This window comes from Chironomus tepperi, unplaced genomic scaffold (assembly GCF_022539635.2).
Source record: "Chironomus tepperi strain 1889 unplaced genomic scaffold, CSIRO-AGI_Ctep_v1 contig_364, whole genome shotgun sequence".
Classification (NCBI taxonomy): Eukaryota; Metazoa; Arthropoda; class Insecta; order Diptera; family Chironomidae; genus Chironomus; species Chironomus tepperi.
The window spans coordinates 2,909,141-3,031,036 of record NW_027226486.1 but is presented as its reverse complement, the minus strand read 5'-3'; the positions used below and the strand labels follow the sequence as shown (position 1 = coordinate 3,031,036).

Sequence of the window (121,896 nt, the reverse complement as noted above, 5' to 3'; positions counted from 1 at the left end):
TTTTCCATATGATAATACAAAAAATGAAGACACGATTGTGGATTCTATTTTTGTTATTTTTTTTTATATTCACATTTATCTCCAGTTTCGCTTGATTAGAGTCTGAGTTGAATGAAATGTTTACATTCTGATTTTTTTTATGTATAAGAATTTGGTTGCGGCATGCTTAAAAAATTTGCACACATGGCATTCATTTCAGCACAAATATCTGTTTATTTATGGAGAATTGACACAAAAGTGTAAATGCACTGCTGTTATTTATGAATCAAAACAGCGAAGCTTATTCACCAAATCTTGAATATTTTTGCAGCACACCCAGAGAGCACAGTTTGTCCATGCAAATATTATTAGTGACGATTTCAATTCTAAGACATTGAAGCTTAATACAGTCAGTCAAACATTGACATTCATTTATTGCGATGTTTCCAAAATATCAAATACAAATAAATCCAAATTTTTATTTTTTTGTTGCGTATATACTCAAATATTTATGGACGATTGGCATGTACATGATATCAGTTTGCATGTGATTTACTTATTGATAAGATAAATTTAATAAAAATCTGCAACAAATGATTAATTGTTTTTTGAAAAAGGTTGTTGGGGATTTCCAGGTGAATTGGAGATTGACAGATGACACATGCTTGCTGATTGTTTTTAATTAATGGGGTTAGGGCTAATTAGACTCAACACAGTGCTTGTTGATGGTCTGTAATTAATCGGCTTAAGCCTAACCTGAGTCAACTCACCCACACCTCATCTTAGCCAACCTCTCATCTTTCAACCTCACTTTTTGGATGAATTCTTCAATTTGCTTGGGGTTTGGACTTGCATGTCATACAACTAACCCTCAAGCGAGAGTTGAACTGTGTTAGTATCGACCCAAAATTGATGGGTTTATTGTATTTTTGCATCAAAAAATCCACGAAAAATGAACAAATTGTTCCAAAATATCTAATTTTATCAAAATTTTCAAATCAACGACAACCTCAACCAACAAAAAGGATGCATAAGCAGCCATATGACATTCTACAGAATTTATAAATAACTGCCACGTGGAGCTTTGAGTCACACGAGACCGAATGGAAAAGTTGACGAAAATTTACTCAAATTTCCTCAATTTGACTCATATGCTTCCTTACTTACTTCCTTAACTGAGGCGCACGTAGACCTATTGCCTCGCGGAGAAAACGTTTAAAAAAAACAATCAAAATCATTCTGATTCACTCCCAGGGCTTCTATCGAGTTCCAATCAATAAACATTTATTGCCAAATGATAAGCAACCACAAAGGTTGAATTGTTTATCTCAAAAAGTTTATATCTAGAAAGCTTTTAAAATCTTTAAGTAGATTCTCATTGTTATCTTAATCGCTACAATCAATGACGCACAGTATATTTGATAATATTGAGGCTTCAGAGTTGTTAATTATTGATTGTTATTTGCACAGCTGGTAAAACATTATTACACAAGGTTCAATAAACTTTCAATTGTAAGTACTTGAAGTAGTTGTTGCAGAATGTTATAAGCTATAAGGAACACTCATGAACTACGAATTGTGTGTTGTTTCCAAAGGTCGAGGTTGAATCAAATTTTGAGTGTTTAAGGGTCGAATTTTGCATATACAAGTGGATTTTGAGCTCTGATTGCTTCCAAAGTCCCATATGAAGCCTTCTCTTATCAAGTCTTGTCTCGAGTAGGTTCTGCTTCAGATCCTTTAGTTCCCTATCACGGATACATTCATTAAACCTAATTGGATGTCATCTACATTTGTCAGCGATATGGCTTTCTCACGAAAGCGGCTTACATTTGTTAAAATTAAATGCATCCTTGCCGGAGACTTAAACGCGCCGTGGTGGAACCTTCTTCACTTTTGTTGCTCGGGTTTGATACCCAAATGACATCAATATTGACGCATCAAGCTGGAATTTCCATCAAATTTTGTTCAATTCTGCTTATTGCACCTGTTATATAGATAGAGAAACTGCACGCATCTCTCAATTCGCAGATTGAATCTTTAAAAGCTACTTAATCACAAAACATTACAAAATTTCTAAGACAATTGATAAAATTAAGAACTAAAAATCCCAAAAAAATAGAAAATAAATTTTTATCAATCAATTGATTTACAGCCTTACTTACTTACCACTTTTGATAAGTGGCATAATATGGATTTGATTGAAAATTGTCGGCGGTATAAAAGCAATTTTATACCCAAAAGTCCCTTAGTACATCTTGACGTACCCGCGAGAAAGTATGAAGACGTTAGTAGTTTTTTCACTATTATTCTGTGCTGCATTTGCCTACAGCAGCAACTGGGCTAGCATTGAACCAGCAATTGTTGGTGGTACAGAAGCCCCTGCACATGCCTATCCATTTATGGCATCAATTCACTGGGTCTTGAATTGGCCATCACCATCAAGCTCACACACATGCGGTGGTGCTCTTATTAGCCGCAGATGGGTATTGACAGCTGGTAAGTTTTGTTTGGTGATTTTGGAGGATTTGGCAAGCAATTGCTTGTGTGCATTTTAAATGCGCAGGTCTGCAGTTTTTGGCTGTAGCTTATAGTACGTCAGAGGCTGTAGTCCAGCAATTTTGGATGAATTCAAATATTTTGTAGCTTATGTAGTGATAATTTGTGGATTAAGCATGGAAATAATTAAAATTCTAACCTCAATCTAGCTCACTGCTTGACCGAATCACCAAGTCTTGGACGTCTTGATGTACTTCTTGGCAACCATGATCACCGCTTTATTGAACCTGGTTTAACCAGAGTTGAAGTTGACCGCAGTGTATCCATCCTTCATCCAGATTGGGTAAGGATTTTATGACAATTTTTTACATCTTGACTAGCTTAACATCACTAATTCTGACCTCCCTGGGATGAATTTTGTGACTTCTTATTCTTCATATCCAAAAATAAACTAAGTTTTTCTCTCTTTTTGTTGTTTTTTTCTACAGGTACCAGGTAAGCTGACTTCTTCTAATCTATTCCACGTGCTGACAACGAAGATGTGAAAAATTCTTGAATAACTTCCTTGAATTGAAATCTGTCACCACATGTTTGTGGGTCATAAAAAATAAATTTGTGAAAAACATCATCAACAATTTTGTGGGGATGCCGTGCCTTAATTTATGTATTTTATTGATATTTTGTTTAGGTGGTGGAGTTGGACCTGAAGATATGGCACTTCTTTACATGTTTGATCAAGTCACATATTCACCAACAGTTCAAGCCATTTCATTGCCACCAAGAGAACATATTCCAACTGGAGTCGGTTAGTGACTGAATGTATTTCACAATATTCGGAAATATTAACAAATTTGTTATTTTATTAGGTATCGCTGCTGGATGGGGTTCAACTGGACCATTGGGATTGACTCTCCCAAATACTCTCCAACATGCTGAATTGCAATTCATTGACATCCCAACATGCCGCGCTCAATTCGATGCTGCCAATCTTAATGGAAGTTTAGTCGATTACACAAATGTATGCACTGGTGGTAGACCCGGTGGTGGATTAGCTGTCTGCTCAGGAGACTCTGGCGGACCATTGTTCCAAAGACAAGGTTCAGGTTTCGTCATTCAAGGTGTTGTCAGCTGGGGTGTAGTTCCATGCGGTAAATATTTGAATTTTTTGTTTTGTCATCAAATTCTTGACATTTTATTCCTTAATAGGTTCCAACAACATGCCATCTGGTGTCTTCAAACGTGTCTCAGCCTACACTGACTGGATTGGTGATCACACTGGATTATGGCCTTAAATTCCACTGACATTTGATAACACTTGATTATGATGACGCAATAGAATAGTTTCAATAAAATAAAATCAATGAAAATTTGTGTTGACTTCCTTGCTATAATTTTATATTTCAATGTCTAACGTCTATAAATAGTTATTTACTATAAACATATGGATGACTGCCTTATCAGCTTTGTTATTATTAATTAATTATTCTGACCGGAATATGTAGCTGTGATTTTGCTAAATTTACACCAATGTTTATTGATAAGACAATTATCAGTACAGCGATGCATTTAAACGACTGCAAAAAATGCTCCAATTGCGCGTCATTTAAAGACTTTTAAATTAAAATTTCCCACATGTGCTGAATTTTATGAATAAATTTTTGTATTTAGGTGATGTGGCAAAGGCAATGAAAATCAATTTTTTTGTCAATCTTCTTTTTGCACACTTCGTAAAGCGTGATGTCACTAAAGTCGATCGCGTCGTTTAATTGGCACAGTGCCGTTCATGCTGTATAATCTTCTACGTGCTAAAAATCATCTAATTTTACTGCAAATTAATATTATTTTTTTCTATGTGAGTTGTTATGAGGATTTTAATGCAACTTTTCACACTTGGATGTTCTCAAAAGCAAGCTTGTGTTCATTAATTAGTCTGCAGAGGTGTAGTTTGGGATTTTTTGTAAGAGGGCTGATTTATCGGTGCTGGTATGATAGAGAACAGAACTCGAAGTCGACTCGAATTTTATTCGATACTTGAGTCGACTTTGCAATATAAAATCACAGTCGACTTTGAGCTCTGCTAGGACATATCCAAAAATATAACATTGCTATGCTTAGTGAATCATAGCAGTGGTTCCGCACTACCCAGAATACCCTACGCTCTATAAACAAGCACACTAATAGTTCAACGCTTAACAATTAGGACCTTAGTTGGACATGCAGCTAGTAGGGGAGGGAGAGGGTAAAATGATCCAGTAGCGGAAATACAGAGAAAAAGCACTCAATAGCTTAGTAGCTAGTTCGAGTAAGCATCCTCCAGGATCATTCAAACCTCCTACCCCAACTTATTGAGCAACCATTTTCAACTTTCGTGAGCCAGGTTTGTAAAACTGCAAGCCTGATAATTATTAGGTACAGCAGGGTATTGAGCAGAATTGCATCTAAAACGCAAGTCTACGGTTCATGGTCGAACCCAAGCTTCTCTTTACAAAAGTATCAAAATGCCTAGCAAGTTCCCTTTTTATGCCATTGATCTATAACATTTGATCCTAAAATAGAACTCTAGAAGGACATTTCAATCAATTTATGGATGTATTCGCCTTTAATGTCTTGAATCTCAAACAGCCACCCCTAATTCCACCCCTGAAACTCAATAAAAATTATTCTTTCCGCCATAAACTTTTATGTGAGCTAATAAAATTAGAAATGCAGACAATTTAGCGACAAGTGATGATTCCTATCTTACTTTACATATTGAATGACTTTAAATAATATTTTGACCTAATTTATTGAGCATAAACACAAGTATTTTTCGCATAAATAACAGAATTAAGGCATTTAAATATTCCATCGCGATTTAAATTTTTAATTAATTAAATCAGAAGAGTTAGCGCCATAAAAAATTAATAATCATAACAATAGCTAGCTATTTCCATGTAAAGAAAAGTTGTAAAACTAAACAGTGAGTGGTTACGTGCTAATGTTCACTTATAGTAGCTTGCTATCATAATTTTTCTATGGAAATTTCACCGTAATAAATGTGTATAAGAAGTTAATTAACAAATCATCGTAGCTTATGATGCTCACGAGTTGGCATTTTATAGGCTTATAAAGTGAAAATATTTAAAGACAATTCATCTATCCGTGAGACATAAGCTTTATTAGTCTTTTGTTCTTTTTCTTCTTTATTGATGTACAACATGTTGCGCATACTTACTTCTTTTGTAATAGCATGAAAATACATAATTTTTTTGATGGACTTAATAAATTTTAATCTTGGCGCAGCAAATTGAGTCTGTTTTGACATTTAATTGACCAATAAATGTTTTAATATGTAAGGCAAGTGCTAACTTTTTGGTGATAATTTATTGTTGCTAATAATCTTGTGTTAATCGTTCATGTGAAGCATCTGGTGTAAACAGATGGAATGATTTATATTTATAGGGATGAGTTGGTCTCTTTGTGGTACAGAAATGGACTGGATTTAACGATCAAAATCTAAGCCAGATTCAAAAATCCATGATTCTACCAGATGCGCAACCATGGAAGAGCCTTAGGGAGCTTGCCCTCTCTTCTACGTCTCCAAGAATTAAGGCTTAATGCTTATTTCGTTGACGAAAGTGCACGAAGACCCATTGCCGCATTTAGAGTTCGTCGGAAGCTGTATCTGTCTATAGATTTTCTGCACTTTTTTATAGAGCCAGCCTAGAATTGGGACCACATAATAAAATTGTCTGGATACACCCTTGGTTCCTTTTATTGCTATTTTGCCGGTATAATCAAATCTAACACTCATTATTCTTCATACATACGGTTGCCTAGCTTGAGGGGTGTAGAAGGAAGTTTTTGACGCTGTAGAGGGTTAAGTCCCCCTAGTTCTACGCCCAACTTCTCTTCTCCACCTGAATACGCCTCTGTCTAACTCAAACTCAACGTTAATCACTCAAATAAACTACATTTACCGATTCCAATCTCCATAACTTCCTGAATATTCATATCTCAAGCAAAATTCTCGGCATCATGAATGGACATCTAAAAATAGAAAAGCTTTTTAAAATTCCGATCAGTTATTTGATTTATAAACATAAACTAAAACCACATCTGCACACATTGTCGCCATATTTTGCAATAAATTTTAATCCCGCTGAGATTTTTATTGCTAATTAAAAGCTCCGATAGAAGACTACGTGCCGACTTAGTATTTATCACGTATGGTTAAACAAATCACAAATTGATCAAATCTAGTTTGTCATGTAGCGCAAAAAATAAAATTGAGGTCTTCTTGCTGAGATCTCGCGGAGATAGTGAAAGTCAAAAAATGGATAACAATTGCAACTGTCAATTAAGGTAAATGTTGAGTTAGACACGATTTATCGATTAAACATTGAATTTTGGCATTTAGATGATTTGAAGTGTGGAGTGTGGAGCTGTATAATTAGTTGGAGTTTGGTAATAAGTTTGATGAGTTGTGTGATCAGCTGTATTGGTTCCCATTTAGATAGCATTTGTATTGAATAATGGCAAACGTCAGATAGTAATAGAGCTTATTTTAGTTAGCATCTATAGGAAGCTGGAGCTATGGCACCAGACCAGAGTGATTCTGATTGGATCCGAGATCAAGTCAGTCATTTCAGCCTCTGGTCGGATTTGTGGTAGAATAACCGTCAAAATGAACGAAAATCCATCGAAAGACGAGCATGACTATAGCCTGAAGCCGAATTGCATCAAATCTGGGCCGTATCAAGAGTCACGCTGGTCTGGAACTGAATTTTCCATTTCTTGAGATGCATTATCCCTCTTCCTTTCATTCTCCTTCTGCATCTTCCAATCTCCATCCCATCAAGTAAACCAAAATTCAGCCATACCTAATCAAATCTATTAACTTCCAATCCATTTTGTCAACAATACTTAACAAATTAATACTAAATTAATCGCATTTAAAAACAAAAGTCCGATTTAATCACAAAAACATTTTTCCGGGCACAAGATTAAGACATAAATCGATGGAAATTCCATTACGTAGTGGATATGCACGATTAATTTCTTGTTTCTTTCTACATATGAATTTTCGTCTCTTATGCAACATAACCATTTCTCAATTCTCATTATGCACTGCTGCTGATACTCTCTTTTAAGCTTCATAGAGCTTTTTTCACTCTCAATATTGTTCCACATTCCAAAATGCTTCAGAATCTGAACTACAGCACAGTGTGTACACAATATTCATTTCATCATAACGTTAGTTCTTCACAAGACTTTGTTTGAATAAGTACGGAATTTTTATGTATTTATCGCATTTGTTGATATTGAATTTGAAACGAGGTATTTGACGAATAAACACTAAAAAAGACTTTAACGCGTATCAAGAACAGAAGATTTTTTGAGGAATAAAACATAAAATTTTGTGAAATAAAAAAAGTTTGAAGTTCCAAATGGTGTAAAAAATAAAAGGAAATAAAAAAAGTGACAATAAAATTTGTTCTCAACGACTATAAAGTTTATTAGCTGTGCTGTGCCTGATATATGGTGTGTTTTTATGTCATTAATATTATTATGTATAGGGTAGTTGGGGTTTATTTACTTTGTTTACTCCGCTGACTGTATTGATACTGTTCAATTGTGATAAATGTCATCCTAAATGGATTAGGATGTTATGTCTGATAATTAGGGTCTGCTTCCTTAATTTTAGAATTTATCTGATATTTAAGATGTAAAATAATCTAAAATTGAGTGAAATTTTGACCAATTTTTATGATCTGTGTTGAAACTGCCAGTCGACTGGCCGCCATCCTTAAGTAAATATTAATAGAATCAATAAGAGAAGTAATTGTTTGTTTAGAACTGGATATTAGATCACATTTGATCTGTATGGCCAACCAATGACAAGATATTGAGACTACGCAATATTTAAAATCTGTCAACTTTGAAAACTGGTCAAAAACAGCATTCATGACTCCATCGATAATCCCTAGATGGATTTGACATTTTGGCATCAACACGACAGTTTAGCAGTGCTCTAGAGACTGTGTTGCATTGCTTGGGGTAGAAAATCAATTTTTAAAAAGGCCTTTAAATTAAGTCTTAAAATTCTTAGTTTCGGGAGATTACCAGAGCTGGAAGTCGACTCGAATTTCATATAGAATCAACTCTAGTCAACTTTTCCATACAAAATACATTTCCATACACCCTATTTCAAGCTCTGTGTGCTACAAAAGATAAGTGTTTCAAAATGGACCGTATTGCATGTTATCGGAATTGCAACATTTGACATTTTAATTTAAATTATGCATAAAAAAGGAAACAGTCATACTAAAAAAGGTATTTTTAAAGATGCATGATCCAAATTCGGTAACTCTGAACTGCTTTGATGGAAATAATCACACAAAAAGCACTTGGAGTGTAAATAGCCAAAAATCCGGCCCTAGGTCAATTTGACTCTGGCCTGAGGTTGTAGTTCATCTTGAAATTTAGTCTGTAGATTGAGTCATGCTGACTAAAACCCCATTTTTGACCATTTCTTCAATGTATGCCTTCCGAGTCAATCACATTATTAGTAATTTTGAGAATTTTCGATCATTTTTGACCAACTCCTTACTCATCCCTTCACTGATTGCTCATCATTCGAGAACGACACCCAAAATTCGGAATTTCTTCATTTTATTGCCCAATAATATCTCGATCCTTGATAAGAACCCTACAGATACATTTCATAAGCAGCAATATAAAAGCTATTATTAAATTAAAAATTATGTCACGGTTCTGGTTTCCTTTTATGACCAGAATAAGAGAGAAGTAAAAAAGAATCTCGACACTCGTTTTACTGCTCGCAATTCCACCATCTGCTTGCTGATTCTCTTTGCAAATTCCATATAGGAATTAAAGCATGTGGATGTCAGATGAAAAACCTACTCGATATTAATTCCTACACATGATGTTAAATTGAAAAATCGTGTGTTTTTAATTTTTGAATGTTATTCATCATCTGATTTGATTCGGTAGTGCTGAAAAATTTGTTACTTCTCTTCCTTTTCATCTCCGTCTTTATTATTGTTATTTCTCTTCTTTGCTGATCGTCTGCTTCTTGAGAAAAATTAGTACTGGTTGTGTCAGGGGATTTTTAAACACTTGAATTAAAATTGCTCATCTTCTTCTTCTTGCTGACCATCCGAAAAATGATTAAAGTGTGACTAACATCATCAAAAGACGCAGATTTCTTCAAAAAAACAGAATTGCTGCTTTTGAAGAAAAATTCAGCATTTTTTTGAATTATCATCGAGAGCTTAATTATGGTCTTAATTCAAGAAGTGAAATCAAAAGGTGATTAATTGCGGCGAGGAAATTTCACATCATCATTTTTTGGCTGAGAGTTTTTAACACTTTCAAATATTCTGATCAAGGTCATGTCTCTTGTGTCTATTTTTCATATCTACTAAAACTTGATTTTTTCTGTGTAAAAATGAAAAAGAATTTATGATTGCAAATCATATAGAAAAAAATATACTAATTTAAAATTCAAAGTGTACGGGATATTGTGAATGGTCGTGCCGAGAAGCATATGATGTTTTCTGGCTTTTGGCTGCATTTTGTGTTTGGAAATTGATTAAATTTCATAATATTTTGAAAATTTTTCAATTTTTCTTACATAGTGCGCCTTAATGGAAAATTCTCCAAAAATCAACTCAAATTGCCATTTTATTAGATTCGTATTGACATTAGGTCAGCCTAGATTATAAAAATATAGACCATCAGCCATTAAACCCCAGTCTCTGCCCTATTTCTCCAGGATACCCTCATAAACCTCCCCAAGACATACTCACTCCTCGACTTCATATCCACAAATTTATGTCAACTCCATCTTAACAAACAAAAACCTCATAAAGTTCAATTAGTAATTCCATCAACTCTTATTTCCCATCTTTTGGCGGCAACAATGTCACTATTGCTAATTGTTTTAAAACACATCACACATTGACCACTAAGTTTAAAAAATCCAAAATAAAACATGAAATTATGTGTTTACTTAAGGTTATCTCGGTGATTTTTTGGCGTCTTCATGGTGTCTGGAAGGTAAATTATCATTGAGCTTTGTGAGTCACATTCTGAAAGAATTTAGGAAAGTTCCTTCATTGAGTTGGGTTAGTTAAGCTTTAAGATTTCTTGAAATTAAAATTGATTGACAAACTCTCATATGACAGTCACTTGGACGCCATATGACAGTCACTTGGACGCCATATGACAGTCACTTGGACGTCAAAAGACAGTCGCCTGGACGCCATATGACAGTCGCTTGGACGTCTTATGACAGTCGCTTGGACGTCATTAGACAGTCACTTGAACGCTATATGACAGTTGCTTAGACGTCATGTGACAGTTGCTTCGATGCCGCATGGCAATTACTTGGACGTCACATGGCAGTCACTTGGATACAACATGCTAATCACTTGACTGCCATGAATAACTTGTGCCGATCAGGTAAGCCATTTCCTCCTAAATAAAACAAGAAGGTAGGCAAGAGAACCGAGACATCAACTCAATAGTGCTTCAACCGCTACTCGGGACTCATTTAGAACAAGTTTCCATGAATATTTTAAATGCAATAAAATCTTACAACTTCCAATTATTTACGATTCAAGATAAAAAAATTTGCAATTTAATTTAGCGACTCCATCAAAACGTCTATAAGTCTAAATTACCGCAAAACATTAATTTGCATATTTCATTTCGCATTCTTTAACTCGTAAAAATAATAATCTTGATATTGTGTGTGACATAAAGAGCAATGACATCATCAAAGCATTGACATCAGCACAATGTAAATATTTTTGCGAGGCATGATGATGACGGAGACAATTACTTATGGTTTCTACTTCCTTTCAATATAATCGCATTAAGAAGCCTACCTTCATGATGTTCTGGTCATAAATCTACAGACTTTTGTGGTAGAAGTCAAATTACTATGATCAATCATAAAGTGTGAAAAAAAAGAGAAACCAAACAAAAGGGAAATTTACGGATAATTTAGCTAACCTTGAATTAATGCAAATATAGTGAAGATGAGTGTCAAAAATTTTATGGCTGGATTGAATTTACGACTGATTTTGAAGATACTAAATTGGACATGAATCATGAAATATGTTGATTTTGCAATTAATGTGTACAAAAGTTGACATTTGAATGTTTAGAGCAGTTGTGTGAGCGACACATGTGTGACATTTTTGGTGAGCACCTGTGTGCTGCGACATTGTGTGCCACATTTGTGAACCTGAGCAACACTGTGCAACATTTGTGGTGGGCAACACCGACAGATGCCACATTTGTGGTGAGCAACCTGTGTGCCGCACATACTAGTGTGGTTTGTGAGAGCAAACAATGTGTCGCAACACACTAGTTTGCAACATTTGTGGTGGGCAACATGTGTGCCGCGACACACTAGTGTACCACATTGGTCATCGAAGCTTACCACAATGCAAATGTTGCCCACAACTGTCTTAGTCCGTCTAATTTATGGATGAACCTATAATCTTTTGTGGATTTTGTGTCAAGAGCGGTTTTGCAGTCATGACTTAAAATTAGCGATGATGTCAATAGCTTTTAATGTCAACTGAATGAAACGGTAAAATGAAAAAAAAAAAAGTGTTAAAGGATGATGCGGCTGCAGGATGTATTCAAGTCTGCAAAGAATATAATCAATATTTCATGTCTTTTTATCCATAAATTGACAGTCTAAATATATTTAGATGCTGTTTTATAGCCAGCAAAAAATGATTCAGAATCTGTTAAGTTAAGACCACGTGACTGTTCAAATTCTCAATTCCATAAAAGTTCTATACTAAAAATGTTAAACAGCATGATTTTGACATGACCTCTCACATAAATATGCACAGTTTTGAAATGGTAAAAAATAAAAACAATTAATAAGTACAAGAATTTATAGAACCTCCCTCTCACTTTGCTACAAGGCGTGGGTATTCTGAAAATATTATGTGGAATACAGGAGTGTAGACATTAGTTAGAACAATATTGAATGATATTTTGTAGTTATGAGAAAATTGTGGATATTTTGAAGATGAGGAACACAAAATTTGTGCAAGAACTAAGATTATGACGTTGGTAGGAGATGTTAATAGGGCATTGGGGATTCCCGATGTCTTGAGTGTAACAAAGTCTCGAAATAGAAATGAGACAGGGATTGAGTAAACTCTGGGATCAAGACAATTTCAAATTATTCCAATTCCATCAATTAAGGAACCAATTTATCGAGATCAAGGAGAAATCAAGACAATCCTGAGATAGTAGTCCCGTCTTGAGAACTAATACCAGGGACTAGCCTGTATCGTATTATATTATAAGCACTAAAATCTTTTGACACGAGATTGAATTGGAGATACATGATCAATATTCAGGAGTCGTACCCAAATTGGATATCAGACTCGTCAAAACTGAAATCAGCTTCAACAGCTGCCTGAGATATAGACATATTCGGATGATAACAAGATTTGGGTCACAAACCTCCTCTAATGTTGACTCCTTACTTGACCTAAGTTTTGAGACTTTAAGCTTCAATGTCTTATAAATCTGCATTCCCAAAAAAGTGTCCCCACCTTGACATAGTCCATATTTCAATTAAATTCCACCAGTTTATACTGCAAATAAAAAACAAAACCCGAACAATTAGTAAGCCGCTAATTTTTTTTAATTGATTATCAGCTTCATTATTTTTTTCATTTGAATTTTTTTTTTACCTAAAACAAATCGAGATAATTACTTTTAATAAATAGATTTATTGCGTGAATAATACGTAATCTGGTTTTTTAAGAAAAAATTGTGTCATATATTTTTTGTGTTAAATGGATTTCGTCGATTTGCCTATAAATGGGATTGTACATAATGTTGTTTATTTGAAAAATTAATTTCAACATTTACAGTTTAAATCTGGGGTGGACAATCTGTTTTGTGGCAATAGAGAGCTTGGTGGTTGGCCGCGATTGGAATGGCACGTGACAAAAATCAAGCAGGGCAATTTTGGTGACACACTAGTGCAGTAAGGAGCAATCTGTGTGCCGCGACACATTTGTGTGATCTTAAAATTTTGGGAAATGCCATGAATCTTAAGCCATATTCCAATATTCCTATGTGCGCGGCATACTAGTGTTGCACTAGTGTTGCACCTTATACTAAACGTATAAGGCATTTGAGTAAATGAAAAGATCCATCACTGCACTTGTTTGCACCGCGTCACACAGGTTGCCCACCACTGCCTTAAATAGCCAGATTGTTAATTAAATTTTCAAAAAATGCTCAATTTAAATTTTGAAAATTTATATTATGTAGGTTTAAAATGCAAACTATAAACATGTGTATTTCCTAGGTGCTTGAATGATAATAACGTAGAATGTTTACAAAATAAGATAGAAAAAGGCCACTAATGTATGCACGCTAATTGACGACTTAATGTCTTATGATTGTTAACCCAAAGGGGGGATTTATAGCGATCATGTATAATAATTTGAGAAATATGAAAATTTTTTTATTTTACAAAGAAATTATCGTAAATGTCAAATGAGGAGTCATTAACAGAACTTTAATTAGGAATTATGATCACAATATGGCAATATTTAATCTTATTAAGAGCTTCACAATCAGAATTATGGTTACGATTATTGAATTCCCTTGTTGAAGTTATCGGCGTCGTAAAATAAGCAGTGATTCTCCTGACTTTCATGATCGACTGGATCTATCAAAGAATTATGGACAACATTTATCACTTTCATTATCGCACATCATGCAAATGACGAATATAAAACCTGGCTATTATTGCAATTTTTTTATTTATGCAAAATAGTCAATCTTATTGATTAATGAAGATTGATGCGGCATTTTTTTATATGCTGTAATGAATTAGGAATTATATTACCGACCCTAGACGATTTTTTATGCTATTTATTCAAAGTCGTTAATAGCATTTAGGTTAGTACTAATTGATTATTTATGAGCGGTAAAATTAATTCATACATAAAAGTTAATTTAATTAATATGGAAATCTTTAAGTATTATGAAAGAAGCTTAACAGAAATTTTGAGGCTTGAGGCAATGCCAATGAAGATTTTTATGTGATTTTTGCTGAATCTTTGTGAAATTTTTGTAAAATATCTGTGAAATTTTAGTAAAATACCTTAACTGTCCAAGTAAATGTCGGGAAAAGATTGGAACTAAGTGTTCCGAGACTAGCACTAATCGAATTTGAGCAAGGCACGTCAATCTGAAGAAACTTTTTTGACATCTATTTATCAGTAATATCATGCATATTGCTCATCAGAGCTCTAAGTTGACAACAATTTTATATGGAATCGAGCCTCAAAAGAACAATGTAATTATCAGGTAATGCTGCTACGTCACCAAATTGTCAGTGTGTACATTCGGATACATAATGACTTATTTTGGTCTTTTTTTATTACGATGAAAAATGGGATTTGATGCATCGTGCTGTTCAGCGAATCGACTCTAGTTGACTCTTCTATACAAAATCTTAGTCGACTTAAAATCTTACTCTCTGCTCTCAGTCAATTGACTACAATTTCTCATTTAAAATTTCAACATTAACTTTCATCTTTAATCCAAAGGTTACAAAACTTAAAAGTGATGGCGCTTCCATTGTAGTCCGGAATCCAAAAATGTGAATCCTGTGAAAGAGCTCTTTTGAACTTTTTCAGTCCGAACTACCAAAGTCCTACCAAATCTGCTTTGGTCCATTTCTTCCTATTTTGGTGTATCTAATGAGCAAACCTAGCCTTATATATCAAGCTTAACTGTATCTAAAGCTCAGACAGTCATCTAAAAACTGTGCAGTTCTTACTACTTTCATATCAAGGTCTAAAGTTCTCTTAAAGCAAATAACACCTCAAAATTCACACCAAAGTGGCACAAAAGCTAGTCATACTCAATTTTATGACAGCAAAATTATGACAAAAATCTCAATTTATTACAAAAATTCCACCTTCATTAAAATTTCTCAGAAAAAATTTCCAGCAATTTTTCCTGCGCAAAAAAAACAAAAAGTCACACTTAATCTCACAGAAATCATAATTTTTCCCATCGACACACCCGACTATAAAATCCATTAGCACTCACTGCCCAGAAAAAAAAAATTACAAAATGTCATGCAGAATGAAAAATTAATTCTACTTACGTTATGAAACACATTAATGACTGTATATATTCGTAAATCTTCATTATGCACCTCATAAGCATCTTTAAATAATGAGAAAATTTTTTTTGCAATTATCGGGTAATAAATAAGCACCTTAGAACAGTTTTCAATTAAAAAGCTCATAAAAATCATCTTCGCTATTTTTTTGCGGTTCTTTTAATAAGTAATTTTCGTTCTTTTATCTATTTTCATTCAAAATAAGCCTGACTAACCATCTGGAAATGAGATTTTTGTTGTTGTTGTTCAACACTTGAGTAAATCCAAAAAGTTCAATAATCCATAAATACATAATTGCTCAATATTTAGCTAAATTACACAACAATGTATTTTTGTGCAGAACAGATAACTCGGGTCAATAGTTTTTTAAAATGTATATTTCAGTGGTTGGCAAACTGTAACTTTGGAATGGCATGAACCATATGACATGTGTGATTTTAGTTGTTCATTGCCTGCTAGGAATGCCCCGACTGAATCCACACATGACATACGGTTCAAGACAGTCGGGGCTTCCCTAGCAGGGGGAGGCAGCTCTGAATAGCAGCTTAAGCTGAAAGCACGCTTGTTAGCATGCTCAACTTACTTACTTACTTGCGTACTGAGTCCATGCTCTGACTCGGAGCGTAGGTTGCTAAAAAAGGCTTTCCATTTGACTGCATTGCTGGCCGAACCAGAAAGCTTGTACAAATTCTTAATTTTAGCATCTAACCGGCATTCCTTCATAACCGTCCTACGTCATGTTGTTTTTGGAGCTTCAAGACGCCTTTTTCCGTCAAGATTCCATTCAAAAGCGTTATAACAAGCTAGAGTCTCTCCCCCAGCTACAACATTATTCCGTTTTCGAAGTAGCCATTGGTGCCTTCGATGACAATATGCTCAACTAGTACATTTAACTCGAGCTAGCTCTTGAGAGCATACTCATTGCCTATTATTCCCTATCAGATTAAGAGACCGATTTTAGATACCGAATTGATATTTCTGTACCATTAAAGCATACTCTTTGTCTATTAAGAAGTGATTACCACTAAGGTTGCCCACCACTGATCTATTTCCCAACAACAACAACCTAAAAGAAGATTATGCATCTGTCAGTGATTAAAAAAAGCTTAAAATGTTGCCATTCATTCACAACACAGAACAAAAATTTTGCAAACAGATTTATGGCTTATGATGGCTAATGACATCTGGCTTAATTTTTCTTTATGCTGAGTGAATGCTTTCATTGTTACAGATTTGTATTTTAATAAATATTGCTATTCATGTTGAGATTAGTCTCATAAATGAAGGCTGCTTTTTGGAAGCTGCTGGGGATTTGGAGGAGATTATTTGATTGTGAAATGTTTTCAAGGTAAATGGAGATGAGAGATGAGTTGGAGATGGACAGTGTTTATGAGTGCTGAGAGTTTAAGCCGTTGAAGCTTGTAGACTTTCTGGTCTATAATACTATGACAAACTCTAGTGACAAGTCACAAACGAATACTCACACGACATGTGGTTCAAGACATTTTAGCGGCACAATAGGGTGCCGCAGGGTCCAGTTTGGACACCATGGTCTTGTTGATGTTTGGTTCTAACGAAATTTTGTTCACTTGAGACTGACTAGACACTGTTCCAGCCTCAGTGTTATCTAAACTAACTCAGTGTTCATTACAATACATTGACAAACTTATATAAAGTTTCAATCCACATAACTTCTAATGACCTTATTCAATTCAAAATCTAAATCACCCAATCAATTCGAAAAATACCCATATAATTCAGAAGTAATAGATCCAGTTACCAACAAAACCAAAAGTATCGATCACTTCTGTCACAATATTATAGCCATAAATTGATAAAATCTGACCATATTTCAAAATACCGCAAGATTTAATCTAAATTGCCTTCTGGTCAAGTCAAATGACAGTTTAGTCGGCAATTAATATTTGGCATTTAAACTTAGGTATGGCAGTGACTATTTATACCTCATATCATCTCCAATCTCGTTAAATTGAGGCTTCTTAATTGGTACGCAAAGCACATCAAATAGCAATTTCAAGGAAAGCGAAGAAGTTTTGAGGACATAAAAAATAGCGAAGCTTCAAAGTCATAAAAAAACCAAATAAATCAGACTATCAAGACCAGAGGTCAATTACGCTACCACTTAGCATTCTATCGCCATTTAAATCTCACACTACTGCCATACATTATGGACGTTTTTGGAATATTTTTCGCGTACACAAAAAGAATCATTTTACCTTGTAATTCCGTTTTGTTGATTTTATTTCGGCTATTGTAGACTTTGGTGGTTTAGCCTTGGTGCTAGAAATGCAAAACTTTGAATGCGGATTCTTTGTTATTTCCGAATTCATTGATGGATGCAAATTCAAAAATTCTTTTGATGATTTGCCGCTTGCTGAGGTTAAATTTGTTTTATAAAGCGTAAACTGAATCATATTAAACCCGAGTAGCACAGGTGAAGAAGGCATGAAAAAGTCATTTTGGACAGCCAAATCCCTAGCACGCAGAGAACGTTGTTTGGTACTGCAGTGGTCTTTGCGAACGATAAAAGTATGCAGCTTGCCTCTTAGGGTATGACAGGGCTTGGAGTCTAAAGGTATGTTGTGCAATACATGCAGCCAGTTGCAATGGCTGTTTTGGTTTCAAGGTTTTCATGATCGATTCCGTTAACCGGTTTAACTGTAGCAAATGAAGAAAACTTTACAGACATGTTTGGATGTCTTAGCTGGCAAACCCATCTCTTGGTAACTCTGGAAACTAACTCCGATCCAGATTCTTCTTCATTTTGTGACGCTCGGGCAACCAGTCTCGTGACGGAGCCTTCTTTGTTTGTATTACTCGGGTATCCAGCTCTGTGGCAGAGTCATTTGTTTCAACCGTGCAACCAGCTCCGTGGCTGAACGTTCTTCTGTTGTGTTGCTCGGGCAGCCATCCTCGTGACGGAGCCTTCTTCGTTTGTGTCGTTCGGGTAGCTAGCTCCGTGGCAGATCCATCCTCATTTGTGTTGCTCAGATAGCCAATTCCGTACCGGACTCTTCTTCATTTATGCTACTCGGGCAATAACAATCTTAATGTATTTAAAAATTCCCATTTTCATGAGAATCGTAAACACAGACGAGAAGAAGTAACTTTTATTGTTATACAAGAAGCCAAAAAAACTTATATTTTGCTGCTGTGAGCATCATCAAGTGCTTACCAATGAGTATATGTATTTTTCTTTAAAGCAATTCCATAAATAGACAGCAACGAACAATGAATAATTTTGGTCAGTATGCTGTTTATTTCATTCACAATAAAAAATCTAAATGAGGTGCTAAGCAGCTACTTTGTGATTTTTTTGCATTGAAATTGCTTCCCATCCTTCAAAAAATAATTAAAAATTTTACAATTTTGTTGTATTTCTCATCTTGTTACAAAGGTTATTAAGATTGGGATTATTACGAAATTGCAGCGCCAATCAAACAGAATAGAAATGAAGACAAGACAATTGAATGACCACGTTTTGGCCTAGAAGTAAACAATTCAGTTCAAAAAATGCGAGATAGATATAGACGTAGAATTTCATCATTATATTTATGACCTTTCCTACTGAATAATGAATGGATAGGAGCATTTATAGTATAATTTAGTGCACTGATTAGTTTGTTTTGAAGATATAGGGCTGATGTGAAAGGGAATTAAGAGTTGAAAGATGTATTTTAGTGAGTCATGGATTGTTGTTTGAAGATATTGCAGATGATTGAGGCTATTACTTAGTAATTGGAGTATTTACTTCTTTAACATTGAAATGCAGTGAATAAATATGAATAATTGGCAATGAAACTATGATGAATATTCCGAGCGACTCAAATAGAGTTGGTGGGACTCCATTGTTGAGGTGCATCAAGTTAAGTTTAGATTCCGTAGGGACTCATAGTTCTAATGCGAATTAATGGGCTTAAATGTCGGATTCTCAAGAACTTGCTCACTGCTGGTTCTATCGCTGGCTTTTAACTTCCAATTACCAATATCAAGTACAATTCTGTTTCTATCAATGTCCTCCTTCCAATAGTTCTTTAGTCGTCCTCGTGAACTTTATCCATTTTCAAGTCGAATTTAAATCCAAGTCAGTTCGATGGTCTTCGATATCGAAGCCTGTTAACTAAGACCAGTCCTATAATATCATCCTGCATGAATTAGGACTCCAAATTGATTTAATTTGCATTCATTTGCTTGCTTTTTGTCACATGATATAGGAACTCACTTTAGATTTACTAACTTATTTCCTTGGCTTGGGAAACTTACCATATAAATGCTGGAAATAATAAAAATGATGTTTAAAACTATAAAATGCTGATTAATTTAGTCCAATTTTAGAAACCAGATCGTCAATAAAATCTATGTTGATTTCCAAATCCAGAGCTACCTCAGACTAAATTGTCATCATAATATATCTTAAAAATCACTCAAAAATGTCAATGACACTCAAAATACCTTTTATCCATCTCAAAGTCCCCAACATCACGAGATTAACTAAAAATTAATCGTAAATCTGTAAATGGTCAGTATAATCAGAATTAATTTATACAAAAAAAGCCAATAAGTCCAATTAAGTCGACTATAAAAAAATCATCGTCGGATGTCTCGGATGCACTTAAGCATGTCTTTTTTGTTACGTGTGTTATCTGACTTCCTACTTTAGAGACATTCATAGACTACTGAATAAGTAAGATGAAATACCAGTGAAATGTATACATCCATACATCATTATAACAAATCACATATTCTCATCATCATCAACATTTCGAGAAGTAATAACAACAATAGTTAAAGCTGAAAAAAGCAATCAAATAAACAGTCAGGCAGAAAGTCAAACTATCTAATCAAAGTGCATCGGTAGATAGAAAAAAGTGAACTAATGGAGTTTGAAAATTAACGATAATGAACTACTGTCGGTAGTTGGATAGAAAAGATGCATGTTCATCATGAGAATATGACCCTTACACGATACAAACGTGAAAGTTGTGAAATTCTTCATTAAACTAATTGTGACTTGACTTAGGGGACTATAAGTAAATGATGTCAATTGACTTGATTGAATGTGAGGTTTGAGTGACTTTGCCTTTTTGCAAGGTAATTAGAATAGTCGATAGAGTTGCAGCTCAGTGACTTATCGAGTCCCGAGTTGACAAAAATACGTTAAAACTCCAATTGATGACTAACAGTAATTTTGTCCACTAAGCTGTAGAATAGGTTGTGATCAGTTGAACTTAGGTCTTGAACTGACTTGACATAAGGAAGGCACACGGCAAATTAAAGGCTGAAAACTCGATCCTAGGTCACCATGACTCTAGCTCCAGACCTGATTCAATGAAATCCGACTCTAGGCCAGAGTCATGCTGACCTTGAGCTGAATTTTCAGCTTCTTCTTCGCTGTATGCTTTCCGGCTCATTTGTAGAATTTACCATAAAATGTCAAGTTTATAACTAAACACTCGGTTGCCTTTTTGCAGCTTGTTCCACTTGGGCTGACCCTATTTACTGTAACATTATCCAAATCGGCACTTTATAGTAACTAAGGAGTTAATGCTTCATTTTATTGACGACAAAACGTCAATACTAAGGTAAAAAGAACCTAACAGTCCATTATGAGTGCAATAAAATGAGATTTTGCTGATTCACGTCGTTGGAGTGTACCTTTCTTCCTATTTGAGTCTCTGTGAGCCAATTTGTGACCCTTTGAACCCTTTTGAACCACTTTTTGTCCCTTTGAGTCTCTTTTAACCTCTTTGAGTCTCTTTGAGCACCTTTGTTTCTCTTTGAGCACCATTGGGTCTCTTCAAATACCTTTAAGCCCCTATGAGCATCTATGAGCCCCTTTAAGTTAAATAACAGTCCAACATACAATACAAAACTCTCAATTTTCAATTTACATCGTTTATTAACATCCCCACAGAGAAATGAATGAGCTTTTAGCACCATAACAGTTTGAGCGCATTCTATAAACGTTTACAAAAAATCCATAAAACTTTAATCATCTCTTGACTGATTTTTTGTAATTTATTTTATTTGTTCCTTTCACAAAACTCATTTTTACCTGAATAACCCCGAAAAAATGAATTTTTGGAGTTAAATTAATCGATGATTTTTATCAACTTTTTATGTTCAATATGTTATTTTCTCATGCGTGATTTCCATTAGCACAGTTTCATTGTTGATAGTTTGTTTATGTATTTATCATGAAGCTTATTAAGAGTTTTGTGTCTGTAAAAATGACAAAAGGTTCATTAATCATGATGTATGAAGAGGTGAAACAAATTGTGTAGTTTGAGATTTTTTGATTGATTTTTTTTGTGATTGTAGGGTTTTAAAATTGGAAAGGATGCAATGGAGTTATGATTGAATTTTGTTGGATCTCAATGTATTTTCTACAGTATTGCCTTAAATCCAGACCATATTTTAAATATTTGTGTCCTGAATAGCACAAATCGGTTAATCAGTTCCGATACCAGTTGGACATGATTCTGAGTTAGTTTCGGATTTGCATCATGCTAGTTTCGGATGCCAGAATCACAGGCCTGTTTATCTTATGCTTTCTTTGTTCATATTGATTTCTGGAATGGTCTTTTGTAAGCCTTACCATCTCTAGTCTTGTGGAGCTGCTCACAAGACTTCGGCTTCCCCAATTCCCAATGCCAGAATCACACTGCTCAGGAAAAATGGATTAATGGATCCAAAACCCGGTCCCAGGACATTCTGAGTTAGTATCGGTTTCAGATCGGATTCCAAAGTCATGGTCGGTTAAGATATCAAAAATCCGGTCCCATGACGACATGGTTCTGTTTTGGTATAGAATTTGGTTTAAATCAGGCATCATGACAGATCTAGTCAGTCTAGAGCTGGATTTTGAATCGAGTAATCGTCTTGTACCATTCGAGAATATCATTTACTTATGTATATCCTCATGAATCTATAAAATCTAATTATTATCGCTGGATATCACAGATTTTCCAATTAAAAATCCCAAACATTTTCTCATCCACATCTCTTAAGCCTTCCCAAAAAATAAGATATCCAAGTTCAAATGTAACTGTTGTCAATTAAATAAAAATAAATAATCTTTTTTCTATTCTCACGGGATTGCAATACAAAATTAATTCATTGGTGAAGCTGTAAAGCAATAGGTCGATCTAATAAATAACTCATTCAACAACATATGGACGATGAAGAAATGAAAATTGTAATAAAATCGATAAAAGGGGAGAAAATATATAATGTAATATAAAAATTAATAGAGACTTCATTTGCGTGTTCTAAGAGGTGTTAAAAATATTTTATAACTAAATTAAATTAATTTCATAACATGAAAATATCCATGAGTGAATATAAATCAACGGTTGTGGATAAAAAAAAGGGAAGTGAGAGAAAATAAGAAATTATAAAAGGAATCGACCTTATCGAGTTACTTCAGCGCATTATTTAGTCACAGCAATAAGAAATGGGAAAATAAAAACAAATTAATTTGAAATCCAGCCAACAAGCCAGTCACCCACTCAGCCTGTTTACCTACTTGCCAGCCAGCCAGCCAATCAGGCAGCAACCCAGTCAACTAACTTGTCAGCCAGCCAATCAGACAGCCTGCTGCACCGCTAGCCAGTTAGCCAGCCACCAAACCAGCAGCCAATCTGCGAGACAGCTAGTCAGCCAGCGAGTCAATCAACCAACTATCGAACCAGCCTGTCACTAAGCCACCCAGCAACCTAGCCACATAGCCACCCAGCAACCTGGCCACCTAGCCACCCAGTTAATCAACCAGTCAGTCTGTTAGCCAATCAGTCAGTCAGTCAGTCAGTTAGTCAGCCAGTCTGCCAGTCAGAAAGTTAGTCAATAAGTCACCTAGCCATCCAATCTCTTAGCCACCCAATAACCCAGCCACCAATTCACCCAACCACCAAGTCACCTAGCCAGTTAGCCATCTAATCACCAATCAAGTCAGTCAGCCTAAGAAATTATATTATCAAGCTTTGTTTTTCTCAAATATCTGCTAAAAAGAGAAAATATTTCTCTATAGATTTGATTTAAATGCTCATTGCCTCATGATACAAAAAGTATAAATCTTGAATCGGTTCTTTTGAAATTAACTTACTGCAGTAATTAAAGAGAGAGAAAAAAGAGATCGAGGAGATATTTTAATGATTGTCATTGCTTATATAATATACACATCTTATCAATTCATTGATCGCAATCCATTTATCTACACGAAAACAATTTAAAAATGATTATTAACTTCCACCATCGGACGTAAATTTATTGAATTTCTTATAATTTCAACATTATTGTCGACAATCGACAAGACATTACAACCCACTTCTTTCATAAGACACAACATTCTATTTCCTTCTGTCGTGCGTACGCACAATTTACAATGAATACAGTTAAATGGACATTAGAATTGGTTGTGACAGCCATGTGCATGCTTTAACATTAAATTTCTGTCGTTAGTTTACTTTTATTTTAAGAATTAGTGCAACACGAACATTCAATATATTGTATGCAATCGTACGTGATGTATACATTTGATGTAATACATAAAAGAGAATTTTCATTCGCATTGAAATACTTCAACCAGCAATAACCACGATAGTAATTTTACAATAAATTTAAGACCGAACTGTGCATGGAGTATGTATGAGAGAGTTATGAGGGAATTATTGGGGACTGATGCTATCCCAAATGGCGATCAGTACCAAAATGACAGCTTGATGTTGGCTTGAATAGCACAAATCGGTTAATCGATCCTAAATGCAGCACCAGACCGGTATGACTATGGAGCATCAAATCGGTATCTGGAAAGAGACATTGTGCCATTCGGTAGGTTCCATACATAATCTGACCAACTTCCTCACTTACTTGCTTCATTGACCGTGCAAATCAATTGTGATCCTCACAATTTATGCTAGTTGTGCTTCCAATTTTGAGACTGAACTGGACCCAGGCTGAGAAACTCCGCGGTAGTATCGCGGTATCCATACAAATACCGCCAAATACCGCGATATTTCATATAAAAACCACCGATACCGCCTAGTTTCTCAGCCTGGAACTGAACCCGAGTGGGCAAATTGACAGAATGTCTCATGGTTGACTAATGACCAGTTTTATGGAACTTTCCGGAGAAAATGTCATTGGCCGAACGTAGCTCTAATTAGTAATTAGAAATTATGTCATGTTGACCAATCGGGGCTTATAATACCAAGCTTAATTCAGGAAATCAGTACATTTTCATCTAATGATTGAAAACCTTATCAGTAGGATATGTGCAGATTAAGGTGTAGTTCAGAATATAGTAGAAGATGCATCTTTAGCTTAGAATTGAGGTCAATGCATCACCCAATGTCATAGCAACAGACTGCGACTGATGCAACGTACTTACTTACTTCTTACTTCGCTGGTCGTACAGATCAGTTGTGATCCATGACTTCGCACAGGAGTCGCCTGAAGTTGGCTCTATCTCTGGCTACCAGTTGCTGATGCAACCTATTAAAGTTAAACATTCAAAAAACTCCAAACCCAAAGTCCTATACTACTCGGTCTTTTAATAAAAATAATATTGAGTAAGCCCGTTAACATGGCGATGTTCACATAAGATCCACATAAAGAAGCAACGAAAAAATAAATAAATTATGCAATTGCTTTTGAGTCTTAAACATAAAAAAAGTTTTTTTTTAATATTTTCTTCTTCATCTTTACTGTTGCTGTTGTTTTTACTCAATTGAATGAAAGTGAATTGCCGAAGCATACATACATCGTCTTATGTACAAATAATTTCACTTCATTATTTCGGTGAATGGCTACAATAAATTGCGCCTTAAATCCAATATAACAAGAAGTTTCAATTAATGTCTTTCTTGTGTACAATGTCTACTTACAATCTATAATGGTAGTAAAGCTACTGTAATGTTTGTATATATGGAATGATGTTAATATGAAATAAATCTTATGATGAATCCACTGGATTATAAAAAAGGTCTGAATGGATGAAAAATAATTTTCAATAGAACTCAACAGCACTCAACTGTCAATTCATAAGCAATTATGATTCTATTGACATCAATCATTATGAAAAATGAAGACATACCATGCCAATGTGCACATAAGCAATTAAATGTTGCTGTTGATGACTGTGTAGGTGTACAATATTACAATTAGTGTAATGTGACATCATTCATTAGACTTCTTATTGCTTTTAATCCACGACAGCTTATGGGAAATAAATATTGAATCTCAGATATACAATAAAATTATGCAAATTGACACAGCTTACGTTTATTCAGCTTTTATTTAAAGCTACAATTTTACTTCTAGTGATTTCATTGTAAAACTGTAGGAGGTAGAAGGAAATATATATAGTTTTATGAGGGTACTTTTATTGCACAAATGTATGACTATTTAACAATTTATTGCCATTTTATTTCTGAGTGATTATTTGGCATTAAAAGATTCTTATGACTTGTTATTGAATAATGCATGATATTGTGATATAAGAGATTGAGGAATTTTGATGCAGTGGAGTTTTTGGGATGATTTATAAGCTGAAGGTTGATGAAACTGTTCCGAGAGACACATAGAAGAAGAAGGAGTTCTTGTGGAGTCCATGCTGATTCAAAATGGACTCTGAACTCTATGTAGCTGTAAATTGGAGACTTGTGACACAAGGGTTTGAGATATTGACTTCTAATTCAAATGAATTAAGACAGACACCTAACTTAGGACTGCTGAATTACAACTTAGCATGAATCTTAAGTCAAATCGGATCTATGACGGTCACACAGTTGATTATTGTCAGTTGGATGTGTTTTACAGGTATGAGTTCTTATAAGATGATCGAGATCGACATATCCTGGAATTTTCTCGATGTCAAGAGCTTATCAAAGTCGCGACATTAAGAATCTTTCTAAAAAGTTCAATTCAAAGATTCTTGTATCTATCTCGATCACGATCAAGCTTCAAAGCCGTGAAAAAATTGCCCGAAAAGGGCTCGTGTGATGCCGATTCGTCGTTGAGTTTAGGATAAGATGCTAAATTGACGTCAACCAAGACAGCTCATATCTACCCAATTTTATGGCGAAAAATGCAGTTGTAGCTCAGGTCGAAGTCTAAACATTGGCAACTTATAATCGCAGGTTAATAGATCATTACACTCTCCTGTATAGATCTATACTGTACCAACTCTTCCTAGTAGCCTCAAATTTCATCAAAAAACTCCATATCCGTAATCTCAACCCAATAACTTAACATTTCAACCTCATTGATTGACTTATAGAAAATCACTCATATTGCACGCATATCAACTTCATGTGATTTCTCAAAATAATTTCAAAGAGCAATTGTCAAGATGACATTAATGAATTCAAAAAAAAACGGCACTTTACAATACAACCAATTCATGATTATCTCTATCAATTTTAAACATTTAATTTGATTCAAGTAAAACTTCAAAGAGCACTCGACACACGAGCGCAAAATTCCATAATGACTTTCTTTGAAAATTAGAACAAATTTTCACCTTTTTTTTTAATGCATAGTTTAAGCTTTTACCTTGTTCTCATTATAAAAAAGCAGCCGCGATAGACCCAATTTTCATTTCTACGTCACATCAATTATTCTAGAAGAAATTTTCAAGCTAAAACAGCGAAAATTTCAAAGAAACAGATTATTCCGATATCTACGTTGTATATAATTTTTATTTAGCGCATTCTCCTTACTGGAAGCTATTGTCCGCACTTTGTCCGCCTGTTTGTCTGTCCGTCTGTTTGTCCGCCTATTTGTCCGTCTGTTTGTCCGTCTGTTTGTCCGTCTGTTTGTCCGTCTGTTTGTCCGTCTGTTTGTCCGTCTATCTGTCAGCCTGTTTGTCTGTCTGTTTGTCCGCCTATTTGTCCGTCTGTTTGTCCGTCTGTTTGTCCGTCTGTTTGTCCGTCTGTTTGTCAGCCTGTTTGTCCGTCTATTTGTCCGTCTATCTGTCAGCCTGTTTGTCCGCCTATTTATCCGTCTATTTGTCCGTCTGTTTGTCCGTCTATTTGTCCGTCTATCTGTCAGCCTGTTTGTCCGTCTGTTTGTCCGTCTGTTTGTCCGTCTGTTTGTCCGTCTATCTGTCCGTCTGTTTGTCCGCCTATTTGTCCGTTTGTTTGTCCGCCTATTTGTCCGTCTGTTTGTCCGCCTATTTGTCCGTTTGTTTGTCCGTCTATTTGTCCGTCTATTTGTTCGTCTGTCTGTTTGTCCTGTTTGCGATGTTTAAGAAATGTGTCAATCATGACTTTTAATTCATCAAGCTGGTTCTGTACCCAGAAAATGCGCTTTCGTCGATCTCGAGTCACCACATCTATACTAGTTATTTCTTCTTTTAAACGACTAATTTGTTGCTATAAAAAAAATGAGAAGAGAGAATAAAAATGAGACTTGCTCTATGTTGTATGTAGTATAATAATATACATTTAATGTAAATGCAAAGTAGATTGAAAGCACAAGATAGATATATAAAAATATACTTTTACCAATTGTTATTAAATTCAAAAAAACTACTTTTTTTTCAGCTTCAATATTCTTCCTCGTTGAAAAACTAGTCGTTTAAAGTCGAGGATACTGTTAACTGAGAAGAAAGTTTTTATTTCTATTCCATATTTTTTGCCTACATCGAACTATTATTGATGATGATCACCATTCGGTTAAAGGAGAGTTAGTCACACAAAATTGGGTGTGGAATTTATGTTTATTTAATTAAATGATTAGATTGAAACTTGAAATTGATTTCGAGAGTTAATATATGGTTGTGGAGCATGTTATGGAGAGATTGGGTTAAGCTATTGAGTAGATTAGTCGGTTTTTTGATAGATGAGTATAGATAAATGGAGATCAATACTATGTTATTGTACACTAGAAAGCTATAAGGTGAACTATGGTTGCTATAATGAACTATGATGAGCTATGCAACTAGCTTGTTAAGGAGCTAAGTTGTCAAACTAAATTGTCAGATTTTGCTCGTTTTTTTGGGTTCGATTCCTATAAAATCTGGTTTATTCTATTGACAAGCTCGAACAGTACACGATGGTTCAAAAAATGAACCGGAAATATCCATCGTATTGCTATCAGGACAAGCTTATGTCTAATCGTCGACGCTCCAATGTAACAACATCCTAGTAGGATATACCGACGCCCTAGTGACGTACTAGCGTAACGCTCGAGCGACGTTAGTGCCCTGTCCGGAATGCAAAGATTTAATTAAGTTAGATTGAATCCTTAGATTGATTCCAACTAATGAGATAGAGTATTGGTTCCCAAATCTCCATTAGGGGTCGCCCTTCCCTCCTAGTCACCTCCTTCGTTTCAAATTGTCCATATATCCCATATCACAATGATAGAAATTCATAACCATTCAGTATGAATTCTCAACCACAACCTCAAACCATTAAGCTTGAATCCCGCTTCAAATCATCCGTACATCCCATAATTAGGCGATAAATACTCTCTAAATTAGTTCAAAGCTTCTTATTCTCAACATCTTCAATCGACAATCATTAATCCCATATTTACCAATTTAATTGAATCTAATGCCAATCATATCAATCCTATTCATCTTTTTTCTATAATAGTAAATTTGTCTATTCATTCAACACAAACAGATAATCGTATTGAGCATGGACCTTCAACGATCAATGATCGTGATCGATGCGATCGAGATCGACAAAATCGATCAAAATCGTTCAAAGATCGATCGATCGAGCGATCGAATCGATCAACTTTTTTTTTGATCGATCGATCAATCGATCATTCGATCACAAAATGGAAAAATGATCGAATGATCGATGATCGATCGATCATTGAACGACAATGATCGATCGATCTCGATCATTTTTCAATCAATGATCGATCGATCAACTGATCGATCGATCGCAAGTCAAAAAATTGATCGACTGATCGATGATCGATCGATCATTGATCGAAAAATGATCGATCGATCACGATCATTTTTTTTGATCGCTCGATCAAAAAAATTGATCGTGATCGAGAATTTTATGATTGTGTAAAAAAGCATTGACTATTGATTCTAATATTATCCAGGCTGTATTCAAAAAGACTGCCTTTATAAATTTTTTTTCATGCAAAATGCATTTTGGAAATTTTAAAAAAATGGTGCTTTTGAGTACTGATGTACAAAAATAGGAGTTTTGCTATGCATTAAGATTTGAAAGTTCAGAAAACATATTTTTCACAAAGATGCATAGTGCATCAACACTCAAAACTATCGTTTTTATTATTTTTCCGATGCACTGTTGAATTTTGAACAGAAAATTGAAAATTCAAATAATTTCTGAATATCGTAATACCAAAAAAATCAATGACGGGATTGAAATCCTTAGTTCTTAGTAAGCTTCTAATACTTTTGCAAAATTTTTATGGATTTTTTAATCCATGATGTTCATAAATGGCCGTTTACATTTTATATTAGCATCAGTAGATGGAGGAATGGGTTTAGATTGATGTAATAAAAGCGGAAAATTGAAAATTTAAGGAAAATTTAGAAAATTATAACGAAAAAATTTTTTTGATTTATCGATCAAAAATGTAAAAAAATTCGAGCATGTGATCGAAAATGATCGAAAGATCGTCGATCATTCGATCACTTTTTCCATTTTGTGATCGAATGATCGATGATCGATCGATCAAAGCTGAAAAATGATCGTGATCGATCGATCATTTTCCGATCAAAGATCGATCGATCGCGCGATCGAATCGATCAAAATTTTTTTTGATCGATCGATCAATCGATCAATCGATCAGAAAGTAAAAAAAGTGATCGAATGATCGAAGATCGATCGATCATTTTTCGATCAGATCGACGATCACGATCATGATCGATTTTCGATCAATTGAAGGACCCTGGTATTGAGTATTGGCAATTGTGACATTAGTAGGCATATTATGCTACTCATGACATGTTCAATGCCTAAGCTCAGCATTAACTAATGAAAATTCTTTCACATAAATCTGAATGAGATTGGGTCAAGTTGATCTTCACAATATAATTAAAGACTTTTTTCTTATTTTCAACATTATTAACGTAGAAAGAAGTGGACAAAAGGCATTAAGTTATAATTGAATGGCTAGAGTGCTTCGACTATCAACATTATTCATCATAATTGTCAGAATACAGGTCAAAATGCTCTAAATAATTCAAGATCTATAATCTGCAAAATATTTACTTCATTATATCCATTCGTTAAATTGCTTAGTCAACATATATTGATTGATTCTATAGAATTATGAGTCATAATTTGATGACAGAATCGCAAAAGAAGGTAAATATTTATTGTGGACGGTTTTGCAAATACGGAACGAATTATTTAATGGATGTTTGAATTTGGATTTAAAAATAGATTAAAGCAGTGGTGGGCAAGCTGTGTGTCATCATATACTAACTGATCGGTACTGATTATTCATGTAGGTTTTCAATCTCGGCATCAAAATGTGCTGAATCCCGGGATCAATTCCGAGATTACATTCAAATCAATTCTGGGATTAAAAATTCTACATTCATGACATCCAAGGCTGGTATATGGCACCCAAGTGACAATTTTCATGTTAACCGCCATTAAAATTGCTACTTGGATGCCATGTGGTCACCTATCATGGCATCACCTGGCAGCCATGATTAACTTGCGCTGAATGGGCTAGTGTGCTGTCGAAATTCTTTGGAAACGCCATGAACAGCATGCCATGTGTGATTTTGGTCGAGCTTTTTTATTTAGATGTGATATGCCTCTCAGATTGCCCACCTTTTGTTTAAATGGATAGAATATTTGACAGTGTTAATTCAGCTTGACGGCATTTCAAATATTGGCAATTTGTAGCTTTTGAGTTCTGTTTAAATGTCAGAATCTGTGAATTTTAGTATGATGAGTCTCTAAAATGCTAATCAGGGTTGAAGCTAATCCTAACAAGCAAAGAGCATGCTCTCGAGAGCTTCTTCAGCTTAATTATACTAGATGAGAATGTTTGTTAGCATTGGCTTGAGAATGAGGAAGTTCAAGAAGATTTGATGAGCTCTACTTCCTTCCAGACCTCCCACAAAGCTGATTATGACAGAACATCTGCTCTACTCTAATTTCTGACAGCACGCTCCAAAAGATAATACCCAAGAATCTCCAAAACTTCACAACAAATTTTCTCTTACATTCTCAAATATTCTATCATAAAACGACAATCTTGGATATTTCACGTGAAAATGAAATGTGCTATGTGCTATGTCATTTCATTCTCTACAACTTTACGTACAAAACCGTTTCTGAGCCACTTAATTCAACAACAAAATCATCCTATTTATGCTTCTTCGTCACACAAAAAATATAGAATGAATGGATACGAGATGAAATGCGGCATAAAAAGAAACTTGCTAAGCGGGAAAATGTCTTACTTTTTTCATTAACTAAAATCAACATATCTTACATCATTGACCTGCTTGCGGGTAGAGATATTACAGTCATTTATATAAAAGAAGAAGAAGAAGTAAAGAGCATATCGTGGTGATTCTGAATTCACTTAGCATTAAGATTGACAATTGTTAGCGTTATTCATGAGAGATTTCACTGTTGTCAATGTTTAGCATAGCTCTCTATTTCTATTTTATGAAGCAGACTTCTTTCATTCTCGCACAATTAAACGCACATTTATAAGAAATTGACACAAATGCCGTAAATGAATAAAAAGGTGAAGCTTTTGCGACACGAGCAATTGACATATCACATTACAATCATAATCTTTATTGCTTATTCCTATAAATTTCTAATTTTCACTAATGTCATATGACTAGAAATCGAGTGAATTGAGATAAAATGTCGAACAAAGGAACGAACAAAGAATGAATTATGATGCTTCAAATAAAGTCGATAAAAAGTCATTTAATTGCACAGGCTATTAATAATTAAGATTTAAAGAAATGGTGGGGTCAATAAGCTTATGATGTGTAGTATTTATGGATCAATGAGGGGTTAATGAGGAAGAGAAAGTTAATAAGGAAGTCGGTAATGGATGTCAATGTCTGATGTCACTCTTTGAGCGGTGCAATGCAGTGAAACGCATTATTCACCGTTTAATGGGTCAAAATAGGTAGTCAAAGAACAGTTGGAGTAGCTTATCACCTTACCGACTATCTAACGAATACAGCGATGTAGCAGTGCCAATTTAAACACGAGGGCGCATAATTCAGTATCCATATGAACTTATTCGGGCTATTGTTTTAGATATGGTTGATTCTGAAGTATTCGCAGATAGGGTATCTCAGATAGGATTCATTAAGAATCGTGTAAATAAGAATCATGTGACCGATCGAAGTTTATCCCAAAATTGCCAAAATTTGATTGAATTTCAGCCATATTTCTAAATGCTATCTTAAGTTCAGTCGATACTTGATCGAAATCTGACCAAAGTCCGGGTTTATGTATGTATAAGATTGAATAAAATTATGCCAAATTAAGTCGATCTTATGAACCTCGCCCATGTTTTAAATCAGTGTTGCCCGAACTGTTTTGAGGTCCGGCACACTTTGGAGGTAACTCACGGCCTAAACCGAACATGACATAAGGTTCATGTTAGTTTGGACAACGAGGGATTTAATCGTCTGGCTTCAACCTTGCTATTATTAGTTCCTGCGCTATTATAGTGAACTAATGGTTGCAGTGAGCTCCTCAATCACTCAAGTCTGAACCTTAAAAACTAAATATTTCAAAATATACATTAATCCCGATCACCACTTTTTGAAATATTGTCACCACGGCGACGAGATAGTTGTATACTAGAAACCAAGTGGTAGCCGCTTGGCGAAAACAACCGGATTTGCCAATTGGCTCATAAAAAAGCTGTGGAATCATTCCAAGAAGTCCACCAAAATTCCCATTTACTCAACAGTCGTCACTTAAGTACAACTTACATACCAGCCAGAAGAGTAATCAATAATACGATACCCGCAAATGAAATCGAATTTTTAATACATATGTGTGTTTTCCATCTTACTCTATAATAAAGATTTTATCACATTAATAGACCAGAAAGCAAAAAAAAATAAAAAAAACGGCAGCGTGAGATGGAAATGAATATACAGGCATCATTAAAATAACAAGATAATCATACAATTTCGCGTTCATTTTTTATGTTATTAAGATGCGGAAAGAGAATAAAGAATTATAAAAAAAAAATAAGAATATGTCTAGTCGGGATCTATTGGAATTGTTCGGTTCTTTTGTTATGATTCTACATAGACTTTTACTTGAATGTGTTAATATGTAATTTGAAAGTGAGTGTGAATTTTCGACATGACTATTTGAATTTGATGGCATATTGTTAAATTATTGGAATTGTTAGGTTAGGTTCTAATGTATTGTTCGGATAGATGTAAGAATTTCTTTTGAAAATTGACGGGAAATTTAATTAGAATGTGACTTGGCATTGTAGATTGGAGAGGAAGGGCTTGATGATGCTGCAAATTTGTGTATCATTACCTTAATTATGCGGAGATCCAAAATTACTCAATCTTACAAAAGCAGTTGTGGGCAATCTGTGTGCCGCAACACTTAAGTGTATTCCATGTGTTGCTCCGATCCACCAACCGATTCCGGAAAGCACAAGACGTAAAAATCACTACAAATCCGACACTAGACCAACTCAACACTAATTCCAAACCATATTCCTTGAAATCCAGCCTTAGGCCAGAGTTAAATAAGCCAGGTGTCGTATTTTCAGCTTGTCTCTCTTCTCGGCACTTAATTCATCGCACAACATCAGCAGTTAAAACAGCATCACTATAATTACTTATCTTAAGTCTCATATATAATGAAAATTGTCTCACCAATGCTTAATATCCAATAAAAATTTATGATTTCGATAAGATTACGTAAATAAATTAACTTTAATGAATGAATTAAGTCTTTGGCATTTTAAAAGAGCTCAGATTATCATTAATGCAACAATGTATGCTCAGTTTTGTAATAATGCAGTGAAGAGCTATAATTGGATTTAAGTTTGGTATCATTTGTTTGATGATGATGAAAGTGAGATGATTTTGATCAGAGTTGGGAAAAGTGTGGTTTTGATGTTTCTAGTCCATATTTTATCGATGACCCCTTGTGCAGGTTGCCAATTTCTGAAAGAAGGCTCTATTCTTAGGTTCCTGCCTCCCGAAGATGATCTCTACAGCCGATGACCCTTTTGCGGGTTGCCACTTTCCTTCAATTGCCCCTTTCGCAGGCTGAAACCTTCCAATGATGGCCATTTTAGATGATTGCCGCCTTCCACCGATGGCACAGTCCGACGATGGCTTCTTTTGCAGGTTTATACCTTCTGCAGATGGCCCTTTTCGCAGTTTTTCGCCTTTTGCCGAAGCATTCATCTACAGGTCGACACCTTCCGTCAATGACCCTTTCCGGAGTTTGCCGCCATCTGCAAATCGCTCTTTCGGCAGATTGCCACTCTTTTTGATGACCCCTCCTGTAGATTACCGCCTCCTGCAGATGTCCCATGCAAAGCTTTCGCCGATTATTCCTATGCACCTGCATACCAACTCTGATTTGGATTAGGATTTGTTAATACCGAATTAAATACATTGTGTGGATTATTTGGTCATTCACTTATTATATAGTTTGCAACTCTCATGTCCGCTACAGCATCTAACCTAGTTGCACCTCCCACTCTTCATTTATTAAGCAACAGTTGAAAAAATCACACAATTTTTCAAAAAATTGCATTAATTTCATACAAAAATATGAAAATCAAGTTGTTTAGCCAAGAAATTATCAGCATGAGAATTCATAGATCAACAACCTTAATGTCTCTAAATTTAGAAATTTCAATTCCAATTTCTCCTCCACAAAAGTTCGTCCATAATACTTTTTTGCAACTTTATTCAAATCCAAAGTCATCAGATTACTCGCCAACAGGTATAAAAATATTCAATTTTGATTCCGATGCCTGCATTAAATGATAATAAGTCTCACGATTTTTTTGCATCCTAAACAACTCAATCGTCTAGAGAAGCTTTCCTCTATTGGGCACAAAAATCACTTAATTTTCATTAAAAATTCAATAGAAACGCTTTCTTTTGGCCTTTGACATCCCCCAAAAACCACACACAAATAGCTTTGTTTTCTCTACCTACTTAACTGACGTAAAACTGCATTAAAATTGTTACGGTTACTGTTTTCACTTTCAAGAATTCTTTTGCATATTTTTGTGCTGCTCTGTTATTTATTTACTGAGAATAAAAGGAAGGAAAATAATAAAAAACTTTCAATTTTATGCAAATTATTTTGAACTGCTAAATAACCGTGTAATGATGTACCCCTGTAGCGAGTAGATAAAAAGTGACAATACAATGGATTTAAATAAGGCTGCAAGACTGAAGTACATGTGCTGTGAAAAATTAAATGATGAGCTTTTTTGTAAGTTGAGGTTAATTAGGAAATGCTGATGAAATTTTGAGATTTTGGCGTTGTTTTTGGGAAAGTTGTGGTTCTGAGTGGCTTGTTATGGATCTCTAGAGGATAATCTTTGTTTAACTGGATGTACGGCTAGTTCTAATTATGACTCATACTTTCTTAGATCGATATAGAATCAAATGTTACCACTAGGGTACTCAAACAGCAGTATACTAAGGGCCAAGTGTACTTCCGAATTCATCAATTAAACATCGTGTGCCGTCTTGCTAGCATTTCAATGTATATTCTCTCGAAAAGCACAAATTAATTAATCTAAGAAAAATCAGCCTCGGTCCGACGTGACTCTAACTTAATGCCGAGTTCGATTTAAATACCAACAAAACGGCATGTCTCTGATTCTAGATTGACCAACTGGCTTGTGTCACTCGAGACCAAATAAGATTGTGATGTATTTTGTGGTTCCTAAAGCTAGACATAAAACTGGCCTAATAAATTGAATGGATTTTTAGTCACAAGCATAGAATAAATTCATAGCAAAGGCGTAGAAGCAAGAATGGGTTTATGTCTCTTTATGAATGTCTTGGGAACAAGACTAACACATAGTGGCTTCATAAATCATTTGACCAAAAATGTCAGCATTTGAGAAAGTCTGAACAGTCAATTTACTGAAGTCAACTAGAAAAGCTTTTTCCCCTTTTAGTCCCCCTTAGAGTCAACTTCCGACTTTCAAGGAAGTGATCATTTCTACCTTCATGTTCATTTACCTATTCATATTCAACCTAGCATAAAATAAAGTAAATGCGCCTTTATATAATCATAAACCCACAATTCCATGATATCATACAAACTCCAAGACACATACTGTGCACCGGAACAGCTTGAGTACCGCATTTATACAACTGCCAATATCAGCCACGTGTTGTTTATTTTCAAAATATTTCTGTGGTTTCCTTCCTTTCTCTATCCAGCACCAACGAAAGCATTTACAACTAATTTGATAGCTCTTTACATCTGTAGATTGCAAATGTTCACTGATATTCTCAGATTTGTTTAACGACATTAATAATTTTAAATTTAATTAACTTATATTAGTATTTTATCGTCTAAGTAGGCAATAAAAAGACAACAAACTACATTAATCTTATTAATTGAGACCAACTATAAAATGAAGGCATAAAACATGCAAGATGAATGAATTAAAGTGCAAAATTGTATTAATTATTCATATTATCTTAAAAAGTTCTTCATTTTGCCTTTATTTTATTGAAAATAATAATAATATTTTCATACCGCAGGCAGCTTGTAGGCGTAGCACTCTAATAATAATGACATTTATTAATAGCTTAATAAACACCATCGTTGGTGCCAATGAAGCGCTTTGTTCAAAAATATAAAAAAATTGTGTGCATTTCTATTGTTGGATACAGTCAAATAACGCGGAAACGAAAATTAATGAACATGAAATATTTAAATGGCCACTGATTGCTGATTAAATTACTAAAAAAAAGTTCATTCTTTCATTCCACAGACACCGTAGTCAACTGTAAATTATGGAAGTGTAAAAGGCAACAGCAACAAAGTTTATCTTGGATTATTCAATCGTCATCGAATTTCCTGAATACTTAAAAAGGGCATCGATTTATTAAGAATGAAGAGCCTTGAGCGATCAGCACGTAAAGTCAGAAAAGGACATTACATTGCAACACATAATAGTCCATCACCACCTTATGGATCAACAAATCGAGCATATTTTTCCGATGGTGATGACAGTCGGGCACCATCAGAACGAACTTTATCAGAATATACAATCACAAATGAGAGAACGTCACCGCCTAAGCCACCATCAAGGAAGTCACGAACGATGGAACGATCAGCAAAAAATGGAATTAGTCATAATGGAATCTATTCAGAAGGTCCACGATCACTTTCTAGTCCTCCAACGCGTCAACCGCCACGTGCACCATCAGCATTAAGCTATGATCATGGTGGTGAGACTGGAGATATTTATGTGACAAGTGCAGCATATAAGACGCCTTCAGAAATAAGTCGTTACTCGATGCCGCATCGGACACATCATACACATCATTCCAAGCCACAGAGTGTATATTCAGTTGCAAGTAGTCGTCGAACGGGACGTAGTCATACATCAAGACGAATGGGAGCAAAGGTTGAAGCAATGTCTGCTCCAAATCCTTTCTGTCCAAATTTACGTGGAGTTTGTTGTCTCATGCTACTCATTAATCTTGGACTTATTCTTATCACGCTTGGTTTCGTCATTGTCATTCAGTTTGTTGAGCCTCTCTTTGTTTGGTAAGTGACTGACTGCCTTCTTTTATCTCATAATTTGAATTTTTAATTTTAAATTCTTTTCCTACATATATCATTCACACAGGATTCTCGGAATAGTCTTCCTCATATTTGGCTTCGCAACACTCATCGGCTCGATGATTTATTGTGTGATTGTATGCAGAGATGTTAAGACGCCTGCGCAACTTAGAAATGAAGACTTGTATTGGACAAAACATTGGCAGAAGAACATTGGCTATACGCCTCACGAGATTGACTATAAAACCGATCCAGACGGTTACTCAGTCAGTAAAATAAGTGGAAAATATTCCGATCGAGGTAGTTCTAGGTATTAACAGATTAAGAGTAACAGGATGTAACAACTTAATGTATTATAATAATGATGATGAGAATGTTGGTTCCATACTAGATCTTAATATTTTTTTTCTATGCTGAATCTGCCTCCATTAATAATTTTTCATAACAATTTAGAACCATCAAAAATCAACTTGAATTATGGCTACTGATGGAAATTGATTCTCATTAAAATTTTTTCAACTTAAAAGCTACAGCCTGCAATCTGAAAAATGATAAATAATAATCCATATTTTCCAAATGAGCACCGCATATGCTCAAAAAAAAATATTCCGTAAATTCATAATACAGTTCTACCTAATTAATCATCCAATAAACTGTAGCTTTATTATGTCTGTAAAAAATTGGTCATTAAATAAGCTTTAAAATATTTTCGGCCATAAAACACAAAAATCCTTATAACTTATTAATTTTCATTGAGAATTTTATATTTTTTTATTTGTTATTAAAAGCACGAAAACATTACGAAAAATAAAATAAAAATCAGAGTTAATTAATCGATGAATTAAAATTTATTGTTTTTTGTTATTCTTACACACAAAGAATGTTTATGTTATATACAGGCAAGGTGGATGCACTTTTGGGAATGCGTTTGAATATTGATTGAAAGTTGGCAATGGACTAGGAAGGTTAGACCACTACCTTGCCTTGGGTGGCTTGTATAAAGACCTGAAGTCATCAAATGGACATCCTCGAGTGGAACAGGTTGGGATTGGCACCTGTCGACCCTACATTTAGCTAATATTTAGTAAAGTACTTGATGTATTGTGAAAAGTACTGAAAATGTTCATTTATCAGACCAGCCTATCTCCCATCTGTCAGCTATTGGCTGGTTCAGTTACCTATTTTGTAGACGTTCTGGAGGTCCACAGAAGCAACATGGCGTAGGACAGTTTTAAAAGAATGTCAGTTTGTGCAACCTTTTTGATTAGGCCAGCAATAAAGTCAGATGGAAAGCACTTTGTAGAAACCTAAACTTCACATCGGAGCATGGTTCCATCAAGTAAGTAAGTCACCTATTTTGTACAAATTCTCAATCCGCACGTTAAGCTTACTGACATTCCTTCATCGTTATTCTTCGCCATGTAGGTCCAAGACGTCTTTTTTCCTGCCGATCAGCCTAGGACGATATAACAAACTTGTGTTCCTATCTCAGTATGGACATTTTCTCTAGCATTCTTTGCGTCAAAATAGACAAACGCAAAAGGTTCTAGATTTTCTGTACTTTAAGGACTTAACAAGTGAGTCTTCACAATGACAACAAAAGATTACGTAAGCATCCAATAAGTTCATGATTGTGCAATTGCCAGATGAGCCTAATAAAGATGTCAACTTATAAAATCATGATTCATACCTGATATTCACAATAATGGAATTTGAAGAGTAGGTTAAGTCCTTATTAAGACCTCAAATAAATATATCAAGAAGTCAATATTCAATGTTATGATGTATCCTTAAGTGAATTTTCAAGAGAATGGCATACAAATGGCTTACTTGCTTACTTCCTTTCCTGGTCGCTCAGATCAACTGTGATATATGGTCTCCCTCAGATGTTGCCAGAATTTAGCTGTATTACTGGCTTCCACTTGCAATATTCAATGCCAAGTGCAACACTATCTCCAAACAACACCAAATAATGCAAACTTTCAAAAATATCCATCCACTTCCCAAGCGCATCCGCCTTGCAATCAATAAAAAAAATTGAAGTCAATATTTTCGAATGGAAATTGACTGACTTCATCGACATTAAAACGATTTTTTTCTTTGTTTTCCATCGTTACCTTCCTTTCTTTAATTATTACTGCTCTATTTGCCGGGTACACAATAGAGAGCTGCAGTGTTCAAAGAAAAGGTAAGGCACACACATAAAATATAAAAAAAACGCAAGCATACCAAAAGAGGTAAATGTTCGATGTCAGGGTAGTCGAAACATTTCAAGGCTCTTTTTATTTTTAAACTGAAAGTTTAATGAACAGCTAGTTGTGGCTGAAAACAGAACAATTGTTTGATTCGCAAAGCTTCTCATGAATAATATTTGTTGTACAAGTCGTAATTCTAGTAGTGACGTCAAGCCTAAGGAGTGAAATGTAATGCATGGGATTGTGAGATGAAATTTAAGGCCACTACGCCCTTCACTGTGCTGGTGGGCTCGACACTTCATTTTCGGAAAAGAATTAAAAAAGCCACCAAGATAAATCTTGAGAATATGTATATCTGAGATTTAAAATGGATGTCTCGTTTTTCTTTCGCAAAAAATTATTTACTGCCTTGTGTAATTTGTCATTGGATACATGTCGTTCCAGGTGCCCAATTCAGATGCTGAAAATTAAAAAAAAAAATGTTGTTTCCATTTGTATAGAATATGAATATTATTGAATATGGCAGGGGTGGGCAACCTATGTGTTGCGGTACACTATTGAGCTGCCAAAAATTATTGAAATTTCCAATTCTGTGTGTAGCTTCAACTCGAAGCTTACCTTCAATTTTTACCATGAATAACAAAAGGTTGTCCACCCCTGCAATCCGGACACAAACTTTTATTCAAACGACCATGTTTTAAATACATCAAATTTTTTACAATGCCTTGAACATCTCATCAATCTTACGAAGAATTTGCACATTTTTTGACCTTCAGTGGATGTCTTTTTTCGGGTATAGAAATGTTAAGTTAAACAAACAAGTCAAGAGTGACATCAGGATTAGATGAAATTCAATGCCTTGAGACTAATGACACAATGTTAATTGCTGATTATGAGGATTGATATTTGTGAAATTGATGGAATTTTTGGTTATTGATTTAAAATGCGAATTTTGATGGAAAAGGTTGCGATCATTGACGAAATTGGAAATGAGTGATAGGAATGGAGTTCAATTTTATGGCCCAAACCGTATAATAAGGTAAATTGTATTTTTCTGCAGAAAAATGGGCCTAAAACAGCCGTTATGATTCTGCCAACGCAATTTTGCGTCGGTCTATTGATTCGGCGATGTAGCAGTGCTCTGGTGAACACCTTGTGCTGTTCGGATTAGTCAAAACATTCACAAAACTCGAATTTTGTATAGAAGCATCAACTTGAGTTGACTCGATTTCAAATGAAAGTCTAGTTGACTTCAAGCTCTCAGAAATAGTTCAAGAGAACAACAAGATAAACTGATCTATCTAATTCTGAAGAAGGCAAATCACATCTGCAATATCTACAGTCAGACAAATCATCAAAGAAGTAAGATCTAGAATCGCCATCTGGACAGCATTAGTAAATATGTCTTTGAGCCAAAGATCAAACTTATCAATCCATACGCACTCAGACATAAGCAGTCATCAGAATAATTCTTTTGGTGCCATGCCAGAACATATGACGAGTATTGTTAAGGTAAAGTTAAAAAGTCTGAAAAAGCGCGTCACATCCACAAGACCATCGTCTCATCATTCCATACTGCACGTTTCATCAAATTCCTCTACATAAATCACAATTCTACAAAATTTATCTCCACTGCAGTCTATAAAACATTACTTTTTAACTACCCTACTAATTCAATCCATTTTGGTGCCAACATGCAGCAACAGACAGTACTCATCATGTTGTCTGAAAAGGAAATTACAAGACTAAAACAACAACGCAACTTTGTATGTGTAATAAATTTTTAGTTTCATCATTTATTTATATATTCTTTTTTTCAGCTTGCATGTAAAAGTTTGACTGTTCAGGTACGTTAATAAATTAAAAGTAAAAGTTATTTTGTCACAGAAAATAAAACACGAGAAAGAATTTCAGAGAAAATATATAAAAAATCCAATAATCTTCACAAAAGTATCAAAAAAGTAATGTCTAATTTATGGCAATTTAGTCTATGAAATGTGAAATTGAATATTAACATTAATCTAATACCTAGAACTACCTCGATCGGAATATTTTCCACTTATTTTACTGACTGAGTAACCGTCTGGATCGGTTTTATAGTCAATCTCGTGAGGCGTATAGCCAATGTTCTTCTGCCAATGTTTTGTCCAATACAAGTCTTCATTTCTAAGTTGCGCAGGCGTCTTAACATCTCTGCATACAATCACACAATAAATCATCGAGCCGATGAGCGTTGCGAAGCCAAATATGAGGAAGACTATTCCGAGAATCCTGTGTGAATGATATATGTATGAAAAGAATTTAAAATTAAAAATTCAAATTGTGAGATAAAAGAAGGCAGGCAGTCACTTACCAAACAAAGAGAGGCTCAACAAACTGAATGACAATGACGAAGCCAAGCGTGATAAGAATAAGTCCAAGATTAATGAGTAGCATGAGACAACAAACTCCACGTAAATTTGGACAGAAAGGATTTGGAGCAGACATTGCTTCAACCTTTGCTCCCATTCGTCTTGATGTGTGACTACGTCCCGTTCGTCGACTACTTGCAACTGAATATACACTCTGTGGCTTGGAATGATGTGTATGATGTGTCCGATGCGGAATCGAGTAACGACTTATTTCTGAAGGCGTCTTATATACTGCACTTGTCACATAAATATCTCCAGTCTCACCACCATGATCATAGCTTAATGCTGATGGTGCACGTGGCGGTTGACGCGTTGGAGGACTAGAAAGTGATCGTGGACCTTCTGAATAGATTCCATTATGACTAATTCCATTTTTTGCTGATCGTTCCATCGTTCGTGACTTCCTTGATGGTGGCTTAGGCGGTGATGTTCTCTCATTTGTGATTGTATATTCTGATAAAGTTCGTTCTGATGGTGCCCGACTGTCATCACCATCGGAAAAATATGCTCGATTTGTTGATCCATAAGGTGGTGATGGACTGTTATGTGTTGCAATGTAATGTCCTTTTCTGACTTTACGTGCTGATCGCTCGAGACTCTTCATATTTTCAAGCGAGAGTTTACCTTCAACTTATTGCAAAAAAAGAAGTTTTTTTGTGTTGTTTTGTTTTGTTCCGTTTCGATGAATCTTTATGTTACAAATTGTTAGCGATTAAAACATTTTTTTGAATCTTTATGGATATAAAAAGAAGAAATAAAAGAATGAAAAATGTGGGTCATAAATAACAATTTTTGCTTCATTTTTTTTTGTGCACAAACAATGCAAAAAGTAAAGATCAAAAACTAATATTTCATGATAACAACAGTAAAGTCATCCATTGAAAAACTTTAACATTTCCTTTACATATATGAATCCACTCTCTCTCTCGTACTTTTGTGGCTTTTTATTTCTATTGAAAATTTGCTTTTTTAGAAGTAAAAGTTTAGAGATTATTTTAATTTGACATCAAAAATGATTTGGCAGAAATTCTCTTATGGTTTATAGCTTCACATATAGTAAACATCATAAATTATGGAATTGATATTAATCTGAATTATTTGCTTCTTTAATTGGACGATTTAACATTTTGTGGTTAAATTTCAAAATTTTCTATTTCTATTTCGCATTATAGTTTTGTCATGATTATGATTTATATGTAGCATTTAGAAGCTTTTGTTTGCGTATCTTGAGATTAATCCATATAGTTCGCGTGAGGTTAATAGTAAAAGTCACTTTCTCGTAGCTTCTTCAAAGTGTGTGGACTAGTTTTGGTGAAATTTTTGGAGGTGGTCTTTGAGATTTTGGAGGTGATCCTAAAGATTTTGAAAAATTTCTCTTGATTTATGCATAAGTTGAGTCTTAATTCGATTAGAGCGTAATCTTCAAGTGTTTTTGAACTTACTCGAAAGACACACAGTACAGAAAAGGGGTCCCGAATAGGACAAATCAATTAATCGAACAAAAATTCAGTTCCAGGCTAGCACTTTGATTTGGTGCAGGATTCGATTTGAATTTGGTACCTTTAAGAGTCACACTTGCCTGGTGTCGAATTTTGGATCAATAAACGATTTGTGCTGTTCGGATAATCAATGTGATTTTAGGACCGGTGTGACATTCCAGTGGAACTAGTTTTCACCGAATCCATGACTATTCCAGAGTCATGCCAACTTGTGACCATATTTTTTTGTCATATCTATGCCATATACCTTCCAGATTACAATCTACAACATCAACATTAAGAATCCTAAGTTTGAGACTTAACTACTTGTTTTGCTGACCGTACTGATCAATTGTGTACAGATGATTCGCAAATTTAGAGATTTTTCAAATGTAAATTGGTATTTTTCAACTAAAATGTATTGAAAATGCAACTGTCTGTCATTGTAACTAGATTACAAGATTAAACGCAATTTTTCAACGTTTTTCCAAAAAAATCACTAAATTTAGAATGATTTGAGAAGTATTTAGTAGTTTAGAGCCAATAGCACTGAGTTTAGTTCAAGTTTAATCACAAAACTTCACCAACTAACATGTTTTCATCATTCTCTCAATATCTGCAACAAAGTAGAAATAAGTAACTGGATACAAAGTAGAAACAAATGGACTTCTGTGGTTTTCAAATTGATAACGTCTCATGGGATATTAGGCCTCACAGGTGGATAATTACCCTTACATACCCATGTCCTACTAATTTTGACGACAGAGATAACAATTAAATCCAAACTTAAATCCCAGAATCTCAATATAATCAGCACAACATTATCATTCTAACTCCAAACCATCCATGACCTCAAAAAACTCTCTCAAATCCAGCTCATCTCATGCATAAATAAATAATCAAATAAATCCAGAAACATCTTTAAAAAGAATCTAAAATGCATCACGGTCAATAAAGCCCTTTCACTTGTAACTTGAGCATATAGAGTCATATATTGTGCATGAACAATATTTATGAATAAGAATCAATAGATTGTCATCTAGATAAGCCATTCATGTACCATTTTGTAGGCAAAAAAATGCAATGATTTTATTATATACAGGCGGAAAAGTATCATCGTGATGACAAATGGCCCAAACTAAATTCTTATGTAGACTATGCCTTATAATAATATAAATATTGAAAAGGAAAAGAAGAGAAATGAAGTTCACTGAATTTTATGCCTCAATAGCATTTCATTTTTTTTTTCAATTTGTTGTTTTGCGCTTCATAAGCACACATTGCATGGTAAGCATACATTTTATGCTAATCTAGATCGAAAAAAAAAGACTATATATTGAAATCGTAGACTTTTACTTGCTCTTAAACTTTTGCCGCCTCACCATTTTTATACCCATTGGCAACAACATCACGTTGAACAACAACTATATCACAGTTAAGACCGAAGAATTGAAAATAAAAAAAATGCATGCCAAGGAAAATAAATTCTTGCTTAGTGCTTTTTATTTCTACTTCTTCTCTACATCATCCAAACACCGATTCTCATTGCAAATCTATGCAATTAGGTCATTATGCGATGGACTACTGAGCAACGGTGCAAATTGTATGAAGAAATTTTCTCCCATTCTATGTAAATTAATTGACTCATTATACCTCCGGTGTACATTACGCCCAAAAAAAAATGAGCTTTTATTGTTGAGACTTTGTTGTTAAATGATGTGAAGGCATCATCAATTTTGAGGTTGTTGATGAGATGATTAAGTATGGAAAGGTTTGTAGTTGAATGACAGTTGTAGCACTTGTTATTGGAAATTGAGTAGTAACAAGCTAGAGACTTAGCTGATAAGGCCTATTGGTCAACAAAATACAGGTTTCTAAGCAGCACAACCTAGTTACGAAGACAACGCAATGTTTCAAATTTGACTCAACCCTTGGACGCTTTGGGAGAGAATTTAAGGCTGTAGATGGACACCTCGTCATCAACGGAAAGCAACGCAAGTTCATCGTGTTGATGACTAAATGTCATAATAACTAGAAGCTGTTCTGGACTGTTTTGACGGCGAAAAATGAAGTTTACCACACTGTGCTGCACAGTTAGGTCACTAAATTCAATAATTAGCCATACAATTGGATACCTATCGATATTCTTAGCTTTAGTTTAGGGTTCGTGCAAAAAAAGCAGCTTCTGAGTAACTAAAACGCAACAAATGCAGGTTTGTAGACCTTACCGAGCCCTACTTTAATTTGAATTCATTTAAGCTACTTCCTTAACGATAATAGTTTGATATAAACTTGAATTGAGTCGAGTTGTGTCAAGAGGAACCAAATTATGCTAAATTCGAGATATGCTCTACTTGGTATTTTCGAATAGAATATTATGAATGATTTCCTTTGGACGAATGGATACTGTGTCTTATAACCTGCCCGATCATCCAAGAATAGCCCAAAAATAGAGAAAAAGTAACATTTGGTATTGCCAAAGGTTATTGCCTTGGATCACACATGATCTAAACGGCTAGTGAAGGAAGTAGGTGTGTATGCAAAGGGGCACCCAGCGATAGATTCAGCTTCACGCTAACTAAAAAAGTCCATGGATCACGGTTGATCAGTAGGGTCAGTGACAGTAACATCACATTCCAACAGTCCCCAAATTCTTTATGTATTTTTACTTCTACTTCTCTTTTTTGAATTCAACATTATCTCATTTATTTTTTGTTTAATTAATTTGTCAAGCCCAAATAGATGGGAAAAAAATTTCGCATTCAATTAAAAACTGAAGACAAAAAAAAAGACTGTCTTTGTTTTATATGTCGCTGTTGTTTTGTGCGCATGCCTAATTAAATAGGGGATAAATGAAGACAAATTAAGTGACTCAACGTTAATTTTTAGTACTTTTTTTTTCTCTTTTCCATTTTTATCTACATTCTCTGCCTTCTCATTATCTTGAATCTATCACACAAGTCGTCGTGAATGTGTAAGAATAACGCATGACTTTTTGTCCGTCATGTCATGCAAGGTGATTATTAAGTTGTAATGGAATGTTGATGTTTATAATTTTTTTATTTCCATGATGATCCATCTCGTGTATAATTCTTGTTCTAATTTACATGTAATAAGGAATGAGTTAAAAGATTAGAAATACATTAATGAGATATGGCACTTATCAGCCTATTTACGGACGTGATTTGTAATTAATATTTTTTATACTCGAGTTACAAGTTCAGTGTCAATTTACAAAACAATATTAAGTATTAAAATGATTTTGAGTTATTTTAGTACAGTTGATGATTTTGACAGGCCAAGTGCCATGCCGGGTATGAGACCGGAAGTCGCAGGACGTGGGTTCAATTCCCACTCAGATTATGTTATGGAGAATTGCTTTTTCTATAAAACCTTAGTGGTAGTAAGGTTTTGAAAACAATTGACATCCCTATTCAGCTTCAACTCATCCCGAGCACAACATGACCATGACCTAGTCTGTACATCATCAAAACTGTATTACTATAAACAATATTTTAAATCAGAATTGGCGAATTTGATAAGCAAACTCGTAAATCATTCTGTAGAAATACAACAAGGTCGAGACATACATACAATGTTCTTCATATCAGTGACAAGTATTCAAAATTTTGACATTTTAATCAGACATAAAAAATTCAAAAATGCGCCACAATCTCACAAAATTTCACAAGCACATTAAGTATCAGTTTTTCTCTTTCATCTGCCATTGTTGAAATTTAATTCCATAAAATAAATGAATGCAAAGATAACAATCGACAAAAAAAGAGCTTTAAACATAGATATAGAAATGAAAAGAAAGGAAAACTTTTATTTTATTTACTTGACTAAGTCATGAGTCAATGATTAAATGTGAAATATCAGTTTTGTACAATTAAAAAATTCTCAAAGATATTTTAACCTATTCATACTATAATAGCAGCTGGTTAGTACCATTTAGAGAGGCTTTAATAATGTTGTATTGTTATGGAAGTAAGTAAGTATATACAAACAATTTATTAATTTACATGGATTTTAATCTTTTTTGTACAGACATAAATTAATTTAGGAATAAATTAAAAGTTAAATTTGGATGTAAAAATTTAAAAAAAAAATCAAATTTTTCACAATTTTTTAAAAAAAAAATTCAAAATTGAAGAAAATTGAAAATTTTTAAAAAATTCTAAAAGCAAAATTTGAAAAGTTGAAAAAATTCAAATTCAAAATTATAAAACTTAAAGAATTAAAAATTCAAAATAAACTTAAAACTAGAATAACTTTAAAAACTAAATATAAATACCTAAAAACTAAAAATTTCACTAAATATCAATTCAGTCTAAAATCCCGGCTTAAAATGATGAGCATAATCAGCATGAATATTCCATGTACAATTCTCATAAAAAATCATATCTGGTGTTTTATATTTTGGTTTCTTTTTCGCCTTAGTCGTTGTCCTTGGAGTCGTAGGCTCCAGCCTAGCTGGTGGTGGTGGACAATTAATCACAAAAAGTCTACGCATATCTTCATAATTTCCATCCAATGGAAATTCAAAATTATCAATACACCTGTTACCGCCCAACAAAGCATAAAAACCAGTTTCATTATACTTTAATCTTGACAAAAATTCACTCTCAATTGCTCCTATCTGATTATTTCGCATTAAAACTTTATATAGCCTTGGCTGATTTGAAAATAATTTGCTCTCAATATACTGCAATAAATTATTTTCAAGGTCAATATATTCCAAATTAAGACAGTTTGTAAATAAAACAGAATCGATTGACATAAGATGATTATTATTGAGTGACAATCGCTTGAGACTGATCAAGTCACGAAATGCCATTCGCGGTATGTTTGATATCTGATTGCCATGCAATGACAATGTTTCTAATCGACAGAAATGCCAAAAGTATTTCTCAGGTATATTCTTAATCTCATTAAATCCAAGATATAGTCGACGTAATGTAAATCTTAAATCAGGTGCTCTTGTAAGACGTTTTAATCCGCATTTTTTCACTTGTAATGTTCTCAAATATGGAAAGTAGTATGTGATATTAACAGGTAGAAAGTTAATAGTACGATTGAACATTATCACGCGCAAGACATCTGTGTCAGTACGATTGAATAATTTTCTTTCCTCAATATGATTTCCACCAATTCTTTTAATTTTCACATGACTTTTTGTTATATTAATGTCACCAACACGACATGTATATCCATATTTTTTATCAAAACTAAAATCACATGGTAAAATTATCGCGTAAATTTTAAAAATTATTAAAAATAATGTTAAACTAAAAATAATTGCGTTCATTCTTATTAAATTCTAAAATGAAACTGTCGCACACTTGACTGAGAGAATGTGTCATATGGTGACAGAGATAACCTCTCCGACTACGTACTACGGACCGTAATCAAATGTGTAGTTTATATTTTCTTGAATGAAATGTTATGCACAGCAGAAAAAAAAAATGAGATTTATGCTTATAATGGTGAAGAAAATGTTTCAATGAGAAATTTATATATAAAAAAATGCTCAGCTAGAAGCTTTAGATTATAGCAAATGAGTAGTAGGACAATTTTAATTGGAATTAAATTAATTTTTTATGTCTCTCACATTGAATATAATTTTTTATTCCTTTAATTGCACTTAATTTATATTTTTCATTTCATTATGGACCCGATATCAAATGCAGTGCATACTTTCCAATTGACTTCAAGTGAAATAAGCGATTATAGAGGTAAATATTATACATAACTTAACCTTTCGATAAAGAAATGAATCCGACTAAATTCAAAATGAATTTTATGTGTTTTAAGAGCGGATTTTTATGTGAGAGAGAATGGAGGTTTGGGATGTCAATTTGTCTAGGATGTTGGATTTTGTGATTATACCTCTGCCTACTTCTAAGGAAGTCCAAGTCGACTAGACAGAAGTAAATCCTAGAGAGATAAAAATAGGTTATTATTGAAAGAAGATCTAGGAAATTTGGATGGAAGCTCCACCCATTAAGCAAAATAGCTCGATGGAGATCATTTATGTAGTTCTTGAAGAAAAGTTGTTGATTGAGACAGTGAAGCATTTGGTTTTGGGAATTGGCAAAGTGCAGCCAGCGACAGAGCCAGTTATAGACACCAACTGAGAAATGCCATAGATCACAGATGAAAAGTAAGACATGCAAAGTAAAGAAAGTAGTTATTGAAAGAATATTGGCCCTTTCTCCTTCGTTTATTCACTCTGGGATCATAAAATTGATCAAAAACTACCCAGTAGGTAAGAAACCTTAAGAAAGTTCTATGAGAATCATCATTAATCCGATTGAGTTATCATTAATCAATTTTGAACACTTTGGTCAGTCTACAACGTAGAAAGAGTGGAAAATTCGACATCAGTGGTTCTGGCCTTGACCAGATTAGATGATATCCGAACTCAGGCCTCATCCATGCCAGCCTAAGGTTAGAATTATCGAATTTACTGTAACATGTTCCCAAACCCAGGACGATTCTGTTGATAGAGATGGCAATGCATTTAGCATCGGTAATTGGGAAGCAGTTGTCAACGATAGAGCCAGTTCCAGACACAAATTAAGGCAGGCCATTGATTACAATTGATCTGTACGGTCAGCGAAGTAAGTTAGTAAATAATTGTATCCAGACTACTTAATTCTTAATAATTAACAAAAAATTAGAAAACCCCATCTACAGATCCTCAAAAAAACTGCGCTCTTATCACCCCATTCATCCACTGACCTTCTTAAAAAAAAATATCTATCTCTCCTCAACTTCATTCGTACGAGTATCGAATGTAAACCATTGGAAACATCCAAATGCATCCGATGAGATTAGAAGAGGTAGATATTGTCAATACTAGGAAATCATTTAGCAAAAACCTATATAGCAATTAAACTTTAATATGAAATCAAAGAAACAGAAAAAAAAAATAAATAAAATAAAATAAAATAATATATATAAAAAATATGTTGAAATGTAGGAAGAAAATAACTAAAGTATAAAATCCGTACAAGAAGAGAACTCGTCACGATTGCTATATAACTGTAATTATTATGAATTCAATTCACAGAATTTTTGTGCCTTTTTTTTTATTATTGATTACAATAATGGCATACAGACAAAATCACCTTCTAATTTGCTATGGTTTTCAACAACAGCACAGAACAGATCATGGACATAAATCATTTTTACATCATGTCTAAAGCTTTCTAAAATTTTTGACAATCGTCGAAATTCAAATTTATCACTTTTACACGGCGATTGAGATCAATGGAATGTTTGATATCTGCTATGGATGTAATAACCATTGTCAGTCATGACCCATATACCCGATATCAATTTCAGTCATGTTCATTACTGCTTGATGAACATAATATTAATCATGTTAGTTCTATTGGCAATTGTTAGTTCCATTTATAGGTGAGAATCAATTCTATTTATAGGGATGGACTATGGATTTATTTGGTAAATCCGGGATCGCCCTAGAAAGTTGGATACACGGACAATTGACTTTATATCCAAAATTGAGTAAATTAGATGATCCTATTAATGGTCAAGGGAATACAAAGGAATGTTCAATATAATATATCTTATGGATCAAGCCATTATTCATTCACATTGTATATGTTGGATATACTTTATTTATTTATTGAACGTATATTAATTGGAATTAAAAGATACATTAAATTGATGAAGATTTTTTGTTGTTCATAAGGTGTGCATTCGCTGATATTAAGGCAGGGCAGATGGATGGCAGTATTAGGTATGTTTAAAAAAATTAAACTGCAGGTTCAAAAGCTTCGTGATCATTCGATCGTGTAAGGTTTGGTAATTGACGAATAGGATGTGATTTTCGGACTAATTGATGCTTAATTGAAATGTTTAGAGTCTAGACACGGTGAATGGTTGTAAATATATTTTGAAGCTTATATTGTTGAATTTTGACAAGTCACAATATTCCCGAATAGGCAGTGAGCATATCAACTCATGTATTGATACAGTTTGTGTGATGAACATGAGTGTGATGAGTTTGATTACACAAATCATGGAACTACTTGAGAATGCTCATTAGGTGTTTAGTTAGAGCATCTATAAGTGACTTATCGATGCCTTAAAGACTACATTGTGCTAGTTGGTATTAAATTTCAGACCTGATTTCAAATTTAATCCATCGCTATATTGTCACAGAACCATTGTATTTTTCTATTTTTCAGGACACGTTCCCAAAAAGCACACAGCACGAATATTCCATGGAATCCGGCTGCAGATCCGACTCACACCAGTCTAGGACTTGATTTTATGTCTTTTTTAGGACGTGTTTCTTCAGGGATTACTGTGAAGTGTAACATAATTTCAGAAGCACTGGATTTAAAGGCATTTAAAGCCTTACAAGACCGAGTGGATCAGGATTTGATTTGTCGACCATCTGTCTAGTTATAAAGCCAGCATCAGGCGTTATGTATGGGAGATCATTGAACAAAATTAATCTGTGTTGCCAGCAAAGTAAGTAAGTAAGTATGTCCAGCTATAAACTTGTGTTTGTGACATGAATCGTCAAGTGTATAACCAGACAAATGTTCGTCTAATTACAACCATTTTCACTCGAGAAGACTGTCCCAAAACTTAAAATTAGAATTTTCCTAATTTCTAGATTTAAAAATTCACGGTTCAAAAGCTTAAGACAATACGGTCAGAAAATGAGTTGACAATTTTTTATTTACGTCCATAACCTTGATTCCATGCCCAATAAAGTTGTGTTACACATTTTTTTTTTGCTGTCCATTCTCAGAAGGAAATAAATTCTTAAGCAAAGCACACAAAAAATTAAGTTCTGCAATTTTTGTAAAGTCTAATTTTTGTAGCAATTATTAAGTCATTCCATTTTTTTGTGTGGAATTAAGCAGCATTACGATGAAAAAATTAATTATACAAATGCAAAAATTCAATGGATTTTATTTCTGGAAACTTTGGACTTCCCACCTTCAAAAAAAATCTTTTTTTGTGTTCTTATAAAGCTATAAAGCTTTATTGTTTGGATGTTGCAGCCACACAACAAGCACAATATAGATCATAATAAACATTTTATGAACGAACTGAGAACTCCGAGAATGCTTATTATCCAGATTTAATGATAATAATCTTTAATAAGATTAAGTTACAAAGAGATACCTAGAGCATGTATTTAGGGGGCGATCGTAAGTTATGTCTAGCCTTAATATGACTTTATAGACATTAAATCGTAAATCAATACTCAAAAAATCCTAAAGTTACTCTTCAATTGCTTCTTCAGTCCATCAACAAGCCACAGACATCACTGCCAAACACCCCCCACAGTTTAACAAAAGGAATACCGCACTTTGCAGTTCAGGAAATCAATCGATAATCCATACCAATAAGGACTGAGTCACGATGTAAATTTAGATTTCAGTCAAGTAAGAAAAAAAATGTAATTAAATGGAATATTGAGGCAATTTAAGGCATTAAAGTACAAAGTGAATAAATGGCAGGTTTGTAAAGTGAGTGCTGGGGTCTGATTGGAAGTGATGTATGTTGGGGATTTTATGATGGGGAAATAGGATTTTGAGTGTTATATTGCAGTTGGAAGGTGACATGTCCGAGTAGCACTATGTAGTTGCTAGGAGACAGCCTGATTGCTGTGTTTTAGGCTGCTACATTCTCATGTTTACAGGACGACGTGTAGGTGCTCTGAAGGTACCGAATTGGCTGTTTTCGGGAAATTTTCAAGGTTAGCATTGTATATGCCGCATCATTTCGCTCAGGACAGCTTCAGATCATCCGTATCCTCCCTGTCTTACATCCCTTTCTGCCCAACCATCACTAACAAATGCTCCCTGCGAGAAATAAGCCATCGTAATGGAGAGTATTGCGAAAGGAAAGAGAAACAGTATGAGACTAAGCGGGAAATACCGATGCTGATCTGTAAATCATGTATTGCTTACTTATACGATTATTGTAGCTTAGAATTTTGTTACATTTTCAACGTCATTCAAAAGGTTACTTGTGGTGTTTTTTTTACGAGAGAGAAATAAAAAAAAAATATATAGTATAAATTATCTTGTTGTTGCTTGCTGCCGCTTTAAGGCATATTTAAGAATGGCGTTTAAGTTAGCCTAAGTACGTATTTGTAGCGGTATAAATGTGAAATAAATGAATGAAATTTAATTTAATGAGATAGAAAAAATTTAAACATTTTTTTGTTGCTAGTTATTGATGAGGTGTGCAAGGTGTGGACACCCACAACAGTTTCCCATAATTCACTTCCTTACGATTCTCATTATTCAAATTACGATCTCGTGATGCAAATATTCCTCGTACTCAACCTTCTACAAACATTCAGTTATCACTTAAATACGACGTATAGAAGTTATAAAGTATATATCAATTAATGTGATATTAACGCTAATTATTGATCATGCATGACTTTTTAATAAAAATGTTGACACATATTGCCTCTAGATACAATTAAGGATTGAAGTCATACACGTTTTTATATTTACTTTTCTAAAGAACTATTTCCGTTTAATCTCTCATCGGAACTTTTGAATAATCATCAATGAGGCATTCTATTCTGTTGTGAAAGGAGTTCTAAACCTTTTTTCAAAAAGGTAAGGAGTTTTGACTTAGGAGTACATTCAAACATTCAATGCGAACAATCTCGACCCGAGTCGAGTTGAGTTGAGCCGAATCGAATAGAGTTGAGCCGAGTCAAGTTCAGTTGATCCGAGTAGACCTGATCCAAGTCGATTAGAGCTGAGCTAAGCAGAATCGAGTAGCGCTCAGCTAAACAGAATCGAATTGAGTCAAGCCGAGCCGAGTCGAGTCGAGCTTATTTCAGTTGAATCGAGCTTAGTCAAGCGGAGTCGAGCTGAGCTAGGTCGAGTTGAGTCGAGTCCAGCTGAGCTAAATCGAGTCGAGTCGAGCTGGGTCGAGTCGAATCGAACTGAGCTGGGTCGAGTTAGCAAAAAAAAAAGTCAGCAGTAACATGGTTAAAGCATCTAAAATCTTATAGTATGTAGAAGGATTCGAACCTTCGTCACTCAGAACATTACCTGAATGATCTTCTGTTTATGCCAAATATCACATATTCTACGAATTCTAAACTTAACAAAATGACATTATAAAGTCACACAAAATATTAATTACAGCTCCTCAGACCAGAGATTGAGAACATCTGCAGTAAATATTCTAAAAGCATGTAAACAAAACAGAACGAATAGAAAAAAAACTCTTTTTTTCTACAATCAATAATAATTTTATAATGAAGCATGAAATCTTGTGTTCAGGTTAATTATAAGCAGATTATTACTTGAAAACTAAGAATAAATCAGTGAAAAAAAAAAGAGTGGAGATAGAAAAACTGCCTATGGTTGTTCATTATATGCGCCTTCTCAAAACACTTGTGCAATCAGTGGATGATTTGTCAGTTACGTCATTTATTACTCAAGTATATTATAGCTTCTATTTCTCATATTCATAACTTTTTTCCCATTACGGAATGTATAGCAATAACTTTTATTCGTTCATCCATAGCCGCTTACTTCTTGGGTGTATTTTTTTGTGTTTTCGGGTAAATTAGACACAAAAGCAGCTAGGATTTTTTATTTTTATTTCTTTTCTTTTTTATGCTTACTCGCTCTCTTATTTAACTTTACATATATCTTATTTCCATCGCTGTCGACATGAATGTTTTTCTCATTGTTTCTCACGTCCTCATTAAACAGCATATGCCCGTCATCGTGGAATTTGTTAAGCAAAAAAAAAAAGGCACAAAATTAATCTCAAAAAATTATACAATATACATAAAGGTGTAAACAGTGATTTTTGCGCTGGAATGTTATTGACCTACCCAGGAGGCATGATATCTTATGATAAATATACTCATGCATGATTTTGGGCAGCCATACATGAAATTTGATAATTTTTTGTTTTGTGCAGCATCATAAGGTCTGTTTGTGAAATGCCAAAAAATTAGCTGTTTGCAAATGATGATTTTTTTGACATTTGAGACGTAGGTAAGCTGACTCACACTGTTGAGAAGAGTCAAGAAACTTTTAAGTTGGGATTGTTTACAAATGGGAATCATTTGGAAGTTATGAATGATTAGGCATTAATAGAAATGTGTCATGGAGAAGATAAGAAGCTTTAAAAGTGGTTGATGGAGATGTTTTGATGATCTGCAATTTAAAGATGACTCTAGATCAGTGGTGGACAACCTTTTTTCTCGGGATACTTTAACACAAAGCCACGACTGAAACCGCTTACGGTTAATGGCATTTCCAAGTATTTTTGCAAGCATACTAGTGTGCTGCGGCACACAGGTTGCTCACTATTGCTCTATATGTTTATGAAAAGAGATTTGAACCGACCATACTCAATGTTGCAATTATTTCACTCAAAAGTGAATGAATCGTGACCAAAGACAGTGAAATACGTCAAAAGAGTGGTTCGAATCCCACTATGACCTTTATATAGGTTAGTGACGCATTAAAAGTACAGCTATGGTTTATGTCGCGTCATTTAGTTACGCAGCTTGAGATTCCTTCAAGTTTCCTTCGAGAGTAGTGTTTGCAGTTCTACTCTCGAATCAACGATAAGACACGAGCACAGAGCAATTGCTAGGTCACGAGCACAGTTCAATTGCAAGGTCACGAGAACAGTGAAATTGCTAGGTCATTGCTAGGATACTTTATTGATGGTAAGGCATGAGCGTTTCCTGACAGCTCTGTAATGGCTGATTCCTTCTCATTTTCACAATAGTTCAGTCATTGCTCGAACACCACATTAACGGCAAGACATGACGGTGCCCTGACAGCTCCGTGATGACTGATTTCTTCCACTTGACTACTTCTAGTGCAACAAATGAATTGAGCCACATTTTGCTATTCAGAGACTCTCTTCCCAAACCTCATTTTCAATTCCATTTAAAAGCCACCATTAATGAACGTCTCCTAAGCTTATTATTAATGATAATGCTTTCATAGATCACACATTAGTCGTTAAATATCAAATGTAAAAATTGATATATCAAATAAAAAAAAGTTGAGAAATAAAAAAAAAAGTTCCCACAAATCTTAGAGGATAAATAACAGCATCACGTACAATCTGAACCTTCCAGTTCAACAAGCAAAAACGTATCAATCATAATAAATCTTCATTCATTCATCAACTTAAATCATCATCATATTTATTCATTATTTAATGTGTAAAATAGTAGTCGATAAACAAATCCTTTAACGCACCTTGTTGTAAATGTTTCATAATCGACACAACAACTGACGATACAGCTCAATAGAAGAGAAGAAATCATCAACACATATACTGTCTTGGATGATAGTTTTGACCTTGAAACGTTTTTTTTATTTTTCATTTTTTTCAAGTCTCATCTCTTTTTTAACACTTTAGATTTTGAGAGATGTAAAGCAGTTTGCTTCGTTCGGGCTTGATGGCTGACTGAAGATGTTTATTGTTCTATTGTGTTTTTGTGGATTTTTTTATGGAAAAAGGGTTAGATTGCTAATGAGAATTGTTCTATTTAGTGGTTTTTGGGAATTATTTAAGTAGTTTGTTTGGTGTTTTTTTGAAAATTTTGTGTTGATGGCTTTATATATGTTGAAGTATGCTGATGTCATGCTTATTTTGAGTTAAAATAGTCCATATTAGAGCTAGTTCTTGTTCAAACAAAATTTGGTACTTGGTGATGAAGCTTATTGATCTTAACAAAAATTAGACACAATTAATCAGACATCCAGACTATATCTAAATCTATTTCGATACCTGAACAATTGGTGTCAACATATTCTATCCTTGGTTACTCAAAGTGTCCTATTTTCGGTCAAGATACCTTAATAGTGATCCCAGAAGACATAAACCCGAACAGACAACACACCGTATACGCTAGGAGATCGCTAGATCTGCGTATAAACGGTAATAAGCAAAGTTGCTGTGACAACATCGTGACGGCTTATTTATGACCTATTTATAAGAAGAAATGTTGAGTTTACTACTTCGAGTCACTCCATGATAGACCATGATAGAATAGACTTCGAGATCCATTTTTCTCGTTATGGATTTCAAATGAAGTCTTTGTGTTCCTACATTGGTGTAGGGATAACATTACTAAGAATTTTCTATGACTTACACTGCCTTACTCGAAGTAAGTTGAGTTGTATGGTCCAGAGTTTGAATTCGAATGAAATATTCGACTAGAATCGACTAAACTCCATATAATATTCGATTCAAGTTGAGAGGAGTAGACTAGACTACATTAACAATTAGAGTCAATTTAGATCTCTATACTATAGCCCTTGATACTTAGCACAACCTTCAAATCATTATAATGCGCTCAATCCCCCGACAATTAAATCTCAAACTAATTCCATTCCAAGTTATTTTCTCTTCTAAGTCGCTCAATGAAGCGTCAATATACATGCTATAGCGTGCTGACTACATAGAAGAAGTAAAAAAATGTGATGTAATTGTATTTTCGTTCATATTTCAATACATAATAGGTAAATGCTACAAGGTACAGTCACAATGATTTATAGCTCGTTATATTTGCTGCATGCAGCACAGCATCAAGAAACATTCTGAACTTATTTCAAGACGAAAAACTTATCGAAATGAGAATTAGAATCATCTTGAAATAATAATAATAATAAAATTGGATCGGCCTACATTACAGAATAGAATCAAGCATCTAATAATCTTGAAAATAGTTGAAATAATTGAAAAATGTATTGAATATTTTTTTAATGCAATAAAAGTTAATCTTTAAAGACCTTTTGCGTGCCGTTTTGTGAATCGTTTGAAACAATGTTGCATAAATCATATTATTGAATAAAGTAGGAAATGACAATATTGTGTGTGTAACTGGAAATAAGGAAACGCATTGAAAAAAATCCTCCGTGACTAAAACGCAATTTTTTGTGGGATGTAATGATGGACGTGTTGACAATCTTAGGGCAAACCCACCATCCCACAAAAACTCGTGAACAGCATAATGGAATTAAATGCCAACTGAAGCGTAGACTCTTTATTTAAACGCAGAAAAATAAAGAGCAACAAAATGCGGAAATGAAGCTAAACTTTTAAAATTAGTTTAAATCCATAAACATTTGAGATTATTTTCTTATATGTTTGACTATAATGTGAGAGCACCAAGCGTACATGCGGAAGACTTGACTCTTTTTATTCGTATTATGAATCACAATTAATGTAGCATTGCAACAAAATGCGAGATGATACCCAGGCTATAAATTAGAAGAATTTATTCCGGGAGGACAATAAGATAATTCATTTATGCATTTTAATGGATTAAAGACGATAATCTTTATAGATTAATCCTTCTTAGTCATGCGTTGTTGTCTTTTCTTTGATGTATTTTGTTGTTGTGCATGCAGGGAATTAGTTTGAGGTCGGAAAATTCTGTTTTTGACTTAGTGGATTAGTTTTGCTGAATTTTCAAAAAAAGTTTGTCTAAAATTGCTGAATTTTCAAAAAAAAATCGTTAAATTTTGCTCAGTTTTCAAAAAGTTTCTTCAAATTAGCTCAGTTTTTGAATAAAATTCGTTAAATTTTGCTCAACTTTCAAAAATTCATTCAAACTTACTCAATCTCCAAATGAAATTCGTTAAGATTTGCTCAGTTTTTAAATAAAATCCGTTAATTTTTCACCTCACCTCATTTCCCCCTTCACAAATTTCACGTTTTGATTTAAATTAGAAATTATTTGCAGTTTCCCACTTACTTAACACCACATTCTGTGCGTTAAAAATTCAACTCGTATTTAGTCATACTTGTCACCAGACTGTATAACTAACGGTGAAACAGTTAATTAACTTTGTTAATTGTATGTAATTTTTTCGCAAACTTTCAAGTGATTCTAATTTAAGCAGTTTTGATTGACAACGGTTTTAACTTCTCAAGTCTGTTTTTTAAGATCTTGTGAAATAATAAAAAAAAAAAAAAAATACCGCAAAGTATTTAATGCTTGAATATTTAAGTCAGACACAACAGAATAAACACAAAAAAGTTTATTTCCTACTGTATCCTCAATTATCTCGACGGAGATTTATGGAAATTGACATTGAGGTATTCTCAAGAAAAATAATAACAAACTTTGCATGCTCTGCCTGAATTACAATGTTTTATGACTCATATAAGGCAATCTTTATTTCTTCTGACGGAAGTTAATCAATTTATCATGAAATGTGTGTAAAATGTACCTTTCGTGATGACAATTTTTCCTTCAAGTTCTTGGATAAAATCAGCAAATATAAAAAATTTGTCAAGATGGCTATCAGCATGTCATATGAAATGAAATGTATGTTATGAGCCATGAGAGTTAATTTCTGTGATGAGAAATTCTGACAATTTGGATGGAAGATGAAATTGTGGTTGGTAGGCTGTAATCTTGGATGTGAGATCTATATTTTGTAAAGAGATGCGAATTTTTGAAGGTACAAAGAGCTGAGCGACATAAATGAAAAGATTTCGTCACGACTACTTTAAGGCTCAAGCATGAATGCGTTTTCGATGCCAAATGGACATTGTCTCCTCATGGCAGTCATTTGAAAGACATATGGAACCCCAATGGCCGTCACATCCTAGAAAATGTGATCATCATAGAGCCTTAAAGTCGTTATTGAGTTTTTTTCATCTGTATCGCTGAGGTCTGAGTGACTTTCATATTTATAGCTTATTGACAACCTTAACGGAGCTTTTCAAGGGTTCTGCTCCCTTTCCAAACTGATTTGGTACATCTGAGCCTTTATTAGCTGCTTCTTAGTTCTTTAAATGTCGCATCTCGTTCATTATTCACCCTGATGCAATAAAACTGCTATTTCTAACTTAATAATCCATCCCATGAACCCCAATGCCAAACTTGCTAAACCAATTAACATCCAAGGTTCCTCATTAATATTCACAAAAAACTTTGATGATGCCTAAAAAGCTCCAAACTCGTTTCATCTAAATCCCCAAGCAAAACAAGTCATGCAAATCTCACCTCAATGTGACTTTTTGCAGCATGCAAATTTCTTAAAAAAATTCCACAAATATAAATTTACCATTTTAATTGTCGCATAAGTAGTTGTAACAGGCACTCGATACGTGCACAAAAAAAATCTCGGTCGGCTTATCAAAATGAATAAAATAAAAAATTCAGGTTGCACAAAAACAAAAATTCCTTTCACAATTCATGACTACTTTAGAGCCCATTTATTTTAAATTTAATATTAAGCTAAGCGAATTTTTTTTAATGGGCCGAGCAGTTAAGTGATAGTATGGGGTGGAATCAGGGGTAGAAGGGACTTTAAGGGCTCTAACTTGGATAGAATATTGAAAAGTGCATACCCAGTTACACGTGGAAGTTGGAACTTACAATTCACCAATGGAACTGGTGAATTGACCCCTAACTACACCTCTGCACCTCACAAAGCAGATCACAGCACAGAAGTACTAAAGGGAAATTTTTAAAATATATTCCTACATCGGCCGCTTGTTACATATTTCTCTACACAATAGCTTATTCGACTTAATTTATTTTTATCACTTAATTTTAAATCTATAGTGCATTAGTGTTTGTATGCATTCCTTTTTGTATGTATAAAAAAAAAGTAGAATAGAGCCTATAAATGAATGAAATAATCACAATTACAATTCAAGTTATATCTCAATATGGAAAAAATACTTGATGCATTGATATTCAATTAGCATTTCTATAGCGTTTTCCAATGAACAATGGCAATATTATTGTCACAATGTGTGTCTGTCTATGCGAATGAATAAGAATTTTCCTTGGATTGGGGTGAGTTTGTGAATGATGTCTAACTTTGTGTCTGGAATTGTGGTCTGATCTAGCCAGATTTGGAATATTCCTGTCCGAAAAGCTCATCGTGTCCAGTAGGGCACTGCTACGTCGACGTGTTAATGGAATGAATCTTAGTTGCTCAGACGGTACCTTGACGACAGATTGCACCGCTCGCGCTTGAGAATTTTGACGATAATAACGTTATTTGAGGAAAATGTCTAAGACACTCGAGCAGTGGTGAACAACCTATGTGCCGCGGCACACTAGTCTATCGGCTGCGGTTTCAGTCGAGGCTTAGCACTGCAGGATGTAAGCATGGTGCAATCAAGCCAACTTTGCATCATACTGGTAATTCGAAGACAGGGCTATACCCAGCCCCACGTGGAAGTTGGAACCCTTTGCAATTCAGCCATGAAACCTAGTTCCAACATCCACATCACTTATCAACAACCCCCACCATCCGATTTTTATTGTAAACTATTTGCCATATTTAGTAAACGGTGAGTGATCAACAAACTTGAATTGATGCCATTTTATTGTTGTTTTTATGGCAAGGAAGGCAAAAATGCAAAAGAAAAAATAATAATCTAATGATATAAATTTATATTATAAAAGAGGTGTTGTTCTATGAATGTTGATCATTAAAGTTGCGTATTATTGCTTAACGAAAAGGAATTCTTATTTACTAGAGGACAAAAGATCAATGAAATCGCTAAATCCGACTCATTAATAGAAGCTGTGACTTCTGACTTTGACTCGCGAGTCAGCAGCAAATTCATTCTTTTGTTACAGATGTGCTTTAAAAGAATTGAGAATGGAAGTAGATAAAAAAGAATAAATTAAAATTGATTCTGGACTAAATAAGACACAGCTGGGGTGAATTGACGCTTTTCAATCTCCTTTTTTGACAAAATAGAATTTGAAATTGAGAAATGAAATAGAACCGCGAGTGGTGACGATAAAAAAAATTGTTTGAAAGCTGATACATGATCAGATATGACTGTTCAATATTTATATTAGGTGATTAGCAGGGGTTTTGAGATTGAAGCAGACTAAAGAGAACTTGGTAGGTTAGCTCAACGTGTAAGCTAAGTCATCGATACGTTGTCGAGTTAACGGTGAGACGTGAAGTTGACTAGAATGCACCGTGACGTCTGATTTTGATAGTGACGATAACATTATGCCGATCAGAGAAGCTTTCTAACGATGAGTGAATGCCAGATTGTTCTTTATACCAAAATGTGTCATTCTCATCTGGAATCAAGTCGAGCTACAAGCTATTCTTGAGCAGAAACGATTCAGGCTCTGTTCTTATAGGTTGAGGATGCATTTACAAAACCCAAGTTGAAGAAAATTGTACTAAATTTAACGATTCCGTCAATGTGGCTACTCCAGGCGATAGAATGCTCTTTTATTACCTCTGTGTCGAGCCTTCATTTGTGTCGTTGGGTACTAGAGCTACTTAGGCATTGATTCCGATCAATAAGCTATAAATACAAATTGGCAACAATCTTGAGTACCACAAGTTGATAAATCGATCAAAAATCCGGTATCAGGTTGCAAAACTGCATGGTGCATGCCGGATTGATCCGAATCCGAGACCAAGACGTCAAGAGTCACAATAGCTTGGAACCGAATATTTGATTGACTAAGCAATATGTGCTATTCAGAAATACTTCATGTTTGCCCAATTTAAATGGAACTCAAAAACTCAAATAAGTGCATAATAATTCTTTCCATATTCACGACTATTGATGATGAAACAGATTTCAGTAACCTGAGATCAGCAAAAGTTAGTCATAGACACTAAGCCCTTATTACTGAGAATATTTATATTTTTAAAAATATTATTTCATTTAATACCAAATATGGATGTCGTAAAAATATCTTTCTTCGTCATCCCTGAGTCCAATTCCATCTAACTTTATTAAGAGATATTTTGAGATCATTTCGATTAGAATCCACGCAATGTAAATTCTTTCGGCTCTTATTATTCACAAATAGACGGTTGTTGATGATTATTAGCACGATCTCAAAGGCGAGACATTCAACATTTCGCAAAAATTCTAGTTGTAAACATGTAGAACGGCTTTTTATTCGTCTATACACCTAATTGTATTATTAAATATAATAATTTTAAGCTCCCACAATACGATTCATGGATGGAAATAAGAAAAAACATCACATTGACATTGTACTTAAGCAAGATACTTGCATTTGAAGTAAGTAAGCTGTATTTATGAAGTCATGTGGAAGTAAATTGAGTCAGCGTATGGGCGTTCAACCTTATTAAAGTTCATAGCACAGCATGAAGGTAAAGTCTCACTACACATTTTTTTATTATTTTTAACCCGTTCCATCATAACTCTTTGTGAGAAAAAGTAAAGCTGACACTTACGTCATGAAGTGATATGCGTTAATTAATATAAACAGATTGAAGTGGATGGGGGGATCTGTCGTGTAGTATGCGGGACATAAGCTGCTGGAGTGATGACAGAGAAAAATTGTTGATGGGGGATTGTTTGGAAGTGATGGATATGGAAGAGTTTGGGGATTTATGGAGCCATTGACGACTCTTCTGCTGCTGATTTCAATGAACTAAGCGTACATGGCTTCATTCTGGACTAGACTCTAATATCTCACGTAACTGAACCCTTAGTTGCTGTCATTAGACAAAGCATAGCCGGATTCCTCTTAATTTACGAAGTATTACAAGGCAAAGATAGGGATTTGAACCCGGAATCTCAAAGTCAGCATCTATTTTCGTAACCAGCACTTTACTAAGTGAGCCATCAAGGCACTTTCGCATCTTTAGATCGTTTGTGGCAAATTTCGTACCTTATCATGTTGTGCAGTCAGCAAAATTGGAGATAGAGAAAGGCTTGTTGGGATTTTAGCTTTAAAAAGCCCTAGATACGAACTAAAGAAACTAAAGAAGCTGAAACTAAAGAATTTTCATCTAAACAGCGAAAGTCAACTCCAATAAATCCAATGGATACGCGAAAACAAGATTCGTAATTACAATGTGCTACTCGACGTCATTTACGCACATCCCCACAAAACAATTGAAATTCCAAATACTTTACAACGAAAATTCCTCAGAATCCTCAAAATAAAACCTTCAATAACTCACAGCATCACGTCTCATTAATGCATGAACCTGCAATATGCCACAAATATCAATGGAAAAATGGAAATAAAACAAATAAAGCCATTGTTATGCAATAAAATAGCTAGTCGCGCACATTTTTTTTTCTATATTACAGACTTGACATCATTTCAAATAGGCTTAAAATGCAAATGCAAATGTGTTGGAACCTTCATCATGTCCCACAAAGTATTGTACGAAAAAGTCTAAATAAAATGCAGATGAAACTTTCGCTTTTTTAACATATTTTTGTACTATATTGCGTCTTGAGGGCATTCAATCACTTTTGTTGATGCTTTTACAGTCTCACATTCACATAATCTTCTTTTTTTGCTATGCGCAGTCAACCGGCTCAGTGTATATTTGGTCATTCGGATCTCTTGGTCTATTATGGATGTGTTATTACACTTTACCATAATTTTATGAAATATATATGCTTATTGTTAGTAGATTGTCTGTTTGAATGTGGGAATAATGTTTGAAATTTATGATATTGCTGATTTCTACAGTATCACGTAGCTTAATTAGTCTGTTTTAGATTTTTTAAGCTGATTCGGAATTATTTGTTGATCAGAAATGCGATTTAAGCTTTGAATATCATGTTATCCTCTAAATTGCGACTGTATTTCCCCTTCAAATGACACTTTGCATCCTGAATTGACGCTTAATTGCAAAAACAACGACAAAATTCCCAGAATAATTAGCATCTTGGTTTAAAAATAGCCTATGGTGAAATTCAAATATTATGCTGATAACTTAAGTTAATTTTTGATTTTTCAGACAACTTTGCATGATGAAAACAGCTTAAATCTTTGCGCCGAACTTGATATGCAAAAATATGCAAAATGCGGCATTGAAATTCAAATTTTCGTGCATAAATTGTGGGTATTTTTTGTGGTTCGATGAAATCATCAATGTTATCATACTGGAGCTGATCAGAATCTGCGTATGAATAACATGTTATTTTGGATCATTATGGTTGGTAAAAGAATACCGTTTGGATTTTTTAATAATTAAAGAATTCAGACAGATTTTTTTTTTTTTTTTGGAATTAAGTTCCAATTTATTTTGAGATTTGCATGATTTGAAAAGGAATTATTAGAAAATTGTATCAAAAAGTCATAAAAGCAAAGCTGTTATAAGGTTTTTGACTTTTTAACGAAACTGTTGCGTGGTTACGAAAATCGAACGAAACTGTTATATGGCTTTGATTTTAGTTTTTTAGTTCAAAAACTGTTAAAGGTTTTGACGACGAAACTGTTGTATGGTTTTGAAGTTTTAACGAAACTTGTATATTTTTGAAGTTTCAATAAAATTTTTCGTAGTGAGTGCATTCAAAATAAAACTGTTGTATTGCTTTCAATTTCTATCAAAACTGTTGAACTGCTGTCATTAATTTAAATTCAAATTTCAAAAAGTCGTTAAAAACATTATATTCAATTATAAGTCAAAGAAATTCATTGCACATCCCACAACAAAAGCCATCAACAAACTGCGCTCAAATGCTCTCACATTAAATTTAATTACTTTTTTTGTTATTTCCCTTTACTTATTATTTTTTTTTTTTTCTACATTTGTTTCGCTTCGTGTTTCTCATTTAAAAAATTGAATAGCCTCTATTTTGTTATGTAATTCAAATTAATAAAGTTGAAATGAAAAGAAAAAGTGAATAAAGAAATGAGAAAATTGAATTAATTTTAATTTCTACACTTATGGGCTTATTATTAAAAAAGTAACATAATGTTATTGTAATTATAATGGATATTGTTTGATGTTTTTCAATAATTCATCGATACATGAGCATAATCATTAGCACAACATGAAGCATAAGTCCATCGAACTTTTTTCGTCACTTTTTGGTACTGTGAACAAGTCAGTGCTACTGCGCACGAAACCAAAAAAATCAATTAAGTAGTCATAAATTTAACCTGTTTGAGACTTGTCATGTCACCCACATGTTACAGCACACATATTTGTCTAATTCATTTAATCTAGCACAAATCAGTCTATAGAGCTTATGCATGCACACTACATTATTATCCGTGAAAAAGAAATTACATTCAAAATGTGAAGGTGACTTGTAAAAAAGGAATTAAAAATGGCACTAAATTGAATTTCTTTGCATAAGTTTTTTTTTTTTGACATTTTCACTTTATGTTCGTGCTCGTGTTCTTAAATTGCACACAAAATACAGCAACACACAAAAAAAAATGAAATAATTTTGAAACTCGATTGCCTCTCTTTATGTCCACACAAGTAGTATTTACTTTACTGCGGATTGTGGTTGATGGCAATGCTGATGATGTCATTGCTCTTTTTTTTCGCACAAAGGAAAATAAAAATATCTTGTTGTCATCAAGAGACCAGTAAGTGTTGCCGGGTGACAAATGAGAGAATTTGAGGGGAAAAATTTTTTAACGGTCATTAAAAATTTGAATTTTTAACGTTTTTCAAAAATTTAAATTCTCAATATTTTTCAAATTTAAAAATTTTTTTTTCAAAAATTAAAGCATTCAACTTTATTTAATTTACAAAAATTCAAATAAACGGACAAATTAAATTTGTTTATCATCTTCTTGAAGTTAGTGCCAAATGTTAAAATTCAAAATTTTTAACGGCCATAAAAATTTCAAATTTTTAGCAACTTTCAAAAATTCAAATTTTTAGCAACTTTCAAAAATTCAAATTTTTAACGGTTTTCAAAAATTCAAATGGACATTTTGGATTCAAAATTGAGAGCATCTTCTTGAAGTTAGCTTCAAAATACTTAAACTCAACCTTTTTTGAATATCAAATAACCGTTAAGTGTAAACATAGTAATCAGATATGCTAAAAGTCGTATAAATTAGACCAGCAACAAACGACTAATTTACAACCATAAACATATCCCACTCGGGCGCATGATGATAAAGAAAACAAGAAGAATACGTAAAGCAAAAAAAATATTAAAAATGCAAATCAAGTTTCGCGTTTTTCTTATTTTTTTGTGCTGAACAAAAATTAACATATTTTTTAGACGGTACACGATCAGTATGTAGGAATGATGAAAACCTCAATGCATTCTTCTTGTGCTGCATCCCCGAGGCACCGCGGCAATTGGTGAATTTATTATAAAAAAAAAAAAGTAAGAGCGTCCACGACTATCATTTAGGGCAATTTTTTGATCCGTTTTGATAAAATATCGCTTTAAACTCGTTCTAACAGTCAATCGATGTATCGACTTATTTGCACGAGAGACAACGACGAGAGAAATAAAAGCGAAAACTAAACGGCCTTGGTCAGAATTTTGAATTCTGATTGCTTATTCTCGTAAGAGCCTTCATGACCTTTTATGGATAAAAAAAAAGCTTTTTTGTCTGTATTCATAAAGAAAAGACATTTTACAGAACAGCACATGATGAAAACGAAGACGACGTGACTATTGCTTTATGTGCAATTAATCAATTACTTTTTCGTTTCACTTTTATGACACAGTTGATTTAATATTATTAATGTGTATGATTTCAATTTTCATGTCAATTTGTGACTTGATTCTTACTTCCACAATAGGAAGTGTCCTTGTGCAATCATTTTGACCTGTTGACTGTCTAGATGAGGAATAGGAGTGAATATTCTTGCAGAAATGAGCATCATCTGACATTTTAGAGTTACTGGTTTTAAGCTTTACAGTTGGATCTTTATGGATTTGTTCATTTATATGCTGATTATTGCAATGGAATGTGTCTGAATTCTGAGGAATTTACTGTTATTTTTAAAAAAATCTGGAATTTTAAATTGCTGTAAAAAATTCAAATTTTTGAAAACCGTTAAAAGTTTGAATTTTTGAAATTTGTTCAAAGTGTATTTTTTTTTGAAGTGTGAAAATTGTTAAAAATTTAAGTTTTGGAAAAATTTGAATTTTTAAAAACCGTTAAAAATTTGAATTTTTGAAAACCGTTAAAATTTTGAATTTCAAAAAACCGTTACAAATTGAATCATCTACATAATTAAAATATCACTTTCTCAAATAATTAATTGAATCTGTCAGGTTCCTGTTCTATCGATAGCAAAAGCGTTTCAGTCTTCCGTTCAATACAGTAACGAAGTCAAGAATGCTACTTTTTTTCATGTCACATTGAGCATTAAATTTTTTTATATTTTATGATGATGATTCAAGTCACACTTTAATCACTTCAATCGACTTGTACTACTTACATATAGAAAATAGTCGATGAGTGTATCGTCAAGTATTGGTTAAATATTGACTTATTTTGATGGGAAAGTAAATGACAAGACATGTTCATGTCGAAAAATAAAGTTTGAAGAACTTTAGAGCACCAAAAATTGAACACTTGTCGACCATTTTCATCAATTAGTTAAGAAAATATTTTTATTTTAAGTTTTTACCTCATGTGTAGGAATTAAATGAGTAGGTTTTATGTCAAACACACAAGCCACAAAAAAATAAGAATGTTTGTACTTAATTCATATATGGAATATTTGCGAGAGAATTCAGATTGCAAAACAGATGGCTGAATTGCGATCGATCGCAGAAATCAGAACAGTTTGTTGTTGCGTATTTCTTGAGAAAAGAATTGATCGGAACATGATTTGCAGTAAGAGGACTTGAAATTGACAGATTTTTGGAGGTTTTTCGTTAAGTTTGCGGGGGAATTGAGAGATCACTTCCTGCAGTTGAGAATTGATTGTGAAAAGTCAATCATATCCCCTCAGATTCAAATTGTCATGAAATGTGTCACCTCAGATAAATTGATTATATCCTCTTGGAAGTAAAGAATTTCAAATTTTGATATAATCCTCTCAGAAAATATTAGAATTTAATTTGATCTGCTCAGAATTTTCAATGCTTACTAAGCTAAGGAAATGTAGTTTAATTAAAACGACTTCCTCACGGATTTGTAAATAAATGAGATGTTTATTCTTTGGAGTTCAATTGCGAACTGAACGATTTGTATGAAAAAGGGTCTTCAACTATGTACAATAAATATTATTCAAATCTCAAATGAACGTTATAACAGAACTCAATTAAGTCCCCTCAGAGCAGCAAAATTCATTATTTCCACCTGAATTTAGCGACAATTTTGAAGAACTCTTAAACATGATTTTAAACTTAACAATTATTCTTAAATCTATATATGCTCAACTATACAGCATATAATCTTCTCAAAGTAAAATAATCTCAAACAGGATACAAAATTAATATCCACAGATCCTTCAATAATTTAAGTCTCGTCCGCAGACAGCGACAATTTCCTTGAGAAGAAATGATCTTGAGCTTATTAACTCCGAGATAAATCTTCATTTAACATTTTTCTGAAGGACATATTAAGACAGTAATAATGAAAATTTCCGAGAGAGTAGTGTGACTATATATATTAAATAATAAAAAATTGAGCGGAGATAAAAACTTACATAATCGTACAAAATACTCGAGTATTGGTAACAATTGAATAAGTAGCAAGCGAAATATTTTTTCTGTTACAGTTTTGGTTTTGTTTCTTAAAAATTCACTGATTTTTCACACAACAGAATATATATCCAATTCACAGATATTCTTTTAAGAATTGATTTCTCTTGTTTCTTTAAAATACTCAATACACCTGATTGATATTCAAGCACACTCGAAATCTTTCTTATTTGCTTATTTTCAAAATATTTCAATATTTTTTTTCTATCAAATCTCTCGACTTTGAATTTAATTTAATTCAACGAGCACCGCGCGGAATTGTACTTACTTACTCAAGTAAGGTCTCAAGAAGAACTGAGTTTGTGATGGATTGAGGCTGTTTACTGAACATTGAAACGAGTTTGAAAATGGAACTTGGAGCTTTTGGAATGTACTTGAAATGTTACTGGATAGTCCAGATTAATCTCTAATGACTTTTAGTTCTAATACTTCGAATGATGTAGAAAGAAACAGAATGTTGACATGAATTTTTGAAGATTTTGCGAGATCCAGTGCAATTTAAAAGATCCAGCAACGACGAAACATCCAGAATACATTCATACCATCAAAAAACATGACATAATCATCAAATATAATTTTTTTTTATTAATTAAGAAAATATAGAAATAATAAAAAAGCAGAAGCACATCCTTAATACTTCTTCAGTGCCTTTCTTATCAATGCCTGTCGTTGTTTATGCGCTTCTGTCACAGTTGTTCTCTTATATGGTCTCAATTCTTCAGTTCCGAATCCAGGTATCCATAAATTCCAGTTACGTTCAAGGTAAAGTTGAACATCCTTAATTTCTACCTTGTTCTCTCGATTTGGTTGTCCGTTTTGTATACGATGCTTAGCTAATAGACATGATCCATTTATTACATTTTCCACAAACTCATCAGCTATTTGTAACAGACAGTCTTCTACTTCTTCGTCGAGTTGTTCATTTGGATCTACTTCTCTAACTAACTCTTGCAGTCTAGGCTTTGTTAATAGCTACAACAAAAATTTCCACTGTAAGTTTACAAAATTTCAAATTTAAATACATATTCTACATACCATTGCAGCATTCTCGGCTGTTGTTTTAGCTTGACTCGCATTAGTGGACATGGATGGAGAGCTTTGTGATGGAGAAACATAATCATTTAAATCTGAATCCATGACTTAATATTTATTATTTTTTTTTTTTTCAATTTGATTGTTTTTTCGACTATTTGAATAAATTATCTACTTCAAAACGCCTTAATTCGTCTATTGAACTATTCTGCATACACTTATGCTATCAATCTTATCACTATAATGGACTTTAATGCCTTAATTTACTTAAAATTAATAAAAATAGTTTCGATAAAAATTTCAAATTTTGTTTTTGAGGGTCAAGCAACTTTGTTTGGCGGGGCACACAACGTTTTGTAAATAAAATGTGTGAGCAACTGTTGCTTAGTGTTGACTTCCGTGTGGATTGGTGAGATTGCTGATATTTGGTGAATATTTTGAAATTTCACTCAATTCTTAATTATAGTAGACACTGATTTTGCATATTAAATGGTAATCATTGATTTAAAGGAACCGAGGAAGAACAGAAATGTAGCAAATAGCTTAATGCATTTTCAAATCAGCACGGAAGTTCAAAGTCAACTTCAAAAATTAACGAATTTTTTCCTCGAAATAAATCGTTTAGAAAATTATTAATAAAATTAAGTGAATTTAATCAATTTATTTACTAAGTCAATGCGTACAAAGAAAGACAATTAAATTGTTACTAGTAAAGTATAGAGTATATAGACATACAGAGTGTAAAAGATGGCATTAGAGAATGTTAGAGTTGAAGATTTTATTGAATATTTCATATTTCCTGAGATTAATGGCAGTTTACAAGACAATGAGACCGAAATATTGAATGACATCCAGCAGAAAATTGATGAGATTTCAAAGTCATTCATCAAGAACTATATATGGCACAAGGATCCTTTTAATTTAAAAATAAGGAATCAAAATTCTTGTTTATTGAATAATAATAATGGTAAGTTCCTCATGTGAATCATTAACCATGACTCATGTCCTTAACTAATTGTCTACATCTTTTACAGAGCAATTACCTCCGCATTTATATGGAATTTCGCACTTTGGTGATAATATTCAGGATGAATGGTTTATCGTTTCCTTACTCTTCCACATATCGAAGGAAGTTCCGTCAGTGATTATTCGTGTGTGCGATTCCGATGGTGAATTTATGATGATTGAAGCGGCCGACTATCTTCCTGGCTGGGCAAATCCTGAAACATGCGAGCAAAGAGTATGTCATAAATATATATTTTTAGATTTTAAAGAAGAAACGAGTTTTGCAAGCTTTGTAAACGGATGCAGGGTTGTTGATCTATTGGATATGACTCAGAATAGAATGTATGCAAGATTTGTAAGGTCATTTAAAGTTAATTGACTTGATTTTTTATGGGATTGTTGGTTTAATGATCCAGTACTGGATCTTTTGTTGGAATATGGAATGTTGAAGCATTAGGAATGTATATTAAGGTATAATATTGTCGTATCATTGACAAATTATCAATTTTATTGCATATCCTTAATAATCCCCCAAAATCCAGTTCAACAACTCTGTCAGACTAAAATACTTGAAAAATAATTCTTCGAACTTGTTGGAGTCGTGTCTTCGGTCAATATTTTATGAAACCATGCCAAATCCACATATCATAACATGCATGCATCCAACAATAAAACGAACGAAAAAAAAAGAGAACTATAATTCACGCGATTAAACATGAAAAGTCGCTTGTACAGTACAGGGCACTCCCAAAAAATAATAATATTTACTAAATAGTGTTGAATAGAGGTGTGTTCGTGCGATGCGACAATTTGATGTCATATTCATACATAAAAATTTGTTGATTAAATTGAATTGAGTTCATGAGCATTTGACTTCTACATGCTTTTTTTTTCAGGTTTTTATTCACAACGGACACCTTTTACTAATTCATGATACATCTGATAAAGCTACCGATATATTGCCAATTTATGACTCCATACGGAAAATAAGGGAGAATCCAACAAAATATATTGTGTCCAAGGACGTTGAGAACTGTATAATGAAAAGAATTGAAGAATTTCCACAAGCAATCGATGACAATCTTCATCGTCAAACTGTTTTCGTACCGTTAGCTGTTGCAGCACTTTTACAACATAATCCACAACTAATTGCACCTGCAGTTCAAGCATTCTGTAATCGTGATCCAATTGATATGAAAGCATGTCGTGCAATGAGATATTTTCCACCCGAGAATCGAGTATACACAAGTGTATTGTTTACAAAATGTCTATATGCGATGATTATGCATACTAATTACTTACCCGATAGAAGAACAGGGTGGAATATACCATTAATGACAAGTCCACATTATAAAGCACATTTATTAGGTGTTAAAATAGCATGTGGATTTGAAATTTTAACATCACAAGCTAAATCATCAAAGAATGACCTCGAGACGGACAGAGAATGGCAAAAATATCTCGATAGTCTCAAAAATAAAAATTACTTCCAAAATGAAATTGATGGATCAAAAAAATACCAAGAATTACTTGAACAAGCTAAAGATTACTACAAAGAGAATCGTGATTCAATGAAAAGCACTTACCAAATTGGTGATGAAATTCTTCGTGATATGAAGCAAATTGATATGAATTTGGATCAATTTAAGGATCTTGAAAAATCCCTACCCGATTCCGACAGTGATAACTGGTTAAACATATCACCGGAAGAGCTTGATGATATGCTTACAAAACGTTACGGTATACGTAATCTCCTCGATAAGAATGAAAGTGATGGACAGTTGACAGACATGCTTGATAATTTTCTCGGACAAAAGAGTGAATACGATGGCGTTGATATCTCATTTTCGAGTAGTAATCATGATGATAAGAAGACATCTGAAATGGCAGCTGCTATTGTTGCTGGTAATTCAAAATCATCAAAAATTGATTTCGATGCTGATGCATTTTGTTCGACTGTACAGAATCTCCTTGATCTTGTCATACCTGAAGATAATTGGGAATCTCAGAGTGATATGAGTGACTATGAGAATGATGATGATTTACTTGCTAAAAATATTGATGAAATATCCAAAAATCGTCACGTAAAGGGACGAAAGAAGAAGCAACAACAACAATCCGATGATAAAAAGTCGACTATTGATGATTATATGAAGCAAATGGATCGTGAATTGGCACAAACAACAATTGGTAAAAGTTTTGAAAAGAAAACGAATGAAAAGCCTTGCGACGATGGATTTGATGATATTGAGGACTTCCAACCAGTTGACGTTGATATGAATGCTGTTAAGAATATGATGGAATCATATAAATTACAAGGCGCTTCCGCAGGACCCACAACAAATTTATTGACATCAATCATGGGTAGTAGTAAAAAGCAAACTGACGTTTAAGAGCTTTAAAGGAACCTTTCTGCCTCCCCTCTATTTTTTTTATTACGATTTTCATATATCGCACGTATACATTAGTGACTGCTTTTTTTACTATTCACCGCATATTGTTAAACTTTAATAAGGATGAAAAGTAGTAAATTATAATAACTGGATGTGAGTTGTTTTAGCGCATTTTTGGTGGCTTTATATATATTATTTGAATAGAATTTTAAGGCAAATAGTCGAATTAGATTGTCAAATAACTAATCTCATTAAGATTATAGTATCAAGCACATCATTTAATTATGCCGTAACAGTATTTTGCAAATTTATTAATCATTTAAAGCAGAAATTATAAGGTACTTGGTTTTTACTATTGCTAGAAACTGATTTTGACACGTAAATGACTATTATTTGAATATTCAGTAACTTTTCATTAGCCCTCGAGTACCTTGATGTCGTTAATTACATTTATCGTCATAAAAATGAACGAAAAGCAGCTATAATGGCTCATTCAGGGCATCTCCACGTCTTTTGATGCTCTGTCATTAATATTGCGATAAAGCACTGCACTAGCAGCTATTCTGTATTGCTCATGTAGTAACAACAGTCAAACCGACAAATCACCCTCCCCAACCACACCAAAAACACGCTAAAACATTATGAAAAGCTAGAATGACAAACACAAAATGAACACATTTCCTTACGTATGTGCTATAAAATAGTACAAAAGCTCAAAAAGTGAGCCTTGAAAGTTTTTTTTTTCTTCATTTCTCTAGATGAAGAACTGCTTTAATTTTAAATCTCATTAAGAACATTTTCATTCCGCATGACGTGCGAAATGAAAGCTCTGGCATCGATTTACATAATTATGCCATCATCATTATTTCGCTACTTCAACAAACTTTTGTTGCCGTCTTCCCATTTTCATGACAATTCGATGAAGACACAAACAAACAAACAAAAAAAGAAGTAATTGAATAAAAATTGTAGTGAATTAAAGTTTTTCAATATTTTTCCGTCATTCCTTCGTCTTTTTGTTGGCGTAACACAGTGGTGGGCAACATTTGTGGCGCGACACATCAGTGTGACGCTATAACAAATGTCACGACACTGTAGTCGGCCACTAGTTTGGTGCGATACACAAGCGTGACGCCAAAAATGATAGAAAATGTCACGACACAGTGGTGAGCAACATGTGTGTCGCAACACATCAGTGTGACGCCAAAAATGATAGAAAATGTCACGACACAGTGGTGAGCAACATGTGTGACGCCAAAAATGATAGAAAATGTCACGACACAGTGGTGGGCAACGTGTGGCGCGACATATCAGTGTGACGCCAAAAATGACGTATGCCGTGACAAGACTTTCCACCAAAGGTGTGCCATGAAAAAACAATATGGCGTAGAACAGTAATCCGGGAATGTCAATGAGATGTGTCATGGCAAGCTTTGTGATATTGCCAGCAATAGAGTCTGATGGAAAGCATTTTTATAATAACCTAGGCTCTAAGTCGGACCATGTTTCCAGTAAAGTACCGTAGAAAATCAAAGATTTCCCACCACTGCTCTTACGATTGTTGCTGAATTGTTGTTAAGTACCAAAAAGATTTACGAGTTGCCCATCAAATCAAATGGAAAAGCGAAGGAATAACAAGAACGGGAAAAAAGAAAAAAGTTTATTGGAAAATTTTCCTCTCGTCTCTTTTGTTTCCTCATTTTATGCTTGTTCCTCACGCTCAACATAGACAAGTGATGTACGTAGTACATAATGTAAGCACGGATGTTCGATTGAAAGGATGAAGAAAAAAAATATTTTTTTTTGGGTTAAATTAAAAGGATTTTGAACTTTTTTTTATGGAACCGTCTATCCTTTAATAATTATTAGCGATCTTGCCCTAAAGATATTGAGATAATTTCCTAATGAGATTTATGTTAAGTTCGAATAATTTTTTTGCTTATGCTTCATTTTGTCCAGTTTGTAAGGAACGATATAGCCAGTAAAAACGAATTATATTGTACTTATAAGTTCGACCAAGCAGCATAAATATGAAATGACAGCTTTCTTATTTGTCACTTTCCATAATTGGCAAGGATTTTGGCAGCTGGTCAACTATCATTAATTATTAATGCTGCTTTGGATATATATCGATATTATTTTCATTTATTTTGACACACACAAATACAGGGGGTATGGATATAAAAGTTTTTTTTCTACAATAGTTACCAACTTGTATTCCACTGACAATTTTTTCTAATAAAAATGACTTTTAAGCCCAAATGTGTGTTTTGAGGTTATGTTGGTTTTTTGTTTATTATTTAGAAATCGTCAAAAATTGCAGGCTTGGGGACAAAGAATGCAGGTCTGCAGCTTTTGGCGAACTATTCACAGTCAAAGCTAGGCCTGTGGGCTACAACAGGAAATGCAGGTCTAGCGGGACAGAGAGATACAGTCAAAATCTGCACATCGAATGTAGAAGATGCAGGCCTGCGGCGATTGCTTGAATCCTATAAGTATTTGAATCTACTTTCCAATAAATCAAAGCGTAAATGGAGCTCAGGAATTGTCTAGACTACGCTGGATGCAGAAAAGAGTCATATACTTGAATTTTTACATGAAAGGTCGAGAGTACAACTACAAGAATGTAGGGATCTACAGCTACAAGCTACAACGGACCTAAAAGTATCATAATATGCATATTGAAGATGACAGCTGAAATCCAACAGTCAGATGGAAAGCTACACAGGAGTATAGTTACAGTAAGTAAGTTAAATGCAGTATCTAAGTCGTCGCTACGTCTCCATGCTAACGACAATATGTAAGGGTGGTCTAACCACTACATGACGGCTAATTTCGGCTCCTTTTTAACGACGTGATACATTTGCGGCATCGTGCTGTTCAGAATTGTGATTTTCATGCAAGTGATGCCACATGGATGACTTAAATGATGTAAACAGCTAATGGATTTCTATGTAGGCTTTATATGCATTACTCTTCAAAAAATTCTAGATTCTCCTACGTATCTTAGATACATTAAAGTACAGATAATGATCTAGATCAAAATCACCTTAGCATAAACAAGATGTGACGACTTTTTGGCATGGAAACCACTCAAGGAAGCAAAAAAAAGAAGCAACAAACATAAAAGGCGTTTTGGTTTATCGCCTTGGAAAATTAAGAGGCAAACCAAACTTAAGCATTTTTTTTTAATCAATCTCGTCTTAACCACGAGAAAATTGCTCACGATAATTTAATTGAAGCTTTCAAGGCATCCTCAATCCGCAACGATTATATTTTCTTTCTCGCTACACATTTCAGATCGGATATAAAAAAAAAAGGAAAAGTAATTTTATGATGAGGGTCAGTTATTTGTGTGTGGAGTAAAGTGGTTTATTTTCATTTTCTGCAATGGACAACAAACGGTAAATAGAGTAGAAAAAGAGAGAGAACCATAGGCATGCTGCTTTCTATACTGTATAACAACATAAAATGGAAAATGGCACGAAACGATCATTATTGATTATTGAATGCGACACATAAGCAATAAATCAGATTGGTGAGAGGTGGTTTGGCTGGATGGAGAGTGGAGGGAGGATGAAGACCCGAACGACCCTTTCCTATTATAGGCTATGAACCCAATTTGCCTTTTTTTCAGTTTCATTCTATCTTTCCATTTTCCATCTGCCACATTATATGTATATCACACACACACAATAATCAAAATGATGTGTGTCCATGTGAAAAACAATTTTCTGATGCGATGAAGGAAGAAAAAAGGAGATTGGAAGAGGCAGGATAATGGATGACTGGAGCGCATCTGTATGTAGGTAGAGGTAGGAAGGATGACGCTCTTTCAATGACAGATCCAGCTTAGTATTTTCTCAGACACAGATTCAGTTCAGGACATCCTCAGTCATATATTCAGCTTAGTATCATTTCAATCACAGATCCAGTTTCAAGACATCCTCAGTCACATATTCAGCTTAGTATCATTTCAAGTACAGATCCAGTTCAGGACATCCTCAGTCACATATTCAGCTTAGTATCATTTCAAGGACAGATCCAGTTCAGGACATCCTCAGTCACATATTCAGCTTAGTATCATCTCAAACACAGATCCAGTTCAGAACATCCTCAGTCACATATTCAGCTTAGTAGCATTTCAAGCACAGATCCAGCTTAGTATTATCTAGAGCACAGATCCAGTTCAGCACCGTCTCAAGCATAAATCAAGCTCATTGTCTTCTCAAGCGAAGCTCCAGCTCTTTGTAATCTCAAGCACAGATCCCAGCTAAAGTAAATGTTCACATAAATATTAAAACTCTCAAATAAGAAAAACATTTCCTTATGTATATCCCAACAGCACCAGCCAAAACCATAATAAATAGCCCATTCATCTTCCAAAATATGCTCGAAAAGTAGAGAATGAGAAGAAAAGAAAAAACTTTTACATCCATATCCGAAATGTGAGTCGAAAGAAAAAGAGCGTAGAAGGGAAAAGAAAGTTTAGTGGATGAAAGATTTGTAAAAAGGATGTCGGAATGTGTGCTGGTCATTTGACCCAACCGAGACCAATAAATTTTTTTTTCTGCCGTACTTTCTCCATCCACCCAATCAAGACTTTCTTATGAGCTTTCTCATTAACCATTCTAGAAACATATCTGGCACATATGTTTTCCAGTTACTGTAACTTACTTCTGCTGTCGTGATTTCTTGTTTTCTTTGATGTTCCTTAAATTCATAAAAGTAATGCTGCAATTTTCCCTTTCACTCCTTTTTATGCCGCATGAGAAAACTGCTGAGTGTATTGGATTGAAAAATCAAATTTTTTTGGAATAAAGAAAAAGGAAGGAGGAAGGAAGAAGAAGTAAGGAAAAAGATTTTTATTTTGCCGTACACCGAGATTGATTTTCTCTCGTCTGTTGTGGTTCATTTAGTTCAAATGGAAAAAAATGTTTTTTTATGTGTGAAAAATTGCAAGGCATTCAATAGCTTTACGTCCTCAGTTGGCATTATCGATCTCGCATTTTTCACTTTCTTTTTTCCTTATTTTTTTACATTTTTTATATTTGTAAATCAAAAAAGCAATTTTTTTTCAATCACAGATTTCCTGTAATCGATGTACTTTCTTTCTTATGCTTTCAATTGGAATAAAAGAAGTTCTCATCTTGTCGTTCTCTCTTTTTTCTTTTATTCCTTTCAATTCTGTTCTTTTTTTATGTGTTGCTCATTCTCTGCCTTCACAATTGCCACAATAAAAATCGCTTTTTACACATGAGGAAAAGTCTTACAGATTAGGGTCAGAATGGTCACGCCGGAAACGCATCAAACGATTCGTAAAAAATTATAGACCATTTCGAGTATTTCACAGTAAAAAAATTTTACGAAGAAGATGGGTAATTATGGTCAATTTGGCTGGATAGATGAGGGTTATTGTCATAAATTGGATGCTTTAGCGTTTTACAAGCGTTTTAAAGATGAATATTTAGAGCAAATGAGCTTAGGATGTTGGCATTTTGTCAGGAGGAGTGGATATTTATTGCTAATTACCTGATTACTTTGGGGGATTGGAAAAGTTAAAGTCTGATTCGAAAACTGGCCAAATGTCAAGTGAATGCGTTTTTTTATCTCCCCTGTTACCACTAAATGCACAGCTGGCGACTGGGATATTTAATTGAATGGATAAATTAAATGGCCGTACTGGTCATATTCTGATTCGTATATTCGATGTTATCAACAACTGAGAAGGCTAAGGATAATTCTTTCATTAAGGTATATTTGTACATGCATAGTTATCCTGATACATAAGTAAGCATTGTAACTAAAGGTTTCGATGTCGCAAGAATCCGAGAATCATACATAAGAGGTTACTCATTTATTGCATCCATGAAGGTCGGAAGGTGGGTCGATCTCTCTGAACGACTCGATCCTATGAAATATATTCGTCGACTTCGAGCTCTTGGAATAATGCTGTTGATAGATAAAATGTTGCATTCAGCATTGGGAATTGACAAATGGAAGCTAGCGAAGGAGCCAGCTTCAGGCAACATTCTAGAGCATTGCATGTATCACAATCGATCTGTACGCCAAATGTAAATACATCAACTTCTTATCTTACTGTGAAGTTTATCTTACTTTTTTAAGTAATAAGAACCTTACTATCTCAATTCAGATGACAAAGAATAAGACTTCCGCAATTTCTTGTCACTTCTCAAAATTGTATGACAATTTTCTATTCGATTGCATAACATATTCTATTATCAATTCCATTTCTCCTTAGAAATCATCTAACAAGCTCATTCTTACCTAATCACCAAAAACAGCGTCATTGTCACACAACTAGCACTAACCAAAAAATGTTCCAATCATTTCCTCTGCTCATTCTGTCGCACTTTATTGTACAAAAGGAATTTTCTTTATGATATAAATGAAGGAAATTATTTTATAGGACATTTTATGAGCTATCACTCCATCATATTTAAAAGGACATAAATTTATTGCGTAGGATATTTTTTTTAACATCATTAATACTGGTGTGGATTGCATATTGTACATTTTTATCACGAATTTTTATGTCTTTTGATTAATTGTGAGCTTGTGGTGTGACTTACAGTAAAACAATGAGCAATAGAAAAACTGAACGGTTGGATAAATCCAACATAATGATAATTTCTAACAAAAAAGTATATTTCTGGGTGCTGAATGACTAAAATTTAATTAAAGCATTGTTAGAGTCATAATTTCGATGACAGTTCCATTTAATTGAATGATTCAAGCATTTAAATTTAATTAAAGCTTGTTAATTCACAGGAAAAAAATCTGTTCTAATTAACTTTTTATTTCATATTGTTTTGTCTTCAAATTCAATGACTTACTTCCTTTGACAAAATTTCACCCGAAAAAAAGAATGTTGTCGGTTTGAATTTCGAAACTCAATTGTCATTTTGACATTAAACAATGCCAAATTTTTTAGAAAGAATGAAATTCACATTGCTGTTAGAGACAATAAAAACTTGGCTTTTTGCCTAAAGCTGCTGTTTTGAATTTGAATCATCTCGAGTTATTGCTTGTTGTCAGTTCTGCGAACTCTTTTTTAATGGGAAGTACTGAATTGCGTTTTATTTTGAACTTTTGAGCTTTAAACTTATGTTGAGAATTGAAATTAGAGGCTAGAGACTATTAACGGTTATTCAAGATTTAAAAAGTAACGGAAGATCTAAATTCAAAAGCAGGTTCAAAATTTGAACTTTAAAGAGTTTTTGGCGCGAACTTCTAGTAAAAAACGTGGAATTTTTCAGAGCAAATTCATTCAAGTTTAAATACTCAAGAATGAAACATCTAAAGGTAAAATAAAGGCTTAATCAAAAGGAAGCAACAATGAAGAATAATCTCATTGACTTTATGGTGAATAAAGGAAAGCATAAGACAGTTTTATTAAATACAGTAGCAAAAATTGTGTTGACAATACGGAAACATTTGAGCAAATGGTAAGATTAAGGAAGTCTCATCCTGTATAGAGCCAATTTCCCGTCCTAGATTTCACAAATTTCAATATCTTACTCTAATTATTAGCCTTAATATGAACCAAACATTAAAAAATGATAAAACAAAACATTCAATCCAAATTAATACACAGTTCAAAAGTAAAATTCCCCAACTTACACCGTTATTTAATTCAAAACTGTAAATTTAGACTTCAATTAAAGTCAGTCAGCTAGAAAGTCACGTGTGTGCTTAGTTTTGGTGACTTCTCAGAAAATAACAATAAAATTACATGTTTGACATTTTCATGCTTTTGTGACACAGATTCATAAAATTATGAGACCCTCTTCAATATTTCTGAGGATCTTTCTTGCTAATTCCGTCGAGACGATGTCCTTCAAGAACTTGTCTCAGCACAATTACAGATTCCTTAAAACATTCCAAGCTTATAATTTCTTTGAAATTTTTTTAAATCAAATTTCACACAAAAGCGAAAATTGAATGTAATAAAAAACAATTTCCCAGCAACAGCCAGAAGCTATAGCAACAAAATAGCAATTAAAACCTAAGTATGATTTTCAAAGCTTCAAGCTGAAATAATTAGATTTAATTATCATCATCTCTAAAATCTCATTCAACATAAACAAATTAATTATTTAAGATGAAGCAGAAATTTTGTGTCTAATTATATAATTCCAAATAAATGAAATGATTTAACATTCTTAAGGATGGCATTTACAAATTATGAGGAAATGAACAAAAAAAGTATAAAAACATTTTTATTAATAGCACTTTTGCGTAGATGTAACAATTGGAGATGCAAAAAAACCTTCAAAATTCTAATTTTGTACTTCAAATTAATAGCATCACGCATTGAGGCATCAACAAGACATTTATGTTGAGTCAATAACGTTCCATCATCAATTTGTCAGCTCGTCAAAAGTGAAAAGGCAACTCGATGGCACCAACGATTTTATAAAATTGAAAGTAACAAAATTGCTCAACATTCGACATACCATAATGACAATTATAGAACGATTACTCATTACAAATGTAATTGCTGATGATTTTTCGAACTTAATGTTATTTTTAGTGAAGCAAAAAAAGAAGCCGTCAATTTTCATCATAAACGATAAATATCAAAAACACATCAAATCTTAGTCATTAAAAGGGAAATACAGTATGAACTTGTAATTCGAATACATTCATATATAATGATATAATGAGGATGGTAATGATGAAGATTGGATTACAAAATGCAACGTGTGTGGATAAATACAATATGAGTATGGTATGCATTTGGACTTACATGTGAAATCTGCAAGATTTACAGTTAAGAGATATGAGACATAATTTTAAAAAAATATTTCCAATGTATTTAGTCATGGGTTGCAGAGTTGGGGAAATAGTGTAGCGGAATACAGACCATGAATCATTCATAGACTGGATTTCAAAATCCATGAGCATTAATTATTGTTTATATCCATAAATAAGACGATTCCAGATTTAGTGAGGAAAATTGGAACAAACTAGAAATTGGTTATATATGTAGGTGAATCTGCAAATTCAAAAGGAAGGCTTCTATGGCCAAGAGGTTAAGTAACGTTTGAAACCGTATTGTTCTTTTCAGTCAGGACTTGAGTTCGATTCCTACCAGAAGTCGATCTTTTTATAGATTCTACTCTACTTTAGATTCTCGAAACAGCATTGAGATTGAGATATCTTAGAAGTGTCTTAATCTAGACAATTTGTCCCAGTTGATGCATTCGGAAACTTTGTACAGACTATTACTAAGGATTCTAGTGACAGAATCAAGATACTCTGAATCTGCATCTTTTTGATCTCGAGAATTTGTTGAATTCGACACAATGTGAAGGCATGGACGATCGAGCCCCAATCGAGACATTGTCAATGCAATTGGAAATCGGTTGTCGTCAATAGAGTGATTTCAGACGACAACTAAGAGATTCCTTGGATTACAATTGATTTTGTACACCCCAGCCAAGTAAGTAAGCAGTAGTAAGGCGGTGAATATTATTAATCTAACCTAGACACTCTATCTTCATAGTTGTTTCTCATATACAGTGCAGTGAGTCTCTCAGACAAATTCACCTGACAGTATCTCCATAGTCTACGCTCTAAATTCAATGGTATTCTCATCTCTCCAACTCTGATGCCTTACAAGTCATACCGTAATATTTTTTACGTCTTCATAATTATTAAGCAAAACAGCAATTTTATATCTTATTTTTTTTTCATTCGTCGATGCCCTACCTACATACGAACACATCATTGAAGTATCAACAAAAGGCACAAAAATGCATGCATACGATACTTATATATGGTGTAGACATAAAGAGTCTATTAAATAAAATTATTATTGACTCTATTTTAAAAGAAGCAAAGAACTGAAAGAAAAAAGCCATACGAACACACATCATGCGAACATTTATGAGCGTATAGAGTATACAATTTAAAAAAGTGAATGAGTAGTGTAAAAGCAAATGTCCAATAAGCAATCTATAATGATGTTTATGATGTTAAATGCCCCTCGCATGCTCAAAATTATGTCTGCTTTGAATATGCTTTGAAAAAAAATAATAAAAAATAAATTAATAATTTGTATTTCAATTCTCATAATAATGCAATTAACGCTCTTGTGTTGTATATCCCAAAAATATATATCTGAATCATAAATCATTAAAGTATCTCGCTTCATCTCACTTACTGAATCCATTTTTTTCTTACTCTTCTTTATCTCTGTCATTATCATTATGCTATTGTTGTTAGAAGCTCTCATGCTTTTGCCATAATTTTTCTTCAGCTTATTTTTACTTTATGGAATGTAAAGCGACAGTCGTCGTACTGTATAGAGCAGTAAAGTCTGTTTTGTTCACTGGTTTAGTTTTTATGGCTTTTAAGAGCGCAATGTATTGAATTGGTTAATAATTCTCTGTCATTTTGGTCTATGCTATGTATGTTGCATGTGTATGAAATCATAATGTGGTCATTTAAATCGATTTTTTTTATTCATTTTGTTGCTGATGTTGCTTTGTGCATTTAAAATTAGTGTTAAATTATTGCTGTTTTGTAGTTGATATTGTTGGGACTAATTTTTTTTTTGGGTCTTATAGACAATTTTAAAATGCTCAATTTATAGATTTTGTTTGAAAACTTTCGGATTTGATTGAAAATGCTCGGGTTTTGTAAGGCAAAGTTCTGATTGAGTTTGGCAAGCTTTAGATATGGATCGGGAGATTACTTGATGCATTCGCCAAAGCTCAGATTTTGTTCGTTTAATCTTGGATTCAGTTCTACTAAGTTAGGGTGATAATCGGCAAACTTCGGATTCAGATCGGCAAACTTCGGTTTCTGGTTGTCAAATTTCGGATTCAGATCGGAAAACTTCGGTAATATTTATATTTCAATCGAAAAAGTTCGAAAAATGTCAAATTTTGGACGATTTGATTTGGATTCATTTTGATAATGGTCAACAAGATTGGCTTTTGTTCGGCAAAGCTCTAATTCAAATTCGGAAATGTTCGTGTTTTGATCGGAACTGTTCGTAAAATATCAGTTTCGAATCAAGTTCAACAAGTTCGGTTTAGTTCGGATTATAATCGCGAAAGTTCGAATTGCGTTCGGCAATGTTCGGATTTCAGATGAATTCAGATCATACCCACCAAAATTAGAATGTTCCAGTCTTGTTCGACAATTGTTCAAGTTGAACTTCACCAAATAAAAATTTCGAATTCACACTTCAAAACCACATTAATTTTCAATCAACACTCAAAACTCCATAGCCACATACTTAAAGCCACTTATTCTCTGAATGCCATCAACAAAAAATCAAATGACTCAGTAGTGTGTCTGAAAGCCGTCTGACCTCAAACATGACAATATCATTATCTCATGAATGCTTGTGAAAACCCCGAAAAAAATAAGCAACAAACCCGGTAGATGCCCTGTTATTGAATCAAATAACTTACATCCATTCCGTTTAAAATTTTCAATTAAGTTTCTCGAGAATATATCATTATAAAATGTATATACAGTCCCATAAAATTTGCAGCGAAGCATACAAGTAATTTAAGTTCTGTTGAAGAATTCTTTTCATTTTTTTATGTTATTTCCTCTTTCCATTGTACACACTACACGGGGCACATTATGACAACTTATGTCAGGAGTGGACAACCTAGTTTTGACCAAGGCATACCTTGATAGTATGCGTCGATCAAAACCTTACAATGCGTACGGTTCATGGAATTTCCAACCATTTTTGACGGTACATTGATGTGCCACGGCACAAAGGTTGCCCACCCCTGACTCATATATCGAATAAAAAAGTAATTTACGTATTCACATCAAGTTTATTGTTTCAAACTTGAACAATCAAAATAAAATCAAATTTTTCATCATTCGGTTCTCTTTTTTTTTATTTGCGGCTAGTCTTAAAAGCAGCTATTAAGCATGAATGGGTGTATGTGGGTGTCTGATGAAGCGTGAGATCGAAAAATTTATTTCTACACATTGGGTGATGCTTAATATAAAATTAGAAACTATTATGTATTATTGATCAATATCATCTCATCATTCACAGATGGATATTAATGTTCAATACAGTTCATTAAAAATGAGTTTATCGGTTTTATGATAATGATGACATTTAAAACATTGTAAATTAATGGTTTTTTTTTCAGATTGGTGGTGGATATCGATTTTTTACAGCGTTTACTGAACAATTTTGAAATTTATTTGAATTATGAAGTTTAAAGTAAATCAAATTTGTTCGAAGTTCGTATGGCGTTTTTAAGATCTGGCTGATGACCTGGATCTACTGGAAACTTTTAGGTCTAGACATGACGTAGAAATCTCGGAATAGTTTTAAAACTGGATCAGGTTCCATAAAGTTGAGGCGCCGAAGGCATTTAAAAGTTTGAAATCAACGCATAAATGCGCTTAATTAACAATTTTTGTAATTTTTTTATATACAACAACAAGTCAAAAAGCAACTAACACGTTTTTTCATTGTTTGAGGGATACAGTGTTCTTCAATGTTTTTCGATGTTTTAACAGTGAGATGAACAATGTTTGAATTTCTACACATTGACCGTTATGCTTAATTTAAAATTAGAAAATCCGTTGATGATGAATTCTTAAAAATCAAGTAGGATGACATCATTCACTGAATCTTGATGGATTTTTGGGTCTGGAAGTGACTTCATTAATCAATTAGTTTATCGCTTTTATGGATAATGATGCATAAAACATTGATAAATGGAATTTAGAGGTCTTTTGTAATTTTTTTTTTTTGCGGAATGAATGAATAAACAAGAATGAAAAGGTGATGAGCTGTGAGGAACAAAAACAACAACGTTTATTGTCATATAATTAATTACATTCAGGAGAGATGAAAACAATGTTATTATCATATTGATACCCACTCAATTATATTGCAATGATTAATGAGATATGCAGTAAAAAAATATGAAATTATTGAAATTCATCTAGTAATGGATTATTAGCTGAACATATTGATGATATGATAGGTATTGTAGCTTTGTCTTGTTGATTAACTCAGGGACAATGGTGTGAAAGGATGTTAGAGAAGTAACAGTTATTGTTGATAATCCTCTGGTAAATGAAGGTTAAGTAAAGTCTGTATGGTTGTGTAAAATATTACTCTAAAGTAGCGAACTACGACAAAATACTCGAAAAGTAAAACCGTACAAAATCTGAAACCAGGATGGCGTTAGGTCAGAGCAAAGCCGGATGAGGCATAATCCTAGTACCAACCTAAAGACACAGTTAGGGAAAGATGATTTTGTTAGAAATCTAGTCTTTAGTCATCTGACGTCTAAGCAGAGTGTTATCTTGAGTATCAGCAAATCTATTAGTACGAGAGTAAAGCCTCTGTAGCCGAGTGGCTAGACAACAAACCGTAAATCTCTATCACTCTCCTGTGAATGCGTGGGTTCGAATCTCAATAGACTCGGATCTCTCAATCATTATAGTACTTACTGGAACCATGCTCCGACTTGGAGCCTAGGTTATTACAAAAGGCCTTCCATCTGACTGTTACTGGCCATATCACAAAGCTTGCATAAAATCTCTGTCATATGACTATAAGATATAGAATAGAAGATATAGAATAATTATAGTATTGTCTGTCATATGACAAGGGATATCACATTGCTCACGACATTGCAAGACATCAACTGAAGTCCTGCTCTCGTTATCTTCAAGACGAGGCAACCAAAGCACTCATTTGAGACCGCATGGAGAAAACATTACATCTAGTATTGGAAAATTGCTAGCGAAATTGGCAAGCATGTGATTGAGCCAGTTTGAGGCAATATCATGGATCACAAGAAAGCCAAGCCCCGTTCACACACTTTCTACCTAATAGTTTGCACAAATCAGAACTTTACTTCAAAATAACATGGAAACTAGTGGCTCAATATTTTTAATTGGTATGTATATAGTAACTTCATTTCCTAATTCGACTTGCTCTGATGATCTTTCAAATCTTGAATTTATCACCATTTAAAAATTCTCAATGTAAGTAACAATAGACACAATGTATATTTTAATTTCTTACTTGCTCATTTCATTGTTATTATGAAATTTTATTATTGTATATCAAACCCAAAAAAAAACAGAACCATCATCACCTCTTGTCGAATGTATATTTTTTTTGTTTACCAATTTAATTAAATGATTCAACATAATTTTCCATCTCATACTCCACACCAAATAAAAATACAGAATGTATTATTGCACATACAATTTACCGCAAAACAAATTTATATTGAAATAATTCAATGATATAAAATATTTGATGGAAAATTATTGTTCAAAGCAAGCAATATTACAGTAATGAGGAAGGGGAAAAAATTACAAAAGTACACGACCTTATGAAGTAGTTCAGCGCATTCTTAGCAAATATTACTAAAGGATCTTAGCATTTAACGGTTTTTTAAAATTTAAGTTTTTCAACGGTTGCTGAAAATTCAAATTTTTTAAAAGTAACGCTTTAAAAAAGTTTATTTTCTGCTTATGAAATGAAAAATCATTAATTAACGTACATAGAGATGGATTTGGACTTCCAAACCAATTGATACAGGCACAACTCGATGGCACAGAGCTAATGCTTCAAACTAGAGCTTTCTACGATGTCTGGTTGCCGAGATCTCGTCCCTCACCCAGCCAGTCGGACAATGTGTATTATTAAGAGCATTTTCTCACAAAAATGCGCTAAAAAAGATGAAATGCTGGAAATGTAAACAGTAATCTGAATGATATACAACATTCTAGGAATTTTATAGAGGAAACAGAAATGTTTACTTATAGGATACATAATTATCAATTTTATCGTATGTGCTTTTGTTTATTAATACAGGAAATTAAATTTTGTAAATTTCTCACTGTAATCTCGATATTGCGATAGCTTCTTGTGCATGTAATTAGTTGTGGTTTTATGTTGATGCCTAAATGAATGTGTCTTGGTGATTCTGTGGAAATTGTTAATGAAGAGATTGTTTTTGAGCCACAATTATTTCACTGAAAAATTAATTAATTTTGTAATATGGAATATATGTTAGATTGATGGATAATTATTGTATTTTTGGACATGGTATGGACATGGTATGTGTGTCGATGTTTAATTTGGAGGAGTAGCAATTAGAGTATTATTAAGTCTGATTGCCTATTTCAGTGTTGTTTAGGATTCTTTGGCTCGGTTGTAAGCGTCGACCGAAACCTCACATTTTGTACGGTTCCAGCAAAATTTGGGGAGACACTGGTGTGCCGCGGCACACAGGTCTGATTGACTATTTCAGCTAGCTTTTTTGCCCGAGGTAAGGAAAAACCACATTTTTGCCTTTCAAAAATGGGGAGACACTGGTCAACGGCATCCGCTTGTCCACCACAAACATGTTGCTGTCAAGGCCTTAAAAATGAGTCAAAATCTGCTTTTGCGTTGCTGACAAGGCCATACGTCCTTCCATTAATATGGCAAGCGAACACGACGCGCTCCTCGGTCTAGTTGCCAACCCTAAATTTTGTAAGCATATCCTAAATTCTCAGTATATCACTAAATATGCTTCCCATAACTACTTTGATAACTTTTTCACTAGAAATTCCATAATTCTTCCTTTAATTTTCATCAAATGAACAGTCACAGCAGTCAATGAACCTTGTCAAAAAAAAAAAAAAATACCTCATCAACCAGACATACTCAAACCAGATCACAAAATACATAAAATTAAATTTTCTTGAATCTTCACTTCCTCATAATCTTTATGTTTTAAGCCTTGAAACCTTTAATAATTTAGCAACTTATTATTCAGCGTCAAATTTCATAACACAAAATGATTCTTCATACATACACAATCATCACGAAAATTGTTCCTCCCTTTTCTCCTTTTTTCCCTTCAATTAATGAGATTACAGGCATTCATAAGCTTATCAAGAGTGAAAAATACCCCAGCCCAAACAATATAATGTGAAGCTTTTTTGTTATATACCATTCACGCTTTGAGGCACATTCACATTCAAGATGTATCTTGTCTCTCTTCTATATCTTTTATTTCGCTTGTCTGTTTAAATAAAGCTCTTTAATGTCTACTAATTCCGTAGCATACTACCGACGGATGGAAAAACTCACAATAATAACAATAATGATGGGTTTTTGTATTTTGTAAATTATATAGATAGCAAGGATGTGCTAATAGACAGGTGCAAAAGACTGTTTTAAGTACTTCTCTAGTGATTAAGGCTTTTTTATAGTTTAAAATGGAGGAATTTTTGAGATTTTCAAAGAGCGTGCTTTTAAAAGTAGAACAACGTAAGAGTAACGCTTGCAAGCATGCTCAACTAGTATATTTGAGGAGAGCTAGCTCTCAAGAGCATGAACTTTGCATGTTATAGTGAGACATCTAAAGGTAACCTTTAGAACTACTTGATAACAACCAGTCGGGAAGGTAACAAAACGGACAATATGATTAGATCCAAGATGGATCTGCTTGACAAGGGCAATTCCTTAAACTGGCATTTGGATATCACTTATCATTAGCATTAGGGTTCTAAATTACATCAAAGTGTTTGCCTCAAATGCAGTGTTGCAGTGTTATTCAAACAAAATGCCGAGACATGACATACTATTAACTTTTTGGAACTGTCATGAATCTTTTTCATGCTTGTAACAACTGTATGTCTTGTTCGGTTTTAGTCCAGACTTGAAACCAAGGTGTGCAGTGATGCAAAATAGTTCGGAAAACACTGTTCTATTGGATTAAGATCACATAAACTAGATCTAAATCAACTAGGATTTGTCCGAATCTGCAGGTCTTCAACCATGGATGAACTAGAAATGGGTCTGCACATCCAAAACGGAGGAATTGCAAGCCTGTGTATACCAAATAAGCAGGAAATTCAGGCTTATACACATCCAAAACGGAGAATTGAAGGCCTTTGATTGTCAAATAATCGAAACATTTCGAACTCAACTTATTGACCAAAAGTAACTGAAATCAATTTGATTTTAGCCATAAAATCATATTTTCTGTTCACTAGTGCATTCCAGACCATTTCTTGAGAAGCCATGGACATTAGAACTTTGAATACAGTCAAAGTTACTTCGTAATTTACCAAAAAATCGATCCAGAATTGAACTTACTAACAAAAATTCAATTCTAACCTCAAAATCTTAGAATTCATCCCTAAATTCCCAAAAAATAGCCCACAGTCATGAATATTCTATTACTATACATAACTTGACCACGACACCATAAATATCACAAAATTATGTGCTAAAATTAAATTATTATTGACACTCCCTGACTATGCATCTACATCTATACATCTATAAAGCTATCTGCAACTGTAAGCTTTTCAGCAAACAAGTGCAAGACGAACAATTATATATCTCCGGTAGGTTATAATTGGTATGATGGTGGAGGAGTTGGGAAATTGAGGTAATAAACTAAACAATAATAAATTTTACAGGCAGGCGGGCAACAGTTTAAATACATAAGAGAGAGTATGAGAGGGAAAATTGTCTGTTTCTGTTCCTTTTATCTTATTTTTATACATTATTGTATGTGTATAAGTAATTTCCAACTTAATATAATTTCCTCAAACAGTATAAAAGCATGGAAAGTTGCAAACAGTTTTGCCAATTAAATGGAGAAATAAAAAGGAAATTAATTGGAGTTTTGTGGGCGAAAAGCACAAAAGTTTTCTTCTTGTTCCTTTCCTTTTTCCCATACAACAATATTTTATTACATTCCTCTCCGCTGTCTCTCATAAAGCGTTAAGGCAAATGTAGAATGAGAAGTAAGGCATTAAAAGATATAAAGATGATCCCTTAAACTGCTATTGTTTCTTCATTTCTTATTAAAAACTTTGATGCTGAACTTTTTTTTTTTTTACAAATGTGTAACTGTCTGTGGCATTTATTGCTTTGGGGCACATTATGTAGGCACTTTGTTGAGCTTCTCATCTTATCTAGTTTTATTTGTTCATTTATTATTTTGATTATTTACGACCTTTGGAGAATATAAGGTAGAAGATGTTTTTTGATGAAATAATTTCGAAGAAGCTAAATGAGATGTTTAGAAGTGATGTAATTGGGCATAGCTGCAGGGTGAAGGAGGATATGCACTGTTGTACCATTGCTTGTAGGGGTTCTGGACAATGCAATTTTGATTCTTAGAACTTCTGTCGATCTGCGCAGCAATTAGGGATGTAACTAGGATTTTTGGTAGGAAATCAGGAAAACTGGATTCGGTTCACGCGGTAGGACAATTCGCAAGCAGTAGCCAGCGATAGAGCATGCTCCAGGCACCGACTGAGGGAAGCCATGGTTCATACTTGATCTGTACGGCCAGCGAAGTAAGTAATGAATTCGGAAGGTATCTGACCTTAATTAAATGTGATGAGGAGACAGGGTAAGTATTTACTAAGAGCACCTCTGGGCATGGCACCAGCCCACTACTCACTCTCAGTTAATCATAAATAGGATAGTGGGTCGTTCCCTCATTAGGGACAAAACTCAGCCACTTTCCCCTCTCCTATCCCATTTATCCCTTTACGTTACATAATAAACCATCGGCCCCTAGCTGTATTCCAGGAAAGCAATGAGCTTGAGGCATATGATTCTTTTCTTCGTAAATAGAAATTGTGTGCTTAGAGGTGAAGCTAGGATGAGTTTTTAAGTATCCCGAGCAACAAATGTAGTTTTTCGGACTACTTCTTAGTCGATATACTAACGAAAGGACTTAGGGGTGTCCAAACGACCATGTGATTGCTGATTTTGATCAATTTTTAAGATGACACAATCATCCACCCATCCACTTTTATGCAAAATATTCTAAGAATTCCCATAACTTCTTCCGCTTCCCTCAAGAATTTTGAACAACATTCCCAAACTCCTCTTCCCAAAGAATATTTACAAAATAAAAATCATGTGAAAAAGGAAGCAACAAACATGGATAATATTCTTTTTATAGCGGCGTTGTCTATAGATGCGATGCGGTACTTTTTCAAAAAGAGAATTGAAATGAGTTCTTTTTTTTTTGTTGTTGTTGTGTGTGACTTGATGGAAGCTATGATGAATGCATCAAATATTTTAAAAGCCATTGTTTCATGGTTTGATGGTTTGGTACATCTATTTTTAAATACAGAAGTAATCAGATTATATACATATCAGAGTGCATTAGTGGATTGAGTGGTTTTATGTATCAATGTATCGTGGGCGTAATTCAGAGGGTATTTTTTGATAGGCAGAGAGTCTGTAATATGATTTCAATGTCAAATGAATGGATTTTTAGGACTGAGATAATAAATTTATGACTTTTGCTCCAAGCGATGCATTTATAGTCCAATTTTACTGTTTATTAGGTACATTGAGTTTTGGTTAGCATGTCTAATAATTGATTGACTTTTGAGGGAGGAAGATCAAAGACAAAATGTATTCATCGTTGATTTGTAGATAGGGAACAAGAGATATTTTGTTGTAATCAAAGAGTATTAGGAGATTGCAGTGCCTAAAAGAGTCATGGCATTGTGTATTACGTAGTTCTGGCAATACCTTACTCCAATAATCACATTGTTGATAAGTTTAGTTAAAAGCAACGTATAGAAAAGCTGAATTGAAGGTTTACTTGCTTTAACTACCGTGCTTACTCCCTAATTACACGTTCAAATAGCATAAAGTGAGTCATCAAAAATCTCAAGCCAGGTGTGACTCTGACTTCATGTCAACTTACTTTACATACTTACGTTGGTCAAATCAATTGTGATACATGAAACTTCCATAGCAAACTGGCTTATCCTGTATACTGCAAAATGCAATTCTGTCTCTGTCAACAGCTTCCTTCCATGAATTCTTAGAGGCAAATTCGTGACTTTATGCCATCTACAAAGTCAATCACTTAGATAAGTGTCGGATTTTGGATCAATTAACCATGAATTAGTCAAGTTGGTGCGATGGCGTGACACCAGATTTTATATCGGAAGGTGAAGGTGGAACCCAGGAGTGATTTGCTCCTTAGTATTTAGTCATGAAATCATTGAGTACGGCACATCGGCTTTCAGCATTAAGCCAGTAGATTCATTGAATTTTAAGTCCGCTATTTAATTACAAAACTGCATCAAAATCCCCATCTACATCAAAACTTCTGTCCTTCAAACAATGACAATTCCCATTAATATTCACAATCGCTTTTCAGTAGCCGCAACTCAGCATGACAATAGCCTCAAATGTTTAAAATTCCTATAAAAATTTTCAAAAAAGTTCTTCACATTCCTTCCTTCTTATTTCCTCTGCGCATTTTCAGCTTCTGTGAAATCGCGTTTTATTGTATTTTGAAATAAAAATAAAAACATTTCTCAAATGTTCATGAATCTCATAAATGTGTACTACATCTGTGCCAACAATTGCTGCCAATAAAGTCATTCTGCGTAGTCAAAATAAACTATAAAAAGCGACAGTCTTCAATAACAATAAAGAATCTTTATTTTCGCACACATAAAAAAAGAATAATGATTCACAGTGTGAATCAATATGCATGAACAATAGTGGACATAACGAGCAGGTCGATGACGAGCACAAAAAATAAACAAATTTTTTTTTGATTGAAAAAGGAAATTTCTTTAATTCCGACTTTGTTATTTCTGTGCTGATTCACAGTGTCTTTTCGCGGAAATTTTCATGCAATTTAAGCATGAATGCAACGAATGCAATGACATCGTCATTAATAACCGTTTCATAATGAAAAATTGAGGCCTTAAACATTTATATTTTTATAGTACATACTGCAAAAAAAAAGGTAATTTTACATCATTAATTGGAATTTTATTCGGACACAAAAAAAATAATCGGATAAAAAATTGTGGAGCTGATGAAAACTAGTAGTAAAGTTTGCGAAGGTGAGTGGTTTAAGCACATGATGGATTGACTGATTTAAAGCAAAATTTATATTCCGTTCTTTAAGTTGACAATTGTCATACTTTTTGGGGAGAATGGATTGTCTCATATTTAAGGAATTGGGGCTTAATATGGGGATTTTGGATGTTGACTAAATGATTTCTTAGGGAAGGTTGAATTTAAGCAATTGAAGTGATGACTCAGTCAGAAATTTCAGAGTTTTTGGCTATAAATCTGACCCGAACAGCAGAATACTTTAAAATTCATTTATCAACCTTAAAATCAGACGTCATGTAGTCATCAGGACACCTTCATGTTTAATCGTCAATGCAACGACGTTGGGGATCTCTAGCAACCTTATTTGTGTAGCTTGAATGACTTTTTAAATTGCAAGATGGACATAATGTCATGAATACTATGCGAATCCTTATTATATGGACACTGTAAGTAATTATTGAAATATTGGCCTCTGGAAGGAATCGAATCCATGTACTCTTGAATGAAAAATTGCAGATATTCGGCCTGATGTCCAACCATTCGACAATATTGGCTTAAATCATGCACTGGCAGATTCAATTGCATATGGCACAATATCACAAATTCCACCACATTCTGCCATCACACAAGAGATCGTTAAGATGGCGCGTTAAGATGGAGCGACTGTATTCTGTTCGCATTGGAAAATAGCAAATGCCTGGGATAGAACAAATTGCAGAAGCTACTTTGAATTTTAAACACTCAAATAAACTCAGTTCCAACTGTCCATCCAGACTCTCAATTGACCTTTGGGATTCGATCATTAGAAGACACGTAGACTTCTAGAGACTCTTCTTTACTTGAAGCAATTGACTATATGCTGAGAATTGTGATTCATTGATACATTCGATGATACATCCAATGAATCACAATTTCTCAGCAAAAACTCAATTGCATTCCTGCAATCAAGCCAATGCCCAAGCTCAATAATTGCATCCTTATGATGTCTACAAAATTTCACATATCCATCCAATCATCACATCAATTAGCATGTAACAAAGTTCTCATGCAATATCCACTCAAAAAAAAACATTTAAAGCTACAAAAAGAAATTCCAATATCAGGCAGCATTACAGACATTGTTGCACGATGTTGTATACAGAATGCGCCTCAATAAATTCCACAATCAAAAAGCAATTCTCGTCCGTTATAGAAGCGAAAAAAAAATTAACAAAACATGAATAAGAGAACGAAAAGCAGCCATAAATGCCCATATTATTCAAATATTCTATTTCGAAATCGACTCGAGAGACTTAAATTGCGGAACAGTCAAGAATGAAAATGGATTATTCTTTTTTTGGTAAGCAAGCTAGTCGTCGATTGAGCAAGTACACGAACGAAATGGAAATAGAGAAATACAGCAACAACTTAAGTAGGAGATTGAGTATAAAAAAATGTGTGAAAAATTCTTTGGCTTTTAAATTGCCATTAATTATATTATTTATTCATTTTTTAACTCTCGCTCATTCATTCGAATTATGAACTCGACACTCGGCTCTTTTTTTTGTTATTTTCGGGAGAATGTTATTGAAGCGCGCGGTGCGGAAAGAAAAGAAATAATAATAAAATAAAAACGAAACATTTCAAATCAATAAAATGATTCATCAAGAATTTGTTTCTTTCATTTCTGTTTTAGTTTTTTTTTGTGGGATTTTTTTATGAAGGAAGATATGAAAGTTTGGTATTGGCTATTGTTTGGCTGACTGTCTGTTTATGTTAGACGCTTCCTCAATTCTGATGTCTGGTTTCAAAGTTTGTGTCAATTTAAATCAGATTATTGACATTTTAGATTGATAAGTTGAAAATATTTCGAAATTAATATCGAAATTTTTCGAAAATGAAATGATATTATCTGTGTCAAATACTTTTCTCAAAACTGTATTTTCAAATTTTTAAATCAACTTAAATTGACTCACGAGCCTTATGAACTGGATACACTGCGATCAATAATTTATTAAGCCACTCTGTTAAGACCAGTAGTGGACAAAAGGTATCCCAACTTTTAACCTACAGTTTATTGTGGAATCTAAACAACTTTCAAGCTCTGTACATTACAAAAACAGCATAGTACGTAATAAGACCTGATCAACCCTGTAATTTAACACTGTTACAATTCGTGTGTTATATAACAATTTTCGCTAAGAAAGCCATCCAGTTTCTAGTATATCCTTGTATAACTAACAGTGGAGACACATTATGTGCCAAAAACCTCAAAACTGCACCCAACACACGAACCGAGCTTCGTAACTAGAACAGTGAAATGGAAAAAGGTCTCTCGAAGGTGTGTGAATGCTTAAGATGTGAAACCTTGTGCTACACTTAGCCTTAGAACCATCATGTACCAACCTTCCTTCTCGTGGTAAGAGACCGTAATCTCAAGCCACAAAGTGGGGCGGAGACAAACAGGGCACTGGTTTTATAGACTGCGTTGGCAAAGAAAGTCATCAGCTTAAATCCCAAAGCTAAGAAACTCAAAGTAAAGCTTTAAGTTCAGGCCTACAAAAGTAAGCTGACTTTAAATTTAAGACAAAATCTGAGTCGAAATCAAGCAAAGTCAATTTTATTTTTTTCAAATATGATTCAACCGTAATTGACCTAAATGCGTTTTAAAAACGACTTCTATTCCTTGACTTCATCATCAACATCACTTAGTTGTCTCATCTGTGGTTTTCATGTAAAAGTCTATGACTAAACTGCTTTTTTTTATTTCAGTAAGTTACATCAAAACTGTGGGTCTTTATCATCTCTTTCCCTTGTTATATAAAAATCTTTCTCTTGTTTCGACATATCAGCAACAGCAACAAAAAAATGTTTAGATTTAAAACAAGACATTCATTATCAATGTAATAAAGTGAAATTTTTTTGTCCATTTTTAAGTTGATCGTAAAAATTTTTTTTGTTCGTCAACAAAATGCTTGAAATCGTCATCAACAAGGCAGAATTGTTTACCTAGATTTCTAATTGGTATCCTGGGATTTGAAAGTTAGATAAAAATGCCATAAAAATTTCTCAAATGTGTGTAGGTCGATTGTGTAAATAATACTAATTTTATATTCGAATCGAGATGAATTTTGGGCTTTTTTTCTAGAATTTATTTGCTAAATTTGCATCAGAATTCGACCTGCTTTTTATGTTGAAATACTATATTATGCATTGATTAAATTTTTATTGCTGAAGATCAACGGACTTGATCTGATTTTTTTTTTGTTTTTGGCCAATATAAAATTTGTGAAATTTTTTATGGTCTTTTGGGGTATTGATCTCAATTGATGTTTTGAATTTCACGTTTGGTGATCATTTTGGTCAATATAGGTTGATATTGGGAATTTTTATTGCAGATATAGGGGAATATGTAGATAAAAATGATAGATTTTCATTATTAGATCTGCAAGATATCTAAATACTAAAGCCAGTGGTGGGCAACCTTTAATTTGTCGCTGCACAAGCCAGTGGTAAGCCACGATAGAAATCGAACACGCCATACGAATCATGACAATTTTAAAAAATGTTGACGACACACTAATGTATCGCAGCACACAGGTTGCTCACCACTGAATTAAGCATAAAGACATCAAAGATGTATAAGACCTTCTCGGTAAAAACTTGACATAGAAAAGGCGAAAAGTTTCAAATTTGGTGAAATCATGACTAACTGAGCCGGGATGTTTTTGCACTTTCTATGCGGAGTGCCAAAAAACCCATCTGCTGTATTTTTGCCGGGACACTGCTGTAGTTTTCAGCCTTACTGCTGTGTCCCGTTTCTAAACTAATTTAAACAGTCTAGAAACGGTTTTTTCAAGTTTAGCCGATTTTTTCCAAAAGTGTCCCGATATTTTGCGAAAATCCTCTGGCTGCGAAATAAAGAACATGCTTTTATGGTAGATTAATAACACTACAGTACCTAAAAGCTATCTCTTTGTCTGTTAGTGGTGCCCACCGTGTAAATTGAATTGCATCTCTGATCGAATGTTCAGTTATTCTTGGTTTTTATTGGTATGTGCTACATTACAGGATAGCCATCAACTCCTCAAATGACAATTTAGTTTGCTCAACAATCCATACCCGAGTGTATGTTAGAACTAGTCATCAACTGGACATTAACTTGTCACTCGTATGTTTGTCCACTCGTAATAGAGACGGTGCTGCACTTGATGCTCGAATTTAAAAGGGATAACTAGTGATATAGTCAGCTTTATGTACAAAATAGGGAAGACAAAAGGTCTGTATATCCATCGAATTAATTAAGTTATTAAGACAACTACTTTATGTCCAATTGGCAGCTAAGCAATTACCCATAAAATAATTGTTTTATTACTTACTATTTCAAGAAGTGTTTTCGATTCCAATTATGCAATTATGCTAGTTGATGGCAATTTAATGCTCAGTTGATGACTAATTTTAATGTATTTTTGTCCACTCGGGGCATGCATGCATATGTAGAGATACTTTGTATTGCAGATCGCAAAGTAGAATCAAATTGGTCAGACTTTGTAACACAGCCGAGTTCAAGAGAAACTTCACGTCCTCATAAAATACATAAAATCATGTAAATTCAATTCCAACATCCCAAAGATAAAGTCACACACCGTATCTCACAATCCAGTAGCAACTCTGATAATTAATGTAAAATTTATGTTCATCGATCAAAGTAAAATAAAATAAAAATTTTTTTAACTTTTTTTAACGATCACTTTGCAGTTTAAAACAACTTCCATACTTAATGATAATGTTTAGTGTGCAGAAATTAAAATTTCCATATAAGACTGCATTGAGAGTCACAAACCGACAATATTATATTTTTTATTGGCCATTTCATTTGGTAATTTAATACAAATATCGACATGACATTCTGTATGCATTATCCCCCATTAATGATTGTGATATTTCGAATGCTTGCCTTTGTGTGCATCTGTTTATTTCATGCTTTACTTCGTTTTTAAGGCTTAAAACTTTAATTTCATTTTTTTTGTTACATTTTTTTTTTACTTCTTACTTCTCCTTCTCATTTTACATCGCATTCACATGAACAAATGAAACCACAATTCTCATATGCTGTAATATAATGAAGACCGAACAAAAAATTTCTGTGGATAAAAATCATCGTATTATTTTTTAGGGGACGGATTTGTTAGTGATGTTGATGGTAATTTGAGATTTGTTGAGTCATTTGGACATAATTAGGAGGCGCCCCGGGGAGATCACCCTGCAAAGGGACAACAAGTCACACGGTGGAGGTTGGGCCCGAAGGGTTGCACAGAGGAAGAACTTTGAGGAGTTGCACTGGTGGAAAGACTCCGAGGAATTGCACTGGGGAAAAGGTCAGGAGAGTTGCACTGGGAAAAGCTCCAAGAAGTTGCACTGGGGAAATACTCCGAGGAGTTGCTCTGGGGAAATACTCTGAGGAATCGCCCTGGGGAAAGACTCCGAGGAATTGCACTGGGGAAATACTCTGAGGAATCGCCCTGGGGAAAGACTCCGAGGAATTGCACTGGGGAAATACTACGAGAGCTTGCACTGGGGAAGAGCTCCCAGTATAAAAATAACAAAAATCATTCAGAACTGATCAGTTCTGATTCCTGTCCCAAAACCCCCCTAATAACATCCTACCCATCACTTATGAACAACCCCCCGAGATTTTTGTGTTATTCGTTCACTCATTTATCGGAGGTTTTTCATGGGAAAATTAAAACTTGTTTAAACCTAAAAAAAAATGTCTTATATGTGTGTACACATGTATGTGCCCATAACTATATTTCCTGTACGATTAGCTCATTAATGTGAAATTTAAATATTATGTACTTGTGAAAAAGAAGAAGACGGAACGAAGAAGAAAGGTGGGAAAGCGAAAAATAAAAGACAAAATGTCAATGTCAGTGGAGTATAATATTGCTTTGAAAACCATATTGTGTGTTTATGAGAATATAAATATCCAAAAAAAATTGATATGTACTACATTTCAGAACATCCGTCGTGCCATATACTTAAGTACACAAGCATTGTGTGCATAAAGTTTTTGGGTGATATTAATTTTTGGTAAAGAGAAACTTTTTTCACAATTAGTTTATCAACAATGTACACATTAAGTTTTTGGTTAATGCAGATGATCCAGAGTTGGGGGATGAGGTGTGGATGTTGGGTCGAGGGTGGCCTTTGACTGTTTGTCAACAGTTTGTTGATAATATTTATGTGACGCATAATCATAATGCTGTAATCATTGCGCGCAGCATATAGTGCGTAGTTATTTGGCGCAGTTATATGGCGCAGTAACATGATGCGTAATCATTGCGCGTAGAATGATTTTGCACAACTAGATAGTAATTACGTGCAGTAATTATTGTACGCAGAGTAGCATTGCACTTAATCATTGCGGGCAGTAATCATTATGCGCAGAATATATAATTTGACGAATAAATATTGCTAATCCTCAAATAATGAATTTGAAACAATGAAAATGTGTCCAAAGAAGAGAGGCAATGGATCACAGCTGATTTGTACATCCAGCGAAGTAAGTAAGTGTGCTCAAAGTTTCGTGATCTGCTTATGTAATGGTTCGTAGATGCCAACATCTGAGTATGCAATATGCACATGATTTCATCCACAGAATACTAATCGTAGCATTTAATCATAGTGAAAGAGCTCTTAAATTCCAATCCATTCAAATCAAAGACCCCCTACTGTCTAATCCTTTAAATAAATAAATATCCAATTTCTTAGAAAACGAGATATCCAGTGAGATTCAACAATACATCTATTGACACCTGCCTATAGAATATTTTTGTATAGTGATTCATCCACCCACTTGAACTCTCACTCATGTCTTCTCAATTGAATTGCCGACAGCTGAATTATATTCAAAATTTTATAAAAACATTCAGCATGTCAAGTAAAGTTCACTTATCTCAACTCTGCATCTAAGTAGTTGAGAATCATATTTTACACACTAATTGCTATCTCTGCACATTTTGCGTCTCATTTCTACAAAATTCATTTTTCGTGTTTATTATGAGACTTTTTTTTATTATTGCTGTCGCGTCTGCAGACAACAAAATTCCTTTTTTTCAATTTCTATTCTTTCCTCAATTTTGGCTGTTTGTAAAAAAAAAATGTTGTTATGGTGTTTTGTGGCTTTACATACCAGCTTTATGTTTGTTTATCTTTATCTCATTTTCAAGCTGCTCTGCATTTTAGTGATAAAATAAATATTTACTTTTAAAATATTCCACAGCTATTCCATTCCCTTTAGGCTTCTCATCCATTTCTTTCTCTTTCTTTTCACTCGACAGATAGAAAGAGGATTTATACTTATTTATTTTTTTGTTATTTTCATGATAAACATAAACATAAAAAATATATCAACGATAAAAATTAAGGAACGAAAGTGGATGCTTTTCATGCGTCATTAGGAAATTTTTTGAGTTCTTTTATAATTGAAACACATTGCTTTCTAAAATAAGAAATCGTCTCAATGTCATGCTCAATGTGAGTTGAAGGTCTCTTATTCTGAGCTTTTTGTCGATGATTAATTTCTGATTTTGTTGCAGACACAAAAAATATATATTTATATAAATTTATTCTGGTTCTTGATTAAATAAACTTGTAATCAAAATAATAATAAAATGCTCCGAGTGTCCCAAACAAATGAGTTTCATTTAAATAGAATCGCCTCAGAGAGCACTTTGGATGATTAAATCATGCAAGTGAAAAAATAAAATGTTAGGATTGGAAGCTTGGTGAGTTGGAGTTTTGGATAGTTCATATTAATGGTCTGTGAATTGTGTTGTATTTGGTGTTTTGAGCATCTAGTTGATTTGTTGCCGGTATCGACGCTGGATTCACAATTCTGCATACTCAGGGAAGAGGTTCTATTCCCACTATAAACACTGAAAATCAAGATATGAGTGCGATTGCTTATTTAAATCCTTTTAAGTTAAGTATTGTCAGCTGTGAATCACCATTATGGTAACGTGGACGTTGGATTCACAAGTTTGCATACCTAGAAAGTGGTTCGAGTCCGAATAGAAAAAGTCTGTCTAAATTCAGGTGTTGCTAGACGAATACATTTCATACAGTTTCTGAACATCAATTAATCGATCCAAAATCCTGCACAGGACCGGGTAGACTATAAAAAACCAAATCTGGCACTAAGTCGGGATTCACACCAGCCTGGGTGACGAGTAAAGTCGATCCACTATGAAATCTAGTTGAATAGCTCGGTGTGAGGCCAGGTATGTATATCAAGTGATTCATTGACATGCATCTTACCAAATTCAATCACATCATGTCAGTCAACTCCAAAGAATCTCACACCTCAAACATAAGATGACTAAAACATCAGATACATATCCCAACAAAAACTGTCATGTTCATTCCCTTAATTAAAGAAATTTTCTCTCCAATTTATGAGTTCCATTAGTGCCATTTCACACACTTCCATCCCATTAAAATCAATAAATTCTCCAAAAAAAAATCTCACATTCATCCAATAAATTCCTCCTCAACTCAATAAAAATAAATTTCCATAGCGCATCAGCCTTACAAGAACAAGTCTATCCACAGAAAAAAAAAAATATAAAGCTACATCGTTGCACCTAAATTAATCAAAATGAGAAACATTTTTCGCTGAAATGTAAGTTTTTTTTAAAAAAGAGATCTTATGACTTAAATGGACTGAATTTTGGTGCTTAGCCAAATGGAAGAGAATAAAATGCCAAAATGTAGAGACATGAGAAATGTCATCGCGAGACATTAATTTAGTGCATGTACATAAATTATTTAAATACAGCATTTTTACAGTTTTGCACACTAAAAAAAAATAAAGTATATTAATGATGCATCTCAAAAGTAATACATTTGTAACTGTGACTGTGTAATGCATCTCATGATGATGATGATGTTGATGCACATTTTAAGAATCGTGAGACTGAGTGATGAAAGAATAATCATGCTTAGAACATATGAAAGATCACCCACAATTTTTTTTTAATGAATGAAGGCAAAGCAGGCATAAAAAATTGTGTATGAAAGTGTTGGAGAACTTCCTTTTTTTACAACAAGCATAAACTATACAACATCCAAAAAAACACATTTTTTTTTTCGTTCTTCTTCATAATTTTTTACAACTCCATTTGTTCCTTTTATATTTCGTCTTTCCTTGCAACAGCAAAAAATGCACTGTTGGTGCTGTTTTATGTCTTTCCTTAATACTATCTCACTTATCTTCTCTTCCAACTCTCTACTCGGTGTTTTCTTTTTTTTTTGTTCATTTTCTTCTTTACTTTATATTTTTTTTTCTTACTCCACACGCTGCCATAAATCATCATGATGGGATTTTTGTTCTCCTGAAACACAGAAAAAATGAAACTTCGACGAATTTCATTTTTACATCCTTTAAGATATTTCTTTTTAGTTTATTTTAGTGCAGTTATGAATGAGGTGAGAATTGTTGTTTTCAGATTGGGTTAGATGATGGCTGACTATCCTTGTTTGCTTCCTTCCTTGGCTAGGATCCATTGCCACTCATAGTAATGTCTAAAGACAACTCTATCCTTCGAAACCCTCTCCCAGTTCGGGATATTAATTGACTATCCTTAAAATATGAATTTCCAAACATGAATTCATTTGAATTTTGATTATATGTTAATGGAAGAAGAACAGTTCAAGGCTGAGTCATGACAAATAAAGCAATGGCTTCAGTTACAACTCTAATCATAAAATTGGCCTCTGGCTGACTGCGTTTGATAAAGAAGAAACCTTTTTTTCGTGTGGTAAACCTGCATAACAACAAAACTGATTTTGAGGAGGAACAGGGATAGAATAAAGTTCAATTTGGGATTAGCAACAAATAATAAAGAAACATTCTGGATAAATGTTGGTAATATTGTAGAAATCTTAGTAGTTGCCTGAAATTTGCTAAAAGGTAGAATATCTACCAGGAACATAGATTGTGCATCAGAATATATTAGCAAGGACACTTCACTAAGTTGACGGTAATACACGAAGGTTGGAAAACCCGATCCTGAAGTAAGCCGAGTGAAACAGACCTTCGATCAGGAACTTAACCAATCATATCAAATCAAATGTAAAAACATAAAGATGGATCTAAAAAAATGCGCTCTAAGCACCTCCATAACTGCACATCTCAACTTTTCATTAACATCGAAAACAAGTACTATACAGCAACAACATCACAGCTGAATATACATGTAAATAAATGGTAATGAAAAATGCGAAATTCTGTGTTCTTTAAATGCTTTATTACGTACATTTCTTTGTGCCTGTGTTATTTATTTGTTGCTGGGACATTAAAAGTAAAAAAGGCAATAAGAAGAACATGCCCGAAAATAAAAAAATACAGTTGAAATTTAATGCTTTAATTCTCAATTTTAAAAAGTTTTTTGCTTGAATAATTAGAATAATTAGTTTTATTTCGGTTCCATTACTAATGATGTCTAATTTTAAAAGGATATCGATTTTATTCACAGACATTGTAATCCTCAATTTTTGTGTCATTATCAGCCGTCACGTCCTGTCTTTAAAAAATGGAAAATTGGGAATTTTACGGGCGTTACAAGACATAAAAATTGGATGACAATCAACATTTTTCTCGTCTTTTTATAAAAATAAAGGATTGACTGCCAATCCCATAGTTCCTCAAAATGTTTGTCACCTTCAATGTGGAACTGTTTCGAGATCAAGCGAGAATAATAATTGAGTTACACAATAAAATGTTTGTTCATTTCCTCATTTTATTCAACCGTTTGTTGTACGAGCGATGCATTTTAAAAAGAATTTTTTTTACTTCTTATTTTTCTTCTTGTGTCGAGAGCAGTAACATCAGCAGTTACATAAAATTCTTACCTACAATTCTCAAGTCTCTTTCGTTCTCTCTCAAGTTTCAGGTCTTCTTCTTATTATTTATCAACTTATATACACTATAGAATGAACATGGAAAAAAAAGTTGAAGGTTGGAAAGTCCTTGTGTTATTGGTTGGATGGTCTAGAGTGCATTTTTTGGTGATAATCATGTTTTTATGGCTGTAAGAATCAATTGCTCCTTCAGGAGTCGCCTTCTAAAGGCCTGTAGAAGCTGGTTAATATAAGATCTTCAAGTATGACTTCGTAGATGTCAAAATATCACAAGAACGTCCAAGGAATTTATTCTATGCAGCTGTTGATAGTAACATTGGCCAGCAGAAACCATCGAGGTTCAATCGTCATCGGAATGAGGTCATGGATCTGAATGGTCAGCGAAGTATGTGACTAAGCATTATGAAATGTTTAACGGCCTTTAATTTAAATTTTAAGCGACACTTATGAAGAATGATCCATTAAGGCTCCATCCCTGGCTCCGTCATGGATACATTTACTAACAGCAAATGGAAGCCACTTCCGAGAGGAATAGTGACGTATTCCTTTCTAGAGTTAAGCAAGTGCATTCGTGGAAAAACTTCATGTGTGTCATTTGAGTGGTATCACTCAGGCTCTCTGATGTCTAATGACCCCGAACGAATAAAAATAAGACATAATTAGTCAATCGAACGACGATTTGTCCATTCGGGGACTATTATATCTTATTTTCAGCCTCAGACTGCAACAGGCTCAATCACCTAGACAGCCATCCAATCATTCAAATTCCCATCCAAGTCTACCTGTTCCTCATCAAAACATGCTAAAAAGTAAAAAGGAAGAAGCGAAAAAAGATACAAAAACGAAGACGAAAGAATTTCAAAAAAACTTCTTTTATTGCCTTTTTATCGACTTAAATTCATTTTATTCTCTTCTTTTAATTCTCAATCTGTATGTTATTAATGCATGAAAGACGATATGAAGCACTGGAATATGAGAATGAATGAGAAAACGATTTCATAAGCAGTAGTCAAAAGCTTAGTGATTAAAAAACAGAGAATGAAACTTATTCTTTAATCAAAATTCTTGTTTGCATTATCGGAATTAATTATGTATAAGAAGGTAATTTGTTCGTGGACAGACATATTAAGAATGATAAAAATTAAGGTCCAATTTGTTGATCGGATTGTCAAGCCATTTAAAGCTGTCTAAACATGATTTTTTGTTGAATATTCTAATAACAATCTGTCTGTCTCGACGGCACTTGAAGTCAATGAAATTTCATAATTTTGTGTTAACTACAGCTGCACATACCAAAAAAAAAATATGCCAACGCAAAGAGAGAATGGAAAGAACATAATATTTTGGAGTATGTAATTTTATACCTGCAAAAGCAGATCAATAGGAAAATAAAAAAAAATTGTATATAACCCTGCAGGATGTTCAATCATCATCATCGTAATTCTTTTCTTTGAATTCTCCGTACTAAATTGAAATATTTCCTTTTTTTAAAGAATTCCTTTTTATTATTTTACTGATTTTGGATTCTGTTGCTTCTGATGCCCTTTTAATCTTTCTCTATCTTCTTCCAACACAGTTTTTTCATTAGAATTTGTTTCATCAGCAAGGGAGCATCTACAGCGGAACTAAACCCAGATAGGTCTATTGCAATGCACAATGAGAGTATTGAACAGACAAATATGATGGCAGGAGATAACACTAGTGACCTTCATTAATACGAAAATCGGATTAAATTTTTATTTTTTTACTTCTTTCGTTTCGTGTTTTATTGATGATTTTTATCTTTTGTTCCATTCCTTGAATATAGAATATCTGCATATTTAACACTCATGTGGGGGTCATTGGCTTATGATGTTCGGTTTTTGGAAGGGAAATATATTGGCATGGAAGAGTCTTTTATTGTTCAGTTGTCATTTGACTGATGCACAACTGTCAAGACGGCTGATTTGAAACTCTGTGTCAGTTGCAGGATCCAGATTATATCAATGTTAAATATCTAGTCATAATTATCCTGAAAAGACAAGAATCATGCTTATATGGTCAAAAAATGGTGCATACTCCATTATATTGATTAATTTAGGTTTAAGCATGCTCACTTATGTGAACGTAGTCACTGTCTGTTAAGATAAGAGTGTCACGAGATACAATCTAAGTGGTTATGGCTTGAATTATGAAAAAGTACTCGAATTCGACGATCAATTTTGATCCATGACTCCCCTTAGATGTCTCTTAAAGCTGGCTTAATTGTTGGCTTCCGTCTGTCAATTACCGATGCCAAATACAGTCCAATTTCTATCGACAGCTTCTCTCCATGAGTTCTTAAGATTTGAACCAACAACCTTCAAATCACCACAACAAGTTTAAGCCAAACTTCTTACCAATTACTTTACAGATGCACTTAAGAGGTCATAACCAAGTCAACAGATGGAACTTATCACTTCAATCGACGTAACTTCTCAACAACTCCCCAAAACGCATAAAATTATTACACGAATTTCGTAAATTTTCATGCCATAACAGCAGAGATATCAATGAACTATCGGATGTCAGGGTTAATATTACTATAATACTGAAAGAAATTATCAAAATGACGATAAGATGTGCAGATTCACTAATTATTTCCAGATTATGTCGCTCATTTCTTTAATGGACTTTTGCAAGAAGACGTGAGCAATTCGCTAAATATGCGAGCATCAAGGCAAAGAAAAAAAATTATGTGGATTATAAAACTTTATTCATTTTTATCATGAACAGACTCTTTTTTTTCTCTTTTAGAAGACCATCCGTGAAGTTTTAATCTTTATTATTTTATTGACTGTTAGTTTTTAGTGTGATGCTTAATTTCTGTTATTTTTCTATTTCTGGAAGCCTTTCATCTTCACTTTTCATCGTAGAAATTTAAATAGAACTGGTCTTTCAAGAATCTTTAAAAATTTATATTCTGGACAGTAACTTTATGTAGGAAGATTGGCAGCATTAATGGATGACAGCATGTCTTAAGAATAGATAATCTGTACAGTTAGAAAATCTTAAGATTTTTTTTTATTATTTATTCTGAATTGGATTAAATTTGAAATATCCTGTTTGGCAAAATTGCAAGCTTAACTGTACTTATAAGACATAATCATATAAGCAAACTGGGTGTGCAAATTGCAAATTGCTGAGTATAATTTTTAAAATTCACAATTAGTTCTCTCAAAGTGTCATATGGCGTACGGCAAGAACTGACATTAAATACATGGCTGGATTCTTAACTTTTTTTTGTAGATTTTTATTTAAGTATCTTAAAATATTTTTATTATTCTCATCAAGATTCAAGCTGATGTATATCTTGCAAACTTTTAATGTCTGTCTTGATGTTTAGATCGTTTGAATGACTAAATAGTTTCTGGGTTAAAGACCAGAAGCTGGCTGTTGGTGGTCTCTTGAAGATTATTTATTTTGGATGAGGTTCTAAGGAAATTTGGAAATGTCAGGAAATGGCAAATGGATAAGGTGCTTTTAAGACTCCTTTAAGATTCAGTCAGGGATAATAGTGAATGTGGCCTCAACTGTATAAGGGTTCATCATATTGATGCAGTAAATATGCCGTTATTATCAAGATTTAGATCTTTGTACAGACTTGGTACAGCCTAGTTTCGGATATAGCAGGTTGTGGGACTGCAGATAGGACTGCTACAGGCGAGGAGATTAGATAGGCTTTTAATCTGTTATTTACAGTACTTTTCTCAGCACAGCTCAAATCATCAGCAAAATTCTGAATGAAAACAGGAAGTACCACAGGAAGGTTAAACACTGGACGTTTGGTCAGCCACTGAGTCATATCTTCAGCTTCATCAACTTTCCTTAACTTTGCAAATGTAATTTAATTTCATGTTCCATCTAAGATGATGCTTAGGATCACAATTGAACAGGATCTCAATTTAATGCTAGAAAATATATAATTTCGAATAATGGATCCTGAGTGAGATTCAAACCAACGTCCTTCGATTTCTGGTCACAACCTACAACCACTGAGCTATCAAGAGATATTTGACTATTTAACAAAGTACCATATTTAAATTGTGCATTTCCCTATCCACCTTAAAATATGGGTTTGCCTAAAGGAAAATCGACACTGCGATCGATGATCTGTTGTACCATCCCAAAGTCTCTATAGAATGCCATTCTCCTTGATAAAACCAACAATATCCCAAGAATATACCTTTAAAAGTCCATTACACGAATCCAATTTCAACAACCTTTCTACTCATATTTGCACGCAAAATGCTGTAATAAAGAAGCTATTTGCACTTCATCCCATCCAATTACTCAGTACACAGAAGGCCAAAGCTCCTTCATTTCAACAAAACTGATATCATTTACCATAAAATTTAACCATATCCAAGAAGAAAATTCAACCTTAAAGTTTGCATAAATATATAACAAGCATATCCAAAAAACAGTAGCATTTTCATTAGCGAAACGAAATATTTAAATGGTACTTCATGTATATCTTGTTGGAAATGATGCAAAACATTGTTTACTTTAACAAATTTTGATTACAAACAAGAATTAATGCTGCACAATACACGTACATCCAATTAAAATATCTTGTCAAGTTTCTGTGTGAGAAAAAAATTTAAAATGTTTTGAAATATTATCAAAATATAAAATTAGAAATGTGGAAAAATTCTAGGGAAATGGAATTGAAATCCCGTCTTAAAATGATATTTTTACGTACATACATCACACTTGACGCCCCCAAAAAAGAAGAGAAGAGATGAAAATTAACAGAAAAAAAAAATGTTATTGAAGACATGAAAAAAATATTTCATGTCTCATGTGCGGTATGTCTACATGTACATGTCCCAGGTCATACAATATGAAAAAGCAGCAGCAAGCACATCTGGCTTTTGACGAGAACATTTCTTTTCATTTGAATAAGAATTTTTTTTTTCCTTCTTTTATTTACGAAAAAATGAAGATTGAAATTCTGCCGTTTTTTAAGCCTCGATGGATAATTTCAAATGAGAAATGCCTTTTTTTTTCATTTGTATTTTCAGTCTCTCTCTCTTATTCACTCACTATTATTTACCTACATCTAAGCTATAACAATGAGTTTTTATATTTGCAATATTCACCCGACTCTCTTATTTCTTCTGTACTCTGTGTGTACAGTATACATACGAAACGATTCATGTCGTGCTCAGGTTCCTTTAGAGACATATAAAGATCTATAATAAAGAAGAATTGTGGAATGAGGCTTATAGTCATGCATTCAATGAGTGCTGTAGGATGGCTTGTGAAATGATGTCAATCTCAAAATTTATCGGCTGTTTTTTTTTTTTGTTGCAATCTTTATTTAATTACTTCATCATTGGATACAGTGTTGCAGTTGGGACTGAATGTTTGACAAGCGGTGGGTTGGAATAGAGCCAGTTTCAGGCGCCATCTAAGGGAAGGCATGGAGCACAATTGATCTGCATACAATCGAAATAAGTAAGCGAGTAAGTCATGAGTTCTAGACATTAATTTAGCAAAGAGATAAGGTTGATAGAGTAAGGTAGGTTGCTCGATAGGTTATGCAGCTATTGGAGCTTATTAGGGGTTGAATGGCTGCAAATCAATCAATCTGGTGCTAGATTATGAGATCGCGTGTAGGAAATATGCGTCCGATCAGTGGTCTTACTTCGACACTGGGTTAGCTAGTGCTTCTGGAACAATTTGCAGTGCAAGGTAGTAAGCCACAAATTTATTGTAAATTTTAAGGTTCGCCCAAAATCGGCAGGTTTGTATTTTCAGCGTTTAAGATGCACAGCTTTTGATCGTATCGCACTGTTCCTCTTAGACTAGAATCTTACTTCATTTTCTTCAGATCAGCAGTTATTAACAGAACCATAGTAAATGTTACCATGTTGACGATCACATCCAATGACTTTGAAGGGTGAAATAGGGTATCGTACTGCTTAGTTTGAGTGTGTCGCTAAGCTTAGCATGATAAGAACTGAATAGATTCTTTCCAAATCATAACAATGATTTCAGTGGTACAAGATCAAGCTATAGATTCAGTCAACATCGACCTGTACCAACGTCCAACTCCAAATTGCCCTCCAACCTCTAATTCCTCAAAATTCCTGCCTATACCCCTGCAATCTACACAATTTATATTTTTTCTGTCGCATTCAGCATTTCAGTCTCATATTCCCTCTCAACACTTCAATAATAATTTAAAATTTACGCCAAAATATTTAAATACTTCCACTCTTCATCACAATATTCGGATTAAAAACTCGTATAGCAAGAGAAGAGATATAGCATGTATATATATACTTTTTTTTTGTATTCCACTTTTCTTAGTTTGCTAAAAGATTTAAAGCATAAAAAGCGTTGTACAGTGCTCGTGCTCTAATGTACATAGATGAGAATAGAGAATTGCGACTGCCCCAGTGGGATAAAAGAGATGAAATTAATTTTCAGTACATGCGTAGCAAAAATAAATATATAAATAAAGTCTTAAGCAGCTGGATGAGTTTTTCTACTTTTAGCATTTTTTCTGCTAATTAAATATTGTACAATATAGGTTATCATAAATGAGGATAAGTAATTATAATTGAGGGATTAGTCGGGTATTATAGAGTTCAAAAAAAAGTTTAAAGATTAAAAATTTTAATGGTTGAATGAATTAGATTTCTTTTGAAGAGTTTTTGACATGCTTTCGATAAGCTCCTTATAATCTAGTTTAAAGGTTGATTTCATCACAATTTGGTGAGCTCGGCAGTGATTTGGAATGTGCAATTGAATTTTATTGATGATTTTTTAAATGTCAATGACTATATTCAGATGAATTTCAAGATAAAATGCTGTATTAGATGTTGAGCAGCTGTCCATATAGTTTTCAAGTGACTATCAGGTGAATATCGCTTGATTGTAACCAAACAGACAAGGTTGCTCATGATAATGCTCATATTCTTTTAAGACTAGCTAAATAATTCCATTGACTGCAATTTAGATAACATTTCAACGTGTCCTGATCAACAGAAGTGCCCTTAACTTCTTCAGTCTAATCCAATCAACTATTCCAGGTACGTACTTAAGTAAAACACGATTTAACTGCCAACTCAAACCTCAAATCCCAAGATCCATTTCCAAAAACTACAACATTGTACAAATGACTGTCTGAGCCATAAATTAAGCCAGCAACAATGCTCATATATACATCATAATCTTATGGAAAACACGCATAACTCCTAATAGCAATGAACAAACAATCCCACACAAAAATATTCTTCAACTTCACCCAAAACTTAATAATTTTGATGCATCGTAAATTCTACGAAAATTTTCATCAAGTTTATGAAAAATTGACAACATCCTACGCGTGAATTATTAGCAAATTTAATTTCCATGTGGAGTTGGTTATCAAAAATTTAATTTTTTTAGGCTGCTAATAGGAAGGGATTGTTTGTAAATTAAGTAACGCTAATCTTGTCACACCTTAATGCTTTGTAACAAATTATGACTCATTAGGCCAATTAGGACAATTATTAGGCCAAAATTAGGACTCTGTATCATAATTGTAACCCCTAACCTTCCCATAAGCATTATTGGTAATATCCGGACATTCCTTAAGCTTTTCAGTGATCTACTTAGTTGATTTTAACGTACTTTATGATTCAGGGTATTCAACTAAGGCTTCTCATAATCAAGATATTTCAGGATTGTCTCAATTTCTAGAGTTTTTGAAGTTTAGTCAACGTTAATCCTTACTTAGCGCAATTTAGTCGCTAGGGTCCAGAAGTTTCTTTAAGTTAACAATGGTGAATAAAGCAAGGAATTTGCAGCATCTTGTTGATCAGGTTTTATTCCACATAGTTTCTTAACTGACCTGAATTAGGCACAAATAATACTCCTAACATACAATGAGCATGCTTTTTCGGTATCAGAATCGGGATATCCTGGGAAATTATCTTAAGGCTAGAGTTTTTGAACTAAGTCAAGAAAATATGACAATGAGTCTACATGAGCCTACTTAATCAACATAAAAAAAGAAGATTTTTGAAAACGTTACTACACTTGCATCCTTTAAACAAAGAACATCACTTGCTTCCAACCCCCTACATCTTATTAAATTACAATTTGATGATAGATTATCATAAACCGACCTTTCGTCGATATAATAGGTAAATATTCAATATCAATTTAAAGTCTATAAAGTAACAATACATGACTAAATCATTTGATGAATCTGTTCCAAGAAAACCTAATTAATTCACATCTTACACAACAATACATAATAAAGGAACTAAAGAAGGATCTTTATCTATGAATATCACGTATCACAATTTTTCCTAATTTTTCTCCACCAGGTATAGAATATAATGATAAAGAAAAAAGAGAACTAGAGAGACAGCATGAAAGATATTTACCTATTCTTATTCTTTTTACCTACCTTAAAAATATCCTTCTCATTTTTATATATACAGACATAATCTATATATTTCCTTTTGCATCAAATGCAAACAACAGCAGAAGCAGCAGCAAAAGCATTACTCAAAGCATATCAGAAGGGAGAGTAGTGCAAAAAACAGAGGAGATGAATACACAAAATTGAAGCAAACAAAAGCAGCAAGAAAATAAGAAGGAATAAGAAGAAATGAATAAAATAAACTGCAGTGGAATTATTTTATTTGTTCTTTAAAGAATAAAGAGATTGAATGAGAGAAGCAGAATAAGAAAATGCATTTAGCCTCAGTCGCCACGCGGCGGCAGCAATGATGATATTAAAAAAAAGAAACCTTGCCTTTACTCTCGCTCCTTCTCATTTAAGTTCTTATTATTCTCAATTTTTGCTTGGTACGTGGGATGTCCATATGAAGAATATTCAGTTTGTAAAAAGTTCCGGTTCTTATTCTTTTGGTAAATTGCAGTAAATTGTGATACAAAGTATGGAATTATTTGACAAAATTGCAGTGTTGACACCTTGTTATCATTCTCAAGTATCCTACACATTAGCCTTTAGGTTGATAATCATTGAAATTTGAAGGTGATGAAGGTTCAGAGCTCGAAGTTGACATGAATCTCACGTGATGTCGGGGTGACTGAACTAGTCTCTGAAATCTGATCATGTCAAGAACAGGTTCCAAGCAGCAACATCATTAAGGAACTGATTTAGATCCCCCTTTAGCTGATATTCTTGGTTTGAGTACTGTTGTCTGAGAAATCATAACTCATTACGCAATTATCACCATCCATTTGATCCAGGCTGTAAAATTAGTCTACTAGAAACCAGAACAAATACCGTTGATAACGCTTAGTTGCTCATATTAGCATTTGACCTTGCGAAGCTGTAAATTTTCCAGTTCTAAACAGTTGAATAACTTTAAGCACATAAAATTGTTCCTTCCATTTGCATTCATTCCAATCTCCTCATATACTTTTCCTAGATAAAGCCTACCAATATGGACACCCCACACCCATATACCATAATTTCGTGCACATTTTATATTTGCACTGCCATCTTCATAGATTCTTGTTGTTGTGGTTTCACTGCTCTTGATCTTATTGTTCGTTGTTGCTGGTTGTTGTTGCTGCTATTAGACTTGAAAGAATTTTTTTTTATTCATTTTGTTTTATTTTCTTCTCTGTTTTCATGCTATTTGAATTTTATGTGATGTCAGCGAAGGAGATAACAATTTAAATGAATGGCTTTGGATTTATAACTTTTCACCTAGATTGCTTGCCTTCTTCTCTCTGTATATTCGATTACATATACATTTAAAAATGGCTTTGACTTTAAAAAATTCTGCAATAAAAAAAAGAGCTTTGAAAAATGGAATCGATGCAGCAAAAATACCTGAAGAAATGCAATTCGATGATTTTTTTTCTTGAATATTTTAGCTTCTTATTCAATATATTTCTTCTACTTATCCGATATATGTTCGTATTTTATTTGTTTTATTGCATCTTGTGTAATGTGGCTACTGAACGGTATTTGATTTTTTTTTTTTTTTTTTTTTTTTTGAGAAGAATTACGTCTTTTGTGTATTGAACTTTGCTGATTTCAAAAAAAATTGAAAAGAAATACCGAAATACTCTGTATTTATTCTGTGCAAAATTGAAATCTTGCTCAAATATTTCTGTGTCTAAAATTAATATTAAAAGAAGATAGGAACAAAAAATATTTGGGTATGCGGACATTAAAATGAAAAAAATTTTTGATGACAACTTAGGATGAAATGCTATGGAAATGAATCAGCAATCTACATTCATTCATTTGAGGGGGATATTTTATTGGATGGTTTTATATTTTATTCATGGCTTTCGTTGACAGTTTTAATTTCGTTTTTGCATTTAACTGAGATTTACTGAGCTACAATTTTGGTGATTGATTATTTTTATGTTCTTATAGTTGATGCTTATTGTCCGGACAACGTCCAAATTGCATGTAAGCTCTATAGGAGCTAACAGTTATGAGCATAAGTACTTACTTTACTGGCCGTACATATCATTTTTTGAGTCTCGAACCCATGATGGCTGGATCGGTGTTGCAATGATTGAGTACCGAAATACTAAACCATTCCGCCACCGAGCCTTTTTTCGAAAAAAGCACCCAAAATTCAACTTGATTTTCTCTGGGATTGAACCCGGGTCGTTAGAACGGTAGTCCGACGCTCTAACCACTTGACCATTGTCGCTTTTTCGCTGTCACCGAGCCACTTTGACTCAAAATACGATCTTCAGCATTTTATTAATATCAATATTACATTTGGAATCTAGTCAGTTTATAGCAGTGCTGTCCAAATTTTCTTGAGCCAAGACAAACGCTTTGACTTTAGGAAATGCTTTGCGGCACACCTGAGCTTAATCTATGACACACTTAAGATTGTTCTATGACAAACCAAGATGCCGAAATACACATTTTGGACAACACTGGTGTACAGAGATTTGAACCTAAACTCGATGTGTAATTGTCGCTATTTTCAATTAAAATGCAATCAAATCATTCCAAAAATTCAGCAAAAATTCCATTTATTAAAGCAAAATAATCATTTAATGTCTAAATAATCGGAAAATAAAATTTGTCGTAAAATATGTTAATTTTAAATATTGCATTTTCAATTATAATCCTCTTTACGCATCAGACAATCAGTAAATTTCATAAATAGAAAAAATATTTAATTTGAAAATAAATATATCAAAAATTACATACACAATATGAATTAATAGACATAAATATTTTAATGTACATTAGTTTCCATCTCAACAAAGCTGATTTTTGGATAGTAATTCAAAATATTTTTTAACCTCAACAAATTTATTACCGCCATATATGCGTACACATCATATTTGAATTAACTTGAAAGCTTGAACAGAACTGACATTTTTAATTATTTCCCTCGATAACTTCCTCAATCTTGAATAATTACTGCAACGATATTTCGCGAAATGTCGATAATTAATATTGATTGGTTTGCTTATAAATAATGAATTGCGTTGGTCGATTACCAACCGTGTATAAATTTGCAGACATAAGAACATTCTTTATTGAATATAATCTTGAAGTTCATGATTTTACTTCTACATTAAATGAAGTAGAACTGTTAATATACTTTGCATTGTAGATATAACAGAATTCAGTGAAGGAAGAGTTTCTTTGTTATTAATTCTTTAACGCCCATCAGCTTTAAAAAGACCGTTCCAGTGCTCATCCATAAATCTCGCACAGTCAGGCGAACCCAAAAACCCGAAGAAGATGAAGAACAATTTCTTTTCAATGAGGAGAATTACGAAGTTGAGAATTGTGTTGTGCTTGGCTGATGAAAGCGCTTATTTTATGAACAGAATGAATGCAAGAGGTGACATTTATCCATCTTCTCAGTCATTAAACCCTTTGAATGACTTCTATATTGCTTTATCATAGCTATTGTCAATTAAAGCTTCAATAATTCAACATTTTATATCAATTTTAATTAAACAATTCAACGTACGTAAATTTGACGTATGTAGTCTGACGTACGTATTTTTACGTAACGTAACCTTTACGTAAGCCACTTCGAAAAGTTTTTTATCGATTACGAACCAATTTCTCAAGGAATTTCAAAAATTTCTTTGATATTCAATAGAAAAACATGGCACACGATGTAATATCAAGAACCTCATTAAAATAACCTTAAACAGCCAAGATATTCAACAATTATTCACAAATCAAACAGACAGACAGACACATTAAGGACATTAGCTTCTTCCCCCTTTAAGAAATTAAGCTAAAATTGAAAAAATTGAGTTCTGGAATAAAAGAACTCCCAAGAAGAATTAAGAGAAGAAAAAGGAGAGAAACGCGAAGTCAAGTTGAAATGCACAACACAAAAAACTAAAGTCGATGAGTAGTAGACAATGAGTCTAAGTAGATTTCGGAGCACAATGGCCTAATGGTCATCATCATCATCATCATAATCATCGTCTAAGTTCTCCCGCAGGCATAATCGTGATATGTGCTAAATAAGAGAAATAAAAAAAAGCGAGTGAATAGAAGGAAAGCGTAGACTAAAATTCCTTTATTGTTTCGCAGCTATTTTATATTATTTTTTTTTTCACTGCATATCCCGCTCAAAAGAATTATTTTGTTCATTCTTCCACCTTTCATCTCATGTGCCATTGTGCGCAGCATTATATGCGAGGCACTCAAAACACTTAATTTATTACGGTACCATTTAAAATTGCTCTTTAAGCTGCTCTGCTCTGTTCTCTCTGCTTTAAATGGTGTTTGCGCAAATCGTGCAAAAATTCTTTTACGCTGAAACGGCAAACAACTTTTCTTTAACTCCATTCTGACATTTTTGTGTGGATTTTTTTTTTTATTTTAATGGAAATAATGAGAGGATTGTTTGTGCTTTGGGTGGCTGGATAATTGGAGCAGGTTGTGGATGGAGGTAATTTAGGATTCACTGATTAAATTGCAACTTCTTAATCAAGTTTCCTTAAAGGTTGATCACAAATATAGGTTAATATTCAGGATAGAGGATGGAGAAGGTATTTTTAGGTTAAATCAGGTAGTAGCCTAAAGGTTAGTTGGATTGTTTGTCAAAAAGAGTCAATTGTACTCAAAATTGAGGTTGTTTTCGGATTGTAGATGTAGTTTAGCCACAGATTGTCTGATTTTTGAAGATAGAAATTCAGATCAGCTCCTGATTGAGTTTTTTATAGGTTAAGTATTAAAATCTGGCTGGTGAGCACGTGGACTGAGCGCTGAGCATATGCTCAAGGCTTGTGTATCCTTCTGACACTTCATTATACTGAGGATTCCAGCCTCTTATCTACACGATCAATCAGAATTCTCCAAAATTTTGAGGTTAGGTAGCCATAAACTACCTTACATACCAGATTCAACGACTATTCCATCAACCTTATTCAAAATTCAACTCACAGGACATGAACATCCATTAAACAACTCATAAACTCTGTCATATTCCATTTAATATTCCCACAAATCACATAACATGACTAACATCCTGCAAGCACCACAAAAAAATTATACTTCAATCAGCATAAATGCACCACGATCACACTCAAAATCCACAATTGACTTCCTTACCAGTTTTCCTTCTTCTTTTCTTTTATTGTTTTGCAGTTTCACAATCATGCACGAATACATCGTCGAGAAGCAGCGAGTATGAAAAAAAAAGAGCTTTTTGTGTACAAGTGGAGATTATGTATGTAGTCTAGAGCATCAGCATTTTGTTATTCTATGGTGTAAATTACATGTAATGTATAAGGTTGAATCGTCTTTATTGATAATGCTATTTGAAATATTAAGGATTTTCTTTTAAACAGCGTGGTTGTCTGCATCCTAAATTCAGATTTGTTAAATTTCACATAAAAATGTATATTTATGTTCAAAAGCATTAAATGTAGCATAAACATTAAACTGCATGCATGCTACATAAATAATGTTAAACGATTTTCACAATTTTAATGCAGAACGTGGAGTTCTAAGTCGATGTCTTACTTTAATTCTACTTAGTCACTGTATATGAATAAAAAAGTCACCTACCCCATCCCTTCATTCATTCCATCCTCATTTCCATTAGACATAAATCCAACTCGCGCACAAACAGCATGGTTTTTCATCATAATTTTGTAAATATAAATTTATGATCCAACACATATTTTTCCTTTTGCCTCTATCCATCGAGAATTATATTCTCATGTTATAAAAACTGCTAGTACTTTCTGATGACGTTACTATGCAAAGAGCTTATGCTCATATACTTTTTAACCATATTTTTGAGGAAAATTGACTTTTGATTTTACTTGGGTAGGCTGGGTGGATAAGGAGGTTGTTAACTAAGTTTCACAAAGGAGCAAGGCTAAGTAGTTTGATAAATTACAATAACTCAGCAATGTGACATCAAAAAGAGCTCAGATTTGAAGCATTAACTTTGTGCCATCGAGTTGCAGGCTTATTGATCAGTATAATGTCTAAATTCCATAACTAAATGCTTAAATTTATGATTATTAATCTAAATACGGAAAAACACGTGGAATTTTCTATTCGAAAATTTGAAAATTGTTTGATCGTTAATTTAGACAATGCAGAGAGCTCAGAGTCGAAGCATTAGCTCTGTGCCATTGAGTTCTTGGGTTAAGCATTCGTTTGACAGCTTAATATCATGATTTGGTGCCTTAATTATT

General features: G+C 33.8%; 5 protein-coding genes across 6 annotated transcripts; 3 read left to right on the top strand and 2 right to left on the bottom strand.

Annotated features, from left to right (window-relative positions):
- The first annotated feature begins 2,219 nt into the window (after positions 1 to 2,219).
- LOC139095467 (complement factor D-like) lies at positions 2,220 to 3,842 on the top strand. Its single transcript, XM_070646820.1, has 6 exons — positions 2,220 to 2,475; positions 2,685 to 2,818; positions 2,964 to 2,974; positions 3,015 to 3,280; positions 3,342 to 3,623; positions 3,682 to 3,842. Exons 1-6 carry the CDS (start codon positions 2,256 to 2,258, stop codon positions 3,765 to 3,767), a joined length of 999 nt encoding a protein of 332 aa, XP_070502921.1. The 5' UTR covers positions 2,220 to 2,255; the 3' UTR covers positions 3,768 to 3,842.
- A 3,888-nt stretch (positions 3,843 to 7,730) lies between these two features.
- LOC139095276 (uncharacterized) lies at positions 7,731 to 39,263 on the top strand. The gene is made up of 3 exons (XM_070646573.1): positions 7,731 to 7,998; positions 37,661 to 38,442; positions 38,525 to 39,263. Exons 2-3 carry the CDS (start codon positions 37,781 to 37,783, stop codon positions 38,772 to 38,774), a joined length of 912 nt encoding a protein of 303 aa, XP_070502674.1. The 5' UTR covers positions 7,731 to 7,998; positions 37,661 to 37,780; the 3' UTR covers positions 38,775 to 39,263.
- A 3,172-nt stretch (positions 39,264 to 42,435) lies between these two features.
- LOC139095405 (peroxidasin-like) lies at positions 42,436 to 71,271 on the bottom strand. Of its 2 annotated transcripts, XM_070646746.1 has the most exons (3): positions 70,941 to 71,271; positions 43,006 to 43,794; positions 42,436 to 42,923 (listed from the first exon to the last, which is right to left on the bottom strand). In XM_070646746.1, the coding sequence occupies exons 2-3, from the start codon at positions 43,665 to 43,667 to the stop codon at positions 42,674 to 42,676; spliced, it is 912 nt and encodes a 303-aa protein (XP_070502847.1). In that variant the 5' UTR covers positions 43,668 to 43,794; positions 70,941 to 71,271; the 3' UTR covers positions 42,436 to 42,673. The 2 variants fall into 2 exon arrangements, with proteins under 2 accessions (XP_070502847.1, XP_070502846.1); XM_070646745.1 differs by lacking the exons at positions 42,436 to 42,923; positions 70,941 to 71,271 and adding an exon at positions 48,839 to 50,447 and having other exon boundaries at positions 43,669 to 43,794.
- A 283-nt stretch (positions 71,272 to 71,554) lies between these two features.
- LOC139095355 (transcription initiation factor TFIID subunit 12-like) lies at positions 71,555 to 72,361 on the bottom strand. Its single transcript, XM_070646692.1, has 2 exons — positions 72,031 to 72,361; positions 71,555 to 71,967 (listed from the first exon to the last, which is right to left on the bottom strand). The coding sequence occupies exons 1-2, from the start codon at positions 72,130 to 72,132 to the stop codon at positions 71,626 to 71,628; spliced, it is 444 nt and encodes a 147-aa protein (XP_070502793.1). The 5' UTR covers positions 72,133 to 72,361; the 3' UTR covers positions 71,555 to 71,625.
- A 269-nt stretch (positions 72,362 to 72,630) lies between these two features.
- Positions 72,631 to 76,605, top strand: ecd (ecdysoneless cell cycle regulator). Its single transcript, XM_070646691.1, has 3 exons — positions 72,631 to 72,994; positions 73,062 to 73,267; positions 73,929 to 76,605. The coding sequence occupies exons 1-3, from the start codon at positions 72,775 to 72,777 to the stop codon at positions 75,423 to 75,425; spliced, it is 1,923 nt and encodes a 640-aa protein (XP_070502792.1). The 5' UTR covers positions 72,631 to 72,774; the 3' UTR covers positions 75,426 to 76,605.
- The last annotated feature ends 45,291 nt before the right edge of the window (positions 76,606 to 121,896 follow it).

What these genes read in the sequence shown, in the direction of transcription:
- ecd (XM_070646691.1), top strand. Translation starts at nt 72,775, where the DNA reads ATGGCATTAGAGAATGTTAGAGTTGAAGATTTTATTGAATATTTCATA. An exon ending in TTTATTGAATAATAATAATG is followed by an intron (nt 72,995 to 73,061) that starts GTAAGTTCCTCA and finishes CATCTTTTACAG; the next exon opens with AGCAATTACCTCCGCATTTA. An exon ending in CTGAAACATGCGAGCAAAGA is followed by an intron (nt 73,268 to 73,928) that starts GTATGTCATAAA and finishes TTTTTTTTTCAG; the next exon opens with GTTTTTATTCACAACGGACA.
- LOC139095467 (XM_070646820.1), top strand. Translation starts at nt 2,256, where the DNA reads ATGAAGACGTTAGTAGTTTTTTCACTATTATTCTGTGCTGCATTTGCC. An exon ending in ACATATTCCAACTGGAGTCG is followed by an intron (nt 3,281 to 3,341) that starts GTTAGTGACTGA and finishes TTATTTTATTAG; the next exon opens with GTATCGCTGCTGGATGGGGT. An exon ending in CTGGGGTGTAGTTCCATGCG is followed by an intron (nt 3,624 to 3,681) that starts GTAAATATTTGA and finishes ATTCCTTAATAG; the next exon opens with GTTCCAACAACATGCCATCT.
- LOC139095405 (XM_070646745.1), bottom strand. Translation starts at nt 49,852, where the DNA reads ATGAACGCAATTATTTTTAGTTTAACATTATTTTTAATAATTTTTAAA.
- LOC139095276 (XM_070646573.1), top strand. Translation starts at nt 37,781, where the DNA reads ATGAAGAGCCTTGAGCGATCAGCACGTAAAGTCAGAAAAGGACATTAC. An exon ending in GTTGAGCCTCTCTTTGTTTG is followed by an intron (nt 38,443 to 38,524) that starts GTAAGTGACTGA and finishes TCATTCACACAG; the next exon opens with GATTCTCGGAATAGTCTTCC.
- LOC139095355 (XM_070646692.1), bottom strand. Translation starts at nt 72,132, where the DNA reads ATGGATTCAGATTTAAATGATTATGTTTCTCCATCACAAAGCTCTCCA. An exon ending in CAGCCGAGAATGCTGCAATG is followed by an intron (nt 71,968 to 72,030) that starts GTATGTAGAATA and finishes TTTTTGTTGTAG; the next exon opens with CTATTAACAAAGCCTAGACT.